Source organism: Lycorma delicatula, chromosome 13 (assembly GCF_047948215.1).
Source record: "Lycorma delicatula isolate Av1 chromosome 13, ASM4794821v1, whole genome shotgun sequence".
NCBI lineage: Eukaryota > Metazoa > Arthropoda > Insecta > Hemiptera > Fulgoridae > Lycorma > Lycorma delicatula.
In genome coordinates this window covers 41,188,148-41,306,536 of record NC_134467.1, presented here as the reverse complement: position 1 = coordinate 41,306,536, position 118,389 = coordinate 41,188,148, and the positions used below count along the sequence as shown (strand labels likewise).

The 118,389-nt window shown below is 32.8% G+C and overlaps 4 protein-coding genes and 1 long non-coding RNA gene across 10 annotated transcripts in view; all 5 read right to left on the bottom strand.

Annotated features, from left to right (window-relative positions):
• Positions 1–4,320: 4,320 nt before the first annotated feature.
• LOC142333653 (uncharacterized) lies at positions 4,321–14,969 on the bottom strand. Its single transcript, XM_075381035.1, has 5 exons — positions 14,811–14,969; positions 14,023–14,098; positions 10,525–10,920; positions 6,211–6,630; positions 4,321–4,556 (listed from the first exon to the last, which is right to left on the bottom strand). Exons 2-5 carry the CDS (start codon positions 14,078–14,080, stop codon positions 4,456–4,458), a joined length of 975 nt encoding a protein of 324 aa, XP_075237150.1. The 5' UTR covers positions 14,081–14,098; positions 14,811–14,969; the 3' UTR covers positions 4,321–4,455.
• Positions 14,970–16,858: 1,889 nt separating this feature from the next.
• Positions 16,859–44,983, bottom strand: LOC142334130 (uncharacterized). Of its 4 annotated transcripts, none has more exons than XM_075381879.1 (5): positions 44,852–44,983; positions 37,311–37,387; positions 35,711–36,100; positions 31,967–32,386; positions 16,859–17,089 (listed from the first exon to the last, which is right to left on the bottom strand). In XM_075381879.1, exons 2-5 carry the CDS (start codon positions 37,366–37,368, stop codon positions 16,986–16,988), a joined length of 972 nt encoding a protein of 323 aa, XP_075237994.1. In that variant the 5' UTR covers positions 37,369–37,387; positions 44,852–44,983; the 3' UTR covers positions 16,859–16,985. The 4 variants fall into 4 exon arrangements, with proteins under 4 accessions (XP_075237994.1, XP_075237992.1, XP_075237993.1 ...); XM_075381877.1 differs by lacking the exons at positions 31,967–32,386; positions 35,711–36,100; positions 37,311–37,387; positions 44,852–44,983 and adding exons at positions 18,540–18,986; positions 22,446–22,835; positions 24,092–24,168; positions 27,678–27,798 and having other exon boundaries at positions 16,861–17,089; XM_075381878.1 differs by lacking the exon at positions 16,859–17,089 and adding an exon at positions 28,741–28,964 and having other exon boundaries at positions 44,852–44,980.
• An 11,110-nt stretch (positions 44,984–56,093) lies between these two features.
• On the bottom strand, positions 56,094–68,588 carry LOC142333590 (uncharacterized). The gene is made up of 5 exons (XM_075380913.1): positions 68,507–68,588; positions 65,269–65,345; positions 62,922–63,317; positions 58,250–58,669; positions 56,094–56,326 (listed from the first exon to the last, which is right to left on the bottom strand). Exons 2-5 carry the CDS (start codon positions 65,324–65,326, stop codon positions 56,226–56,228), a joined length of 975 nt encoding a protein of 324 aa, XP_075237028.1. The 5' UTR covers positions 65,327–65,345; positions 68,507–68,588; the 3' UTR covers positions 56,094–56,225.
• Positions 68,589–81,198: 12,610 nt separating this feature from the next.
• On the bottom strand, positions 81,199–97,909 carry LOC142334131 (uncharacterized). 2 transcript variants are annotated; one of them, XR_012758775.1, is made up of 5 exons: positions 97,781–97,909; positions 93,497–93,625; positions 90,901–91,134; positions 82,659–83,076; positions 81,199–81,424 (listed from the first exon to the last, which is right to left on the bottom strand). It is a non-coding gene; the product is annotated as an uncharacterized LOC142334131 (long non-coding RNA). The 2 variants fall into 2 exon arrangements; XR_012758774.1 differs by having other exon boundaries at positions 82,659–82,871.
• A 12,129-nt stretch (positions 97,910–110,038) lies between these two features.
• Positions 110,039–118,389, bottom strand: part of LOC142333694 (uncharacterized) — a 17,943-nt gene continuing 9,592 nt past the window's right edge. Inside the window, exons 2-5 of one of the 2 annotated variants that reach the window (XM_075381120.1) lie at positions 117,458–117,539; positions 113,956–114,339; positions 111,346–111,771; positions 110,039–110,289 (exon numbers count right to left, since the gene is read on the bottom strand). In XM_075381120.1, coding sequence (XP_075237235.1) covers positions 110,189–110,289; positions 111,346–111,771; positions 113,956–114,339; positions 117,458–117,521 — 975 coding nt within the window. In that variant the 5' untranslated portion in view covers positions 117,522–117,539 and the 3' untranslated portion in view covers positions 110,039–110,188. The remainder of the gene's footprint in view (positions 110,290–111,345; positions 111,772–113,955; positions 114,340–117,457; positions 117,540–118,389) is intronic. The other variant, XM_075381121.1, reaches the window with a different exon arrangement.

Here is a 118,389-nt window from a genome sequence, read left to right as displayed (position 1 = left end):
GGCCGAATTCAGAAAAGAGTGTAGGCTACACTTCAAAACTGGAAGGCGTGATGCCCAGCGGTATCAAGGCGTTTTTGAACTTGGCGGTGGTCTCTTGAAGAAGTTTGTATCTGAGGGTAGGTTGTACGTTGATCTCATGTCCTGTAGGGTTAAGGAGTACGTGGATGTACAAAGGTGCTTCAAGTGGTCACATTTTCATGGTTCATTTTGGTCACGAAGCCAAATTCTGTAAGTATTCGTCAGTCTGTGCGCATTGTGGCGAGGAAGGTCACAAGCCCGACGACTGTCCTAAGAAACACGACGCTCCGTCATGCGTCAACTCTAAACCTTGCGCAGAGAGTGCATGAATTCGGTCAACAATAAGAACTGTGGCTGTTACTTACGTGGGGTAGAATTGTATTTTATATTTCTTGGATAGTTAGTATCCTTCGTTGAAGATTGGTTTGTACGCAGAGTTAGGAAATTTGTTCTTGTGAGTCTCGGGGTTGTTTTCAACTACGCCCATCTCAAGCTGGGTGATCTTTCAGGTCATTTATTGTGTGTTCTGTGAATTGTGATCATCTCCTCTCTGATGCGGAACGCTGTAGGTTTACCTTTACGACATCAAATCGCTTTTTTGGCAACATAAAATTTCGACCTCGAGCTTTTAATGGTAAAACTCTGTTAGCAGAGATTCTACCGCTTCGGACAAGAGTGGATCTGTCCTTATTTTTGCTAGTCTCATTCTGAGAATGAGATGCCGTTCTTACTGATGGTTTGGCTCTGGTAGAGTTTAGATTTCCTTGCGGTTTCTGCCGTTGTTGTTACATGACTAGTCTTCTGCTTCTCTAACCAGTTTCGGCGTTAGTGTATACGTTTTCCTGTTTAGGATCTCGGCTGGCTAGGGCTCCGCCCAGGCAATTAAACTGCCAAGAGATAGGCGTGCTAGACACCGGCCTTGGTTAGATTTTTAGTTTCAATGGAGGTTGTGCGCAGAGAGCTTACTCCCGAGCATGATTTACTAACTTAGCATGGCGATTGGTCGAATTTGAGTGCACACTTATTAAGGGGACAATAAGTTAAATGCTGGTTGCGATCAACCTAGTGTTAATCGGAGCGGTCCTCAAAAGTCGAGCTGTAGTGGGAAACTAGAAATAGTACTCAGCTCCATACGGACCACCCCTGAGGCCCTCTGGGACTTAGTTTATGCTGGCTGCATTCCAATCGCCTAATTAACGATATCTTGTTGCGGTTAGACTGAATTTTGCCGTCTGATATGCAGTCGTTGTATACTTATTGTTTCTATACGTACTGGGTATTAATAGCTTAGGGCTTTAAAGTAGTGATAGACCCGGGGTCATCGATCTTCCGCGGGTAGGCTTCTAGCTTAGTTTTTGAGGGCTACGTGGTAGTATTAGGTGTCTGTTGCTTTCTTCAGAAGGCAAAAAACCTTTACTGGAAATTACTGATGTAGATATACCTCGCGGCATTTGGATGATCGGAGGCATCTCACGAGGCCGGACTGAGCTCTGTGGAATATGATCAGTCTGAGGGCAAGGGTGACCTCCGTTAGCCACAACTGGTGAGATACGTAGGGGGTAGTGTAGAGAATAGACACGCTACAAGACGGTATGTTATCCCCTCAGGGCGCAATCGAGATGTAGAATCGGAAAAAGACACACAGAACTGTGCCAGTGTTGTGAGTTGAACTTTAGTAGAATCAATTTCAAAATTAATAAAAGAGGTGATTCAAGCTAAAGAGGTACATATTTCATACCAGGATTAGGTAACATAAATGTCATCGTTTTCATACGTTATGGATTAGGCTCACTGGCCTGTTCCTGCATCATCGCTTTCTTGGGCATTTTATATCTCTTCTACCCCGCGGTTTAAATCTCCATACTTGAGAAGGAAGTCTACAAAGCGGCATACGAATCAAATGATCACTCCATTATTTATGATATTCCTTATTTATGATATTGCCTTATTCGGTCTACTCGAGTACAATCTTTGACCGATCTCAAAAACGTCATCGCAGGAGCCTGAATACGTGACTCATCCGAACTTAGCAAAATTCACACTTCACTACTTTAGGTAAGAATAGACACGGCCATCGTTTTTTTAGAATCTTAACTGAGTAACCTCTTTGGCCTGTTTCCCGAACATTCTGCGTACTCAACCACAGACTCCCTCAAATCGGCTCACCTTCTTATCGACATCTGTATTTCTGTCGTATAATATATCAAAAACAAGATTATTAAAAACTCGTACTTGTTCCGAGAACTGTCCTTGCAAGATTATCTTCGAGCGTACGGGCCATTTACCTTTAAATGTCATTATTAAGTTGTAGAGCGAGTACGGAAAGTATTAAGAAATCGTGTGGTCCAGATGATGAAATGAACTATAACATATTCTTCTTGAACCGTTAAATTATAATTTGTCACATAAGAAATTTTTTGAATATCGAAAATTAAAGTCACATTCGACTGATGAATAAATTGACACGTTAGTCAAAATTATACAATTGAACATTATCAATAAATACTGTAAGCCACATGAGACTTCATACTACTAAATAAAACTATTCTGCACTAGAATGAAATGTTACATTAAACAAATCATGACCGCTCCAAGTGGGATCCGACTCTAGAACGGTCACATTAGACCAGTAAGTCACCTTAAAATATACATGACCGTATCCGGCGGCATTCTTACTTGAGTGAATGTATGAGCTTGACTCTCATGCCAGTGCTAGTAGACACTAAAGAGCACCATAAGTCGCCTCAACTAGGAACGGAACAGTGATAATCTTACGTAAATGAGACTAATTTACATACCTATTACATAAATGTAATTAAAATTATTTCAATTGTGTTTCTGGCAATATAACGCAAATTCGGATAGTGGTAAAGATATCGACAACTATCGTGCCGGAACTTTTCTTTTTTTTGCTGGTGGTTATTACTTGTGGAATCCACAAATTAGATAGTTTCCGTACCCGAAAAATTGTTATCTTTTCATAACTCGATCTGTTTCCTTGAGTTTCATTTGACCATAAACTCCATAAGCAGTGATTTTGCAACGACTGAGCAATCTCAACCGCATCAGCGATTTGAATTGGAATACCCAGAGAAGGATTGATAATACACTGCACTGCAGACAATGTTAAGACCGAGTGTTTTCTATTCCAGCGTCACTCCCAAGAAGAACTACTCTGTTGCTGAAATAACTTTTGAGTACCTCGGTCTTAATCCGCATGCAACCTGGCCTTTGTAATTGAAAAAAAAGCAGATGGACATCGAAAAATTTAAAAACTCCTGATATATCCAAAAAATACCTTGCACATATAATAGCACCCTCTGTGCCCATGGCTGAACCAAAGCCAATCAGCAAATATAGTCAATATAGTCATCATAGTCAATCAGCAATTTTTTTTTTTTAAAAACGCTCAAACAAACGGAAGTACAGAATCTTATCTAAAACATTAACAACTACTGGCAAGAGGGTCAAAGACATATAAAAACTCAGAACGAGGTTCTTGTCACCAACTTTGAAGAGAATTTTTCGATTAACACCATCCAACAAAAAGTTAAAAAAATAGGCAAAAACCACTTTTGTCAGTATGCGGACACAAACACCCTAACAACCGGACAGAACAAGAATCAATTCCAGGGACAGCAGATATAGATGACCGCTTGACGCACAGCAGCCAATCAGAGACCAGTATTCTGAACAGGTGACCTAAGCCCCGCTTACTCAATCTAATATATAAAATCAGTCGAACCAAAATACTTACCAATACGTTCAGTTTCATCTAGTGTTTCGCTTTCCGTCAACGATAGGCGTCTGTATTTAGATATTATCATTTGCGGGATTCTCATTTCCCACTGCACTGTAAAATCCTTATAGCCCAAATTAATAAGACGACTTTAATTTCACCTCGGTAATCAGCATCGACTGTACGTGTTGAATTCACATCTGTAAAGCTATAGCTTGTCGCCATAACCAATCTAGGTATTATTTGCGCTTTATTTATTTTTTAGGCAGTGATATAGCATTTCGATTATTTTTATTTCATCTTGTTTTAAAATCGTATCGATTGTTGAAATTAAATCTAAACGGACGTTTTAATCGGTCGCAGGTTTAGGAAAATCAACGAAATTATTCAATTTCTTAATTTTAAAAACTTACATTTCTAAATATCTTTATTGAAAAAAAAAAATAAAAGACAAACCCGAAAAACCTTCATTTTTTTAAGAGCGGAAGGAAATGCAAACAAAATAGATTGAAAGCTATTTTATGATAAATCAGGAAAGGTGATAAATACATTAAATTAGAAAATTTCGTTTTATTTTTTTTTTTTAATTTTTATTTATTATCAGTTTCATATTACATATTTAACAAGAAATTCGAATTCCTGATAAAATATTTAATTCGAATTTTTCATGTAATTGTGTTTCCACGTAGAGTTACTTATTAATAAGTAATTTGGTGTATGAGCTCAGTTACCTTAGTTTCAACTTTATTTTCAGCGTTTACCTTTTTCCCTGTAGAAGCTAATAAATTTCTGCATCTCTCTGAAAAGTAAAGAAAAATATTATATATAAGAAAAAAAATTAATAAAATTGCAAGTAAGAATAGATTTCTTTTGTGAAGGCATTTTTTTTCTTATCTTAAGTTAAAAAAATATTATTAAAACTAAAATATTAAATATTTTAGTTATAAGCGTCAAAAAACAAAATCCATCATTTTACGTCATTGTTTTCCTGTTACTGACTAGCAGTTTGATAGAAATGAAAAATTATGTTAGTTTGGCGGAAGTACTAGATAGCGGAATGTTTCGCCAAGATAGGCGTTTCGGCAGCTAGACCCGACTAGTTTAACTATTAGTTTTCAGAATAGAAGTAGATTGTATTAAGAACTGTGTGATAGAGCTGCGGTGTTTCGATGGAGATTGTTTTTGACATGATGGAAATTGTTTTGATGGAGATGGATGTCTAGATCGTTTTTGACAAAGTACGAATGAATTTGGAAATCCGCAGGATAAAACTTACGTGTTTACGAAAAACAATTTTTTAATGGATAAGAGAATAGAATTTGCATTTTTTCAGTAGACTCAATTGAATAAATATTTGATATTGCAGTTTAGTTTAAAATGTTGTTAACGAAAATAACTATTTTCGAGTAATTTGATTTTATAGATAGACACGGGTATCGCGATTCCGCGAAAGGATCAGCGAGTCAGTTGGGAGTGCCACAAATTAAACTAGATGAGCGAAATTGCAAGAAGCCTAAAACAAAGGCGGCAGTAAAGGGGAAAGAACACACTGATGGAAATACCTGTCCAGAAACCTGCATCTTTCGCATCGTGACAGATGCCAGATTGATGACTCTGGTAGCTAATGAGGTTTGGCAGTGGAAAAGTCGATCTTTTATAAAGTCTGTTACAGCTAGTAACTGAGTGGGTAAAGTGAAGACGGGGATTTTCAGAAGGCGGATATGTTCCCTTACGGGGGTCAGGATGACCAATAATTAATCACAGCACTGAAAACGCAGCCGAGGATTCTTTATTATTTAATATTTTATAGTAGCATCCTTCTAGTATATGTTAGAATAATATTCTATGAATATTCTGGGCGGACATTATTAATTGTTCGCTAATGAAACTTATTCAAATCCTGTTTTTCACGACAATTATTCACAGTATTAATTCACCCATCAATGTATCCGATAATGTATTATAGAATTTTAATTTTAATTTTTATTAAATGAATTTAATAATTTGTAATTTTGTACGACACGAATCCGTAACCTTTGATATGATTTTGTTAATTAGTATGGTTTAATTAATCGGAATCATGAAATTTATCACAATTTATCAATTTTAGTAATTTACTGGTGTAACTGGAAAATATTATAAGAAGATTAATTTAGTTTGAGCCTTCTCTAAAGGCTGAGATCAAAAACATCAGATTGAAGTTCATGTAGCTAAATAAACTGTGCGTATCCCTTTGTTGTTACACGGTAAAGTAAAGAATGAGTAAACAGAAATACAAACGCGCTGTATTACTGCCTACAGCGTCTAAAATACAGCGCTTATGGTATAGTTAACGGAAGAATGAACTGGGTAGACAGGACGTTTCAGTCGCCTGTCAAGATCAGTCAACATCTGCGATGTTGACTCTCTATGCTTTGACAAATAATCTTAACATTACGTTTAATTTTACTTACTTTCATTAATATAATGATATATACATTCCTCCATTCTTTCACTTTTTCCGTATGATATTAATGGGTTTATTTTTTGAAATTCAGGTCCTGATTGAAAATTTTTCGTAACATCGTTTGTTGAAGTACTCGAACATGTAGTGATCCATGACTGCACTGCATCAATATACCTGTTATAGTTTATAAATATATCTCTCATGGTGTCCCGGTATTCAGCTGTTATCTTTAGACCGAAATTTAAAGAAGAATATACTGTTGTTTCAATTTCATCCCACCTTTGTAGTTCATAATTTACAAAATCTTTAATACAATTCATACAATTTTTATTCGAAACATTTGCATCAACTTGTTTTTGAAAAATCATGTGACTAAGATAATCATCTTCATAACGTTGTCTTATTTTATTAAATTCCATATATTTGACTGCAAAATAAAAAATATGTATTTATATAAAGTACAATAACATCTAAAATTTTAAACGAGACTTATAATTCTCAGTCATTTCAGAAGTAAATAACTTAGAACAAAGAGACGATAAGGGAAGAACTAAGGAAAATTCCATTTTCGTTTTCAGTATAACCTGAAATAGTTATTATCAATGACTTTTTTAAGAAAAATACGTTTATTTTCATTTAATTTCGTACTGAAAATGTTTTCTAATTAAACGATCAGATTTTCAGACATCTGATCGTTTTTGTAGTCCTTTCGCGAGCCGTATTTTGAATAAATAACAATAAATGAAAAAGTAAACTTTGACGACATGTAGGAGATAGATTCAACGACGCCGCAGCCAACTTAGATATGCCCTGCTAGAGGACAAAAAACCTGTTTCCTAAAAAGGGACGTTTGTGCAGGGACAGTGGGTATATCCTACCGATCGCAGCAAGTAACATATTTGACTTCATTCAGAGGATGATAAATTAGATACTTTTAAAGATTCACGTGTTTAATGAGGCCATTGTAGAAGAACCTAACAAAGAATTCATCGTTCGATACCGGCAGAAAATTTTTTTTCTAGAAAATGCTTTCCATTTTTCATATATAGTCTGCCATTCTCACAGAACATTTTACGTTCTTCGGTATTATTTTCAAAGTATGTCCTGGTTTTATATATACTTTGAAAAAGAGTTTTACCTTCCATGTCTAGTATTCTGCATTACGATCTCTTCTCCTGTAAACCAGTAAATTGCATACAGATTATGTTAACTGAACAGATTTCCTCTTAGACGAGCAGTAAAAAGGAAATCTGATTTTAATTTCAAAGAATTAAAAAAGGCGACGCCTTTATAATACAAAACATCCACTATAAGAAGGAAAAGAATGTGCTCAGTAATTCGCATAATGTAGTCAAATTGAAAACTGAGGTGAAACCCCAAGTTAGCATTAAAGATATGAAATGTTGAAGATTCAAAAATGTGCTAAAGAGAAACAAACAGTAACAGGAAGTTTTTAAAACATTTATCAGAAAGAATATATCTGAGGTGCATTTATGGAATAATTTTGTTGGAAATTCAGTATTTTGTACACGGAAGAAAATATCTTTCCTCGTCTGCACGTTGATTCAGTTTAAATATACGAAATTTTAAGAAGGCATGGTGTTCTTTCGGAGTAATTCCCCTTCAGTTCATCTGCTGGAGTACTTTCGGTACCAGGACCTATGGGCTAGCAGGAGTGCGCCTACCAGAGCTCTAGTTATATAGAGGGAGAAATGCTCCCCGTTCTGCGTAGGGAGTCGCATATGCTGACTCAATGAAATTATGATCTCTTCGTGGGACGGTGTGGGTGCTAATTTCTTTTGAAGCGTGCAGTTCAACAAAGATCACTATGCCGGGTAAGCATATGTTAGAATTGGCAGGACGTATAGCCGAAAAATGAGCAATTTGGTCGCCAGTGGATATGGGCTGGCACTGTTCAGTACTGGGTATAGTGAGGCACTCACGGCCTTTACCCTTAGGGTCATATATTTAACATGTTCTCCTAAGATAAGGTATTCGTCCAGGACTACTCCCAGGTACTTGACTGTTTTCCCAAAGGGGATTTTCTCTCCTGAGATTTTCAGCTGCCTGGCAGGAGCATATGTCTTGTACGTGAACATCACTGCCACCGATTTTTCACTGTTGACCTTGATTCTCCACATATCGAGCCACGGCTCTAATAGATCCAGTTGCCGTTGAAGTCCCTCGATCGCGTAAACTACACTTCCGGATTCATAATAATATGCCGTGTTGTCTGCGTGTAGAGCTGTTTTGACTCCTTCCGACAACGGCATAACGTTGACGTAGGCCGTGTACAAGAACAGCGAAAGCTGCTCCGTGGGGGACTAAAGCGACTACGGGCCTGGTGGAGAAGATTGTTCCCCCCTCGCGTACTACAAATTGTCGGTCTAGTAAATAAGACCGTATCAATCTGACATCTAGAAATACGATTGCAATTACCGCTTTTCTATTTAGGCCTCCGTCAAGAGTCTCGATTATTTTAACCGGTTGGAGGGTCGTCGAGTGGCCGTACTCCTTTTCCCAAATGTCGCCTATGTCTCTCCAGGAAAATACTTTCGAATAGCTTTGACAACACTGGTAATAAGGAAATCGGCCTGCAATTATGGAGAAAGAGCAGACTTTTCCCAGGTTTGGGTACGCATACCACCTTACCAGTTTTCCAGCAATTCGGAAAATATCCAACGGACAAATTTGACGTGAATATTATTCGGGGTAGATGATTGTCCTTTATCCACCGTCATCGTGGCCCTTTTCCGTTTTGCTCGTGCAGCTGCTCCTTATAATAAGGATAGCCCCTGTAATTGGCCGGTTGCGGCCTTTTACAGTTTGCATACGAGGCAAGCTCTTCGCGCGTCTTCAAACACGTCGTCATGTCTTAGTCTCGCCCACATTTCACGCAGAGCTGTGCTCTGCGTCAATAGTTCAACGAGTGGCCGAACTTTTGGCATCTGTGGCATTTCGGGCGGACGCCCGCGAGACACAAATGCGTGAAGTTTGAAGTGATAAATGCCTGTGGTGGCATTGTTCGTTTTAAGGCGACGAGGCACGTGGTGGTCTCCCTTCCGTCCCTCGTCGTCAGGATTTTAACTGAAACTGCCTCGTAACCGAACGAGGTCAGCTCCTCTTTTACCTCTTCCGGGGTGTCTCCATAAGGGATGCCACGGATAACCACTTTGAGCTACCTATCTTTTGGGAGCTGAAAGGAGTGTAAGGCGACTCCCTTAGAATGCAGAAAACTCTGTACTTCTCTGAAGTCGCCTTCGCTGCTTAGCTGAAGCCTTACAGAGAGCCCGGTACTTTTGGCTACTAGGCGCCCTCTTATAATGGCGGAGATTGCTCTCGCCAGCGTTGCCCACTCCTTGCAGCAGTCCAACATGATAAGTGGGATTTTCTCCCGCCTAGTACCGGAGGTTGCGAGGAATTTCCATCGCTAACCTCCATGGTGGCAGCTGTCGTTTCAGAGCTGGCCCTCGTAGTGCTCGGCTCCTCGGAGGGTTGATCACCCGTGGTTACCGACCTACGCTTAAAGATTTTCTTGCTTTCACACCGTTATCTTCTCCTCAATCAGACAACTCCGGGCGGGAGAACGAGAGAGAGAAGGACGGGTTCAAATTAGATAGCTTTCAATTAAGAAGGAATCGTCTGAAGAGTACTGCTAAAATTTAAATTAATATTAAGTTAATTAACTATTTTTGACTTCGATGAAAGATCTGTCGTATAAAATTTAAAATAAAAGTAAAAAGGTTAATCTAGAAGTAAAATTACTTGTAAAAGTTCAATTATATTCACTAATAAAATATTAATTTATAAATCATAAACAAGTATTACAAGTATTAACTTATACATATAAATAAAAGTAGAAAGTTTTTAAACCATGGTTTAAAACTTACGCGGTCGTTGGGAATAGCTTTGTTATGTGGTTGAGGGCGTGGTTAGATGTCCTAAAGGGATGTTGATAAAGTCACATGGTGAAGGACACAGGTGGCGGGAAACGAAGCAGAACACTAACATACTAGCACTATGAACACACGCTAACGCAGTAGCACTATTTAACACAACCTGTAACGTTCACTTCTCAACAGAGTCTTCAGAGTATGTAAAGTGACCGGTATGTTTATTAAATTTTCCAAAATTTGATTATAATTAATCAAATTCATCCGTTTTTACGCATAAACACCAAAGTTAATCAAAACTACCATAATATATATATTAATTAATGGGTTCTGTAGGTAAATTAAGAAGAAAGTTTTGGTCGATAGGATAATAGTAATATAAAAATATGCTTAATAAATAATCCCCGTTATACAAAAAGAATACTTACATTCTGCTCTAGTAAATAAACTCATGCATTCTTCAACATTGAAAGGTTTATTTGGTTGAAGTGATGCTTTGTAATGTGTTGTAGTATAAATCTCATAAAATGTCTTTCTGGTATTAGTCGGCATGCCTTTATCACATAAATTGCGCCAATATTCGAATCTCTCCTTAAATAATTTCATGTCAGGTTTAAATTGGTTAACATATTCTGTCTGATCATTCGATTTTGATAAAACATTAAGTAAATCTAATTTTTTGTTTATTTCAGCATCTATACAAAGGTAACAACTTAACTGTGTATGATATAAATGCGGCCTGTTAAATATGTCAGTTATTTTTTGCTGTTCTTTTAAATAATGATAGTCCCACATTAATTTATCGTTAGCAGATAGGACTTTAGCTGAAAGCAAACAAAATACATCAATAAATTCATTTCGCTCAGTAAAACTATTAGATTCTTCGGTTGTAACTACCATCAACCCGAGTTTGACGAGAAAAATGTGTAACTAACCGTCTAATTACAATTTGGCCCTCTACCGATTATAATTTACGTGGAAAATTAAATGAATCAATACAGTATGTTAGCGTGCAAAAAAGAATCGTGTAAAATATTATTTTATTAAAATAAAAATATGAGATACGGAACATATGATGTTTATGTCCGGATTGACAAATTACAACCGAAATTAAATAAAATCAATGCATCGTAATTAAAACGTAATCATTCAACGTTCCATAGCTTATTATTTCTCACTATTAAATGAGATATCCTAAATGCAAAACCAATGGTTAATTTTAATGTAATGAAGTAATCTAATTACAAGGAAATGAGTTTGAATAAAGAAACAAAAAAAATTAATTTTTTGGGAATAAGAGTTAGGTGAAAATGAGAAAATATATTTTAAAACTAAGAGAAATCAAATTAAGTGAGGAAATCATTTTCCCTTTGATAAAATTCAAAAATATAAAGTCTCTTCCTCAATCTCAGCCAAAACTAAACCCATTATGTATACGATTTATGTATACGGCCGTAATGGCCGTGTACATATATCATAATTCGGTTACTCTGAAAACACAAAGAAAATAAGTAAAAACCATCATAGTTCCTTCCAAATTCTTTTTGCGCGAAAACTGTTTTTTTATTACAAGGAAGTCATGAATAATCAAGGCAGCAGAAATCGAGAATGGATTGGACTAGTTTACTTAATATACAAAGAACAATTTGTAATTATATAGTTGACAAAGTAAAAATATTATTTTTTTTTTTTATTATAAAAGTAAAAATATTCTGGCAGCCTGTTTCCCGTTTTCAAATATCTTTCTGTCTTTTTGACGGCTTGAATGAGGTGATATACACTTTGGACAATATTTACTATACATGTACATAATATTTATATACAATTTGGAAATCACGTAAGCATAATTCATATTTTTAAAAAATATTAAGGCATAGTTTTGTATTATGATGTTTCAAGGCAAAACAGTACGGTTTGATTTTCTTATAAGATTATTACATTAATTTTTTCATCCGAAGAGCATTTACCATCGTATGAAACACCCAGAAATTTCGAAGTACATCGAACAGAAATTCTATCGTTATCATTACCGAAACTTCTACCCGTGAGATCATTATTAGTATGTCTATCTGAAAACCGCAATGCACCGGCTTTATTTATGCCAATGAGGTTCTCTTTCTTAAAATTTTTACTTCTTGAATAGATCTTTAAAATGTCTCAATTTTCATTATTACTTGTTGCAGTAATTCCATTTTCATGTAAAAAGCAACTCAACAAAAACAACCCATTTAAACAAAACTGATGTGCTATATGTAGTGCAATTAATATTGCACTATACAATATATATACTATACTATATATACATATACTATATATATATATATATACTATACTATATATACAATATAGTATTGTAGTGCAATTAATTATAAATATTACCACTATTTTTGCAAAACAATATTTAGATCAAGTATTTTTATAACAATTTTTGAAAGTGTCCATGATCTTCAGCAATGCATGCCTTTGAATATATATGAAGAAGACAGGAAAGTCAACTTTTGAAGCGTACATCTTCCGTTTTCTCGTAATTCTTGATTTATGTTGGCTTTCAGTTCTTTAATTTTGTGTGAATTATGTTTGAATACACAACTATAAGATAATCCCACAAAAAAAATTTGGTTTTCTTTTTGAAAATTTCTCTGAAACGCAACCCAAAATATGAACCCGATTAAAAGAAAAACCATGTGTAATGAGTATTTAATGCAGTTATTTATAAATACTACATCTATTTGTTAAAGACAATATTGAAGTCAAAGGATTTCATAACAAGCGTTGAAATATCCACCATTTTCAGCATTACAAGCTCTTAACATTTTTCATATTTCGTGTAACCGTTCCAAGTGTAACTCTTCTAATTTCTCGGAATTCTTTTGTTATGCTGGATTCAACTCTTCAATGGGGCGTGGATTATGTTTCAATACACAATTGTTTTGATACCCCACAAAAGAAATCTGCAGGAGAAAGATCGGATGACGTAGGTCTCCATATGTAGATATTTCTCTTTCTCAGAACGTCCATCGTTGCTCTTTCCGTCTTCCATGTGACTCCCTCTTGTTCAATCAACAAATTTATCATTTAATTTTAAATTGTTAATAAGTTGGTTAACAATTTTTTCGTAGAGGACTGCTGTAAGAGTATTTTTAAAGAATATGGGCCGATTAATCTTCGCCTGGAAATTGCATATCACTCACCAATTTTCTGTGGTTGTACTGATCGTAAATAGAAGGTGTGAGGATTTATGGATCACCATTAGGCATCGTTCTAACTATTAACTACTCAAATTAAACGAAGTTTCATCTTTTAAAAAAAATGCTCCCGTTAATAAACAGATTAAACAACTGACAGTAGTAGAGACTAACAGTATAATCAACCGGGTGTGATTCATGTGGTACTTGAATTAGGTACGAAGTAAGTTAACTAGTAAGCGTTGCGAAGAATGTAACCTTTTTTTTTGATCCTACATACGTGTATAAATAGTCTTTTCTGTAATAACAGCAATTAAAACAAAATACAGAATTGAATTAGATTTAAAACCACATCATTAATTTGCAGTAACAGAGGACATCAAACCAGAGTTTTTGATGTTGCAAAAACAAATAAAATCAAATGCTCTCATTAAATTCCAGTGCAAAAAATAAATTTGAAAAGTAATTTGAATGAACCTACATTGTTTCAATTAAATAAATAGCTGCATTCTATATATATATATATATATATATAAATATAATATATTATATTATATGGGGTAAAATTAATAATTATTTGCGTCTTTGGGGTTCGCGATCAAAATCGTACTGAGATCGCTCTTCTAGATGTATGATAGCAGGAAAGTAATAATTGTTCCGTTCAGATGATTTTGTGTTACGGGGTTAAACGTTTTCTTTACTACGATTTAAATTTTTGTCATATAAATAAGAAATATTTACCTTCATTATAGTAAACGACAGAAAGCAATAGTATTAACACCAATTTAATGTGAATCATTTTCTCTTCGTTAAAAATCTAAAAAAAAAAAACAGACGTTTTATATATATATTTTTTTAAAATCTTTTAATTAATACAACCATAGCATAAATTAAACTACGATACAGATTTTCGGTGTCTTCGAGAAAAAATAAAGCGATTCTGTTTAAAGTATAAACTGCCGCTAAACAACCGCAAAAACCATTAATCGTAATAAATAATTACAATCAGGATGATATTTTAAGTCCAATAAATAATAAATACTTTGTTAACATAGATATTATTAATTAATTCAATAAAGCAGTCAATTTTAATAGCAGTAAAGGTTAATTTTGTAGACTAGTAACGCTGAAACCTAGTATGATATCGGTTAGGAGTTAATCAGTGAAATAGAAAAATATTCCAAATAGTATGTAAATGGATTTTCTCTTGTAAATATTATCCCTACAATTAGAAATGTAAATTTCTAATTGTAGGGATAATATTTACAAGAGATAACCGTAAAATACTTATATTTCCTAAAGTGTCGGACACCCCAAATTTTTAGATATTAATGAATTAATTTTTGACAAGGATCAACAGTCAGAATTTTTTACAAACTTCAAAAAAAACATTAGATATAGATAAAATGAATTTGAATAATTTGTCACCCGTTAAAAAACAAAATGCTGTTCCTAATCAAAAATATACAGCATTTATAATTGTATTTACTTTTAGTAATAGTATTGTAAAATACTCAATTAAGAAATACCTGTGACTGCAAATCAGAAGCCGCCGAATATTTTATTTGGGGTATTAGGTGTATTGTTCGTTGAAATACATTAATTCTAATAATTGTCTTAATGTAATTTCTGTCCTTTGCACAATTATTGTTCGTTTCTTTGTAGTACACGATCCGTTGTATATACGGTTTCTTGGAAGACATATACAATATTATTTATTATTAATATATAACCATGTATATCTATTTTAGTAAAATTTAGAAGTATAATAAATTAAAAGTTATTTTTTAATAATATTCATTTTTATGAATAGACGTAACTTATAAATATATATTCTATATACAAAAAAATCCTTTCCACCTCGTCACAGGAAGGTGCACAATTAGATATTATAGCAGCCCTGAATACAAAATTCCAACATTCTACTGCTAATTGTTTTTTAATTATACGAGATACACCCAGTCATGCGAGATGCACATCAGTACATACGTTTTGACGTCACAACGAAACTATTCAAAATGGATATAGGGATGGTCAAAACGAATATTTCCGTTGAATTCTGAAAAACTAAATTTAATTGCAATACTTCTTTTACTTTGTATAAAGAAGTAAAATAAGAAGTAACATTTTGCTTTCAAAGAAATACTCAACGTTTTAGGAAATAAAATATCGTTTGATAAAACAAAGGAATAATAAAAAATTTAAGATTAAAATGTTGACGTGTCAGCCATTTTAATTTTTTTACTCTTGTGTATATTCCGCTTAATTGTTTTCTTTAATATACAAACTTTGTATGTATGTATATATATATATATATATATATAATATAAAGTTTATTTATTCGTTTCAATGTACATCAAACATTAAAAAATAATAAGATATAAATTAAATAATAGTAAATCCTGATAACTTAAATATTAAATCATTATGAAATAAAATCATATTTTATTATTGCAATAATATTAATAAATTTTGTATATTAAATATGTTTAATATTAGCAGTAACATAATAAAAATAATAATTACGTGAACTGGAATACACTTCAGTAGTAAGCCGGAGCAGATGCAAATCGTAAATTAATCATTGCAGCACCTCCTTTTATACTGAATTTTGTGAAAATAAAGTCCGTTTCTTACGTAAAAGATATGTACGTATTAATATCCCTATATCCATTTTGAATAGTTTCTGTGTGACGTCAGAACGTATATACTGACGTGTATTTCGCATAATTAAAAGCGTACCTGCATTAAAGAAGATAAAAATAGACGTTTGATGAAAACAACGTATATCGTTTAAATGTCGCTATATTGTGCAATTTAATAAAAAAATATTTTTTTCTTATTATTTACAAAACCCCAAATATTTTTTTTATATTATATTACTCAATTGTGACACACAGAAAAGAAAACTTAGTATTTGTTTTAACAATCACTTTACAGAAAATTTTTAGTTATTTTCCATTTCTAATCCGCATAAACAAACTTGGAACTTGTATTGTTGAATCATCGAAAAATATTTTTTTTCCCTTACATTATCGACAACGTTCATTCTTATGAATGTGAAGCAAATAAAGTCAGGTGAAGTAAAAGTTAGGGTGGCTTCCTTTGACATTATTGGTGAACCGAATTAAGGCTTGTAGTGCTAAATATTAACTGCATTTCGATTTCCGTAGAATTGTGAAATGTAATTATATATTTGAATGAATTCATTCGTCGCTTTTGCCAGTAAACCTGGAACGATGTTTGTTATTCTTACAGAAGGCTAAATTATTATGGTGTGTGAATCTTGTACGATTAACTTACAAACTTTTAAAGTAATAGCGCTTGAAATTAAAAATTATATACATTTTTAAATATTTTCTTCCCGAGTAGATAGCAAAAGCGGTTTAAAAACTCAACACAATATACTTGAAATTTCATGCGCTTAGGTTTTACAATTTTGATTTCTATTTAAATAAATTCTTTTTGAGTATTGCCTTTAACTCTTATTTTTCTTTTTATGAGCAGAAGTAAATGAAAATAAAATAGATTGAAAGCTATATTATTAATAATCAGGAAAGGTGATGAAAACATTAAATTTGACAATTTTTTTTTAAATTTTATTTATTATCAGTTTCAAATTACACATTCAAAAAGAAATTCGGATTCCTAATTAAATATTTAATTCGTATTTCTCACATAAACGAGATTCCACGTAGAGTTACTTATAAATCAGTAGTTAGCTTAATGAGGTCAGTTGGCTTAAATTCAACTTGATCACCAGCCGTTACTGTTTTCCCTCTAGAAGCTAATAAATTACTGTACTTTACTGAAAAGCAAAGAAAAATATAATTTATAAAAAAAATATATAAATACAGTTTAAAGAGACTAATTATGTTAAATAGAAAGATACTAAATTTATTTTCATATTTTAGACGATAGATGATTGTCTGGAGATTATCGATGTTCGATAACACTTGTTCACACCGACATAATGTAATTTGGTTAAATTAACGAAACTGTTTATTAAAGAGAAGTAAAACATTTCAACAATGCGTAAAACAAATTACTATTACACACAAAAAAACCGATAAATTAAAAATAAATAATTTTTAAAACGATAAATTTAAACATTTATCTGGTGTTAAATTGTTACAGGATAACCGATGTTCGATACCTACATCCCCTCTACACCGTCTAGTCAGGGTCAGGATGACCAATAATTAATCACAGCAGTAAAAACGCAACCCAGGATACCCTTTTTATTTAATATTTTACAGTTTACTCTGTAAAGAGTAGCATCTTTCTAGTGTAGGTTAGAATTTCTGTTATATAAATATTCTGGGACGGAATTTATTGATTGATCGCTAATGAAACTTATTAAAATCCTGCTTACGGGTAAAATATTCACAGTACGAATTCACCGTTCAATGTACTTTTTCATAATCAACAAATTTGAAGATAAAAACGATGACGTCACTCTCATACCTAAATTATCCTCCAAGCCTCGAAATCCATCAAAATGTTACTTATCTGTAGTATTAGAATGCCATCGACTTCCAAAATCGGATGGACTTTTACATTATTAATTACTCTTAGCTGAAAATAAATTCTAATATTTTAAGTGATAGTTCAATCAACGAATTTGAAGATCGGGCTTCTTATTTAAATAATTTTAAGACCAGATTTTTTTTTGACGAGATGGCTCTGACAAATTATTTCTTTTTCTGATTAAGCGTCAATAGCTTTGCTGAAGTACTATCCGATAATGTATCATAGAATTTTAATTTTAATATTTGTTAAATGAATTTAATTATTGCTATTTTTGCACGACACGGGTCCGTAACCTTAGATCCGATTTTATTAATAAGTACGGTGTACAAAGTACCGAAATCATGAAAATTATCACTATTTATCAATATTAGATATTTACTGGTGTAACTGGAAAATAATATAAGAAGATAAATTCAGATTGAACCTTATCTAAGGGCTGAGATCCAAAACATTAAACTATAGTTCAGGTAGCTAAGTAAATTATGCGTATCGCTTTGTTGTTACACGGTAAAGCTAAGAATGAATAAACAGAAACACAAATGCGACGTAGTACTTCCTACAGCGTCTAAAGTACGATTGACACCGCTTATGGTTTAGTTAACGGAAAAATGAACTGGGTAGACAGGTCGTTTCAGTCGCCTATCGAGATCAGTCAACATCTGCGGACCAAATGATCTCTCTATTCTTTGACAAATAATCTTAACGTTACGTTTAATTTTACTTACCTTTAGCAATATAATAAGATATACATTCCTCCATCCTTTCACTTTTTCCGTGTGATATTAATGGTTTTTCTTTTTGAAATGAAGGTCCTGACTCAAATTCTTTCGTAACATCGTTTGTTGAATTACTCAAACATGTTGTGATCCATGTCTGCACTTTTTTAGTATACCTTTGATAGTTTGTATATATATCTGTCAATACGGCCCAATACTCTAGTTTTGATGTCAAAAAGTTGTGATTTCCGTTTAATAACGTGTTATATTCAACCTTAGGACGTAGGTGTGGTTCAATTTCTATCCACCTTCCTTTTTCAAAATCTACATAATCTCGAATACAAATCAAACAATTTTTATTCAATTTATCTACTTCAGGTTGAGTTTGTAAAATCATGTAACTAAGATAATCATCTTCATAACGTTGTCTTATTTTTTCAAATTCAGTATATCTGACTGCAAAATAAAAAAATATGTATATATATAAAGCACAAAAACATCAAAAATTTTAAACGAGACAAATAATCCTCAATTATTTCAGTGGGAAGTAACTTAGAATAAAGAGGCGTTCAGGGAAAAACTAAAACTATTTTATTCATCTGTAAATTCTTCTTCTTTATTGACAAAAAAACAGTATTGACGTAACAGGCATTAGGCGTCCCGGTCATCAGTGATGCCGATAAAACTGTAATAAACCTTTTTTTTTACATAAGGGAAAAATTTGAAATTGAATTTTCCATTTCAATATAACCTGAAATAGTTATTATCAATGACTTTTTTTAAGAAAAATACGAGTATTTTCATTTTTTTTGATAGTGAAAATGTTTTCTAAATAAACGATCAGATTTTCAGTCATCTGATCGTTTGAGTAGTCTTTTCGTGAGCTGTATTTTGAATAAATAACAATAAATGAAAAATTAAACTTTGACGGCATCTAGGAGATAGATTCAACGACGCCGCAGCCAACTTAGATATTCCCTGCTAGAGGACAAACAACCTGTTTCCAAAAAAGGGACTATTGTGAACTCGCAATGGTATATCTTACTTATCGCAGCAAGTAACATATTTGACTTCATTCGGAGGATAGTAAATTAGATTCATTTCCGAATTTGTTACTTTAACAGATTTACATGTTTAGAGGCCATTGTAGAAGAACTTAACACAGAATTCATCGTTCGATACCGGCAGAAAATGCTTTCCATTATTCATATATAGATTGCCATTTTCACGGTAAATTAAAGGTTCTTCAGTATTGTTTTAACCATATGTCACGGTGTTATGTATACTCTGGAAAAGAGTGTTACGTTCCATTTCTAGCATTCTGCGCTTCGTCCTCTTCTCCTGTAAACCAGTAAATAGCATAACGATTATGTTAACTGAACAGATTTCCTCTAACTCGAGCATAAAAAAGGAATTCTAATCATTGTTAATTTCGAAGAATTAAAAAAGGCGACGCCATTACAGTACAAAACAGCTACTATAAAAAGGAAAAGAATCTACTCAGTAATTCGCATAATGTCGTCAAATGAAAGCCGAGGTAAAACCCCAAGTAAGCATTAAAGATATGAAATGATGAAGATTCAAAAATATGCTAAAGAGAAACAAACAGTAAACAGGTTGTTTTTAAATAATTTATCAGAAGGAATAAATGTGAGGTGCAATTATGGATTAATTTAATTGGAAATTCAGAATTTTGTACACGGAAGAAAAAATCTTTCTTTGTATAATCGTGGATTCAGTTAAAAGATACGAAATTTTTAGAAGATATGGTCTTATGATGATATAATAGGTGCTGTAAAATTACTTCCTTTTTTCTAGAAGAAGAATTGTTGCAATCTTTTCCTACGGTAAAGAATAAGAAAACCAGTAGTTAGGATTAATAGAAAGCTATTACGTTGTTTTTTTTCTGTTTCAGTAAATTTCTTTATATGTTTAATTTATGTCAACATAAATATATAGTTGCACGAAACTGTAAAACATAAAGTTCGTTATTTATCTCATTAGAACGAGTGATGTAATCGACTCGATATTATCGACTTGAGAATAAACTATTATAAGCGATAATACTCTTTCTCGTGTAAGAAGTACCCATCAGAATATAAAAATGTTGTCGACAATTTTTATTTGTTAGGGTAGAAGTTGTTTCTTTTCAATAAGTAGGATAATGTTTTGAAACGAGACGATTATAAACAATTATTAAAGATTGAACATCGAGGTATTTCCTGCGTTACTCTGAAGATCTGATCGATTTGGGATTTTGGAATCGGAGATCAAGATGTTCCCAAGAAATAGGAAATTTTGAAAAGAATGTCGGTACGCATGGAAATAGATTATAATAGACTTACTTTTATAAACGAACAGCTACCCGGGTGACGTTCATTATCATGTAATCGTGATAATACGACGTTTGCAATTAATATTGTGGGTAGGCAATTATGAAGAAATAGGTTAAAAAAAAAATATTACAGACGTTGTAAGGTGAATATTCCATAAAATATTGAAGATGTTCGAGCTGCGGTTTCAAAAAGTCCACAGAGTTGAATTCGTCATCAGGCGGATCGTCCACTGATCTGGCGAGAGTGCTCACACATGTTCACTAGATTTACATTAGATTTCGCACGAGTAGTGCATCGTCTAGAAACATAAACGCGACGATTACTTGATGCCACTACTGATTCTTTGAATGAACGCCTGAAAAGATTCCATTAACAATATTTGGTTGGGAACGAAAGGGCGAGATTTGCTCGTTTTTCCTGTGGGTAGAATTTGTTCCTTTTAAGTAAGACAAGATTACAAAGAATTATAAAATATTGAATATCTACGTATTTCCTGTGTTACCCAAAAATCTGGTCGCTTAACACTCGTTAACCCCCACGGAAATGTTTTTATGATTATGACGGTAAATCTCATTTCGATATCTGATACAGCCGAATTGTTTTCTGCAACAACTATTTCCATGCTTTTACCGGCGTTGTTTGGATGTGTATATTAGTTCAACCTTCTTTTGTAATATTACTGGTGTAAATATTGCAATTATTCCTTTTTTTTGTGATTCCTAATATAAATATTTGCCTTTTTCCTGACGTTTTAATCATTTGTTTTTAATTTATTTATGTTCTTTATTTATTTTTTTGTTATTTATTTAAAAACAGCCGGTAAATACAAATCAACCCGGTCCCTTTTAGTAAAACGAAATAGAATTTTTAACATATAGAATTTATGATTTTTAGCCGTACGTGAAAATCATCCGTTTAAAACCCCCAACAAAATTTTACGTAATGCATTATTCATGTTTTATTTTTTATATTTTATCCTAAATCTTTCTTTAAATATTAAAATTATACATACATCTGAATGAAATGACTTCACACTTGTACACGTTACGATATATTTAATTAATCCGGTGATTACGCATAATTATCGTTGAATATGATCAATCACCTCCAATTTTTGAGAATAATATATATATATATATATAATTTGCATATTTAACAATAACGAGCCGATATTAACTTTCGTAGGTTCTGTTTGTTTAGATTATGATTATCTAACATAACATAACCCGCCACACTTCGCTCGCTTACTTCAACTAATTAACAGTAATGTTTTGATTATTTAAATATTAAATTCAGTAATTACTATTTATGGTTGTTATTTTAATATGTAAAATATATTGATATGGAGACTATGTAAAAAGACCGGTATGTTTATTAAATTCTCCAAAATTGGATTATGATTAATCAAATTCATCCGTTTTTACGCATAAACACCAAAATTAATCAAAATTACCATAACGTATATATTATTTAACTGGTTCTGTAGGTATATTAAGAAGAAATTTCCTGTCGATAGGATAATAATAATATAATAATATGCTTAATAATAGAAATACAGTTATTGAAAAAGAATACTTACTTATATTACTAGAAAATGTTTTTATGCATGATCTAACATGGAACGTGTAATTTTTTTGAAATGATGCTTTGTAATGTGCTGTAGAATACATTTCAAAAAACGATAGTGTAATATCAGTCGGCATGCCTTTTTCACATGATAATACGAAACCTCCGTAATTATTCTTAAAGTTGTTCATCTCAGTTTTAAATTTTTCAACAAATGGTGATGTTTCATAATACATAATTTTAATTATTTCTAATTGTCTATTTATTTCATTTAGTATACAAAGATAACAGCTTCTCTGTGTATGATATAAATCCTGTGTGTAAATTATGTCAGTAATATATTTTTTTGTTGTTAAATAATATCTCTTCCAATCGTCTTTATCGAGAGAAAATTTGTTATTAGCTGAAAGCAAACAAAATACATCAACAAGTTCATTTCGCTGAAAAAAAAACTAATAGATTCTTCGATTGTAACTACCATCAACTCGAGTTTGCCGAGAAAAATATGTAACTAACTGGCTAATGACGATTTGGTCCTATACAAACTATAACTTAGGTGGATAATTAAATGAAGCAATAGAGTATGTATGCGTACAAAAAAGAGTTGTGTAAAATATTAATCTATCAAAATAAAAATATGAGATACGGAACATATGGTGTCCGGATTGAAAAATTATAACCGAAATTAAATAAAATCAATGCATCCTAATCAAATGTAATCATTCATCGTTCCATAAATATCGGTTAAACTAAACTGTAGGTATTAAAAAAAAAAGAATATTGAAGAAGAAAAACTAAAAAAATTGAGCTTATTATTTCTCACTATTAAATGAAATTTCCGAAATTCAAAACCAATGGTTAATTTTAATGAAATGAAATCATCGAATTACAAGGAAATGAGTTTGAATAAAGAAACGAAAAAAAAACATTTTATAGGGAATTGGAGTAAGGTGAAAATGAGAAAATACATTTTATAACTAAGAGAAATCTTAAGTGAGGAAATCATTTTCCCTAAGATAAAATTCAAAAATTTAAAGTCTCTTCCTCAATAGCAGCCAAACTTAACCCATTATGTATACGAGTATACGATTTATGTATACGGCCTTAATGGTCGTATATAATCGACACGAAAGAAAAAACAATATTAGAATCTGAATTTTGAAGGAAAATGTCTTTCTAATTGGTTGGTAGAATTGGAAATAGCTTTTTTTGTAATAACAGCAATTAAAACCAAATACAGAAATAAATTAAATTTAAAACCAGATCTTCAAATTGCAGTAACAGAGGACATCAAACCACATTTTTTGATGTTGCCAAACAAATACAATCAAATGCTCACATTAAATTTCAAATGGTGCAAAATATAAATTTGAAATGTAATTTCAAGGTAACTTTATTGTTTACAAATAAATAAATAGCTGGGTTCTTGACAACACATTTAAATATATATATATATATATATATATTATATTATATGGGGTAAAATTAATAATTATTTGCTTCTTTGCGGTTTGCGATCAAAATCGATCTGAGTTCGCTCTTCTAGAACTATGATAGAAGGAAATAATAATTGTTCCGTTCCTTTGAAGTTGTGTTACGGGATTAAAGGTTTTCTTTACTACTGTTTAAATTTTTGTAATATAAATTAGAATTATTTACCTTCATTATAGTAAACGACAGAAAGTAATATTATTAACACAAATTTAATGTAAACCATTTTCTCTTCTTTTAAAAATCTAAAAAAAAAGAAAAAAAAGACATATTGTATTTTATTTTTGTATTTATAATCTTTTAATTTATATAACTGTAACATAAATTAAACTAAGATACGTTTGCATATAGATTTACCGTTTCTGCGAAAAAAATAAAGCGGTTCGGTATAAAGTATAAACTGCCGCTAAACAACCGCATAAATCATTAATCGTAATAAATAGTAATAAACAGCATGATATTTTAAGTGGAATTAATAATCAATAATTTGTTAATATAGATATTATTAATTAGATCAATAAAGCAGTTAATTTTAATACAAGGTAGTTTTAAAGAATTCAGTAATAAGTTGTTCATCTACATAAATAAAAATAAAAATATTCGTTTGTTCAATATTTAAATCTCCGAACTTTCTTCACCAACTGTATTGAAATTTTTAAACAACGTTGTATTCGAATACGCGCGTGTTTTTATATGCCTACTATTTGCATACCTAAGTTAATACATCCGAAACAGGTAAACTTATGCTTTTTTGAAAAACACGTAAATGAAAGACGTAAATGCAAAAAAAAGTAAACAGGAAGAAGGGAAAAAGACAAGAAGGAAAAATGGGAAAGAAAAAAAAGGAAAACAAGGAAAACGAAATGGAAAGGATGAAGAGAAAAAGAAAAGCGGAAAGAAAAAGAAAAGCGGAAAGGTGGGAACAGGAAATGTTAAAAAGAAATAATATAAGGAGAAATGGGGTAATTAAATGGGGCAGAAGAGGGAAAACGTGGGAAAGGAATACGGTAAAACTGAAAATTGGGAAATTGAAAAGGGGTAAATGGAAAGTGAAAAGTTAGTTAAATTTTTTGAAGTTCCGTAATGTTCACTCTGTTAATGATTTTTCATTGTTAATATTAGGGTAATTTCTGTCCTTTGTACAATTATTGTTCGTCTCTTTGTAGTACACGACCCGTTGTATGTAAAGTTTATTGGAAGGCATATCCAATGCCTTTCATGGTTTTATTAATATAAAACCATGTACATCTATTTTAGTAAATCTTATAAGTACAATAAATTAAAAGTAGTTTTCCAATAATATTCATTTTTATGAATAGACATAACATATTTATATTTATATATATTTATATATAAATCCTTTCCAACTCATCACGGCATTTATTTTATTATGCTCAAAGGAATTTTCTATCTTTAAATGGTATGTTTCTTTTAACTCTTTTTCAATAATTAGTATTGTTTAGATCAATAATTGTTTATTGTTTTCTCATACTTCTTCGTAATAACCAATAAATAACATTTGTATTCTATACTACATATTTCAAAATAATGTAGTTGTATATTTTTTCAATTGTATAATTAAAATATGTTTTAAATAATTATATTTAGAAAGGCAATATATTAAACATACATTGTACTATTTTCTTTAAATAAATAATAATATTAGATAAACTTATTTATCTATTAAATTATATTTTAAATATTAATTATTATTTTTTTTTATAAACGACGTAGATGAAATCCGGCAGAAAAATATGTTCTTAAGTTTTTACAGTAATTAATTTCTTTATCGATAGATTTCCAACAAATAATATATATATATATTTTTTTTAACGAAAGTACATAAAATTTTATTTCAATAACAGTAGAAGTTTTTTTTCTTTACAAATTAAAATTTACATGATCATCCGTCAGATCTAAGTCTGTCAACAGATATACTAAAGAATTATTATTACATTATTTACTGGTTAATACAATAACCAATTTTTATGTAACGACTAAAGGTATTATTAGTTTTTTTTTCTAATAGTTATAATAGTAGTACAATTATAAAAATTAATTTAACAAAATTAAAATATATATTTAAAAAACTAATGAACAAATTATTTCTTAAATATTTGTTATGTATTAGGTTTAGTAACTAAAACTATATTTAAGAAACAAAACTATACTTAATTACAACAACTAATAACACAATTAATATCTTGTTGCAACAATTACATGCAGAAAATAAATAACTAAGTTTTAACCATTCAACTATACATTTATATTGATTTATAATAATTATTAACATTAAAATAATACCTATAATCATGTTATAATTGTCTGGACTGCCAGTATAAATCCAACATGAATCCTGTTAGTTAGTACCTATTACATTATAGTTAATGCCCACTCAACAAGAAGTTTTATAAATCATTTTTTCATTTTTACATTAATGAATGAATGGTGAATCGGTAAAGAATAAAGTAATGGAGGAACAATGTACTTCATTAATCGTTTACCATTGTATCCACTTTCTACATTTACCCTGTATTCTCTGTTGTAAAAATTTTTTAAATAATTAAGATTTAAATAGACCTCTAGCAGACAGAAACCTTGTAAGATGATTTAAATTGGTGTCATAATTGTTATCAGAATAATAACGAGCAATATCTTTTAGGGCCCTATTTTGTATAAAATTTATTTTATTTATGAGATATTCGGCGGCTGATCTCCATGTTGTCAAGCCGTATCGAATAACAGATTCATACACGGATGAATAAAGTAAGCGTTTACAGTTAATTGGTAATAGGGGTGAGATGTGGTGGAATTTCATAGCAACCACCATTAAATTTCATTAATAACTTCTTAATTTTCCATCTAAAAAAAAAGTTAAAAGAAAAAATAAATGAAGTCGGATTCGAACCGATGTGCCTTCCCTTTGTAAAATCCAAATATTTCATTAATTAAATTTTTTTTGGGTTATAACTCCGGAACCAGATATCGTTGAATAGCATTACTGCAGTTACAAAAATTGTAAAATACATTTTTTTTTTTGGTTTTTCCTTTATTGAACTTTTTTTGTGCAGTCGATAGCAATCAAAAAAAGAACGTGCAGAACTAGATATTACAGCAGCCCTAAATACAAAATTTCAACATTCTACGGCTAATCGTTTTTTAATTATGCGAGATACACCCAGTCATGCGAGATACACGTCTGTACATACGTTCTGACGTCATACCGAAACTATTCAAAATGGATATAGGGATGGTCAAAACGCATATTCCGTTGAATTCTGAAATTGAAATTCATCCGATCACAATAGTTTTTTACTTCGTATAAGGAAATAAAATAAGAAGTATTTGCTTTCAAAGAAATACTTCACATTTTAGGAAATAAAATATCGTTTGATAAAACTAAGGACTAATAAAAAATTTAAGACTAGAATATTGACGTGTCAGCCATTTTAATTTTTTACTCTTCTGTATATTCCGCTTAATTGTTTTTTTAAATATATAAACTTTGTATGTATATATATATATATATATATATATATATATATACACACATATATATATAAAAGTTTATTTATTCTTTTCAATGTACATCAAACATTAAAAAATAATAAGATATAAATTAAATAATCATGTAAACTTAAATATTACATTATAATGAAATAAAAACTTTAATTTATTATTGTAAAAATGTTAATAAATTTAGTAAATTAAATATGTTGAATATTAGCAGTAACATAATAAAAATAATAATTACGTGAACTCCAATCCACTTAAGTAGTAAGCCAGAGCAGATGCAAATCGTAAATTAATCATTGCAGCACCTCCTTTTATACTGATTTTTGTGAAAATAAAGTACGTTTCTTACGTAAAAGATATGTACATATTAAATATCCCTATATCCATTTTGAATAGTTTCTGTGTGACGTCAGAACGTATATACTGACGTGTATTTCGCATAATTAAAAAAGTACTTACTTTACCAGCATTACAGAAGATAAAAATAGACTGTTGATGAAAACAACGTATTTCGTTTTAATGTCGCTATATTGTGCAATTTAAAAAAAAATAGTTTTTCTTATTATTTAAAAAAAACCAAATATTTTATTATACTATATTACTCAATTGTTACATACAGAAAAAACTTAGTATTTGTCTCAACAATCACTTTACGGAAAATTTTCAGTTATTTTCCATTTCTAATCCGCATGGACAAACTTCGAACTTGTATTCTTGAATCATCGAAAAATATTTTTCTTCCCTTACATTATCTACCCCGTTCATTCTTATGAATGTGAAGCAAATAAAGACAGATGAAGTAAAAGTTAGGGTGGCTTCCTTTGACATTATTGGTGAACCGAATTAAGGCTTGTAGTGCTAAATATTAATTGCATTTCGATTGCCGTAGAATTGTGAAACGTAATTATATATTTGAATGAATTCATTCGTCGGTTTTGCTCGTAAATCTGGAACGATGTTTGTTATTCTTACAGAAAGCTATATTATTATGGTGTGTGATTCTTGTACTATTAACTTACAAACTTTTAAAGTAATAGCGCTTGAAATTAAAAATTATATACATTTTTAAATATTTTCTTCCCGAGTAGATAGCAAAAGCGGTTTAAAAACTCAACACAATATACTTGAAATTTCGTGCGCTTAGGGTTTACAATTTTGATTTCTATTTAAATAAATTCTTTTTGAGTATTGCCTTTAACTCTTATTTTTCTTTTTATCAGCAGAAGTAAATGAAAATAAAATAGATTGAAAGCTATATTATTAATAATCAGGAAAGGTGATAAATACATTAAACTAGAAAATTTCTTTTTTACTTTTTATTTATTATCAGTTTCAAATTACACATTCAACAAGAAACTCCAATTCCTAATTAAATATTTAATTCGTATTTTTCATATAATCGAGATTCCACGTAGAGTTACTTATAAATCATTCATTAGCTTAATGAGGTCAGTTGGCTTAAATTCAACTTGATCACCAGCCGTTACTGTTTTCCTTGTAGAAGCTAATAAATTACTGTTCTTTACTGAAAAGCAAAGAAAAATATAATTTATAAAAAAAAAAATAAATACAATTTCAAGAGACTAATTATGTTAAATAGAGAGATACTAATTTTATTTTCTGATATTTTCGACGATAGATCATTGTCTGGAGATTATCGGTGTTCGATAACACTTGTTCACACCGATATAATGTAATTTGGTTAAATTAACGAAACTGTTTTTTATAGAGTAGTTAAACATTTCAACAATGCGTAAAACGAATTACTATTACATAAAAAAAACGAACAGGATATAAATTTAAACATTTATCTGGTGTTAAATTGTTACACGGTAACCGATGATCGATACCTACATCAGCTCTACACCGTCTAGTCAAGGCCCTCCACCACTGCACCACGCTTTGTTCGTTATTCTCATTATTATAAGAATAATATTGCTAAGTAACTATTAAAGCATGAAAGGATCTCTTTCCTGCAACGCTTCTTGAGATAATACACCCCTACTGTAGACGCAGATACAGCTGAAGCGATTCGTTCAGTGTTGAGTGACAATCACTCATTTAAGCAGTTAGAGGATCGAGATAAATTCTTTTTTTAAGCAGAAATTAAATAATAAGGAAAAATATTATAATTTTGTGATGGCAATATTTTTAATATTTGATACTTTATAATATTCTTATCTCTACAATAAAAATAAATAATCAACATGCTTAAATATTGGCTAAATATGCTAAGTTAATATTAATAAAAATAAAATATTAAATATTTTACTTAAGTATTAAAAAACAAAATCAATCGTTTTACATCATTGTTTTCCTGTTACCAAGGTAACAAAGATTTAATGAGTTAAATTTCTTTAATATCGTAAACCCCATTAACAACATCACGATAATTCTAATCGGAATTAATAACCAAACAGATTTAAGGAACAAATCTGCAAAGTTAAATTAAAATCGATCCAGTGGTATTTCTTAATGCACTCAAAGCGTCAAACCGAGTTATTATTTTATTATACTTATACATTTCTAAATCAGTACACGTAAATATATAAAGAGAAAAACTAAAAAAAAAACTCAAACTAAATACAATAAAAAATATAACTAAAGAAAATTCATTACAACCGATCTCGTCTCATCAGAATCGATCATGACATCGATATTAGTAGAGAATGTTAAAAAATTGTTAAATGTACATATATTCCGATAAAAAAAAAAAAAGACGTTGCCGTTTTTAAGGATACACTAAATTATTCAATTATTCTATATAATAATTATAAAACCACTAAATGTTTAGATATTGCTTAAGAGGATGAGATGAATTATTTGTAGCGCGTGCAAAAATGCCGGGCCTGCCGGGATTCGAACCTCGGAGCACCGGATTGAAAGCCTGCGCTACCACTCGCGCCAAAGAAAATCGATATACCTGAACAATATATTCAAGATAGGTAAACGTAATTAAATGGAGTATGTAAAATATGTCATTATAAATTCATTTTATTGATAAAAATGTATTTAAGTTCAATCGTGAAAATAATGGTTTCATGCCGAATAAAATTTGTACACGCAAAATTTTTTATTATTTAAAAATTTAATAATCGCTTAAAAGTTTTTATTACGTATTTGAATGATGAGTTCAGTTACTTTCAATAGATTTAATTACTGATACTAGGAAATCCTACCGTTTTAGTTTGTCTCCAAGTCACTGACAATGAATCGTATTGCTTGGCTATTTGAGGTAAACCGCTTCTATTTGAATAATTTCCAAAAAGGGGAACGCGCTTCCGCGAATGGATCAGCGAGTTAGTTGAGAGAGCCACAAATTAAAGTAGATGTACGAAATTTCAAGAAGCCTAAAACAAGGACGCCAGTAAAGGGGAAAGAACACACTGATGGAAATACCTGTCCAGACATTTGCATCTTTGTCTGGCATCGTGATACATGCCAGACTGATGACTCTGGTAGCTAATCAGATTTGGCAGTCGAAAAGTCGATCTTTCATAAAGTCTATTACAGCTAGTAACTGAGTGGGGAAAGTAAAGACGAGGATTTTCAGAAGGCGGATATGTTCCCTTACGGGGGTCAGGATGACCAATAATTAATCACAGCACTGAAAAAGCAACCCAGGATTCTTTTTTATTTAATATTTTACTAGTAGCATCTTTCTAGTGTAGGTTGGAATTTCTGTTATATAAATATTCTGGAGCGGAATTTATTAATTGATCGCTAATGTACAAACCTAAATTATTCTCCAAGTCTCGAAATCCATCAAAAATGTTATTTATCAGTAGTATTAGAATGCCAACAACTTCCAAAACGGGATGGTCTTTTACATTATTAATTACTCTTTGCTGAAAATAAATTCTAATATTTTACGTGATAGTTCAGTCAACAAATTTGAAGTTCGGTCTTCTTATTTAAATAATTTTAAGAACAGATTTTTTTTGACGAGATGGCTCTGACAAATTATTTGTTTTTCTGATTAAGCGTCAATAGCTTTGCTGAAGTACTATCCGATAATGTATTATAGAATTTTAATTTTAATATTTGTTAAATGAATTTAATAATTTGTATTTTTGCACGACGGGAGTCCGTAACCTTAGATCCGATTTTATTAATATGTACGGTGTACAAAGTACCGAAATCATAAAAATTATCACTATTTATCAATATTAGATACTTACTGGTGTAACTGGAAAATAATATAAGAAGATAAATTCAGATTGAACCTTATCTAAGGGCTGAGGTCCAAAACATTAAACTGAAGTTCAGGTAGCTAAGTAAACTGTGAGTATCGCTTTGTTGTTACACGGTAAAGCTAAGAATGAATAAACTGTAATACAAATGCGATGTAGTACTTCCTACAGCGTCTAAAGTACGATTGACACCGCTTATGGTTTAGTTAACGGAAGAATGAACTGGGTAGACAGGTCGTTTCAGTCGCCTATCGAGATCAGTCAACATCTGCGGACCAAATGATCTCTCTATTCTTTGAAAAATAATCTTAACGTTACGTTTAATTTTACTTACCTTTAGCAATATAATGATGTATACATTCCTCCATTCTTTCACTTTTTCCGTGTGATATTAATGGTTTTTCTTTTTGAATTTCAGGTCCTGATTCAAATTCTTTCGTAACATCGTCTGTTGAATTACTCAAACATATAGTGACCCATTTCTGTACTTTTTTAATATACCTTTTATAATTTATATATATATCTGTCATTACGGGCCAATATTTTCCTTTTGATATCGTGTCAGTCTCAACCTTAGGACGTAGGTGTGGTTCAATTTCTATCCACCTTCCTTTTTCAAAATCTACAAAATCTCGAATACAATTCAAACAATTTTTATTCAATTTATTTACTTCAGGTTGAGTTTGAAAAATCATGTAACTAAGATAATCATCTTCATAACGTTGTCTTATTTTTTCAAATTCCATGTATTTGACTGCAAAATAAAAAATATGTACATATATATATATATAAAACACAATAACATCTAAAATTTTATACGAGACTTATAATCCTCAATAATTTCAGTAGTAAGTAACTTAGAATAAACAGGCGATAAGGGAAAAACTAAAACTATTTTATTCATGTGTAAATTCTTTTTTTTTACAAGAAACATTATTGACATAACAAGGATAATGCGTCCGTTCATCTTTAATGCAGATAAAACTGCAATAAACTTTTTTTTTTACATATGGGAAAAATTAGAAATTCCATTTTCTATTCAAAATAACCTGAAATAGATACTACCAATGACTTTTTTAAGCAAAATACGAGTATTTTCATTTCTTTTGATACTGAAAATGTTTTCTAAATAAACGATCAGATTTTCAGTCATCTGATCGTTTTTGTAGTCTTTTCACGAGCTGTATTTTGAATAAATAAAAATAAATGAAAAAGTACAGTTTGACGGCATGTAGGAGATAGATTAAATGACGACGCAGACACCTTAGATAGGCCCTTCCAGAGGAGAAACAATCTGTTTCCTAAAAAGGGGCGTTTGTGAACTCAAAATTTATCCTACCGATCGCAGCAAGTAACATATATGACTTCAATTCGAAGGATGATAAATTAGATTCATTTCTGAATTTGTTCCTTTTTACAGATTCACATGTTTAAAGAGGCCATTGTAGAGGAACCAAACAAAGAATTCATCGTTCGATACCGGCAGAAAATGCTTTCCATTATTCATATATAGATTGCCATTTTCACGGTAAATTAAAGGTTGTTCAGTATTGTTTTAATCGTATGTCCTGGTGTTATGTATACTCTGGAAAAGAGTTTTACCTTCCATGTCTAGCATTCTGCGCTTCTCCTGTAAACCAGTAAATTGATTATAGATTATCTTAACTCAACAGATTTCCTCTTACTCAAGCCAAAAAAAGGTAATCTAATCATTTATAATTTCGAAGAAATTAAAAAGGCTACGCCTTTAAAATACAAAACATCCACTATAAGAAAACTTAATTCTCATAATGTCGTCAAAGCCGAGCTAAAACTCCAAGTAAGCATTAAAAATATGAAATGATGAAGATTCAAAAATGCAAATTCAGAAGTTTGTAGACGGAAGAAAAAATCTTTCCTCGTATGCTCGTGGATTCATTTCAAATATAGAAATTTTAAGAACACATGGTGTTAAGATGATATTATAGGTGCTGTAAAATTATTTTAAAGATTTCCTTTTTTCTAGAAGAGGAATTGTTGCAATCTTTTCCTACGGTAAAGAATAAGGAAACCATTAGTTAGGATTAATAGAAAGCTATTACGTTGTTTATTCTCTGTTTCAATAAATTTTTTTAATAAGTTTAGATTATATCAATATAAATATATAATTGCAAGAAACTTCATAATATACAGTTCGTTATTACTCTCATTAGAACGGGTGATGTAATCGATTAGTGACTTGAGGTTACAATATTATAAGCGATAATACTCTTTCTCATGTAAGAAGTACGCATCAGCATATTAAAAATTGTCGACAATTTTTATTTGTGTGGGTAGAAGTTGTTTCTTTTCAATAAGTAGGAGAATGTTTTGAAACGACACGATTATAAAGAATTATTAAAGATTGAACATCCAGGTATTTCCTGCGTTACTCTGAAAATCTGATCGCTTTGGAGATATTCCCAAGAAATAGGAAATTTTGAAAAGAATGTCGTTACTCTTGGAAATAGATTATACTAGACTTACTTTTATAAACGAACAGCTACCCGGGTGACGTTCATTATCAAATAATCGTAATAATACGACGTTTGCAATAATATCGTGGGTAGGCAATTATGAAGATATAGGTTAAAAAAAAAATTACAGACGTTGTAAGGTGAATAAGTCCTTCATAAAATATTGAAAATGTTCGAGCTGCGTTTTCAAAAAGTCTACATAATTGAATTCGTCATCAGGCGGAACGTTCACAGATCTGGCGGCAGTGCTCACACATTTTCACTAGATTTACATTACATTTCGCACGAGTAGTTCATCGTCTAGAAACATAAACGCGACGATTACTTGATGCCACTACTGATTCTTTGAATGAACGCCTGAAAAGATTCCATTAACAATATTTGGTTGGGAAACGAAAGGACGAGATTTTCTCATTTTTACTGTGGGTAGAATTTGTTCCTTTTAAGTAAGACAAGATTACAAAGAATTATAAAATATTGAATATCCACGTATTTCCTGTGTTACCCAAAAATCTGGTCGCTTAACACTCGTTAAACCCCACGGAAGTGTTTTTTATGATTATGACGGTAAATCTCATTTCGATATCTGATACAGCCGAATTGTTTTCTGCAACAACTATTTCCATGCTTTTACCGGCGTTGTTTGGATGTGTATATTAGTTCAACCTTCTTTTGTAATATTACTGGTGTAAATATTGCAATTATTCCTTTTTTTTGTGATTCCTAATATAAATATTTGCCTTTTTCCTGACGTTTTAATCATTTGTTTTTAATTTATTTATGTTCTTTATTTATTTTTTTGTTATTTATTTAAAAACAGCCGGTAAATACAAATCAACCCGGTCCCTTTTAGTAAAACGAAATAGAATTTTTAACATATAGAATTTATGATTTTTAGCCGTACGTGAAAATCATCCGTTTAAAACCCCCAACAAAATTTTACGTAATGCATTATTCATGTTTTATTTTTTATATTTTATCCTAAATCTTTCTTTAAATATTAAAATTATACATACATCTGAATGAAATGACTTCACACGTGTACACGTTACGATATATTTAATTAATCCGGTGATTACGCATAATTATCGTTGAATATGATCAATCACCTCCAATTTTTGAGAATAATATATATATATATATATAATTTGCATATTTAACAATAACGAGCCGATATTAACTTTCGTAGGTTCTGTTTGTTTAGATTATGATTATCTAACATAACATAACCCGCCACACTTCGCTCGCTTACTTCAACTAATTAACAGTAATGTTTTGATTATTTAAATATTAAATTCAGTAATTACTATTTATGGTTGTTATTTTAATATGTAAAATATATTGATATGGAGACTATGTAAAAAGACCGGTATGTTTATTAAATTCTCCAAAATTGGATTATGATTAATCAAATTCATCCGTTTTTACGCATAAACACCAAAATTAATCAAAATTACCATAACGTATATATTATTTAACTGGTTCTGTAGGTATATTAAGAAGAAATTTCCTGTCGATAGGATAATAATAATATAATAATATGCTTAATAATAGAAATACAGTTATTGAAAAAGAATACTTACTTTTATTTCTAGAAAATGTTTTTATGCATGAATTAACATAGAACGAGTAATTTTTTTGAAATGATGCATTGTAATGTGCTGTAGAATAAATTTCAAAAAATGATAGTGTAATATCAGTCGGCATGCCTTTTTCACATGATAATACGAAACCTCCGTAATTAATCTTAAGGTTTTCCATCTCACTTTTAAATTTTTCAACAATTCTTGATTTTTCATAATATAAAATTTTAATTAATTCTAATTGTCTATTTATTTCAGTAAGTATACAAAGATAACAGCCTCTCTGTGTATGATATAAATTCTGTGTGTAAATTATGTCTGTAATCTCTTTTTTTTTTGTTAAATAATAGTTCTTCCAATCGTCTTTATCGAGAGAAAATTTTTTATTAGCTGAAAGCAAACAAAATACATCAATAAGTTCATTTCCCTGAGAAAAAACTATTAGATTCTTCGATTGTAACTACTATCGACCCGAGTTTGCCCAGAAAAATATGTAACTAAGGTGGAAAATTAAATGCATCAATAGAGTATGTATGCGTACAAAAAAGAGTTGTGTAAAATATTATTCTATCAAAATAAATATATGAGATACGGAACATATGGTGTCCGGATTGACAAATTATAACCGAAATTAAATAAAATCAATGCATCGTAATCAAAAGTAATCATTCAACGTTCCATAAAAATCGGTTAAACTAAACCGTAGGTATTAAAAAAAAAAGAATACTGAAGAAAATTCAGCTTATTATTTCTTACTATTAAATGAAATTTCCTAAATGCAAAACCAATGGTTAATTTTAATGTAATGAAATCATCGAATTAGAAGGAAATGAGTTTGAATGAATAAACGAAAAAAAAACATTTTATGGGGAATTGGAGTAAGGTGAAAATGAGAAAATATATTTTATAACTAAGAGAAATGAAATTATAATGAAGAAATCATTTTCCCTAAGATAAAATTCAAAAATTTAAAGTCTCTTCCTCAATAGCAGCCAAAACTAAACCCATTATGTATACGAGTATACGATTTATGTACACGGCCGTAATGGCGTATATAATCGACACGACAGAAAAAACAATATTAGAATCTGAATTTTAAAGGAAAATGTCTTTCTAATTGGTGGGTAGAATTGGAAATATTTTTTGTAATAACAGCAATTAAAACCAAATACAGAAATAAATTAAATTTAAAACCAGATCTTCAAATTGCAGTAACAGAGGACATCAAACCACATTTTTTGATGTTGCTAAACAAATGCAATCAAATGCTTACATTAAATTTCAAATGGTGCAAAATATAAATTTGAAATGTAATTTCAATGTTCCTTTATTGTTTTAAATAAATAAATAGCTGGGTTCTTGACAACACATTTAAATATATATATATATATATTTATTTATTTATATTATATTATATGGGGTAAAATTAATATTTATTTGCGTCTTTGGGGTTCGCGATCAAAATCGTTCTGAGATCGCTCTTCTAGAACTATGATAGAAGGAAATAATAATTGTTCCGTTCCTTTGAAGTTGTGTTACGGGATTAAAGGTTTTCTTTACTACTGTTTAAATTTTTATAATATAAATTAGAATTATTTACCTTCATTATAGTAAACGACAGAAAGTAATATTATTAACACCAATTTAAAGTAAACCATTTTCTCTTCGTTTAAAAATCTAAAAAAAAAAACAAAAAAACAGACATTTTGTATTTTATTTTCGTTTTTATAATCTTTTAATTTATATAACTGTAGCATAAATTAAACTACATACGTATGCTCATAGATTTACCGGTTCTTCGAGAAAAAATAAAGCGATTCCGGTTTAAAGTATAAACTGCCGCTAAACAACCGCATAAATCATTAATCGTAATAAATAATTATAAACAGCATGATATTTTAAGTGAAATTAATAATCAATAATTTGTTAATATAGATATTATTAATTAATCAATAAAGCAGTTAATTTTAATACAAGGTAGTTTTAAAGAATTCCGTAATAAGTTGATCATCTACATAAATAAAAATAAAAATATTCGTTTGTTCAATATTTAAATCTCCGAACGTTCTTCACGAACTGTATTGAAATTTTTGAACAACGTTGTATTCGAATACGCGCGTGTTTTTATATGTCTACTATTTGCATACCTAAGTTAATACATCCGAAACAGGTAAACTTATGTTTTTTGCAAAACAGTGCTATCTGTAAGACGTAAATGCAAAAAAAAGTAAACGGGAAGAAGGTAAATTGAGAAGAAGGAAAAATGGGAAAGAAAAAAAAGGGAAAACAAGGAAAACGAAATGGAAAGGAGGAAGAGAAAAAAAAGCGGAAAGGTGGGAACAGGAAATGTTAAAAAGAAATAATATAAGGAGAAATGGGGTAATTAAATGGGACAGAAGAGGGAAAACGTGGGAAAGGAATACGGTAAAACTGAAAATTGGGAAATTGAAAAGGGGTAAATGGAAAGTGAAAAGTTAGTTAAATTTTTTTAAGTTCCGTAATGTTCACTCTGTTAATGATTTTTCATTGTTAATATTAGGGTAATTTCTGTCCTTTGTACAAATATTGTTCGTCTCTTTGTAGTACACAACCCATTGTATGTAAAGTTTATTGGAATGCATATCCAGTAATAATAATTATTAATATAAAACCATGTACATCTATTTTAGTAAATCTTATAAGTATAATAAATTAAAAGTAGTTTTCCAATAATATTCATTTTTATGAATAGACATAACATATTTATATTTATATATATTTATATATAAATCCTTTCCAACTCATCACGGCATTTATTTTATTATGCTCAAAGGAATTTTCTATCTTTAAATGGTATGTTTCTTTTAACTCTTTTTCAATAATTAGTATTGTTTAGATCAATAATTGTTTATTGTTTTCTCATACTTCTTTGTAATCAGCAATAAATAATATTTTTATTCTATACTCCATATTTCAAAAAAATGTAGTTGTATATTTTTTCAAGTGTATAATTAAAATAGGTTTTAAATAATAATATTTAGAAAGGCATTGTATTAAACCTACATTGTACTATTTTGTTTAAATAAATAGTAATATTAGATAAACTTATTTATCTATTAAATTATATTTTAAATATTAATATATATAATTTTTTTTTTTTAAATATTAATTATTATATTTTTTATAAAGGCAGGTTAGCCTCCCCGGTCTCGGATCTTTAATTTTATTTTATTCGCCTGCCTCTAATCCCCCGCCTCGGAGACGGGGTATGGCTACGCCACCTCCCATCCTTTCAGCAGGGAACCGGGTCTCGGTGATTATGCCTTTGCCTCTAATCAGCGGTACCGCCTCCACTAAGCGCCGAGGCACCCGCAGGAGCGGCACCGCCAACCGGGACTCGGTCTTTTATTTGTCCCACACTCCCCAGGAGTTCCCCCCTTCTCAGGAACCCGCACACCACGGCGTACGGGACCTCCACGGTGGGACTGTCCTCCCTACCCTAATTTCACAAACCCCTTCTTCTGTCCTCTTCTTCCTTGGTGCGTAAGATTTCCCCGGCAAACCCACGGAACCAACCCAGTTATCGTCACTATAGACCATCCAGTTTAAGAGGTTTTCAGGTGTAAGTCCGTTGTCCGAAATTTCTCTTCTATTTGGAGCCCATCTTGGGCATACAAACACAGTGTGTTCCGCATCATCAGTCATTCATCAATTATTCGTAACGCCTGATTTGCTTTATCCTCTAGGTTATTAACTTCTCTGTCTTCTACTAGGATAGCAATGTCATCAGCATATCCAACAACAAAAACCCCCTCGGGATAATTCAATCTAAAAATTTTGTCATAAAAAATATTCCACAGTATAGGCCCAAGGACTGATCCTTGTGGAACTCCTCCAAATATCTCAAATGTGGATTTTCCTTCTAACGTTTTAACCTCAATGAATCTATGGTAAAGGTATTGATTAATCTGGTTGACTAGATAATCACTTATATTCATGGCTTGTAATGCTGCGATAATGACTTTCCAAGGAACAGATCCAAAAGCATTTTTTATATCCAGCATTATAATAAGTGGGATTTTCCTAGTTCTCCACGTGCCGTTTCTACTATTTAATGCCCAGGTCTTAACTTTGTCGATCGCGTTTATCGTAGACCGGCCTTTTCTAAAACCATATTGCTCCTCATGTAAACAACCTTTTTCCTCGATTTCTTCTCTGAGTCGGGTTTCTAGTAATCTTTCGACTACCTTACCCATGTTATTTATTAGTGTGATTGGTCTGTATCCTACTTGTTCTTGATTTGGTCCTATTTTAGGAATGAAAACAGTTCTGGCTTCTTTCCAACTATTGGGGAAGTTACGGTTTTGTAAGCCATAACTTGCAACATCCACTAATTCCCAGGGTATGATCCTGGCAAGGTCTTTAATGATGGCGGCAGGTATGCCTTCCGGTCCTGGACTTTTTTTATTTTTTAATTTCATGATGGCTTCCAAAACCTCCTTTTGAGTGAACCTGCCAGCCTGACACTCAATTACCTCTCTATTGAGATCTTCTATTCTGGGAAACAGCAATTTAACTTGTCGTGCCGACATTTCAGCACTCAATGTCGGCACGTATCTTCCCAGGCGTTTGGTCACTATCCTAAATGCCTTTCCCCAGGAATCTACGTTAAGCTCTTCACACAACTCCAGCAATTTCTTTTTTTTTAGCTTGTTTGATAAGGAAGTTGAGTATTTCCCTAGCTTGTCTGTATTGCTCTATCGCAAGACGACCTTCTTCTTCCGTTCTATTTCTAGCGCGTAATCTCTGAGCTGCTCTTTTGTATCGTTGCACGATTCTTCTCTGCTCTTCTATCTCTGCAGACCACCAATAAACCGGGTGATATTTATTGTTACTCGGCGGTATTTTAGCTATCTCCTCTTTAATTATATCCTGGAACGCCTCAGGAGTTATTTGTGGACAATTTTTGATTCTGTTTGCTGCGTTGTTGGTAACGCGGTGAATCTGTTGTTCTGTCATTCTACTGAAGATGTTTAACTGTCTTCTTCCTGGTGTGTACTCTCTAAGGGTGACTAAAATGACCCTATGGTCACTAGCAGTTTCTTCGTTAAGGACCTCAAAGTCGATTGAGTAGGTACGGATCCTACTGTCGATTATAACCAAATCAATTATCGAATTATGTCCTCTTGCGCTATAAGTGGCGGTCCCGTCGTTAACACAATTCGCGCCATTAGCCTCAAGCAGTTCCTCTAGTATTCTTCCTCTAATATTCGTGTAGGCCGCACCAGCTAGCGCTGTCTTACAATTGAAATCGCCTAGGACAAGCGTTCTCTTACAGGAGCGCGTCATGACTTGCTGTAAGTCAAAAAGTCTATTTTTAAAGGCTTCCGTAGTACAATTAGGACTACTGTAAATTCCTATTATTATTATATTGCTTAACTCTACGGCTACCATACCATCACCCCTATGATACAGGTTGTAGTCCACACTGCCAGCAATCCTCCTGATGGCCACATCCCCATTCCTGTCAGTCACCCAATGTCCCCTGGCCGCCAAGTACACATTTGGTTCCGTGGCCACCAAGAAGTCGGCATCGTACCTTGTTGCAATCTCCTCAGACAGATCACAAGACAAGCGACTTCTATTATTATTAATTAGGATCACTCTATTCATGACTTTTATCACAACTCGTACTGCCAGTCCTGTGCAACGTACTATTACATTCCAGGCATCGTGTTGCCTCTTTACAGTCTCTGATTTCATGGCCAGGTTTCCCACAGTTAAAGCATAGGTACGAGCGGTCTGGACCTCGACATTCTCTTCTACTATGCCCGGTACCCCATCAGCGGTAACACCTCTCGATTTCTGTCCGGATGTATGTCCGGCAACACACCCATCCTACTCTTAGCCTTGATGCAATAAGTTTTACTGCATTTTTTTGTGTGGTAACCACCGTGGCGTTCATTGTGTTTCCATACGCTTCCCTGAGGGATGTAATCTGAAAACTTTCCCCCGTACCCAATACCTTTTCTACTGCCTCCTTGACCTCACATTCCTTGGTGTCGCACAGCATATCCTTTACATGAACCACCGTTCTGCGGTCCCCCTTTGTTCTAATATTAACTTGTAGGTCCTCTGCTCTATTTTTTAGTAGGGAGGAAAATTCCCCCGCTTTCTGCGATCCATTTATTCTGACTTCAAGCTGCTGATCTCTACCCTTCTTGATAGACAATATTTCACCAGCTTCCTCCGCCTTGACCTTCTCTTTCATTTTCTTCAGGAGGTCAGCATAAGATTTTCCCGGAGCCTTAACTATCACGGTTTTACTTTCTATAACCGGTGGGGTTCCCCTTCTCGCTGAAGCAGACCTGGACCTCGCTCGTCCGTGATCTCCCAGATTAGGGAGTATCATTCTAGGTAATGTCTTACTTTTCCTCATAAGGTATATAACAATCTTTCTAACCAGAATACCCGACAGGCCAGTGTGCAGGACGAAAACCGCTGACTCAGGCCTTCCCACCACTCTTCGAAGAGCTTTTATGATGTAAGAGGCCATAGCCTTCTCACCCTCGCTGGAGTTGTAAATCACCACATATTTTGTAGCATTAGTAGTAATTTTCTCTTCCTCAAGGATCGTAGATTCTTGTAACACCATTGCTCCCGGTGTAGTCCCAGCATACTGGCTGTTCGGCCTCAGTCCATTCAAGTCTACGAAGATGCAGTTATCATCTCCCGGTTTCAAAGTATTTTCTTGGGTGAGTCGATTCATCACCCAAGTTGACCATCGAATGGGCAGTCTTTCTATTAACTGTTCGTCTGATAAATCAACGTCCAATATATCCGACATCTCATTCCTATGATAGCCCTCAGTTTGTGTACCCTGGGAATTCGTGTCAGGTGCTTCCTCACTTATCCTTTGTAGTTCCTTGTAAATCTCTGTAAGTTCTCTCTCATGGGCCTTTATCGCTGTGGCACTTGCCTTGCCGGTCAAATGTCTTAGTTGCAACAGTGCATTTCCCAATCTATAGGTGACGTCTTTTAGATTAGGAGAGGCCTCCTCTTCTTCGGACGATCCCACTCTTGCTCTCTTGGCATCTCTACCCTCTATTGTCTTCCATTTGGCCTTGTCTTGGCTGAGTGTTGTGGTCTCCATGTCTTTTGTACCCTCAGTAACGCTTTCCCTCCTTCCAGAACTTCCCCGCGAGTGCCCAGCCACTTGGGAGGCTGTATCTTCCACGGGAAGTGAGCTACGTCTCCTCATTGTATGGATTCAGAATCAGGGGACGATTCCGAATCCAACGACACCCGACACGGGCAGGTGCCCCCAAAATAATGTTGTGGGTGGGTCGGGGGGGAAGTAAAATGTGTCTGTCGAATACTGAGGTCCAAAAATTTGGGGGGGTTGGGTCAAAGGGTAGGAAATCTTTAGTTTCGGAAAGAAGTTAAGGAATTTTTCTTCTATTGTATAAACTGTAGGAGATATAGAGGAAAAGGAATTGCCCTTATAAAGTGCTTCCAAACACTTAGAAAAATTCTGACAGTATACTATAAAGTTTGTGAAAATTCTCCAAGTCCTTGTTTACTAGCTTGCCAATGACGTAACGAGCAAGACAAAGCTTGTCGTTCGACTTATAAAATTTTCACTCTATATAAGCTAATATATGTAGACTTAAAACACTAAAAAAACGTATTTAGAATGTTTTTTAACTCACTCTACAAGTACGAATTGACTTGTTATTACTCTTACCAGCAATTCCACTACACTACGGTCCTTCGCTGTTATCCAAAAATTCTACAGCACTGTAAAATCACTTCACTATTCTCAAAACTTTGTTTTTTAAGAAAAAAGTCTAATAACTTAATTAATCCATGACCAAAACTCAAAATATTTCACAAATATGTCCGTTAACCATACCACTAAAGATTCCAATGTCCAAATCCAATAAAATATCCAAAAATACCAGTCAAAAATCATAAAAACGCAGAGCTAAGAACACACGTCTGTACTCAGTGCCGTCCAGAATTCGACTACTGTTAGTTAGTACCTATTACATTATAGTTAATGCCCACTCAACGGAAAGTTTTTTTTAAATCATTTTTTCATTTTTACATTATTGAGGTGATAATGTAAGGGGAAAAAAATATTTTTCGATGATTCAACAATACAAGTTCGAAGTTTGTCTGAAGTTGTCTGAAGTTTTTTTTCTGTATGTAACAATTGAGTAATATAGTGTAATAAAATATTTGGGGTTTTTAAATAATAAGGTGATGTGCCTTCCCTTTGTAAAAACCAAATATTTCATTAATTAAATTTTTTATTGGGTTATAACTCCGGAACCAGATATCGTTGAATAGCATTACTGCAGTTACAAAAATTGTAAAATACATTTTTTTTTTTGGTTTTTCCTTTATTGGACACTTTTTGTGCAGTCGATTGCAATCAAAAAAAGAAGGTGGAGAACTAGATATTACAGCAGCCCTAAATACAAAATTTCAACATTCTACGGCTAATCGTTTTTTAATTATGCGAGATACACCCAGTCATGCGAGATACACGTCTGTACATACGTTCTGACGTCACAAAGAATCAATTAAAAATGGATATAGGGATGGTCAAAACGCATATTCCGTTGAATTCTGAAATTGAAATTCATCCGATCACAATAATTTTTTACTTCGTATAAGGAAATAAAATAAGAAGTATTTTGCTTTCAAAGAAATACTTCACATTTTAGGAAATAAAATATCGTTTGATAAAACTAAGGATTAATAAAAAATTTAAGATTAGAATATTGACGTGTCAGCCATTTTAATTTTTTTACTCTTGTGTATATTCCGCTTAATTGTTTTTTTAAATATATAAACTTTGTATGTATACATATATATATATATATATATATATATATATATATATATATATATATATATATATATATATATAAATATATATATATATATAAAAGTTTATTTATTTATTCGTTTCAATGTACATGAAACATTAAAAAATAATAAGATATAAATTAAATAATAATAAATCATGTTAACTTAAATATTAATTTATTATGAAATAAAAACTTTAATTTATTATTGTAAAAATGTTAATAAATTTTGTAAATTAAATGTGTTGAATATTAGCAGTAACATAATAAAAATAATAATTACGTGGACTGGAATACACTTCAGTAGTAAGCCGGAGCAGATGCAAATCGTAATTTAATCATTGCAGCAGCTCCTTTTATACTGATTTTTGTGAAAATAAAGTACGTTTCTTACGTAAAAGAAATGTACATATTAAATATCCCTATATCCATTTTGAATAGTTTCTGTGTGACGTCAGAACGTATATACTGACGTGTATTTCGCATAATTAAAAAAGTACTTACTTTACCAGCATTACAGAAGATAAAAATAGACTGTTGATGAAAACAACGTATTTCGTTTAAATGTCGCTATATTGTGCAATTTAAAAAAAATAGTTTTTCTTATTATTTAAAAAACCCAAATATTTTATTATACTATATTATTCAATTGTTACATACAGAAAAAAAACTTCTAATCCGCATGGACAAACTTCGAACTTGTATTGTTGAATCATCGAAAAATATTTTTTTCCCTTTACATTATCGACAACGTTCATTCTTATGAATGAGAAGCAAATAAAGTCAGGTGAAGTAAAAGTTAGGGTGGCTTCCTTTGAAATTATTGGTAAACCGAATTAAGGTTTATAATTGTAAATATTAACTGCATTTCGATTGCCTTAGAATGCTGAAATGTAATTATATATTTGAATGAATTCAATCGTCGCTTTTGCTAGTAAACCTGAAACGATGTTTGTTGTTCTTTCAGAAGGCTAAATTATTATAGTGTGTGACTCTTGACGATTAACTTACAAACTGTTAAAGTTATGGCGTTTAAAATTACAAAAATATATACATTTTTAAAATATGTTCTTCCCGAGTAGATAGCAAAAGTGATTTAAAAAACTCAAAAAAATATGCTTGAAATTTGATGCGCTTAGGTTTTACTCTATAGTAAAAGCTCTTTTTGAGTTTTGTCTTTAACTCGAAAAATACCCGATTTACCCGTAAAAACCTCTGCTGGTAGATTTATTTTATTAATTATTATGATATAACTAATATATTATTATATGTAAGATGAAGACGCATCATCTTCATTTTTGTCTACAGAAAGCTTCCCAATATATAGTACAAAGGAATCGATTCAGGATCCATTATACTTACATCTAACCCCGAATAGTGTCATACGTAATTGTTTATTAATTAAAATAATTGAAAAAACTGATCAAGTATAAGGAAAAGTTGTGTAATAGCAACTTACAGGAAAAATATATGAAATGGGCGTAAGTCAAAGAAAAACCTACAGTAAGGACGACAATTTAATCAACAGTTTATTTGTCCAAGAATCGTATTTAGTTCTTCAAAGGATAGGAAGATTTTATAGCAATTCTACACAAATGATATTTCACGAATTTTAATCGAGTCTTCCTCTGAAGCCCTCCAAAATGAGGGAGGAAGATGGATTAAAAAACCAATAAATTTCCTCACTAGAAAGAAAACATACGAAATCTCATTTATCTTCACTTAAGAAACAAATAGTATCCAGTTTTCTACGTAATAATCACAAATAAATAGTATCATCTTGAAGTCGTGGCCGAGTGGTACCTTTATCTTGTGTCGATAAAGATGGAAAGAATATTATATTCGACGGTAATGCTTAGAAATTAGCGATGAAGAAATTGACAACCGTACAGCAAATAAAAATACGAAACTTCTATTTTGAAAATCACCACCCGATAATTGAAAAGAACCATGCATACCATCATCATTTCTGATTACGATAAATTCCTTCGGAAACAGTGATTCATCCATCTGCTGGTAGACCGCGTTAAGCCGGGGCAGATGAAAACATCCTACGGATACAAGAAAGTGTCGAGGAGGCACCGACAACGTCGAATCGAAGACGATCCTATCAAATCGGAGTACCTCGCACGTCATTGCAGCACATTTTGCAAGATTTTCATACCATTTATCAAGATGTTTATACATACCATTTGACCATCACAGTTACTAACACCTGCCGATTATCAACAAAGAATATTCGATACGATTTCAACAATTGTCTGGGGAAGAATAGACACTTATTCACAAGACTATAATATCTGATTATTTCTCGTTACCATCTAAACAGGATTTTCAACAGACACATTTGCAGAATTTAGAGCATCGAAAATCCAAGAACTGTACACCAACGCGAGTTCCATTCTCTAAGTTTTTTCTCCCTGCACCACTCCACTTGATCAACAGTTAAGCATGGCTCAGTGCTAGGCATGTACTAGAAACTCAAACAAGGAACGCCGGTTGGATTTGTTTTTTGACCACTCTAGCGGTTGTACACCATTTCTAGCTTATCTCCCTATTTTTCGGGTCTTATCTATGCCCACTCAAGCGGGGGTACACCATGATTGGCTTTCCCACACCTCGGGTCTTTTCATTAATCATCTAACCAAGTGAGGTAACACCATTGCTGGTTTCCCCCACCAACTCGAATCTTTCATTTCCCAGTAAACCCCAACGTTCAAGTGATCTCGGAAGGACAGGGCATCCGGAGTCAACCCACTTCACCGCTGCCTACCATCGAAGCAAGCTCAGACGAACGGCGAATCCATGAGAGGCTCTCCTCTTGAAGAATTGGAAGAGATTGTGTCCACTCTCCCCTGATTTGACCAGCTCCTGGCTTATTCTTGTCGAGATATCTAGAAGATCAGTGTACTTAAATAAGGCGCAAGCTATCCATCAATTGAATCACAATATTCATGAAGAACTTAACGTACTACAATCAGCGACACCTACGGCTTCTATGTAAATTGCCGTGAAAACAGCTTGTGTTTGAGAGTCTAGGAAAGGATATCAATTAAACGATATGATTTTCCCGATATAATAAATACAAATTTCCCAACATTTTATTAAAAACTATACATAAACAAAATAAAATTCTTCATCTTAAACGCATTAAAGATAAAATTAATTGAATAAAAAAAAAGCTTTTATTTTTTCCTAGCAACAGTTATTACATTGTGGAAAAAATATTATACATGAAATAAGTTACCTAAAATATATTTTTAGGGATGAGGATAATTTATGATAATGGTTAAAGGTAAAGTTATTATTACAAGTTTAAATAAACCAAATAACATTTAAAAAATTAAATAATCAGTTTTCTTTTTTTTTCTGCCCTTCGTCCTTAAAAATCAGTTTCCAAGAAAAGTTAATGGTTTTCTTTATTAACTTTGTTGAACGGAAGACATTGATAAACTCTCCTGAAAAATGTACAATCATGAAAATGTTACCTAATTTTTTTTTCAGGTTGGGTGAATTATGAAGAAATTTTATTGTAATACAAATTAAAAAATCTATGTTAATTTTTCATACCCACCCCCAATCACAATTTTGACTACAAAGTATATTCTTTTGTAAGGGGGGGTACTTACTCTACTACTAATGCTTACGAAGATATTACATAATAGGCTAAAATATATACAAAAATAAAATTATTTGTTTTTCGATTTTTGGAGAAGGGGGAATTAGGGCTAAATTTCTTTAAATGGTTAAATATGGAGCCCAAATCCATGTGCTAAGCTTAATATAAAACGGGGTTATATTGGCAAGATTAAAAGATAAACGATATGAACTATATCCCTTAAAGGAAAAATTATGCTGCTCATTTAAAAATTGGGAATCGGGTGTCTTGCAAATATTTAAATTTTAGGGTCCACCTAGTTCATCTAGAGCATTAATTCTCAAATTTTTTCGCGCACTGCAAATATTGAGAATCAATAATATTTTTGCGCCCCCCATAATGTTTAAACTTACTATCTGTTTAAAAAAATAATTGCAATTTCTTTTTTAAAATTCCTTTTTTCAAAACAAACTACAGTTATTGTTTGTAAAAGTGGCATACGACACTTCCACAAACAATATTTCTGAGTTGAAACTTGCATATTAAATGAGACCAATTAAAATGTATTTAATCATACATAATCACATTTAAACATATTTGGAAGTATTTATTACCACTCTTATATTAACTTGCACTTGGACTCTGTATATGCGATTCATTGTACGGAAACTTTCAGTCTAATTTTGAAGCAGTTCCTCTAATCCATTCGCTCAGAAATTTTTCATACAGGTTTGCTTTTGATAACAACACATGTTACCGACATTTTCAAGTCGCTAAGTTGCGATAATTAGAGAAAACAATGACCCTTAATAAAATGAAAAAATTCGCCCTTTGAATTTGTTTGACCTCGTTTACATGCATATTTTGTTAGTTAAAGAAGTATTAATATTTGTGAAATTGTGGTTTCAATCGATTAATTGGAACGAAAGTATTGTTTCTACAGCCGAAACAAAATTTATAATTTCATATAACCGTTAAATTCAATATTTATGTCTGATGACTTATGATACTTATGAGCTAGTAAAAAATTTCATTATTCCTATTCGATCGTAAGTGAAAAGTGCGCATTTTCCCTGCGTAGATTACAAACTAAGATGAAAATCACCGTGAAATTACAAAAAAAATAATAAAAATCAAACAAATTCAAAAAAGTACAAAAAAAATCATAAAATTAATTTGGCTGCCGACAAAACTTAAATCCATGACGGCAGACAAGGTGAAAAAGAAATTGCCGGCAACCTTTGTTAAATTATGGATGGGGTTTGGAAATCCGGAATTTTATTTCGTGCATTGAGTGCCATTACTGACTGGTTTAGTGTATAATTGCATGACAGATTTTAATGAGTGTGACCACAGACCTAAGATTTGTGCTGCTTGTGATGTTTGAAGTGTATATGATTACACACTGTAATATTTTACGATATATAATTTTTTGTAGCTGCTTATACTTTTGTCTGCGGTTTTGTAAAGTAGAAAGAAGCATGAAAACTTGAAGCATGATCGCTCTAATCTGTGCGCTAGCGCAGCTGTAATGTATAACGTTATGAATACTAAAAAGTTGAAAATATAGTAAATTTGTGAAAAAATATATAACACCATTTTTAAGATAAATGCATTAAAAGGGAAAAATAATTTAAGCACGGTACCTCAGAATGAGTTTGACAACTAGCTTTCATTGTATTATTAAGATTTGTTGTGAGATTTTGATATTTTTGCTAATTTTTTCATATGCGAGATGAATGATCTAAACTGGGGGACAAAGATTATTTGTACGTTGATTCAAGCACGCCAATCTTTGGCCATTTATCAATCATATGGAAGAATTGGAAAACACCAAATCTTTAATTTGAAGCTAGGTAATTAATTTTTACGTTTTAGTGTGTATAATATAAGAGTGGTTCTTAAAGAGTTTGATATTATATATATTTTTTTTTTATTTGATTGACATTAGGTTGTAGGTAAACCTTTCTTTAAAATACGAATTTCTTAATCGCTTGACTCTAGATCAAGCTTGACTCTAGATCAATTCAATTTTCCGAAAATTGAAATTAAAATTAAAATTTTCCATAGCAGTTTACGTATTTGTTTCTAATAATTTTTCAATGTAATCTCTTGATTCTTCGATTTAACTTGCAAATGTGATAATTATGATGTATTCGCTTAATATTATGAAGTAATCTAAAAACAAATTCTGAATGTATAACTTTAAAAACGCCGATGGCAAAATTGATATACTTTCCTGGCATTAGTTATTTATTCTTATATAGTAGAGAAATAAATATACGTGAAAAAGTTACCTAGTGTTACGTTTTTGTGGTGTGGGTAATTAATGATGAAATTTTAATATTACATTAGTTGTGAGGTAATATAAAATTTTTTTATAACAAAAACAGTATTTTTCAATTTTTATCGGCCCCCTCATCCCCTGTATTACCTGGAGATGGCTGCCTGAGTCAACAGACAGCATGGAGAATTGGATTTCTGGACGGCTCAGTGGTTGTAGCGTCATAGGTCATTCGGGGATTACCTCTGTCGGATCGGAAAGGTCCCGCTTAGAGACTGGAACTTATATATTGTAAGAGACAAGCGTGAGACTAGTCAAGCTTCGAACCAGCCCGTGTTTATTCATAAACAAGCCTGAGAGGTCGACTAAGACTAGTAGACAACTCAAGGAGTATTTCCAGGTCGCTCTTCGCAGAGACAGGAAAATCTTCAAGATTAGAAAAATAAAAGATACCAGCAAGGGTCACGTAGTGGTTGCGAATGACAAAGGAGACAGTCCAAGTCATATCGTAGTCTCCTGAGGTAAAGAATCTCGAGGTTAAGTTCGACCCGAAGCGAAAGCGTAGGCTCCGGGTTATTGTCTACGACATTGACAGGCGGCTATTCGATGAGGAGGTTTTGTCTCTCGTGAGGGAGCAGAACACCGAAATGGATGATACCGAATTCGGAAAAGAGTGTATAGGCTACTCTTCAAGAATGGCAGGCGTGATGCCCAGCGGTATCACGGCGTGATTACACGCAGTAATATTTTAAGATATATGAACTTTTTTAGCTGCTTATACTCTGTCTGCGGTATTGGAATGTAGAAAGTAGCATGTAAACTTTGATGATCGCTCTAATCTGTGCGCTAGCGCAGCTGTAATGTATAACCTTATGAATACTAAAATGTAGAAAATATAGTAAATTTGTAAAAAACATTTTAAAACATTCTTAAACTAAACGCATTAAAAGGGAAAAATAATTATAAGCACGGTACTTCAGAATGTGTTTGACAACTAGCTTTGATAGTAATATGTAAGATTTGTTGTAAGATTTTGATATTTTTGCTAATTTTTCATATGCGTGATGAATGATCTAAAGTGGGTGACAAAGATTTGTTCGTTGATATGAGCACGCCAATCTTTGGCCATTTATCAGTCATATGGAAGAATTGGAAAACATCAATCTTTAATTTGAATCTATGAAATTAATTTTTACGTTTTAGTGCGTTTAATAAGAGAGTGATTCTTAACGAGTTTTTTATTACATATATATTTTTTTTATATTGATTGACATTAGGTTGTATGTAAAACTTTCTTTAAAAATCGAATTTCTTTATCGCTTTACTCTGCATCCAATATATTCATAATTCATTTTATATTCATTTTCCTCTTCAAGGATCCTCTTCAAGGCTGGTAGGCCTGATGCCCAGCGGTATAATGGCGGTTTTGAACTTGGCGCTGGTCTCTTTAAGTAGTTTGTGTATGAGAGTAGGCTGTACGTTGATCTTTTGTCTGTAGTGTTAAAGAGTACGTGGATGTACAAAGGTGCTTCAAGTGCTGTCATTTTAGTCGCAAAGCAAAATTCTGTAAGAATGCGTCAGTCTGTGCGCATTGTGGCGAGGAAGGTCACAAGCGCGACGACTGTCCTAAGAAACACGACGCTCCGTCATGCGTCAACTCTAAACCGTTGCGCAGAGAGTGCATGCATTCGGTCAACAATAAGAACTGTGACTGTTACTTACGTGGGGTAGAATTGTATTTTATATTTCTTGGATAGTTAGTATCCTTCGTTGAAGATTGGTGTGTACGCAGAGTTAGGAAATTTGTTCTTGTGAGTCTCGGGGTTGTTTTCAACTACGCCCATCTCAAGCTGCGTGATCTTCCAGGACATTTATTGTGTGTTCTGTGAATTGTGATCCATCTCCTCTCTGATGGGGAACGCTGTAGGTTTACCTTTACGACATCAAATCGCTTCTTTGGCAACATAAAATTTCGACCTCGGGCTTTTAGTGGTAAAACTCTGTTAGCAGCGATTCTACCGCTTCAACAAGAGTGGATCTGTCCTTTTTTTTTTGCTAGTCTCATTCTCAGAATGAGATGCTGTTCTTACTGATGGTGTGGTTCTGGTAGAGTTTAGATTTCCTTGCGGTTTCTGCGGTTGTTGTTACATGACTAGTCTTCTGCTTCTCTAACCAGTGTCGGCGTTAGTGTATACGTTTTCCTGTTTAGGATCTCGGGTAGATAGGGCTCCGCCCAGGCAATTAAACTGGCAAGAGATAGGCGTGCTAGACACCGGCCTTGGTTAGATTTTTAGTTTCAATGGAGTTTGTGCGCGGAGAGCTTACTCCCGAGCATGATTTACTAACTTAGCATGGCGATTGGTCGAAATCGAGTGCACACTTATTAAAGGGATAATAGGTTAAATGCTGGGTGCGATCAACTGAGTGTTGATCGGAGCGGTCCTCAAAAGTCGAGCTGTAGTGGGAAACTAGAAATAGTACTCAGCTCCGGACGGACCAGACCTGAGGTCCCATAATTCCCATAATTAACAATATCTTGTTGCTGTTAGACTGAATTTTGCTGTTTGATATGCTTTCCTGGTATACTTGTTGCTTCTATACGAATTGGGTATTAATAATTTAAGGCTTTAAAGTGGTGGTAGGCGCGGGGTCTTCGATCTTACGCGGGTAGGCTTCTAGCGTTGTTCCTGAGGGCTGCGTTGTAATATTGGGTGTCTGTTGCTTTCTTCAGAAGGCAAAAAAACGTTTACTGGAGCGAAATTATTGATGTAGATATACCTCGGGGCATTTGGATCGGTGTCATCTCACGAGGACGGACTGAGCGCTGTGGAATATGATCAGTTTGTGGGCAAGAAGGTGTCCTCCGTTAGCCACAACTGGTAAGATACGGACGGAGTGGTGTAGCGACTAGACACGCTACGAGGCGGTATCTTATCCCCTCAGGGCGCAATCGAGATGTAAGATCAGAAAGAGGCACACAGAACTGTGCCAGTATTGTGATGACTCCCAATACTGAATACAGAACCATGAAGAAGAGTTGAAAAATATCAGTTTAAATTTTGTAGAATCAAAATGAATATTTCATACCAGAATTTAGTAACATAAATGTCATCGTTTTCATACGTCATGGATTAGGCTCACTGGCCTGTTCCTGCATCATCGCTTTCTTGGGCATTTTATATCTCTTCTACCCCTCGGTTTGTATCTCCATATTTGAGAAGGAAGTCTGCAAAGCGGCATACGAATCAAATGATGACTCCATCATTTATGATATTTCTTATTTATGATGTTGCCGTATTCGGTCTACTCGAGTACATTTTTTGACCGCTCTCAAAAACCTCATCAGGAGCCTGAATACGTGACTCATCCCAACTTAGCAAAATTCACACTTCACTACTTTAGGTAAGAATAGACACGGCTATTGTTTTTTAGAATTTTACCTGAGTATCCTCTTTGGCCTGTTTCCCGAACATTCTGCGTACTGAACCACAGACTCACTCAAATCGGCTCAGTTTCTTATCTACATCTGTATTTCTGTCGTATAATATATCAAAACAAGATTATTAAAAACTCGTACTTGTTCCGAGAACTGTCCTTCCAAGATTATCTTCCAGCGTACGGGCCATTTACCTTTAAATGTCATTATTAAGTTGTAGAGCGAGTACGGAAAGTATTAAGAAATCGTGTGGTCCAGATGATGAAATGAACTATAACATATTCTTCTTGAACCGTTAAATTATAATTTGTCACATAAGAAATTTTTTGAATATCGAAAATTAAAGTCACATTCGACTGATGAATAAATTGACACGTTAGTGAAAATTATACAATTGAACATTATCAATAAATACTGTAAGCCACGTGAGACTTCTGACTACAAAATAAAAATATTCTGCACTAGAATGAAATGTTACATTAAACAAATCATGACCGCTCCAAGTGGGGTCCGACTCTAGAATAGTCACATTAGACCAGTAAGTCACCATAAAATATACATGACCGTATCCGGCGGCATTCTTACTTGAGTGAATGTATGAGCTTGACTCTCATGCCAGTGGTAGTAGACACTAAAGAGCATCATACGTCGCCTCAACTAGGAACGGAACAGTGATAATCTTACGTAAATGAGACTAATTTACATCCTATTACATAAATGTAATTAAAATTATTTCAATTGTGTTTCTGGCAATATAACGCAAATTGGGATAGTGGTAAAGATATCGACAACTATCGTGCCGGAACTTTTCTTTTTTTTGCCGGTGGTTATTACGTGTGGAATCCACAAATTAGATAGTTTCCGTACCCGAAAAATTGTTATCTTTTCATAACTCGATCTGTTTCCTTGAGTTTCATTTGACCATAAAATCCATAATCAGTGATTTTGCAACGACTGAGCAATCTCAACCGCATCAGCGATTTGAATTGGAATACCCAGAGAAGGATTGATAATACACTGCACTACAGACAATGTTAAGACAGAGTGTTTTCTATTCCAGCGTCACTCCCAAGAAGAACTACTCTGTTTCTGAAATAACTTTTGAGTACCTCGATCTTAATCCGCATGCAACCTGGCCTTTGTAATTGAAAAAAAAGCAGATGGACATCGAAAAATTTTAAAACTCCTGATATATCCAAAAAATACATTGCACATATAATAGCACCCTCTGTGCCCATGGCTGAACCGAAGCCATACTGATAGTCAATCAGCAAATTTTTGTTTTTTTTTTGTAAAACGCTCATTCAAACGGAATTACAGAACCTTATCTAAAACATTACCAACTACTGGCAAGAGCGTCACAGGCATATTAAAACTCAGAACGAGGTTCTTGTCACCAACTTTGAAGAGAATTTTTAGATTAACACGTTCCAACAAACAGTTAAAAAATAGGCAAAAACCACTTTTGTCAGTATGCGGACACAAATAACCTAACAACCGGACAGAACAAGAATCAAATCCAGGGACAACAGATTTAGATGACTGCTTGACGCACAGCAGCCAATCAGAGACCAGTATTCTGATCAGGTGACCTAAGCCCCGCGCACTCCCACTACTATATAAAATCAGTCGAACCAAAACCCTTACCATTACGTTCAGTTTTATCTAGTGTTACGCTTTCCGTCAACGATAGGCGTTTGTATTAAGATATTATCATTTGCGGGATTCTTATTCCCCACTGCACTGTAATATCCTTATAGCCCAATTTAATAAGACCGACTTTAATTTCACCTCGGTAATCAGTATCGACTGTACCTGGTGAATTCACATCTGTAAAGCCATAACTTATCGCCATAACCAATCTAGGTATTATTTGCGCTTTATATTTTTTAGGCAGTGATATAGTAGTACCGGTTGCGATTATTTTTGTTTCACCCAGTTTTAAAATCTTATCGATTGTTGAAATTATCTCTAAACCGGCGTTTTGATCGGTCGCATGTTTAGGAAAATCAACGAAATTATTCAATTTCTTAATTTTAAAAACTTACATTTCTAAATATCTATATTGAAAAAAAATAATAAAAGACAAACCCGAAAAACCTTCATTTTTTTAAGAGCAGAAGTAAATGAAAATAAAATAGATTGAAAATAGATTTTAATATTTTATGATAAATCAGGAAAGGTGATAAATACATTAAATTAGAAAATTTCGTTTTATTTTTTTTTACTTTTTATTTATTATCGATTTCATATTACATATTTAACAAGAAATTCGAATTCCTAATAAAATATTTAATTCGAATTTTCCATATAATCGAGTTTCCACGTAGAGTTACTTATTAATAAGTAATTTGGTGTATGAGCTCAGATACCTTAGTTTCAACTTCATCTTCAGCGTTTACCTTTTTCCCTGTAGACGCTAATAAATTTCTGTATCTCTCTGAAATGTAAAGAAAAAATTAGTTATAAAAAAAAACATTAATAAAATTGAAAGACACTAATGATGCTAAATAGAGAGATACTAATTTTATTTTTCATATCTCGACGATAGAAAATTGTCTGGAGATTATCGATGTTCGATAACACTTGTTCACAACAACATAATATAATTTGGTAAAATTAACGTAACTGTTTATTAAAGAGAAGTAAAACATTTAAACAATGCGTAACACGAATTACTAATACATAAAAAAAAACTATAAGTAAGAATACTTTTCTTTTGTGAAGGCATTTTTTTTCTTATCTTTAGTTAAAAAAATATTATTAAAACTAATATATTAAATATTTTACTTATAAGCGTTAAAAAACAAAATCCATCATTTTACGTCATTGTTTTCCTGTTACCGACTAGCAGCTGTTTGATAGAAATGAAAAATTATGTTAGTTTGGCGGAAGTACTAGTTTTAATGACTGTAATGTTTTTAATCTAACCGACTACCCGTTTGGCTAGGGGCCTGGTTGGGCGCTTGTTTCACCAAGATAGGCGTTTCGGCAGCTAGATCCGACTAGTTTAGCTATTATGTTTTCAGAATAGAAGTAGATTGTATTAAGAACTGTGTGATAGAGCTGCGGTGTGTCGATGGAATCTCTAGATTGTTTTTGACAAAGTACGAATCAATTTGGAAATCCGCAGGAGAAAACTTACGTGTTTACGAAAAACACTTTTTTAATGGATGAGAGAATAGTATTTGCATTTTTTCAGTAGACTGAAATAAATAAATATTTGATATTGCAGTTCAGTTTAAAATGTTGTTAAGGAAAATAACTATTTTCAAGTAATTTGATTTTATAGATAGACAAGGGGAACGCGCTTCCACGAAAGGATCAGCGAGTTAGTTGGGAGTGCCACAAATTAAACTAGATGAGCGAAATTGCAAGAAGCCAGAAGTACTGCCGCCTTTTACAAAGGCGGCAGTACTTCTGCCGCCTTTTACAAGGCCGCCTTTCCCCTTTCTGCCGTAAAGGGGAAAGAACACACTGATGGAATTACCTGTCCAGACATTTGCATCTTTGGCATCGTGACAGATGCCAGATTGATGACTCTGGTAGCCAATGATGTTTAGCAGTCGAAAAGTCCATCTTTCATAAAGTCTGTTACAGCTAGTAACTGATTGGGTAAAGTGATGACGGGGATTTTCAGAAGGCGGATATGTTCCGTTACGGTGGTCAGGATGACCAATATTTAATCACAGTACTAAAAACAACCCACGATTCTTTTACAATTAATATTTTACTAGTAGCATCTTTCTAGTAGAGGTTAGAATAATATTTTATGAATATTCTGGGCGGACATTATTAATTGATCGCTCATGAAACTTATTCAAATCCTGTTTTTCACGTCAAATATTCACAGTATTAATTCACCCATCAATGTATCCAATATTGTATTATAGAATTTTAATTATAATTTTTATTAAATGAATTTAATAATTTGTAATTTTGTACGACACGAGTCCGTAACCTTTGATATGATTTTGTTAATTAGTATGGTTTAATTAATCCGAATCATGAAATTTATCACAATTTCTCAATTTTAGATATTTACTGGTGTAACTGGAAAATATTATAAGAATATTAATTCAGTTTGAGCCTTCTCTAAAGGCATGAAACTGAAGTTCATGTAGCTAAATAAACTGTGCGTATCCCTTTGTTGTTACACGGTAAAGTAAAGAAAGAGTAAACAGAAATACGCGCTGTTTTACTGCCTACAGCATCTAAAATACAGCGCTTATGGTATAGTTAACGGAAGAATGAACTGGGTAGACAGGACATTTCAGTCGCCTGTCAATATCAGTCAACATCTGTGATGTTGACTCTCTATGCTTTGACAAATAATCTTAACATTACGTTTAATTTTACTTACTTTCATTAATATAATGATATATACATTCCTCCATTCTTTCACTTTTTCCGTATGATATTAATGGGTTTATTTTTTGAAATTCAGGTCCTGATTGAAAATTTTTCGTAACATCGTATGTTGAAGTACTCGAACATGTAGTGATCCATGACTGCACTGCATCAATATACCTGTTATAGTTTATAAATATATCTCTCATGGTGTCCAGCTGTTCAGCTGTTATCATTTTATCCGAATTTATAGAAGAACGTACTGTTGGTTCAATTTTATTCCACCTTTGTAGTTCATAATTTACAAAATCTTTAATACAATTCATACAATTTTTATTCGAAACATTTGCATTATGTTGATTTTGAAAAATCATGTGACTTAGATAATCATCTTCATAACGTTGTTTTATTTTATCAAAATCCAAAATACCGGCTGGAAAATAAATAAAAAATATATATATGTATAATAACATCTATAATTTTAAAGGAGACTTATAATCCTCAGTCATTTCAGTGGTAAATAACTTAGAACAAAGAGACGATAAGTGAAAAACTAAAACTATTTTATTTATCTGTAATTTCTTCTACTTTTTTGACAAAAAACAGTATTGACGTAATACGCATTAGGCGTCCCGGTCATCAGTGATGCCGATAAAACTGTAATAAACCTTTTTTTTTACATAAGGGAAAAATTTGAAATTGAATTTTCCATTTCAATATAACCTGAAATAGTTATTATCAATGACTTTTTTTAAGAAAAATACGAGTATTTTCATTTCTTTTGATAGTGAAAATGTTTTCTAAATAAACAACCAGATATTCAGTAATCTGATCGTTTTTGTAGTCTTTTCGCGAGCCGTATTTTGAATAAATAACAATAAATGAAAAAGTAAACTTTGACGACATGTAGGAGATAGATTCAACGACGCCGCAGGCAACTTAGATATGCACTGCTAGAGGGCAAACAACTTGTTTCCTAAAAAGGGCCGTTTGTGAACACACAGTGGTACATCCTACCGATCGCAGCAAGTAACATATTTGACTTCATTCGGAGGATGATAAATTAGATTTATTTCTGAATTTCTTACTTTTACAGATTCACGTGTTTAAAGAGGCCATTGTAGAGGAACCTAACAAAGAATTCATCGTTCGATACCGATAGAAAATGTTTTTTCTAGAAAATGCTTTCCATTATTCATATATAGTCTGCCATTTTCACAGCACATTTTAAGTTCTTCGGTATTATTTTCAAAGTATGTCCTGGTTTTATGTATAATTTGGAAAAGAGTTTTACCTTCCATGTCTAGCATTCTGCATTACGTTCTCTTCTGCTGTAAACCAGTAAATTGCATAAAGATTATGTTAACTGAACAGATTTCCGCTAACACGAGCATAAAAAAAGAAATCTGATCGTTTTTAATTTCGAAGAATTAAAAAAGGCGACGCCTTTATAATACAAAACATCCACTATAAGAAGGAAAAGAATGTGCTCAGTAATTCGCATAATGTAGTCAAATTGAAAACTGAGGGGAAACCCCAAGTTAGCATTAAAGATATGAAATGTTGAAGATTCAAAAATGTGCTAAAGAGAAACAAACAGTAAACAGGGAGTTTTTAAATAATTTATCCGAAAGAATATATCTGAGGTGCATTCATGGAATAATTTTGTTGGAAATTCAGTATTTTGTACACGGAAGAAAATATCTTTCCTCGTATGCTCGTTGATTCAGTTTAAATATACGAAATTTTAAGAAGGCATGGTGTTCTTTCGGAGTAATTCCCCTTCAGTTCATCTGCTGGAGTACTTTCGGTACCAGGACCTATGGGCTAGCAGGAGTGCGCCTACCAGAGCTCTAGTTATTTGGAGGGAGAAATGCGCCCCGTTCTGCGTATGGAGTCGCATATGCTGACTAAATGAAATTATGGTCTCTTCGTGGGACGGTGTGGGTGCTAATTTATTTTGAAGCGTGCAGTTCAACAAAGATCACTATGACGGGTAAGCATATGTTAGAATTGGCAGGACGTATAGCCGAAAAATGAGCAATTTGGTTGCCAGTGGATATGGGCTGGCACTGTTCATTACTGGGTATAGTTAGACCCATACGGCCTTTGCCCTTTGGGTCACATATTTAACATGTTCTCTAATGTAAGCCGTTTGTCAAGGACTACTCCCAGGTACTTGACTGTTTTCCCAAAGAGGATTTTCTCTCCTGAGTTTTCCAGCTGCCTGGCTGGAGCACATGTCTTGTACGTGAACATCACTGCCACCGATCTTTCACCGTTGACGTTGATTCTCCACATATCGAGCCACGGCTCTAATAGATCCAGTTGCCGTTGAAGTCCCTCGATCGCGTAAACTACACTTCCGGATTCATAATAATATGCCGTGTTGTATGCGTATAGAGCTGTTTTGACTCCTTCCGACAGCGGCATAACGTTGACGTAGGCCGTGTACAAGAACGGCGAAAGCACTCCTCCTTGGGGGACTACAGCGACTACGTCTCTGGTGGAGAAGAATGTTCCCCCTACACGTACAACAAATTGTCGGTCTAGTAAATAAGACCGTATCAATCTGACATAGCGGCAGGGAATCGTCGTATCTGCGAGTATATATAGCAAGCCGCTATGCCAAACTTTGTCAAGGCTTTAGCCACATCTAGAAATACGGTTGTAGTTACCGCTTTTCTATTTAGGTCTCAGGCAGGAGTGTCGATTATTTTAACCAGTTGGAGGGTCGTCGAGTGGCCCTCCCACAACCCACATTGCTCAGGCCGTACTCCTTTTCCCAAATGTCGCCTATGTCTGTCCAGGAAAATCCTTTCGAATAGCTTTGACAAAACTGGTAATAAGGAAATCGGCTTGCAATTCTGGGGAAAGAGCAGACTTTTCCGAGGCTTGGGTACGCATACCACCTTTCCAGTTTTCCAGCAATTCGGAGTATATCCAACGTACAAAATTGACGTGAATATTATTCGGGGTAGGTGATTGTCCTTTATCCACCGTCATCGTGGCCCAAGGACCTTTTACTTGTTCAGCTGCTCCTTATAATAAGGACAGCCCCTGTAATTGGCCGGGTGCGGCCTTTTACAATTTGCATACGAGGCAAGCTCTATGCGCGGCTTCATGGTTTCGTGGTTTCGAGACCACGGCTTCGTGGTCTCGCCCACATTTCACGCAGAGCTGTGCTCTGCGGCAATAGTTCAACGAGTGGCCGAACTTTTGGCATTTGGGACGGACCCCCGCGAGACACAATTGCGGTCATCTTAATTCTACAATAGAATAAGTTTTTCAAGTGATAAATGCCTCTGGTGGCATCGTTCGATTTAAGGCGACGAGGCACGTGGTGGTCTCCCTTCCGTCCCTCGTCGTCAGCTTTTTAACTAAAACTGCCTCGTAATCGAACGAGGTCAGCTCCTCTTTTACCTTTTCCGGGGTGGCCCCATAAGGGATGCCCCGGATAACCACTTTGAGCTACCTATCTTTTGGGAGCTGAAAGGAGTGAAAGGCGACTCCCTTAGAATGCAGAAAACTCTGTACTTCTCTGAAGTCGCCTTCGCTGCTTAGCTGAAGCCTTTCAGAGAGCCCGGTACGTTTGGCTACTAGGCGCCCTCTTATAATGACGGAGATTGCTCTCGCCGGCGTTGCCCACTACTTGGAGCAGTCCAACATGACAGGTGGGGTTTTCTCCCGCCTAGTACCGGAGGTTGTCCTCTGAAGAATTATCTAAACGGTAGTTACCGGAGGTTAAACAGGAAAAAGAAAGAAAAAATACCGGAGGTTGCGAGGAATTTCCATCGCTAACCTCCATGATGGCAACTGTTGTTTCAGAGCTGCCCCTCGTAGTGTTCGGCTCCTCGGAGGGTTGATCACCCGTGGTTACCGACCTACGCTTAAAAGTGTTCTTGTTTTCACACCGTAATCCTCTCCTCCATCAGAAAACTCCGGGCGGGAGAATGAGAGAGAGAAGGATAAGTTCGGATTAGATAGCTTTCAATTAAGAAAGAATCGTCTGAAGAGTACTGCTAAAATTTAAATTAATATTAATTTAATTAACTATTTTTGACTTCGATGAAAGATCTGTCGTAAAAAATTTAAAATAAAAGTAAAAAGGTTAATCAAGAAGTAAAATTACTTGTAAAAGTTCAATTATATTCACCAATAAAATATTAATTTATAAATAATAAACAAGTATTACAAGTATTAACTTATAGATATAAATAAAAGTTTTTAAACCATGGTTTAAAACTTACGCGGTCGTTGGGAATAGCTTTGTTATGCGGTTGAAGGTCTGGTTAGATGTCCTAACGGGATGTTGACAAGGTCACATCGTGAAGGACATAGGTGGCCGGAAACGAAGCAGAACACCAACACACAAGAACGTTTAACACACACTAACGCAGGAGCACTATTTAACACAACCTATCACGTTCACTTCTCCTCAACAGAGTTTCCAGAGTATGTAAAGTGACCGGTATGTTTATTAAATTCTCCAAAATTTGATTATGATTAATCAAATTCATCCGTTTTTACACATAAACACCAAAATTTATCAAAATTACCGTAACATATATATTACCTAATGGGTTCTGTAGGTAAATTAAGAAGAAAGTTTTGGTCGATAGGATAATAGTAATATAAAAAATATGCTTAATAAATAATTCCCGTTATATGAAACGAATACTTACATTCTGCTCTAGTAAATCTTTGCATGCATACTTCAACATTGAAAGGTGTTTTTTGTTGAATTGTTGCTTTGTAATGTGTAGTAGTATAAATCTCATAAAATGTCTTTCTGGTATTAGTCGGCATGCCTTTATCACATAAATTGTGCCAATATTCGAATCTCTCCTTAAATAATTTCATGTCAGATTTAAATTTGTTAAAATTTTCTATCTGATCATTCGCATTTGATAAAAGTTTAATTGAATCTATTTTTTTATTTATTTCAGCAAGTATACAAAGATAACAGCTTATCTGTGTATGATATAATTGCGGCCTGTTCAATATGTCAGTTATATTTTGTTTTTCTTTTAAATAATATTCCTCCCACTTGGCTTTATCGATAGCAGATTTCTCTGAAGCTGAAAACAAACAAAATACATCAATAAATTCATTTCGCTCAGAAAAAATATTAGATTATTCGGTTGTAACTACCATCAAACCGAGTTTGCCGAGAAAATTAAATGAATCAATAAAGTATGCAAGCGTGCAAAAAAGAATCGTGTAAAATATTATTTTATTAAAATATGAGATACGGAACATTTGATGTCCGAATTGACAAATTATAACCGAAATTAAATAAAATCAATGCATCGTAATCAAAAGTAATCATTCAACGTTCCATAAAAATCGATTAAACTAAACTGTAGATATTAAAAAAAAAGAATACTGAGGAAGAAAAACTAAAAAAATTGAGCTTATTATTCCCCACTATTAAATGAATTATCCTAAATGCAAAACCAATGGTTAATTTTAATGTAATGAAGTAATCTAATTACAAGGAAATGAGTTTGAATAAAGACACAAAAAAAATATATTTTTTGGGAATAAGAGTAAGGTGAAAATGAGAAAATATAATTTATGACGAAGAGTAATCGAATTAAGTGAAGAAATCATTTTCCCTTGTAAGTGTAAACTCTTCTTTTTTTCTTTTTTTCTTGTCTTCATTCATTTGACTGGTTTGATGCAGCTCTCCAAGATTCCCTATCTAGTGCTAGTCGTTTCATTTCAGTATACCCTCTACATCCTACATCCCCAACAATTTGTTTTACATACTCCAAACGTGGCCTGCCTACACAATTTTTCCCTTCTACCTGTCCTTCCAATATTAAAGCGACTATTCCAGGATGCCTTAGTATGTGGCCTATAAGTCTGTCTCTTCTTTTAACTATATTTTTCCAAATGCTTCTTTCTTCGTCTATTTGCCGCAATACCTCTTCATTTGTCACTTTATCCACCCATCTGATTTTTAACATTCTCCTATAGCACCACATTTCAAAAGCTTCTAATCTTTTCTTCTCAGATACTCCGATTGTCCAAGTTTCACTTCCATATAAAGCGACACTCCAAACATACACTTTCAAAATTCTTTTCCTGACATTTAAATTAATTTTAAACTCTTCTAATTTCTCGGAATTCTTTAGTTATGCTGGATTCAGTTCATCAATGGGGCGTGGATTATGTTTCAATACACAAACGATAAGATATCCCACAAAAAAAAAAATCTGCAGGAGAAAGATCGGATGACGTTGCTCTCCATACGTAGATACTTCTCTTTCTCAGAACGTCCATCGTTGCCCTTTCCGTCTTCCATGTGACCCCCTCTTGTTGAATCAACAAATTTATCATTTAATTATAAATTGTTAGTAAGTTGGTTAACAATTTTTTTGGTAGAGGACTGCTGTAAGAGTATTTTTAAAGAATATGGGGCCGATAATTCTTCGGCTGGAAATTGCATATCACTCACCAATTTTCTGTGGGTGTACTGATCGTAAAAAGGTGTGAGGATTTTTGGATCACCATTAGTAATCGTTCCAATTATTAACTACTCAAATTAAACGAAGTTTCATCTACAAAAAAATGCTCCCCTTAATAAACAGATTAAACTGACAGTAGTAGAGACTAACAGTATAATCAACCGGGTGTGATTCATGCGGTACTTGAATTAGGTACGAAGTAAGTTAACTAGTAAGCGTACCGAATTTAATGAGAACATTTGTCTCATTAAATTCCAGTGCAAAAAATAAATTTGAAATGTAATTTGAATGAACCTACATTGTTTCAAATAAATAAATAGCTGGATTATATATATATATATATATATATATATATATATATATATATTTATATTATATTTTATGGGGTAAAATTAATAATTATTTGGGGTACGCGATCAAAATCGTTCTGAGAGCGCTCTTCTAGATCTATGATAGCAGGAAAGTAATAATTGTTCCGTTCAGATTTTGTGTTACGGGGTTCAACGTTTTCTTTACTACTGTTTAAATTTTTGTAATATAAATAAGAAATATTTACCTTCATTATAGTAAACGACAGAAAGCAATAGTATTGACACCAATTTAATGTGAACCATTTTCTCTTCGTTTAAAAATCTAAAAAAAAAAACAGACGTTTTATATATTTTTTTGTTTTATAATCTTTTAATTTATATAACTGTAGCATAAATTAAACTACGATACAGATTTACCGTTACTTCGAGAAAAAATAAAGAGATTCGGTATAAAGTATAAACTGCCGCTAAACAACCGCATAAATTATTAATCGTAATAAATAGTTATAAACAACATGATATTTTAAGTGAAATTAATAATCAATAATCTGTTAATATAGATATTATTAATTAATCAATAAAGCAGTTAATTTTAATAGAAGATAGTTTTAAGTAATTACCTAAATAAATAAATAATGTTCTTTTGTTCAAAAACTTAAATCTCTGAAAGTTCTTCACCAACTGTATTGAAATTTTTAAACAATGTTGTATTTGAATACACGCGTGTTTTTATATGCCTACTATTTATATAGTTAAGCTAATACATCCGAGACAGGTAAACACATGATTAAGAAGGTAAAAAGAGAAGATGGAAAAATGGGAAAACAAGGAAAACGAAATGGAAAGGAGAAAGAGAAAAAAGAAAAGCGGAAAGGGAATGGGAAATGAAAAGGTGGTTAAATTTTGTGAAGTCCGTAATGTTCATTCTGTTAATGTTTTATCAAACATCCAATTGTGTTCATTTATATTTATACACTCAAATCTAGCAATAAATCATCAAATCTAAAAAGGAGTAAAATAATTTTTTTTTTTACTGTATTAGGAAACTTAATAGATTAATCAGTGAAATAATTTGTGTAATAATATTTTAAACTTCGTTTAAGATATTGAGAATTCGATCAAATTTTGTAGATTAGTAACGCTGAAACCTAGTATGATATCGGTTAGAAGTTAATTAGTGAAATAGAAAAATATTCCAAATAGTATGAAAATGGATTTTCACTGGAACAAAAAAAAAATTGGTGATTTTTAGAATTTATTAAAAATAGTTTTAAGATTGTAATTGTTTTTTAAATCGCAAATGTAGAACAAAAAGACTATACTTTTTTATAATTTGTTTTGTGTTCCGGCAAAAAGAAATGCAGAATATATTAATATTATATCAAAATTGAAATACGAACATGTTACGGCAAATATTAGAATTACAAAAGTCAAAAATTATAGGTCTAAGTAGTAAATATATTGATAATAACTTACTAAATTAATATCGCATCAAGAAATAAATTATCAATAATTTATTCAATCTAGTAATACAGATAATAATTGTAATTATGTACTTTTTGAAGTTAATCAAAATTTCATTAAGTGAATACCAATAATGTAATATCTTTTAGCGATTCTGCCGCAAAAGTATTGCGGCATTGCCGTTAAATATTTATCTGCAGAGTATTTGCAAGACCAAATCTACTGAATAATTCGTTTACTGAAGTCGGGATTGGGATAAATTACATTTACTCTTCAAATATTTTTTACCTTCTTCAGCTCTGATATGAAGATTGCACTCACCATTGAAATTAAAAAATATCAAGTTTTCGAAAAAAATTCAAAAATCTATTTTTAATCCTTTTAAATTCGAATTTAAAAAAAAAATTATTTTAACCCTTCGAACTTGGAATTTCAAATAAACTAGAAATTGGGTTTTAGATACTCATAATCAATCATTGTGTTCAAACCCAGCTCATACAAGGATACACACTTACAGTACACAATTTATTAATTGAATTCATTGAAGTTTGTTCTTCAATCGGAAAATTTCCGCTACTAGAAATATATATACTTTTTTCCAAATTTTTTAAGATGAAATATATCTAAAAACCTTCTCAATAATGACAAACAGGGGTAAATATTAGGTTGCTATTGACCATGTAATTTTTTTTTATCGGGAATAAAAAAAAACATCTTTCTCTTAAATAATAGTGTAGATTAATTGTAGGGATAACCGTAAAATCCTAATCTGTCCTAAATTTTCGGGCATCCCAAATTTTTAGATATTAATGAATTCATTTTTGACAAAAATTGTTTATAAACTTAAAAACATTAGATTTAGATAAAATGGATTTGAATAATTTGTCACTGGTTAAAAAACGGTATGCTGTTGCTAATGAAGTATCTATACGGCTTTTAATGTATAATAAATTAAAAGTAGTTTTTTAATATTATTCACTTTTATGAATAGACATAACTTATGCATATATATATATATATATATATATATATATATATATACATATATATATTCCATATATTTTTCTTTGCATAAAAAAATCCTTCCTTTTCATAAAAAAACAGTCAGTCAGTCAGTCAAATTGTTTACAAACTTCAAAAAAAAACATTAGATATAGATAAAATGGATTTGAATAAGTTTTCACCAGTTAAAAAACAAAATGCTGTTGCTAATCAAAAATAAACGGCCTTTATGATTGTATTTACTTTTAGTAATCGTATTGTAAAATACTCAATTAAGAAATACCTGTGACTGCAAATCAGCAGCCGCCGAATATTTTATTTGGGGAATTAGGTGTATTGTTCCTTGAAATACATTAATTCTAATAACTGTCTTAGTGTAATTTTTGTCCTTAGCACAATTATTGTTCGTCACTTTGTAGTACTCGATCCGTTGTATATACGGTTTCTTGGAAGACATACAATATTATTTATTATTAATATATAACCATGTATATCTATTTTAGTAAAATTTAGAAGTATAATAAATTAAAAGTAATTTTTTAATAATATTCATTTTTATGAATAGACATAACTTATAAATATATATTCTATGTCCAAAAAAAAATCCTTTCCAACTCGTCACAGGAAGTGTGACGACTACACATTTTAGGAAATAAAATATCGTTTGATAAAACTAAGGAATAATAAAAAATTTAAGATTAAAATGTTGACGTGTCAGTTATTTTAATTTTTTTACTCTTGTGTATATTCTGCATAATTGCTTTCTTTAATATAGAAACTTTGTATGTATGTATATATATATATATATATATATATATAAAAGTTTATTTATTCGTTTCAATGTACATCAAACATTAAAAAATAATAAGATATAAATTAAATAATAGTAAATCATGTTAACTTAAATATTAAATTATTATTAAATTAAAATTTATTTTATTATTGCAATAATGTTAATAGAATTTGTAAATTAAATATGTTGAATATTAGCAGTAACATAATAAAAATAATAATTACGTGAACTCCAATAGGCTTCACTAGTTAGCCGGAGAAGATGCAAATCGTAAATTAATCATTGCAGCACCTCCTTTTATACTGATTTTTGTGAAAATAAAGTACGTTTCTTACGTAAAAGATATGTACCTATTAAATATCCCTATATCCATTTTGAATAGTTTCTGTGTGACGTCAGAACGTATATACTGACGTGTATTTCGCATAATTAAAAGCGTACCTGCATTAAAGAAGATAAAAATAGACGTTTGATGAAAACAACGTATATCGTTTAAATGTCGCTATATTGTGCAATATTAAAAACAATAATTTTTTCTTATTATTTAAAAAAACCCCAAATATTTTATTATACTATATTACTCAATTGTGACACACAGAAAAGAAAACTTAGTATTTGTTTCAACAATCACTTTACAGAAAATTTTCAGTTATTTTCCATTTCTAATCCGCATGGACAAACTTCGAACTTGTATTGTTGAATCATTAAAAAAAAATGTTTTCTTCCCTTACATTATCTATCCCGTTCAGTCTTATGAATGTGAAGCAAATAAAGACAGATGAAGTAAAAGTTAGGGTGGCTTCCTTTGAAATTATTGGTAGGCCAAATTAAGGCTTGTAGTGCTAAATATTAACTGCATTTCGATTGCTGTAGAATTGTGAAATGTAATTATATATTTGAATGAATTCATTCGTCGCTTTTGCTAGTAAACCTGGAACGATGTTTGTTATTCTTACAGAAGGCTAAATTATTATGGTGTGTGACTCTTGTACGATTAACTTACAAACTTTTAAAGTAATGGCGCTTGAAATTAGAAAATTATATACATTTTTAAATATTTTCTACCCGAGTAGATAGCAAAAGCGGTTTAAAAAATTCAACACAATATACTTGAAATTTCATGCGTTTAGGTTTTACCATTTTGATTTTTATTTAAATAAAAGCTCTTTTTGAGTTTTGTCTTTAACTCATAAATACCCGATTTACCTCTGCCGGTATTTATATTGCAAATATGAAGATATATGTATATAAGGAATATATGATTATATGTAAGATGAAGCCGCATCATCTTCATTTTTGTCTACAGAAAGCTTCCCAATATATAATACTAAGGAATCGTAATATTATTAACACCAATTTAATGTAAACCATTTTCTCTTCGTTTAAAAATCTAAAAAAAAAAACAAAAAAACAGACATTTTGTATTTTATTTTCGTTTTTATAATCTTTTAATGTATATAACTGTAACATAAACTAAACTAAGATACGTATGCTCATTCGTTTCTTCGAGAAAAAATAAAGCGATTCGGTATAAAGTATAAACTGCCGCTAAACAACCGCATAAATTATTAATCGTAATAAATAATTATAAACAGCATGATATTTTAAGTGAAATCAATAATCAATACTTTGTTAATATAGATATTATTAATTAGATCAATAAAGTAGTTAATTTTAATAGAAGATAGTGTTAAATAATTAAGTAATAAGTTGTTCATCTATATAAATAAAAATATAAATATTCCTTTGTTCAAAATTTAAATTCCAAAAACTCTTCACCAACTGTATTGAAATTTTTAAACAAGGTTGTATTCAAATACGCGCGTGTTTTTATATGCCTACTATTTATATACCTAAGCTAATACATCCGAAACAGGTAAACATATGCTTTTTTTTGAAAAACAGTGCTATTTTTAAGACATAAAGGCATAAAAAAAGTAAACGGGAAGAAGGTAAATAGAGAAGAAAAAAAATGGGGGAAAAAAAGGGAAAACAAGGAAAACAAAATGGAAAGGAGGAAGAGAAAAAATAAAAGCGGAAAGGTGAGAAAAGGAAATGGTAAAGAAAAATGGGGGAATGAAAGGGTGAAGAAGAGGGAAAACGTGGGAAAGGAATATGTTAAAAATGATAATTTGGAAATTGAAAAAGGGTAAATGGAATGTGAAAATTTAGTTAAATTTTGTGAAGATCCGTAATGTTCATTCTGTTAATGTTTTATCAAACTTCCGATTGTGTTCATTTATATATATATTTATACACTCAAATCTAGCAATAAATCATCAAACCTAAAAACGAATAAAATAATTTTTTTTTTACTGTATTAGGAAATTTAATAGATTTTATTAATCGGTGAAATAATTTGTGTAATAATATTTTAAACTTCTTTTAGTAGACTAGCAACGCTGAAACCTAGTATTCAATCGGTTAGGAGTAAATGAGTGAAATAGAAAAAGATTCCAAATAATATGTAAATGGATTTTCATTGAAACAAAAAAAAAATTGGTGAAAATTGGTGAATTTTAGAATTTATTAAAAATAGTTTTAAGAATATAATTTATTTTCTTAAATCGCCAAACGTAGAACAAATAGACTATATTTGTATAACTTTTTTCTGTTCCAACAAAAATAGATGCAGAATACATCATAATTATATCAGAATTGAAATACGTACATGTTACAGAAAAAATTAGAAGCAGAAAGGTAAAAAATTATAGGTCTAAGTAGTTAATATATTGATATTACACTAAATTAATATCTAATCCAGTAATAAATTATCAAAAATTTATTAAATCTAGTAATACAGATAAGAATTGTAATTATGTACTTTTAGAAGTTAATTAAAATTTGATTCGGTGGATCCCAGTAATATAATATCTTTTAGCGATTCTACCGCAAAAGGAAAAATAAAAATAGTAAATTAGAAGATAAAAATAGTGAAAACGCTTCAAGGACAATATATTACTATTCTTCATCGCAGCTTCACCCGCGATGTGTTATTTCTTTCGTTTGCCGTAGCGGTCAATATTTTAATTTTATGTTTATTAATCAAGTAACGGTATGTAACTGCAGCCTGTCACACATACAGTAACGGTGGCAACGACTGTGTTGGGACACAGCACTTTCCCACCCCTTAAAAAAAAACCGGAATTTAAAAAACCCAAAATTGGTTTTTAAATATTTATTTGCAGAGTATTTCCAAGACCAAATCTACTTAATATCTCGTTTACTGTAGTCGGGATAGGGAATAGTTAGATTAATTCTCCAAATTTTTTTTACCTTCTTCAGCTCTGATATGAAGATTGCATTCACCATTGAAATTAAAAAATATCAAGTTTTCGAAAAAAATTCAAAAATCTATTTTTAATCCTTTTAAATTCGAATTTAAAAAAAAAATTATTTTAACCCTTCGAACTTGGAATTTCAAATAATCTAGAAATTGAGTTTTAGATACTCATAATCAATGATTGTGTTCAAACCCAGCTCATACAAGGATACACATTTACAGTTCACAATTTATTAATTGAATTCATTGAAGTTTGTTCTTCAATCGGAAAATTCCCACTGCTAAAAAATATATATACTTTTTCCAAATTTTTTAGAGGAAATATATCTAAAAAGCTTCTCAATAATGACAAACAGGGGTAAAAATTAGGTTGCTATTGATCATGTAGTTTTTTTTATCCGGAACAAAAAAATATCTTTCTCTTAAATAATAGTATAGATTAATTCTAGGGATAACCCTAAAATCCTAATATGTCCTAAAGTTTCGGGCATCCCAAATTTTTAGATATTAATGAATTCATTTTTGACAAATCTGAACAGTCAGAATTGTTTATAAACTTCAAAAAAAAGATTAGATTTAGATAAAATGAATTTTAATAATTTGTCACCCTTTAAAAATCAGAATGCTGTTGCTAATCAAATATCTATACGGGTTTTATAATTATAGTTACTTTTACTGATTATTGTTATATATGTATCGTATTGTAAAATACTTAATTGAGAAATACTTGAGACTGCAAATCAGCAGCCGCCGAATGTTTTATTTGGGAATTAGGTGTATTGTTCCTTGAAATACATTAATTCTATTAATTGTCTTAGTGTAATTTCTGACCTTTGCACAATTATTGTACGTCTCTTCGTAGTACACGATCCGTTGTATATAAAGTTTATAAGTTGTATATAAGTTTATATTTAGTAAAATTTATAAGTATAATAAATTAAAAGTAGTTTTCCAATAATATTCATTTTTATGAATAGACATAACATATACATATATATATTCCATATATTTTTTCTTTATATAAAAAAATCCTTCCCAATTCGTCACGGCATTTATTTTATTATGCTGGACTTTTAATATTTTGAAGGAATTTTCTATCTTTAAATGGTATGGTTCTTTTAACTCTTTTTCATTAATTAGTATTGGTTAGATCAATAATTGATTACTGTTTTCTAATAATTCTTCGTAATAACCAATAAATAATATTTTTATTCTATGCTACATATTTCAAAATCATATAGTTGTATATTTTTTCAAGTGCATAATTAAAATACTTTTTAAATAATTATATTGACAAACGCAATGTATTAAACATATCGTGTACTATTTTGTTTAAATACATAAAAATAATAAATAATAACATTAGATAAATTTATTTATCTATTAAATTATTTTTAATATATTAATTTATTATATTTTTATAAACGACGTAGATGAAATCAAGCAGAAAAGTATGTCCCCAATTTTATACAGTAATTAGTTTCTTTATCGTTAGAATTTTAACAAATAATAACTGATGTGGACATTACAAGACATCCTTGTACGTCTGTTAAATTACATATCCATATTTTTTTTTAATTGAAAGTATATAAAATTTTATTTCATTAATAACTTCTTAATTTCCATTTTTTTTTTTTTAAAAAAAAAGGGAATGAAGTCGGATTCGAACCGATGAACCGATTGAAGAACATAAGAAAGAAGCCGTAATAAGAAAGGGAGTCCGACAAGGATGTTCCCTATCTCCGTTACTTTTTAATCTTTACATGGAACTAGCAGTTAATGATGTTAAAGAACGATTTAGATTCGGAGTAACAGTACAAGGTGAAAAGATAAAGATGCTACGATTTGCTGATGATATAGTAATTCTAGCCGAGAGTAAAAAGGATTTAGAAGAAACAATGAACGGCATAGATGAAGTCCTACGCAAGAACTATCTCATGAAAATAAACTAGTACAAAACAAAAGTAATGAAATGTAGTGGAAATAACAAAGATGGACCACTGAATGTGAAAATATGAGGAGAGAAGATTATGGAGGTAGAAGAATTTTGTTATTTGGGAAGTAGAATTACTAAAGATGGACGAAGCAGGAGCGATATAAAATGCCAAATAGCACAAGCGAAACGAGCCTTCAGTAAGAAATAAAATTTGTTTACATCAAAAATTAATTTAAATGTCAGGAAAAGATTTTTGAAAGTATATGTTTGGAGCGTCGCTTTATATGGAAGTGAAACTTGGACGATCGGAGTATCTGAGAAGAAAAGATTAGAAGCTTTTGAAATGCGGTGCTATAGGAGAATGTTAAAAATCAGATGGGTGGATAAAGTGACAAATGAAGAGGTATTGCGGCAAATAGATGAAGAAAGAAGCATTTGGAAAAATGTAGTTAAAATAAGAGACAGACTTATAGGCCACATACTAAGGCATCCTGGAATAGTCGCTTTAATATTGGAAGGACAGGTAGAAGGAAAAAATTGTGTAGGCAGGCCACGTTTGTAATATGTAAAACAAATTGTTAGGGATGTAGGATGTAGAGGGTATACTGAAATGAAACAACTAGCACTAGATAGGGAATCTTGGAGAGCTGCATCAAACCAGTCAAATGAATGAAGACAAAAAAAAAGATATAATAAATACAAATTCCCAACATTTTATTAAAAACTATACATAAACAAAATAAAATTATTCATCTTAAACGCATTAAATTTAAAATTAACGCCATTAATTGCAGTAGCAAAGTGCTTGAAAAGAAAGCTTTTATTCTTTCCTAGCAACGGTTATTACATTGTGGAAAAATAATTATACATGAAATAAGTTACCTAAAATATATTTTTTGGGATGAGGGTAATTTATCATAATGGTTTAAGGTTAAGTTATTATTACAAGTTTAAATAAACCAAATAACAGTTAAAAAATTAAATAATCAGTTTTATTATTTTTTTCCTGCCCTCCGTTCTCAAAAATCAGTTTCAAGAAACGTTAATGGTTTTTCTTTATTAACTTTGTTGAATGGAAGACATTGATAAACTCCTCTGAAAAATTTACAATCAATAAAATGTTACCCAATTTTTTTTTTCAGGATGGGTGAATTATGAAGAAATTTAGTGTAGTATAAATTATAAATTAAAAAATCGATAATGTTAAATTTTCATAACCACCCGCAACACCAATCACGACCACAATGTATTTTCATTTATAATGGTGGAGGGGGGTCACTTAATCTACTACTAATGCTTACGAAGTGACCGCAGTCGAGAAGGTAAAAAACTGGGCATTAAATTGCAGAAGCGGTACATGGCGGACTAGAAAAATCCCCATGATCATAATGCTTGATGTTAGAAACGCATTTGGTACGGTCCCCTGGACAGCCATCATTGAGGCGCTTCAAGCCATGCAAATAAGTAAATACTTAGTAAATCAGATAGATCAATATCTGCAAAATAGGTTCATAGAGGTCAAAACCCTAGAAAGGAAAGCCATATTTCAGGTATTCGGAGGGGTGCCGCAGAGATCTGTCCTTGGCCCAACCTTATGGAATGTTTTCTATGATAAGATCTTCAGGCTGAACTACCCCGAAGGGGTATCGATAGTAGGATACGCGGATGATATCGCAATATTAGTAGAAGACAGAGATATTAATGAACTGGAGAACAAGGCAAACGAAGCGCTTAGAACAATAGATGAATGGATGGAGGATAACAAATTAGAAATAGCTCCTAATAAATCCTGTTGCCTGGTCCTCTCGGGTAGAAGACCATTAAGAAGTGTGAATCTAAATATCAGAGGACAGAGAATTGATGAAGTAAAAGAAACAAAATACTTGGGGGTACTTCTGGACAAAAGTTTAAGGTTCAGCAAGCATATTGATATGATTTGTGGGAGTGTTACTCCTGCTGTAAAGGGATTAAGAGGATTATTTCAAAACCACGGCACACCTAAAATGGTTATTCGAAGATTGATAACCGCGGCTATCACTTCGGCGGTACTGTATGCGGCTCCCATATGGGGGGCGGCAATGAACATACAGCGAAATAAAAAGAAGTTGAGAAGTGTCCATAGACTGGCATTGCTGCGTGTAGCTGCTAGTTACTGTACGGTATCGTATTACGCGCTGTGCGTACTGACCGGGGTCCTACCCATAGACCTTCAGATAAAAGCCAGAACCCTCAGACACAGCGGTATGTCGAAAGAAGAGATGGAAGGGATTGTAGAACAAGAATGGCAAGAAGAGTGGGCAGGGTCCAGAGTGGGAGAATGAACCAGACGCCTAATCCCTAATATTAAAACCTGGAATAACAATAGACTCGGAGATGTCAATTTTTACATGACACAATTACTGACGGGGCACGGCTCTTTCGGTCAGTATCTGTATAGGATCGGGAAGAGAGCCACCCCGCAGTGCATCAATTGTCCAGAGAACGACGATGCCAAACGTACGTTGTTCATATGTCCAAGATGGGCCGTTAACAGAGGTCAAATAGTAATTAATGGTCTTACACCAGAAAATCTCATAAACTGGTTGGGGTACAACAATGAGAACTGGGAATGGTTCCGCAGGTTCGCCGGGGAGGTCCTGCGGGCCAAAGAGGATGAAGACAGAAGAATGGGAGTATAAACAGTAGGGTAGGGCGGACAGTCACTCCATGGAGGGCCTGTACGCCTTGGTGTGCGGGTACCTGAGAAGGGGGTGAACTCCAGGGGAGTTTGAGTTTGGGTTAAAATAAAAGATCAAGTCCCGGTCGGCGGGGTCGTCCCTGCGGGAGCCTAGGCTCTTTGTGGGGTCGGCGCTGTCGATTAGAGGCCAAAGGCGTAAAGACCGAGTCCCGGTTTCCTGCTGAGGCGCTGGGGGACGGCATAGCCGGACCTTGGCTCTAAAGCGGGGGATTAGAGACAGGCAATGTAAAACAAAAGATCCGAGACCGGGGAGGCCAACCTGCCGTGCCGGACGTATAGCCGGCGGGTGGGGGACGCCTCCTTTGAGAGTAAAAGGACACTCTCTCCGATTGAGTATACTTAATTGGATATCCGGTCGGGGAGAGTAGGGAAAAAAAATGCTTACGAAGATATTACAATAATAGGCTAAAAAATATCCAAAAAATAAATTATTTGTTTTTTTTTTATTTTTGAATAAGGAGGAATTTAGGGCCAAATTTTTTAAATTTTTGCTAATTTTTTCATAAACGTGATGAATGATCTAAAGTGGGGGACAAAGATTATTTGTACGTTGATATAAGCACGACACTATTTGGCCATTTATCAATCATATGAATGAATTTGAAAATATCAAATCTTTAATTTGAAGCTATGAAATTAATTTTTACGTTTAAGTTCGTTTAATATAAGAGTGGTTCTTAAAGAGTTTTTTATTATATATATATTTTTTTATATTTGATTGACATTAGGTTGTAGGTAAACCTTTCTTTAAAATAAGAATTTCTTAATCGCTTACTCTAGATCCATTATATTCATAAATCTATCGGAAAATACATAATTTGTGTGTTTATTTGTTTCCATGCCAACATCCATATTAAACTTTTGCATAGCAGTTTACGTATTTGTTTCAAATATTTTTTCTATGTAATCTCTTAATCTTTCGATGTAACTTGCAAATGTAATAATTATGATGTATTCGCTTAATATTATGAAGTAATCTAAAAACAAATTCTGAATGTATAACTTTACAAACGCTGACGGCAAAATTTATATACTTTCCTGCCATTGGTTATTTATTCATATACAGTAGAGAAATAAATATACGTGAAAAAGTTACCTAGTATTACGTTTTTGTTGTGGGTGTAATTAATGATGAAATTTTTTATTACGTTAGTTGTGAGTTAATATAACATTTTTTTATAAAAAAACAAAAAAAACAGTATTTTTCAATTTTTATCGGCTCCCTCACCCCTTGCATTATCTGAAGGTGGCTGCCTGGGCCAATAGACAGCACAGAGAGGTGGATTTCTGTACGGCTCAGTAGTTGTGGGGTCCATGGGTCATTCGGAATTTACCTTTGTCGGATCGGAAAAGGTCCGGACGCCTGCTCCGAGACAGCAGAAGCATTACGCTAATGTTGTGAGAGACAAGCGTGAGACTAGTCAAGCTTCGAACCAGCTTGAGTTTATTTTCGTAAACAAGCCTGAGGGGTCGACTAAGATTAGTAGACAACTCAAGGAGGATTTCCAGGTCGCTCGTAGAGACAGGAAAATCTTCAAGATCAGAACAATTAAAGATACCAGAAAGGGCCTTGTAGTGGTTGCGAATGACAAGGAGACAGTCCAAATCATCTCGGAGTCTCCTGAGGTAAAGAAGCTCGAGGTTAAGGTTGACCCGAAGCGAAACCATCGCCCCGGGTCATTGTCTCCGACAGCTATCTGATGAGGAGGTTCTCTCGTGAGGGAGCAGAACACCGAAATGGATGAGGCCGAATTGAGCGTAGGCTATGCTTCAAGAATGGCAGGCGTGATGCCGTGTGGTTTCACGGCGTTTTTGAGCTTGCCGCTGGTCTCTTTAAGAAGTTTGTTTGAGGGTAGGTTGTACGTCGTTCTCATGTTCTGTAGGGTTGCTTCCTCATCGGACAAGATTGGATTTGTCCTTATTTTTGCTAGTCTCATTCTTGATGAGTTGCCGTACTTACTGATAGTGTGACTCTGGCAGTGTTTAGATTTCCTTGCGGTTTCTGCCGTTGTTGTTACTTGACTAGTCTACTGCTTCTCTAACCTGTGTTGGCGTTTGTGGGTACATTGTCCTGTGTAGGATCTCGTGTGGCTAGGACTCCGCCCAGGCAATTAAAATGGCCAGAGATAGGCGTGCTAGTGAACCCAAACTTCACTACTTTAGGTAAGAATAGACACGGCCATTGTTTGTCGTATCTTAACTGCGTCTCCTCTTTGGCCTGTTTCCCTAACATCCTGCGTACTAAACCACAGACTCACTCAAATCGGCTCACCTTCTTATCGACATCTGTATTTCTGTCGTATATTAGATCAGAAACAAGATTATTAAAAACTCGTACTTGTTCCAAGATCTGGCCTTCCGAGATTATTTTCGAGCGTACGGGCCATTTAACTTTAAAAGTCATTGTTAAGTTGTAGAGCGATTACGGACGGTATTTGAAATCGTGTAGTCGAGATGATGAAATGACCTGAAACATATTCTTCCTGAATCGTTAAATTTTAATTTGTCACAAAGAAATTTTTTGAATATCGAAAATACAAGTCATATTAGACTGATGAATAAATTGACCCGTTAGTCAAAATTATACACTTGAATATTATCAAGAAATGCTATAAAATACATTAGACTTCAGACTTCAAAAAAAAACTATTCTGCACTAAAAGGAAATGTTACATTAAACAAATCATGACCGCTCCAAGTGAAATCCGACTCTAGAATGGTCACATTAGACCAGTAAGTCACCTTAGAATAAATGTACATGACGGCACCCGGCGGCATTCTCTACTTGAATAAATGTATGAGCTTGACTCTTGTGACAGTGCTAGTAGACACCAAAGCCCATCATACGTCGGCTCAACTTGGAACGGAACAGTGATAATTTTACGTAAATGAGAATAATTTACATAAATATTACATAAATGTAATTAAATTTATTTCAATTGTGTTTCTGGCAATATAACGCAAATTGCGGTCAGTGGTAAAGATATCGACAGCTATCGGACAAGAGATAACCTGAACAGCGTCTCGTGAAACAATTCATTAATCACAGATGACGAATGAACAAAAAGAAGACACTGGTTTCATAGAAAAGTATTACTATAATGTTTAAAATTAATACTGTAACCTGAGACGGGATCAACGCTCACCATTATGGCCTCACAAATACCTACATAAATGATTGCATGGTGCTAAAATTCAACCCTCGTACCATAATGGATAACCCCTACACCAAAGAACGCATTAAACGTCTTCTTTGCAATATACCGAAAGTACTACTCGAATCAAAGATTCTCATCAGAATAAAACCCAGATATGTCAGAAAGGACATAGTAATTGAAAGACTTAGTATCGCGCCGGAACTTTTCAATTTTTTGCTGGTGGTTTTTTTAAAAAAAAAAAACGCCATTACGTGTGGACTCCACAAATTAGATATTTTCCGTGTCCGAAAAATTGTTATTTTTTCATAACTCAATCTGTTTCCTAGAGTTTCATTCGACCAGAAAATCCATAAGCAGTGATTTTACAACGACTGAGCAATCTAAACCGCATCAGCGATTTGAATTGGAAAATCCAGAGGAGGTTGATAATATACTGCACTGAAGACAATGTTTACACTGACTGTTTTCTATTCCAGCGTCATTCCCAAGAAGAACAAAGAAACTGTTTCTGAAATAACTTGAGAGTACCTCGATCTTAACCCGCATGCAACCTGGCCTCTGTAATTGAAATAAAGCAGAAGGCCGTCGCAAATATTTTAAAGCCCATGATATATCCAAAAAATACCTTACACAAATTTTCTTGAAGGGACGTTAATCATAACTTTGAAAATAGCACCCACTGTTCCCTTGCTTGAACGAAAGTCATACTGATAGTCTATCAGCAACTTTTTTTTTGTAATTCGCTCATTCAAACGGAAGTACAGAACCTTATCTAAAACATTACCAACTACTGGCAAGAGCGTCACAGGCATATTAAAACTAAGAACGTGGTTCTTGTCACTAACTTCGAAGAGAATTTTTACGTTCCAACAAACAGTTAAAAAATAGGCAAAAACCACTTTTGTCAGTATGCGGACACAAACACCCTAACAACCGGACAGAACAAGAATCAAATCAAGGGACAGCAGTTATAGATGACCGCTTGACGCACAGTAGCCAATCAGAGACCAGCATTCTGACACGTGACCTAAGCCCCGCTCATTCACTCTAATATATAGAAATTCACGCACTATGCAGCCTTTTACAAAAAAAAATTATTTTTCTCTCTTTCCCGAGCACCATTAATGATTCTTTATTGTATAAACATTTGCAAATAAAATATATTAATCGTTTTATATAAATAAACATTATAATTGTTGTTAATGTTAAATAAAATAAAAATCACGGACACCGTCTTGATAATAAATTTATCTGTATATAAGTCACAGACGAGTCGAACCAAAACCCTTACCATTACGTTCAGTTTCATCTAGTGTTTGGCTTTCGGTCCAAGATATGCGTTTGAATTTAGATATTATCATTTGCGCGATTCTCATTCCCCTCTGCACTGTAAAATCCTTACCGCCCAAATTAATAAGGCCGACTTTAATTTCACCTCGGTAATCAGCATCGAATGTATCTGGTGAATTCACAACTGTAAATCCATAGCACATCGCCATACGCAATCTAGGTATTATTTGCGCTTCATATTTTTTAGGCAGTGATATAGTAATGCCGGTTGCGATTATTTTTATTTCACCCGGTTTTAAAATTGTATCGATTTGTGAAATTATCACTAAGAAATTTCTTAATTTTAAAAAACTTCCATTTCTAATTGTCTATATTCAAAAAAATAATTAAAAACAAATCCGAAAAAAGGTTCTTATTTTTTGTTTTAAGAGCAGAAGAAAATGTAAACAAAATAGATTGAAAGCTATATTATGTATAACCAGGAAAGGTGATTAATATATTAAATTAGAATATTTCTTTTTTTTACTTTTTATTTATTATCAGTTTCATATTACAGATTTAACAAGAAATTAGAAATTCCAAATAAAATATTTAATTCGAATTTTTCATATAATCGAGTTTCCACGTAGAGTGACTTATTAATAAGTAATTTGCTGTATGAGTTCAGTTGACTTAGTTTCAACTCCATTATCAGACCTTACTGTTTTCCCTGTAGAACTAATTCATTTGTGTACCTGTCTGAAAAGTAAAGAAAATTATAATTTATAAAAAAATATTAATAAAATTGAAAGACACTAATTATGTTAAATAGAGAGATACTACTTTTTATTTTCATATTTTCCTCGATAGATGATTACCTGGAGATTATCGATGATCGATAACACTTGTTCACACCAACATAATGTAATTTGGTAAAATTAACGTAACTGTTTATTAAAGAGAAGTTAAACATTTCAACAATGCATAAAACGAATTAATATTACATAAAAAAGAACGAACAGGATATAAATTTATACATTTATCTAGGGTTAACGCTGCTTTAACAACGCAGTGGAATGCAATTAAATCCGTCCTTAAATCACAAAATACTAAAAAAAGACAAAACTAGAAAAATTAGACCCGTCATTTAAAAATAAACCTTTAAAAAAACGCCCGATAGAATCATCCAGCAGCAAGGGACTCTGTCCAGGTTCTGCGATCCGTAGGGAGAAATAAACTCCCGCCAACTTTGCATTCCATTCCATTCCATTCTATCTAGGGTTAAATTGTTACGGGATTGCCGGTGTTCGATACCTACATCGGCTACATCAGACCAAAATCAGGGATTTTATAAATTAAATCACACCGTTCACTAAAAAACAATATTAATTTTAAAGAATTAATAAATATAATGATATTCTGGTATTCCGGTCACAGCTCACTCCATTGCCCTTTCTGTCTAGCCAAGGCCCTCCGCCACTGGACTACGCTTTGTTCGTTATTCTCATTATTATAAGAATAATATTGCTAAGTAACTATTAAAGCATCAAAGGATCTCTTTCCTGCAACGTTTTCCTCATTCTGTAGATAATATACTCCTACTGTAGACGCAGCTACAGCTGAAGCTATCTCGGTCAGTGTTGACTGACAATCACTCATTTAAGCAGGTATAGGACCGACATAATGTCTTCTTTTTAAGTAGAAACGTAATAATAAGGAAAAATACTTTTTTTTGACGGCATTTTTTTATTAATATTTGATACTTTATAATATTCTTATCTCTACGATAAAAATAAATAATCAACATGCATAAATATTGGCTAAATATGCTAAGTTAAGTTAATATTAATAAAAATAATATTAAATATTATTTTAAATGAACTGGGTGGACAGGACGTTTCAGTCGTCTGTCGAGATCAGTCAACATCTGCGGACCAAATGAACTCTCTATTCATTGACAAATAATCTTAACATTACGTTTAATTTTACTTACATTAATTAATATAATGACATATATATTCCTTCATTCTTGCTCTTTTCCGTATTATATTACGGATTTTTTGAAATGAAAGTCCTGAGTCAAAAGATGACGTTTCACCGTCTGGTGAAGTTCTGGAAGAACATGTAGTAATCCATGTCCGAACTGCATCAATATACCTCTGATAGTTTATAAATACATCTCCCATTTTGGCCCAATGTTCTCCACCTGTAATCATGTTATCGGGAGTCATAGAAGAACGTATGGTTGGTTCAATTTCATTCCACCTTATTAGTTCACATTGTACAAAATCTTGAATTCAAATTATACATCTTTATTCAAATAATTTACCGGAAGTTGAGTTTGAAAAATCTTGTGACTAAGATAATCATATTCATAACGTTGTTTTATGTTATAAAAATCAATTATCTGACTGCAAAATAAAAATATATATATATATATATATATATATATGTACATAAAAAAGTACAATAATATCTAAAATTTTAAACGAGACATAATCCTCAGTAAATTCAGTGGTAAGTAACTAAGAACAAATAGGCGATAAGGAAAAAATTAATTTTATTTTATTTATCTGTAAATTCTTTTTCTGTTTTGACAGAAAATAGTACTGACATTACGGGGATTATGCTTCCGGTTCATCTTTAATGCGGATAAAACTGCAAAAAATGTTTTTTTTACATAGGAGAAAAATTTTAAATTCCATTTTCGTTTTCAATATAACCTGAAATAGTTATTATCAATGACTTTTTTTAAGCAAAATACGATTATTTTAATTTCTTTTGATTTTTCTAAATATAGGATCAGATTTTCAGTCATCTGTGTTTTCGCGAGCCGTATTTTGAATAAATAACAATAAATGAAAAATTAAACTTTGACGGCATGTAGGAAATAGATTCAACGACGCCGCAGACACCTTAGATAGGCCCTACTAGAAGTGAAAACAATCTGTTTCCTAAAAAGGGCCGTTTGTAAACTCACAATGATATATCCTACCGATCGCAGCAAGTAACATATTTGACTTCATTCGGAGGATGATAAATTAGATTCATTTCGGAATTTGTTCCCTTTACAGATTCACATGTTTAAAGAGGGCATTGTAGAGGAACCTAACAATTCATCGTTACCGGCGGATAATTTTTTTTCTAGAAATTGCTTTCCATTATTCATACATAGTCTGCAATTTTCACAGCACATTTTTACATTCTTCAGTATTGTTTTAACCTTATGTCCTGGTGTTATGTATACTCTGGAATAGTTTTAACTTCCATGCCTAGCATTCTGCGCTTCGTTCTCTTCTCCTGTAAACCAGTAAATTGCATATAGTTTATCTTAACTGAACAATTTCCTCGTCCTCGATTATGATTAATCAAATTGTTTATGAATAAACACCAAAATTAATCAAATTTACCATAATATATATATTAATTGATGGGTTCTGTATGTAAATTAGGAAGAAATTTCGGGTCGATAGGATAATAGTAATATAATAATATTTTTAATAAAAGATATACCGTTGTTACAAAAAGAATACCTACATTTTTCTCTAGTAAACAAACTCATGCATTCTTCAACATTGATCGGGTTATTTCGTTGAAGTGATGCTCTGTAATGTGCTGTGGTATAAACAGTAAAAAATGTCTTTCTGGTATCAGTTGGCATGCCTGTATCACATGAATTTTTCCAATTTCCGAATCTTGCCTTAAATAATTCCATGTCAGATTTAAATTTTGTTAACAGTTTCTATATTATCTTTCGCATTTGATAAAATTTTAGTAAAATCTAATTGTTTATCACTTTCAGCAAGTATACAAATATAACAGCTTATCTTTGTATGACACAAATCCGGTCCGTAAAATATGTCAGTAATATTTTTTTTATTGTTAATGAATAACTCTCCCAATCGTATTTATCGACAGCAAATTAGTCTGTAGCTGAGAGCAAACAAAATACATCAATAAATTCATTTCGCTGAGAAAAAGTATTAGATTCTTCGGTTGTAACTACCATCAAACCGAGTTTGCCGAGAAAAATATGTAACTAACTGGCTAATGACGGTTTGGCCCTCTACAGACTAATATTTAGGTGGAAAATTAAATGCATCAATAGAGTATGTATGCGCGCAAAAAAGAATCGTGTAAAATATTATTCTATCGAAATAAAAATATGAGATACGGAACATATGATGTCCGGATAGACAAATTATAACCGAAATTAAATAAAATCAATGCATCGTAATCATTCAACATTCCATAAAAATCGGTTAAACTAAACCGTAGGTATTAAAAAAAAAAGAATACTGACGAAAAAATAAAAAAATTGAGCTTATTATTTCTCACTATTAAATGAAATTTCTTAAATTCAAAACCAATGGTTAATTTTAATGTAATGAAATCATCGAATTACTAGGAATAGAGTTTGAATAAAGGAACGAAAAAAAACATTTTATGGGAATTAGAGTAATGTGAAAATGTGAAAATATATTTTACAACTAAGAGAAACAAAGTGAGAAAATCATTTTCTGTTACATAAAATTCAAAAATATAAAGTCTCTTCCTCAATCTCAGCCAAAACTAAACCCATTATGTATACGATTTATGTATACGGCCATTACGGCCGTATACATAAATCATAATACGGTTACTCTGAAAACACAAAGAAATAAGTAAAGCCATCATAGATCCTTCAACATTGTTTCAGCGCTAAAAGTGTTTTTTTATTACAAGGAAGTCAGGAATAACCAAGTCCTGCAGAAATTGAGAACGGATTGGATTAGTTTGATTTATATACAAAGAACAATTCGTAATTATATAGTTGACAAAGTAAAAATAATATTTTTATTTTTTTATTATGTAATTAACAGTATTCTGACAGCCTGTTTTCCGTTTTTGAAATATCTTTCTGTTTTTTTGACGGCTTTCATGAGGTGATATACACTTCAGACGGAAATCACATAAGTATAATACATATTTAAAAAAGATATTAAGGCATAGTTTTGTATTATGACGTTTCAAGGCAAAACAGTACGGTTTGATTTTCTTATACGAAGGAAAATTTCTTCATAATTGATGAGTGGAATTGCAAATCGAATATCAAGATTTCGTAAACATAGCGACGAATGTAATCTTACTTTTTGTTCCTACATACTTGTATAAAGTAGCTTTTTTTGTAATAACAGCAATTAAAAACAGAAATAAATTAGATTTAAAACCAGATCTTCAAATTGCAGTAACAGAGGACATCAAACCAGATTTTTTGATGTTGCTAAACAAATACAATCAAATGCTCACATTACTTTTAAAATGGTGCAAAATATAAATTTGAAATGTAATTTCAATGTACCTATATTGTTTCAAATAAATAAGTAGCTGGGTTCTTGACAACACATTTAAATATATATATTTATATTATATTATATGGGGTAAAATTAATCATTATTTGCGTCTTTGGGGTTTGCGATCAAAATCGTTCTGAGTTCGCTCGTCTAGAATTATGTAGAAGAAAATAATAATTGTTCCGTTCCTTAGATTTTGTGTTACAGAATTAAAAGTTTTCTTTCCTACTGTTTAAATTTTTGTAACATAAATTAGAATTATTTACCTTTATTATACTAAGAGAAAATGGTTCATATTAAATTGGTTTTTAACACCAATTTAATGTGAAACATCTTCTCTTCGCTGAAAAATCTAAACAAAAAAAAAATGTTTTATAATTTTTTTGTTTTTATAATCTTTTAATTTATATAACTGTAGCATAAATTAAACTACAATACAGATTTTCTGTTTCTTCGAGAAAAAATAAACGATTCGGTTTAAAGTATAAACTGCCGCTAAACAACCGCATAAACCATTAATCGTAATAATTAATTATAAACAGCATGATATTTTAAGTGAAATTAATAATCAATAATCTGTTAATATAGATATTATTAATTAATTCAATAAAGCAGTTAATTTTAATAGAAGATAGTTTTAAATAATTACATAAATAAAAATATAAATGTTCGTTTGTTCAAAAAACTTAAATCTCCGAACGTTCTTCACCAGTTGGTTTGAAATTTTTAAACAACGTTGTATTCGAATACGCGCGTGTTTTTATATGCCTACTATTTATATACCTAAGCTAATACTTCTTTAAAAAGTAAAATCATGTTTTTTGTGAAAACCCCGGAATTTAAAAAACCCAAAAATGGTTTTTAAATATTTATCTGCAGAGTATTTGCAAGATCAAATCTACGGAATATTTCGTTTACTGTAGTCGTGATTGGGAAAAATTACATTTATTCTTCAAATTTTTTTTTACCTTCTTCAGCTCTGATATGAAGATTGCACTCACCATTGAAATTAAAAAATATCAGGTTTTCGGAAAAAATTAAAAAATCAATTTTTAATCCTTTTAAGTCGGAATTTAAAAAAAATTATTTTAACCCTTGGAATTTGGAATTTCAAGTAATCTAGAAATTGGGTTTTATATACTCATAATCAATCATTCTGTTCAAACCCAGGTCACACAAGAATAGACACTCTCAGTTCACAATTCATTAATTCAATTCATTGAAGTTTCTGCTTCAACCGGCAAATCTCCACTACTAAATATATATATTTTTTTTCCAAATTTTTCAAAATGAAATATATCTAAAATAATTATCAATAATGACAAGAAAAAGGGGTAAAAATTCGGTTGCTATTGACCATGTAATTTTTTTTATCCGGAACAAAAAAAAAACATCTTTCTCTTAAATAATAGTATAGATTAATCAGAATATTAGTAAAATTAATAACCCTAAAATCCTAATGTTCCGGGCATCCCAAATTTTTAGATATTATTGAATTAATATTTGACAAGAGTCAACACTCAGAATTGGTTATAAACTTAAAAAGATTAGTCAGATATTGGATTTGAATAATTTGTTACCCGTTAAAAAACAGAATGCTGTTGCAAATAATATAAAATATTAAATATTTTACTTATAAGCATTAAAAAACAAAATCAATGATTTTACATCATTGTTTTCCTGTTACCAAGGTAACAAAGATTTAAAATGGTCTACACCCTCTAGAGTGGTCAAAAATAAAAATAAGAGATCCAACCGGCGTTCCTTTTTTGAGTTTCTAGGACGTTCCCTGCGCTGAGCCATGCTTAACTGTTGATCAAGTGCAGTGGTGTTGGGAGAAAAAAAGCTAAGAATATGAAACTCGCGTTGGTGTATAGTTCTTGGATTTTCGATGCTCCAAATTCTGCAAATATGTCTGTTGAAAATCCTGTTTAGATGGAAATGAAAAATAATCAAACATTATAGTGTTGTGAATGTCTATTCTTCCCAAGACAATTGTTAAAATCATATCGAATAATGTAATCTTTGTTGATAGTCGGCAAGTGTTAGTGCCTGTACTGGTCAAATGGTATATATAAAAATCTTGATAAATGGTATGAAAATCTTGCAAAATGTGCTGCAATGACGTGCGAGGTAATCCGAGTTGAGAGGATCGTCTTCGAGTCGACGTTGTCGGTGCCTCCTCATACTTTTCTTTCACTCGTACAATGTTTGCATCTGTCCCGGCTGAACGCGGTCTACCAGCAGGTGGAAGATTATCTGCGGAACCGTGCTAACGAAAATGTTTCACATTATAACGAATCGTTGTTTCTGAAGGACGTTTTCGTAATCAGAAATGATGATAGTATGTACGGTTCGTTTCAATTATTGGATGGTGGTTTTTAAAATAGAAGTTTCTTATTTTTGTTTGCTGTACGGTTGTAAATTTCTTCATTGCTAATTACTCTACTAGGGATTAAAATTTCTGAAAAATAAAAACATAAAAGTAAAATTATAAACAAAAAATTATTAGATGTTTAAACTACTTTGAAACTTATGGGTCATTCTGTATAAATTTAACCGTGTGATAAGCATTACTGTAGACTGTAATATTCACCTTAAGTAATAGTGGAAGAGAATTAAATCTGACATGATTCGGAAATTGGAAAAATTCATGTCATAGAGGCAGCCGACTGATACCAGAAAGACATTTTATGAGATTTATACTACAACACATTACAAAGCATCACTTCAACCAAATAAACCTTTCAATGTTGAAGTATGCATGAGTTTATTTAGTAGAGCAGAATGTAAGTATTCTTTTTGTATAACGGGAATTATTTAATAAGCATATTTTTATATTACCATTATCCTATCGACCCGAAATTTCTTCTTAATTTACATACAGAACCCATTAATTAATATATATATTATGGTAAATTTGATTAATTTTGGTGTTTATGCATAAAGAATTTGATTAATCATAATCGAGTACGAGGAAATCTGTTCAGTTAAGATAAACTGTATTCAACTTATTGATTTACAGGAGAAAAGAACGAAGCGCAGAATGCTAGACATGGAAGCTAAAACAATTCCAGAGTATACATAACACCAGGACAAAAGGTTAAAACAATACTGAAGAATGTAAAATGTTCTGTGAAAATGGCAGACTATAGAATAATGGAAAGTATTTTCTAGAAAAAAAATTTTCTGCCGATATCGAACGATGAATTCTTTGTTAGGTTCCTCTACAATGGCCCCTTTAAACATTTGAATCTGTAAAAGTATCAAATTCCGAAATGAATCTAATTTATCTTCCTCCGAATGAAGTGAAATATGTTACTTGCTGCGATCGGTAGGATATACCAATGTGAGTTCACAAACGGCCCTTTTAAGAGCCAAACTGTCATTAGTTAGTTCCACATTTTTCTCGGCAAACTAGGGTTGATGGTAGTTACAATAAAAGAATCTAATAGTTTTTTCTCAGCGAAATGAATTTATTGAATTATTTTGTTTGCTTTCAGCTACAGACAAATTTTCTATCGATAATGACGATTGGGAGAGCTATTATTTAACAAAAAAAAAAATCTTACTGACATAATTTACACACAGGATTTATATCATACACAGATAAGCTGTTATCTTTGTATACTTGCTGAAATAAATAGACAATTAGATTTAATTAAAATTTTATCAAATAATAAAACAGAAATTTTAGACAAATTTAAAACTGACATGGAAAAAAGTATAATTACGGAGGTTTCGTATTATCATGTGAAAAAGACATACCGACTGATACCACAAAAACATTTTTTGATATTTATTCTACAGCACATTACAAAGTATCATTTCAAAAATTCATCTGGTCTCTGTTGATTCATGCATAGAAAAACTTTCTAGATATAAAAGTAAGTATGCTTTTTGTACAACTGTATTTCTATTATTGAGCATAATATTATAATATATTGATATATTAATATAATATATTGTAATTAGTTGTTGTAATTAAGTATATTTTTGTTTCTTGAATATAGTTTTAGTTACTAAATTTAATACATAACAAATATTTAAGAAATAATTTGTTCATTAGTTTTTAAATATATATTTTAATTTTGTTAAATTAGTTTTTATAATTGTACTACTATTATAACTATTAGAAAAAACTAATATTATCTTTAGTTGTTACATAAAATTGGTTATTGCATTAACCAGTAAATAATGTAATAATAATTCTTTAGTATATCTGTCGACAGACTTAGGTCTGACGGATGATCACGTAAGTTTTAAATTGCAAATAAATAAAATATTACTATTATCCTATCGACCAGAATTTCTTCTTAATTTACTTACAGAACCCGTTAATTAATATATATGTTATGGTAATTTTGATTAATTTTGTTGTTTATGCATAAACACGGATGAATTTGATTAATCATAATCCAATTTTGGAGAATTTAATAAACATACCGGTCTTTTTACATAGTGTCCATATTAATATATTTTACATATTAAAATAACAACCATAAATAGTAATTCCTGAATTTTATATTTAAGTAATCAAAACATTACTGTTAATTAGTTGAAGTAAGCGAGCGAAGTGAGACGGGTTATGTTATGTTAGATAATCATAATCTAAACAAAAAGTTGAGTAGAAGGACACTCTCCCCGACTGAATATACTTAAATGGATATCCGGTCGGGGAGAGTAGGGAAACAAAAAAAAAAAAAAAAAGAAAAAATCTAAACAAAAAGAACCTACGAAAGCTAATCTCGGCAAATTAATGTTAAATATACAAATTATATATATATATATATATATATTATTCTCAAAAATTGGTGGTAATTGATCATATTCAACGGTAATTATGCATATACAACGGTTTAATCAAATATATCGTAACGTATGCACGTGTAAAGTCGTTACCTTGAGATGTAGCTTTAGATTATGTATATTTTGAACTACAAAGGTGGAATAAAATTGAATCAACCATACGTTTTTCTATGACCGATTACATGATAACAGGTGGAGAAGATTGGGCCATAATGACAGATATATTTATAAACTATCAAAGGTATATTAATGCAGTTCAGACATGGATCACTACTTGTTCTTCGAGAACTTCACCAGAAGGTGATCCGCCATATTTTAACTCAGGACCTGGAATTCAAAAAACAAAACCATTAATATCATACGGAAAAAGTCAAACAATTGAGAAATGTATACATCATTATATTAAGAAATATAAGTAAAATTAAACGTAACGGTAAGATAATTTGTCAAAGCATAGAGAGTTCATTAGAGTTCATAGAGAGTTCAGCATAGACCTAGAAAAGGCTTTCGATAACGTAGACTGGAATAAAATGTTCAGCATTTTAAAAAAATTAGGGTTCAAATACAGAGATAGAAGAACAATTGCTAACATGTACAGGAACCAAACAGCAACAATAACAATTGAAGAACATAAGAAAGAAGCCCTAATAAGAAAGGGAGTCCGACAAGGATGTTCCCTATCTCCGTTACTTTTTAATCTTTACATGGAACTAGCAGTTAATGATGTTAAAGAACAATTTAGATTCGGAGTAACAGTACAAGGTGAAAAGATAAAGATGCTACGATTTGCTGATGATATAGTAATTCTAGCCTAGAGTAAAAAGGATTTAGAAGAAACAATGAATGGCATAGATGAAGTCCTACGCAAGAACTATCGCATGAAAATAAACAAGAACAAAAGAAAAGTAATGAAATGTAGTAGAAATAACAAAGATGGACCACTGAATGTGAAAATAGGAGGAGAAAAGATTATGGAGGTAGAAGAATTTTGTTATTTGGGAAGTAGAATTACTAAAGATGGACGAAGCAGGAGCGATATAAAATGCCGAATAGCACAAGCTAAACGAGCCTTCAGTAAGAAATATAATTTTTTTACATCAAAAATTAATTTAAATGTCAGGAAAAGATTTTTGAAAGTGTATGTTTGGAGTGTCGGTTTATATGGAAGTGAAACTTGGACGATAGGAGTATCTGAGAAGAAAAGATTAGAAGCTTTTGAAATGCGGTGCTATAGGAGAATGTTAAAAATCAGACGGGTGGATAAAGTGACAAATGTAGAGGTATTGCGGCAAATAGATGAAGAAAGTAGCATTTGGAAAAATATAGTTAAAAGAAGAGACAGACTTATAGGCCACATATTAAGGCATCCTGGAATAGTCGCTTTAATATTGGAAGGACAGGTAGAAGGGAAAAATTGTGTAGGCAGGCCACGTTTGGAGTATGTAAAACAAATTGTTCGGGATGTAGGATGTAGAGGGTATACTGAAATGAAACGACTAGCACTAGATAGGGAATTTTGGAGAGCTGCATCAAACCAGTCAAATGACTGAAGACAAAAAAAAAAGAAAAGAGAGTTCATTGGGCCGTAGATATTGACTGATCTCGACAGGCGACTGAAACGTCCTGTCTACCCAGTTAATTCTTCCGTTAACTAAACCATAAGCGGTGTCGATCGTACTTTAGACGCTGTAGGAAGTACTACATCGCATTTGTATTTCTGTTTATTCATTCTTAGCTTTACCGTGTAACAACAAAGCGATACGCACAATTTACTTAGCTACCTAAACTTCAGTTTAATGTTTTTGATCTCAACCCTTAGATAAGGTTCAATCTGAATTTATATTCTTATAATATTTTCCAGTTACACCAGTAAATATCTCAAATTAATAAATTGTGATTATTTTCATGAATTCGGTCCTTTATTACACCGTACTTATTAATAAAATCGGATCAAAGTTTACGGACTCGTGTCGTACAAAAATACAAATACTTAAATTCATTTAACAAAAATAAAAATAAAAATTCTATATAATACATAATCGGATACATGGAAAGGTGAATTCGTGCTGTGAATATTTGACCCGTAAACAGGATTTTAATAAGTTTCATTTGCGATTAATTAATAATGTCCGCACAGAATATTCATAAAATATTATTCTAACCTATACTTTCTTTCTTTCTTTTTCCTGTTTAGCCTCCGGTAATTACCGTTTAGATAATTCTTCAGAGGATGAATGAGGATGATATGTATGAGTGTAAATGAAGTGTAGTCTTGTACATTCTCAGTTCGACCAATCCTGAGATGTGTGGTTAATTGAAAACCCAACCACCAAAGAACACCGGTATCCACGATCTAGTATTCATGTCCGTGTAAAAATAACTGGCTTTACTAGGACTTGAACGCTGTAACTCTCGACTTTCCAAATTAGTTGATTTGGGAAGACGCGTTCACCACTAGACCAACCCGGTGGGTTACTCTTTGATGAAGACTGGATACGTATTTTGAGCTGGGGGAGCAAAATCCAAATCGTGCGTGGAGGCCCACGCACAATTAGTTGTAAATATTGTATTGTTGTAAATATTATATTAGTTGTAAATATAAAAGTTAATTAATTACTGTAAAAATGCTAATAGCTTTTTAAATTAAGTAGTTCAATATTAGCAACATGATAATAAAAATAATAATTACCTGATCTTCACTTGTGGTAACCCGGAAGAGGATGTAAATTAATAATTGCAGCAGCTGCTTTTATACTGAATATCGTGTAAAAATGTACGTCTATTACGTAAAAGATAGATACACCTGTATTTCCGTTTCCTGCATTAAAAATTGCAAACAAATTTTGATGAAAACAACATATCCCGTTTAAGTGTTTATATATTGTTCAATATTTAAAAAATAGTATTTCTTATTAATTAAAAAAAAAACCAAAATATTTTATTATACTATATTACTCATTTTGTTACACACAGAAAAGAAAACTTAGTATTTGTTTCAACAATCACTTTACGGAAAATTTTAAATTTTTTCTCATTTCTAATCCGCATGGACAAACTTCGAACTTTAAGGGAAGAAAAAATACTTTTTTCTTCCCTTAAATTATGTACCCCACTCATTCATATGAATGTGAAGCAAATAAAGTCACTTGAAGTAAAATTTAGGTTGGCTTCCTTTGAGATTATTGGTGAACCGAATTAAAATTTGTGGTGCTAAATATTAATTGGATTTCGATTGCCTTAGAATTCTGAAATGTAATTATATATTTGAATGAATTCATTCGTCGCTTTTGCTAGTAAACCTGGAACGATATTTGGTTTCTTTCCTTTTTTTCTCTCTACACTCCTCCACTGGAATCAACAGTTAAGCATGACTAAGCGCAGGGGCACGTCCTAGAAACTCAAACAAGGAACGCCGGTTGGATCTCATCTTTTGATTTTTTACTAATGTAGCGGGTGTACAGTTCTGGCTTCTCTCCCTCCGTTTCGGGTCTTTTCTATGCCCACTCTAGCGGGGCTACACCATTACTGACTTCCCCCCACCGATTCGGGTCTTTTCTTTAACCGTTCATTCAAGTGAGGGAACACCATTTCTGGCTTCCCCCAGCAATTCGAATCTTTTATTTCCCAGTAATCCTCAACGTTCACAGCGATCTACCGAGATCTCGGAAGGACAGGGAATCCAGAGTCCCCCCACTTCACCACCGCCGACCATCCTAGCAAGCCCTGATAAATGGCGACTTCATGAGTGGTTCTCCTTCACCCACTGGGCACCACCACCTTGCATTAAAAAATTTCGGAAATAAACCCAGATATTTTCTCGAAACGCCGTCTATCCAACACCATATTGGTAACTATGTTATCAACGGTAAGCGGGCCAACCGATCACTCTACCTCCTGCCTCTCGGCTATCCACCTGCGACACCGAATGACCACATGTTCAGAGGTATCCGCTTCGCCACAATAAGGGCATTCATCATTCTCCGCCCTTTGTCTCCCGCACAAATAAACCCTGAACCCACAATGGCCGGTTCGGCACTGGTATTCCAACGAGTTGCATTCTGCTAAGTACACTCTTTGGTGTGGCGTTATCTTACCAGGGTGATACAGTTACAATTACTGGATAAAGAAATCGGTATATGCTGGAAAATGGTATACGCTCTTTTGTGAAAAATAAACCGTAGATGTGGTTTTAGCAAGATGGAGCTACATGCCTTACTGTTGAAGCCGCAATTCAACTTTTAAGAGAAATTTTTAAGGAACGATAAATTTCGAGGAGTTCTGGAAACGTATGGCCCCACGCTCTCCTGATTTGACTAGCTCCTGACTTATTCTTGTCGAGATATCTAGAAGTAAAGTGTACTTAAATAATTCCAAGATGTCCATCAAATGAACTAAAATATTCATGAAGAAATTAGAATGCTACAATCAGCGACATCTACGGCTGCTATGTAAATTGCCGTAAAAAGAGCTTGTCTGCGAGTCTAGTAAAGGATTTCATTTAATGGATGTGATTTTCCACATGTAATAAAATAAAATTTCTCAACGTTTTATCTAAAACTATACATAAACAAAATAAAATTCTTCATCTTAAACGCATTAAAGATAAAATGAACACAATTAAATGCGGTATCAAAGTGCTTGAAAAGTATTTTTTTTATTCTTTCCTAGGATTGGTTATTACTTTGCGGAAAAATAATTATATATGAAATAAGTTAGATAATTTTATTTTTTTGGGTATTAAGTTAATTTATTACAAAGATATATGGTAAAATTATAATTACAAGTTCAAAAAATCAAAAAAAAATTACAAAAAGTTTAAAAATCGGGTTTATTATTTTTTTTCTGCGTTTGGAAGAAGCGTTTGGAAAAATATAGCTAAAAGAAGAGACAGACTTATAGGCCACATACTAAGGCATCCTGGAATAGTCGCTTTAATATTTGAAGGACAGGTAGAAGGAAAAAATTGTGTAGGCAGGCCACGTTTGGAATATGTAAAACAAATTGTTAGGGATGTAGGATGTAGAGGGTATACTGAAATGAAACGACTAGCACTAGATAAGGAATCTTGGAGAGCTGCATCAAATAAGTCAAATGACTGAAGACAAAAAAAAAAAAAAATACTATATAATTTGTTTTTTTAAAATATTAATTTATTTTATTTTTTACAAAGGCTCAGATGAAATCCGGCAGAAAAATATATCCCCAAGTTTACATATATTCGTTTATTTATCGATAGATTTTCAACGAATAAAATCTGATGTGGATACCACGTAACTTCATTGTACGTCTATTAAATTATGCATACAATTTTTTTTTTTTAAATGAATGTACATGAAATTTCGTTTCATTAATAACTTCGTTTTTATTTATTATTGAATTATTATTCATTGTAAAACCTTTTTATAATCAGAATAACTTTTCAGAATAACTTTTTATAATTTTAATAACTATTAATAAATCAATACATTTAAATTAAAAAAAAAAACGTTTAAAAAAAAGGAGATGAAGTTGGATTCGAACCGATGTGCCTTCCCTTTGTAAAATTCAAATATTTCATTAATTAAAATTTTATTTGGCTTCAACTCTGGAACCAATGAAAATAAGTACCACTTATGACATATCGTTGAAAAGTTCATTACTAAAGTAACGAAAATGTCTAATTATTCTTTTTTTTTTTGTTTTGGCTTTTTTTGGACACTTTTTTTCCAGTTCTTTTGCAATAAAAATGGGAGGTGCACAACTAGATGTTACAACAGCCCTAAATACAAAATTTTAACATTCTACGACTAATCGTTTTTGAATTATGCCAGATACATCCGTACGTACGTACAGACATCACATCGAAACTATTCAAAATGGATATAGGGATGGTCAAAAAGGATATTTCCGTTGAAATATGAAATTAATATAATAAATATTAATTTATTATATTTTTTTATAAACGGCGTAGATCCGGCAGAAAAGTATGTCCCCAAGTTTTTACAGTAATTCGTTTATTATCGATAGATTTTCAACAAATAAAATCTGATCTGGACATTACAAGACATCCTTGTACGTCTGTTAAATTACAAATCCATTTTTTTTTTTAATTAAAATTATATAAAATTTTATTTCATTAATAACTTCTTAATTTCCATTTTGTTTTTTAAAAAAAGGGAATGAAGTCGGATTCGAACCGATGTGCCTTCCCTTTGTAAAATCCAAATATTTCATTAATTAAATTTTTATTTTGTTATACCTCTGCAACCAAATATAGCTGAAAAGCATTACCGCAATTAAAAAAATTCTAAAATCCATTTTTTTTTTTGGACACTTTTTTTCCAGTCGATTGCAATCAAAAAGGAAAGTGCACAACTAGATGTTACAGCAGCCCTAAATACAAAATTTTAACATTCTACGACTAATCGTTTTTGAATTATGCCAGATACATCCGTACATACGTACAGACATCACATCGAAACTATTCAAAATGGATATAATGGATGGTCAAAATGGATATTTCCGTTTAAATATGAAAACCGAAATTTTTCCGAACACAAAACTTCTTTTACTTCGTATAAGAAAGTAAAATAAGAAATCATTTTGCTTTCAAAGAAATACTTCACATTTTATGAAATAAAATATCGTTTGATAAAACTAAGGAATAATAAAAAATTTAAGATTAAAATATTGACGTGTCAACCATTTAAATTTTTTTACTCTTGTGTATATTCCGCTTAATTTTTTTCTTTAATATAGAAACTTTGTATATGTGTGTGTGTGTGTGTTTGTGTGTGTGTGTGCCTTTCATTTCAACGATTCATTAATGTCATCTTAAGATATATAATTTTAACTTTGGAGAAAAAGGAAACATTAAATGATAATAAAAATAAAGCCGAAGAAAACCCTATAAATGAATAAAACATCTTAACTTTTGACTTGTAGAAATTAAATAGTTGAATATTAGCAAGAAAATAATAAAAATAATAATTACGTGATCTCCAATCCGCTTCAATAGTAACCAGGAGCAGGATGCAAATAGTAAATTAATAATTGCAGCACCAGCTTTTATACTGCATGTCGTGTAAAAAAAACTACATCTCTTACGTAAAAGATAAACACATATGTATTTACATTTCCTGCGTGAAAAATTGCTAACAGACTTCTGATGTAAACAACATATACAACAACAACATATTCGTTTAAATTTCTATATATTGTGCAATTTAAAAAAAAAAATAGTTTCTTTGTATCAATTATTTTAAAAATTAAAGAAAATTTTCAGTTTTTTCCCCCATTTCTACTCCATTGAACAAGCTTCGAACTTGTATCGTTGAATCATCGACAAAAAAATAATTTTTCCTTCCCTTAAATTATCTACCCCACTCATTCATATGAATGTGAAGCAAATAAAGTCACTTGAAGTAAAATTTAGGGTGGCCTCCTTTGAGATTATTGGTGAACCGAATTAAAATTTGTGGTGCTAAATATTAATTGGATTTCGATTGCCTTAGAATTCTGAAATGTAATTATATATTTGAATGAATTCATTCTTCGCTTTACCTAGTAAATCTGGAACGATGTTTGTTATTCTTACTATATTATTATTGTGAGTGACTCTTGTACGATTAACTTACAAACTGTTTAAGTTATGGCGCTTAAAATTACAAAAATATATATATTTTTAAATATTTTCTACCAGAGCAGATAGCAAAAGCGGTTTAAAAAACTCAACACATTATACTTGAAATTTGATGCGCTTAGGTTTTACCATTTTGATTTCTATTTAAATAAAAACTCTTTTAGAGTTTTTACTTTAACTCGAAAATACCCGATTTACCTCTGTCGGTAGATTTATTTTACAAATATGAAGATATATGTATATAAGCAATATATGATTATATATAAGACGAAGCCGCAGCGTCCTCATTATTGTCTACAGAAAGCTACCAAATATATCGTACTAAGGAATCGCTTCAGGATCCATTATACTTACATCTAACCCTGAATATTGTCATAGTTAATCTTTTATTAAATAAAATAATTGAATAAACGGATCAAGTATAAGGAAAAGTGGTGTAACAGCAAGTTACAGGAAAAATATATGAAATGAGCGTAAGTCAAAGAAAAACCTATAGTTAGGACGACAATTTAACCAAGAGTTTATTTGTCCAAGAATCGTATTTAGTTCTTCAAACGATAGGAAGATTTTATAGCAATTCTACACAAATGATATTTCACGAATTTTATCGAGTCTTCCTCTGAAGCCCTCCAAAATGAGGGAGGAAGATGGAATAAAGAACCAATAAATTTCCTCACTAGAAACAAAACATAGGATATCTCATTTATCTTAAGAATTTATCGAAATTTCATCATATTACGGCAAAAAGTTCTACACATTATTAACCATTATCATTTCATGATCATTATCACCTTATATATTTAAAAACAAACATCACTTTGAAATATATTGTCACAGAACAGCCAAATGAATGTTCCGCTAAAGGCCCCGGCTACTTCTGTACGAATGTTGATTTCTAGACTAATATTGCTTTGTAAGCATTAGCTGTCACCTTACTAGGTCGTCTACTATGACTAACAGTAAACGGCTCTGTTTAATCAACAACCACTTTTACCTTAGGAAAAACACTTTAAGCATCGATGAAAACCGATTTAACTGTCGTTCTTTCAATGACGATACAGTGTCTCTGTCAAAACAAGCTGAATGTATCGATTGAAGCTCGTCATGTAGCAGCTGCTCATATTCTTCCTTGAATATAAGTTCGATTAAATTTCCCTTCAGTAGAAAAATCAATTCATCATCGGTTATATTTATTTTGCCGCTGGAAGGGCCGGGAGTCCTTAACGTCTTTTTGGTGGTCAAGCTTGTTCAATATCGGTCTGCGATATGAGAAGTAAGAGATATAAGGCATAGTAAGCTGCGATGAAGGTGGTCACGCTGCCGGCGTCGTTCACCGAGCGCGCCGTGCCAGGTTTGCGAAGCTCCCGAAACGGTCTCACTTGCTCGGCACCGGTATTTGTGCTTAGCCCATAACTTCCCCTTTCGGATGATATAATCTAATTTATATTTCCGGCTGGCTTTTTTGCGAACTCAGGCTGACATATTGATTTTTTATTCTTTTTTACACGTTTACTTTAATTTTTTACACATAAATATTGTCCAAGATACACTTATAATTACTTAAATAACACAAACACACGAATCACCGCTCTATTACGTCTAATTCGTGGGCTACACTGAATGGAAATGAGCAAGAGCGCCAGTTTTGGCCGATCTGCTCTGTGTCCCCAACCCGCCAGCCGGCTCACCATTGACGCAAACTCAAAGTCGTATCGGCCAGCTGACCAAGTAAATTATATAAAATGACTAATAGTTAGACAGTTATTAATGCAGGACGATATAGACCTTTTCGTTACGCCACAAATTTCTGTTCTGGTAACCGTATGTTTCGGTGTGATTATCGTCATAATACTCCACACTATGACTTGTGTGATGTCTGCACATTTTTTCATGGGGGGTTTTTTTTTTATTTGTTAAAAAAAAAATATTTCTGGAGTTTAAAATTGAACTAAGATATACTAGAAATTTGACCATTTGTAATGGACATTTCCATTCAATTTGATTACTTGAATTAATTTTGACAATTTACCAGTCACATAAATTAATAATTTTTATTATATTAGTTGAATAAGTAAGACAATATACATTGTGGAATAATTATTATTCAAACCAATAGCTCAAACAAAACTAGATATTTATTCAGTTGTAGTGAACAGTTTTTAATGTATAACTTGCAATTACTGTTGTATCTCTTTTAATAAAAATTTAAAAAATAATAATTATCTAGGAAAGGTTAAAAAAAATATAAAATAAATTAAAAGATGAGAAATATGAATTATATCGCTTGAAGGAAAACGTATGATGATCATTCAAAAATTGGGAATCTGGTATTTTGCAAATATTAAAGTTTTACGCTCCATCTAGTTCATCTACACCATTAATTCTCAAACTTTTCACCCACCGCAAACATTGAAAATTAAACCTTTTCTAGTGCCCCCAAAATTTTCATATTTACCATATGTTAAAAAATTATAATAGCAATTGACTTTTAAGGTTCGCTCTTAAAAACAGCAATTACAGTTATTATTTTTAAATGTGACGTATCCTATTTCTGAGTTGAAAATTACATTTTAAATGACAGCAATTAAAATATATTTAATCATATTTGGAGGTATTTATTATCACTCTTATATTAACTTGCACTTGGTCTATGTACGTAAGAGTCATGGTACGGAAACTTTCAGTCGAATTTTGAAGCACTTCCGCTTATCCATTCGATCTGAAATTTTGCATACATTGTATTTTAACCTTTCCTAGATAATTATTATTTTTACAACTTACAACATACAACTTTTATCTTGATGACATCACATTTTAGCGACATTTTCAAATCGCTAAAATAAGTTAATTATTGAAAACAATTCCCCTTAATAAAATGAAAAAAATTCGCCCTGAACTTACGCGATCTCGTTTACATGCATATTTTTTTAGTGAAAGAATTATCCATATCTTTGATATTGTCGTTTCAATTGATTAAATTGAACGAAAGTATTTTTTCTACGGCTTAGGCAAATTTTCAAATTTCATATAACCGTTACATTCAATATTTATGTCTAATGATTCATGATACTTATGAGGTAGTAAATAAAAGTAATTACTCCTCTTCGATCATAAGTGAGAAGTGCGCATTTTCCCTGCGTAGATTACAAACAGATAAAAATCACCTTGAAATTCCAAAAAAGTACAAAAAACATCATAAAACTAATCTTGATACCGACAAAACATAAACCCGTGAACGCACACAAGGTGAAAGAAAAATTTACCTTTTTACTTTTTACTTTTTGTTAAATTATGGCTGGACCAATTTCATTTGGTGCATTGAGTGACAATACGGACTGGTTCAGAGTATGAGTACATGAGATATTTTAATGTATGAGACCAGAGACCTAAGATTTGTGATGTTTGACGTGTATATGATTACATACACACAATATTGATTACATACAATATTTTAAGATATATGAACTTTTAAATCTTCTTATCTCTACTCGCGTTCCATCGGCTCGCCAGTCTAGCTTTACAGTTTCTACAACTAACAGATTTAGTTTTCTTGAAAAAATTGTAGAAAATTGAGGTTTTCATGCGAAAACATTGAAACCAAAGCCTATTTTTGTGACAGGCGTTAACTCAATAACGGAATTGAAGAATTTTTTAGCAAGCTTATTTTTTACTACTACTACTACTACTACTACTACTGTGATGAAATACACTTTGACGACGATGAGATCGAGCCACACGTTGAAAGTTCTGCCGGTAGACATCCAGACAAATAAATCATCAGGTTGAAAATGCTTGAAAGCAATTTCAATCATTACGCATACCAGCTTAAATATAAGAGGGCATATGGTCATCTGAGGTATGCATCACTCGGAAGACAAAACTGAAATCATTGATGAGTTGACCAAATTAGACCACGAGGTTAGAAATGTGCTAACGTTCTCCTTCGTCAGATGAAAAATCCGCTGCCGATTTATTTCGTGGATTTAGAGCCGAAATCTATAAATAAGGAAATCTTTAACGTGAATTATACAATTGTAACCTATGAGACTCCGTATGTCAAAAAAGAGGTGGTCCAATGCAAACATTGTCAACAATTGGCAAACTAAGAATCAATGTAATCGCCTACACCGTTGTGTGAAGTGTGGTGCAGATCATGCGACTATGAACTATTCTAAGGCACCACAGGTATCTCTTCCTGCGTTAACTGGGAGACCAACATCCGGCGAGTTACAAACGGAGTAAGGTTAATCAAAAATATAAGACTAAGGTCTTTCCATCCTACGCATCCCTGTCTTCTGGAGTTGCAACTACTGGCAATTCTAATGGCAATTATTTTAATACTGCAGTCGTTAACAACAATCCTTGTGATAACTTAATTCATGGGTTGAATATTTGTGGTCCTACCTACGCTGAGAAAGTTACAATACCCTCTGATAGCAATGATAAAGGATATAAGTATGGGCTGAATAATTTCGGTCCTACCTCCGCTGAACGAGTTAAAATGGATGGTTCCTATGATCAGCGAGCTACTGATAACCTTAATTTTTAAGGGCTCATGCATATTGTAAACCATATGTTTCAAACATTTGGACGATTGATGGGGATTATGACGGACAGGATGTTCGGACTATTCCTGAGTCGTCTTGAAATAAAATGAATAACTTTCTCAAACTAGCAATCTGGAATTCTAAGGGGTTGTCTGACAAGAAACTGGATTTGGAAGTGTTTTTAAATATTAGTAAGATTGATATAATGCTTGTGTCTGAAATACGGTTCACTGATAAGACGTTTTGCAAAGTTTCATGGCTATACAATGTATTGCTCCAACCACCCATCAGGGAACGTGCAGGAATACTTCATTATTTGAAGTATGTTTTCTCAGTATGTATTACTTGAACACAAATAGAACTTTTTGCAGCTCACTACCGTGGTTGTCCACGATGGACGATCAGAGTTTTCTGTCTTTTGCGTTTACTGCCCACCACGACATACAATGAAGGCAAATCAGTTTACGGCATTCTTTAGATCTTTGAGTCCATCAGACCCAAAGATCATCTGTGGTGGACATCATCTGTGATGATTCATCTGTGATGGACATTGAAATTCTAATCATTTACAATGGCGTTCGTGACTGACATACACAAAAGGCAGACAACTTTTCCGGTCATGGCTGATAATAATTTGAAGTGTTTGTCATCGGGGCGACCAACCTATTGGCCTACGGATCTAAATAAAATTCCCGATCTCCTGGATGTTTTCGTTTTCAAAGGTATTTCTAGTAACTATTTACATTTTTGAACCACATTTTGACTTGACATCAGATCATACATAGGTTGTACTTAAAATGTCTACTACCGTTACGCTAACCGCTTTTTGCTGAACCAGCTCAAAATATGTATTCGGTTTTATCAGAGAGAAGATAAAAGAAGGCCAGAGATAACAAAACTTATGGCAGAGAACTCGTTACCCTGATGATAAGGAAAGATTTATATTTATGGAAAGCTGCAAAGTTGTTGTAGAGACCCCTGCAGTCCTTTCCGTAACACTGATGGAACGGGTCGAGAAGTTTTCAGGAGAAAGTGGCCTAACTCTTCAACACTTTTCCGACTTATTCCAGCCCAATAATGTCGAGAAAGATCCGAAGAAGATCAAAGAAATCTCCGATAAAATGGGTTTTTTTTCTAAATGTCCTTTCCGATTACGCGCTTTACAGTACACGAGGTCTCTTCAGGCATTACCGATGAAATATATCCAACGAAGGCGCCGGGGTATGATTTGATCACCAGTCGTGTTCTCGAGGTACTACCTCGGCATGCAACACGTTTAGTTACTTTGATTTTCAATGTTATCATCCGAATTGGTCATTTTGCTGGTCCGTGAAAAAATTTCACAGCTAATTTTGATAGCAAAACCGGGTAAAGAACCTACAAGGGTAACATCTTTTACGCCTATCAGCCTGATTCCTGTGCTCTGTAAGATATTTGAAAAGCTCTTTTTAAACGGGCTAAAACAATTCGTGGACGATCACATTCCGGCTCACCAATTTAGGTTTAGGGAGCAACATGCTGCTGTAAAGCAGGCAAACAGGAGGTTTATTAAGGTTATAAACCATCCTCTAGATGAGAAAGAATTACTATTCAGCGGTTTTCCTCGATGTCAGTCAGGCTTTTGACAACCATGTAGGGTTGCTCTATAAATTGAAAAAGGTTTAACGAATGTTTTCTTTGTGATACTAAAATCTTACATAGAGTACACGTGCTTTCATGTTAAACATGGAGATATTTTGACAGATTTGTTGTTATACAATCAGGAGTACATCAACTAAGCGTTCTCGACCCATCTTCTATGTTCAGTTTACGGCTGACTTGACAATTACGGCAGACACCACAGTTGCAACGTATGCTGACGATACTGCAATTCTTGCTGTCCACGAAAATCCGGTTATTGCGTCTCATTTTATTAAATATCATATCACTCTTCTCAAATCGTGGCTTACATGTTGGAAAATATAAATAAACGAAATAAAATCAAACACATCACGTTCACCTTTCGTAGGGAACACCATCCTCCTGTTTCCATCTTCAATGTTCCAATTCCGAGATCTCAAGACTATAAATATTTGGGTTTTCATCTTTACCGATGACTTACTTTGGTGAAACATATCACATCTAAGCGGAAACAGTTGGATCTGAAGTTTAAAACTGGCTGATAGGTCATAGATCTCAGCTTTCAGTAGAAAGTAAATTATTGATATATAAATCCGTTTTGAAGCCTGTTTGGACTTACGGGCTTGAATTGTGGGGTACGCTATCCAATTCCAGTACAGATATACCTGAACGCTACCAAACAAAAAAACGCCAAAAATGTTCAATGTATTCTAGTAAGTAAGTAATAGCCTCCTGTATAAATGATCTTAAGTTGCGAACCAGACGGCAGGAAATCTCTCAACTCAGCCTATGGTATCAAAATCTTTTGGATCAAAACCCGAGTTTTTTGGGGGTTAATTTATTAAATAACTCGATCAGTGATTTTTAATATTGCTGAGGAACAATATTCTTGGTCGTTTCAATTAGGTGACTTTATGGTCTGGCCGTACGGAGAACTCTTCAATTAAGTCAAAAGCAGCTGGGTCTGTGACTACTTAATGTTAATTCAAGTAGATCTTATTTATTTATCGGTCAATTATTTTGCTTTACAGATTGTAAAATTTTGTGTAGTTATAATAAAAAAAAGAAGTTTATTGTAAACATGTATTTGATATTTTTTTTTATAAAACCATAGTGTTTTTTAATTTTTTATTTTTTTCTAGAACTTATTAATATAGTTATGTGCTCAAGTATGGTAGCATATTATTCATAATTTCATAACATCCAAATAGGAATTGAAACCACACTAATTAAAGTAACTGGCTCCTGTAATATTTTTTTTAATATTATTGATTTGGCATTTATAGACCTAGAAAAGGCATTCGATAACGTAGACTGGAATAAAATGTTCAACATTTAAAAAAAATTAGGGTTCAAATACAGAGATAGAAGAACAATCGTTAACATTTACAGGAACTAAACAGCAACAGTTGAAGTTGCTGTACAGGAGTCGATTGGAAGTTTTTGTTGCGGTCGGACGTATTGTTGTGCGCTCTGTCTTATACTGGTTTTTTTCGGATCAACGGTTTTGATATCTGATTTTTGGAATTGGGAATCGACTGTGGAAAATTTTCGGAAGTGTTTTAATATAATTTGGTGATTTTTGGTAGCGGACTGACCTTTTAACTGAATTTTTTTTCTGAGTGGCCTTATTGCTATTGGCAATAAGGTTCATAGTTGACTGGTCGCAGTGGTTTATGTGACTTAGTAGTGGTGTACCATGAGTTGTTTTCAATTCGGGTGTAGCTTATATCTAGTGGATGGCATAGACAATTGTAACTGTCATCGATTGTGGATAACTTTTGATAGTGGAATTAATTTAATTAATTTCAGTTGTTGTTATCTCTTGATAAGATAAACTGCTGTAGCTTAGTTTATCAAGCTATAATTTATATATGTATTTAGTTTTATTTATTTATTCTACTGTTTGTTTAAAGTTTTTTTTGTCCCGTTTGTTTAATCGGCATACAAAGTTCCTTGATCTTCTGAATCCTTCGATCCATACACAAATCCTTCAGTATCTTCTCGAATCGTGACCCCAAGGAACCCCCATAACCCCTCCGCCCCCCTCAAAAATCCGACCTCGGATTTTGTTGAATATATTTTTGGATCCCCCTGACCCCCTCCTCTTCTGACCATCCATCTCAGAAGTGACGTGTGGGTACTCAATTTATGCGGAATTGAATCCTAAACACATTTGAGAAGTCAGAATTAAAAAAATTTTTTAAATAATTTTTTGTGGAGACTTAAGGACGTTTTTTTGTTTTTGCTAGTGCTGAGAGCATGGAAGAACAACAGGGCTTCAGACCGAGAAAGAGCCTGCCTAGGTCGCCTGTTAGAGAGAAAAAGAAGGTTATACCGTTCGAGGAAGAAGGAGGACCCTTTATTGTGATGAAGACCGGGGCAACTAGAGTATTAATTAAGTCGCCTAAGAGAACTGGGTCGTTGGATAAGTTGATGAAGAGGCGTAGGGAGGAGACTGATGATGGAGAGGTAGCATCTGGTGAGGCGTGTTCGTATGAACGTCTGTTAGAAGAGATCGAAGTCCAGATTAAAAAGTTTGCAAAATTAGTGGCTGCGAATGCCAACACGAAATTGGAGATTAAGGAGTGCTCTCTATGGCTTACTGAGCTAATGAAAAGGATAATTGAGTTGAGGAATTCTGGCAACTCGTGTGGAGGTTCTATAAGTTGTGGTGGAGTAGAGGCAGCTACCCAGACTGCGCAGATTGAGAGTAGGAAGCTGCTTCGCCAGGTCGAGGCGGGAGTACTAGAAGAGGAGATACCTGATATAGTGATTAAGAGATGGCCTGCCACGTTTTTTGAGAAGTGCGAGGAGAGAAAAGAATCGGTTTTTGGTGTGTCGAAGGAGGACATTATTGTTGTATTTGATCTTGCCAAAGACTCTAAAACGGAGTATGGGAAGAGGATTTTAGAGCGTACTATCTCGTTGAGAAGACTGCTGAGAAGTGGTAACTTGAAGCGAGGACAAGTAGTGGTGGAAAAGGATCACACGGAGGTGTTACTGGGTGAGCTTGAGGAAGAAAAGTTGGGGACCTGCTATACAACTGTCGTAGATACATCTGTGGGTGAAAGATTGGTGGCTGAAGATCTATATCGGATGATAAAGAAGATCACTGAGCTTCAATTAAATGTTGTTTACGGGGCTGTAAGTAACAGTACTGGTTGGCTTTGTAAAACGATTTTGGAATATGTGGCCAGGAGACGAAATGAGAAGAAGGTGTCTTTTATGGACGAGGATAAGTCACGAGTGATGGTTCTCAAGGGTGAGCAGAAGATCAGAGGTGAGGTTTCTAGTATAATAGTTTTAAAGGAGGAGGGTACCTCTTATTCAGACTTGTTGAAAAAAGTTAAGAAGGAGGTTAGTAAGGAAGAATTGAGTGAAGTGTTGTCAATTAAAAAGGGAGGTGGTGAGGACTTGCATACAAGAGTAAGAGGGCCGGTGGACAAGGTTAACGTGGCGCAACAAGTAGTGAAAGAGAAGTTGGCTGGGGTGAACGTTACGAGAGGAATGAGAGGTAAACGTTACTGAGAGAGATATATTGTCGGCTGTGAGGACCGGAATGGAGAATAAGGACATGGACCTGAAGATTCTGTCACTTAGAATGGCTTACGGTGATACGAGGAATGCAACTGTCGTATTACCGCAGATGGAGGAGGAAAGGCTGGTAGAATTCTGATTGGATGGGTGTTGTGCCGGTTGACAATGAGTGATTATGAGGTGAGATGTTTTCGTTGCCATGAGGGCGGGCATATAGCTGCCAAATGTGTCTGTCCTGATAGGTCAGGGTTACATTTCAATTGTGGGGATGCTGGACATAAGGCCAGGGAGTGTAAGAAGAAGCCTGTGTGTTTGATATGTGGTGAAGTTAGGCACAGAATCGGAGGAGTTGAATGTGCCAAGAAAAATGGTTAGATTACGACAAGTAAACATGAACAAGAGTTTAACCTCTCACGATGGCATAATGGAAATTGTGAGGAGGAGAGGTGTGGATCTAGTGGTTGTGTCGGAGCCTAATATTAGGAAGATGCAGGATGAGAGTTGGCGGCATGATGCTACTTGCAGTACGGCTGTACGTAGTTTCAATAGTAATATTCCAATGGTAAGACATGGTGCTGGTTTGGGGCACGTGTGGCTAGAGACTGCAGACATTCTAGTTTGCAGTGTACATGTGTCCCCAAATGTTGAGCTTGGCGTCTTTGAAGAAACTCTGGACGAATTGAGTAGGTTGAGAAATCCGTGTGTAAGGATGTAGTTATATGTGGTGAATTCAAAGCCAAGAATGTTGCGTGGGGCGGTGGTGTTACAGATAGACGGGGGCTACTTTTAGAAGAGGTGATGGCGGGTTTGAGACTCATTTGTCTCAATGATGGTACGCCCTAACTCAGTTAGGGCGTATCGTAAAGTCTCGACCGAGGCGGCATTGGTGATAGCTGGAATGCCGCCGTGGGATCTTGTAGCGGATGAAATGGTAGAAAGACCAGAAGGGCAACCGAAGAGTCAGGCGAAAGGGAAAATGTTGTAAATAAGTGGCAGCAAAGGTGGTCAAGGAGTCAGGTGGGTAACTGGACAAGGAGGCTAATGCCGTAGACAATGAAAGGCATGGATGAAGTCCTATGCATGAAATAAACAAGACAAAACAAAAGTAATGAAATGTAGTAGAAATAACAAAGATGAACCTCTGAATGTGAAAATAGGAAGAGAAAAGATTATGGAGGTAGAAGAATTTTGTTATTTGGGAAGTAGAATCACTAAAGATGGACGAAGCAGAAGCTATATAAAATGCCGAATAGCACAAGCGAAACGAGCCTTCAGTCAGAAATATAATTTGTTTACATCAAAAATTAATTTAAACGTCAAGAAAAGATTTTTGAAAGTATATGTCTGGAGTGTCGCTTTATATGGAAGTGAAACTTGGACGATCGGAATATCTGAGAAGAAAAGATTATAAGCTTTTGAAATGCGGTGCTATAGGAGAATGTTAAAAATCAGACGGGTGGAAAAGTGACAAATGAAGAGGTGTTGTGGCAAATAGATGAAGAAAGAAGCATTTGGAAAAATATAGTTAAAAGAAGAGACAGACTTATAGGGCACATATTAAAGCATCCTGGAATAGTCGCTTTAATATTGGAAGAACATGTAGAAGGAAACAATTGTGTAAGCAGGCCACGTATGGATTACGTAAAACAAATTGTTAGGGATGTGCGATGTAGGGGGTATAACGAAATGAAACGACTACCACTAGATAGGGAACCTTGCAGAGCTGCATCAAAGCAGTCAAATGACTGAAGACAAAAAAAAACGTAATAAATAAAACTTTATTATTTCTATACGTAAAAAACATTTTCCTATTTTTTGTTTGAATAGAACAAAATGTAATCAAAATAGACTGAACATTTAACTATGAATAATCAGGAAAGGTGACTAATATAATAAAGTTGAATAAATTTTCTTTTTCGTTTTATTTATTTTCACTTTCATATTACATATAAGAAAGTAGAATTCTTAATAAAATATTAAATTTTAATTTTTCATTTATTTGAGTTTCCAGGAAACTCGAATAAATGAAAAATTAATAAGTTTTAGTTACTTATTAAGAAGTAATTAGCTGTATGAGCTCAGTTGGCCTGCTTTCAATTTCATTATCAGACCTTCTTGTTTTCCCTGAAGAAACAAATTTTTTTCCGGTATGGTCTGAAAAGTAAAGAAAAGACATAATTTATTAAAAAAAAATATGTGATTTTGTCAATTAAATAATATCGTCTACTAAACATCAATATTAATTATAGTAAAATTAATAGTGTGCTAATATTCTGATAAATCCGGTCAGAGCTCACTTCCATCGCCCTTTCCGGCTAGTCAAGGTCCTCCCGCCCTGGATCCCACTTTGTTCGTTATCTTCATGATTGTAAGAATAATATCGATAAATAACAATTAAAGCCTGAAAAACTCTCTTTCCTGCAACGTTTTCGTCTTTCTAGACAAAATAATCTCCTACTGTAGACGCAGCTACATCTACAGCGATCTCGGTCATAGTTGAACGATAATCTCCATTTTAGCTGTTAGAGGACTGAGATATCTTTATCTAAATAAACTATTACCTGAAATGAAAAAGGTATAGCGGAAAATCCGATTGGAAATATTTATCTTTTTTTGTCAAAACGCTTTGTTGCATTCTGTATGATCCTACATCAGATTTATTGCACAAGATTTCTTTATAGAAATTTAAATATATTTAAAAAGATTTTCTTACTACATTTAAGTAAATTCAACACTCTTTAACGTCTGAGAGTGAACTCATTATAGTAAACAGCTGACTTGAAATTTTTATGCGCTACTTTTATTAATCGTTAAGCACTTTTTGTGCTCATGAAAAACCAGCCAGGAAAGTTCTAAGTTTATTACAGGAATATATCAACACAGCTGGGTTAAAAATATTTTCTTCGATAACTGTGCGAACCTAGAAAAATACAAATTATTAAAACTGTTATCATTGAAAAAAATCTTTTTCATCGATTTGTTATTACAGGGCTTTAGTAAAGCTAAAATAAATAGACATACAAATCCGATGTAGAACTGCCTACAGCGTCTAAATTATGATTGAAATCGCTTATGGTTTAGTTAACGGAATGATTAAACTGGGAAGAAAGCTCGTTTCAGTCGCCTCTCGAGATCAGTCAACATCTGCGGACCAAATGAACTCTCTATTCTTTGACAAATAATCTTAACGTTACGTTTAATTTTACTTACCTTTATCAACAAAATAACTTATGCACGCCTCCAGTCTTCTACTATTTCCGTTTTCCATATATGGTGCTTGTTTTAGAGTGAACGAAGTAAACGAATCATCTTCAGGAACATTAAATACAGAAGTCAAAGCACATTTAGAGACCCATTTCTGGATTTTATCAATATATCTTTGATAATTTGTAAATATATCTTTAAGTGTTGCGAAATCTTTTAAATCATTTCCTAACATTTTATCATCAGTAAGATGAGTACGTATGTTTCCTTCAATTTCATTCCATCTTTGTACCTCATACGATATAAAATCTTGAATGCATTTCATACATTTTTTATTCGTATTAACAATACCAGGTATTCCTTGATAATTTTCGTGACTATCTATATCATCTTCATAACGTACTTTTATTTTATAAAATTCCTGAATATTGACTGTAAAAAAAAATATATATATATAAGTGCAATAATATCTAGAATTTTAAACAACACTTAAAATCCTCAGTCATTTCACAGGTAAGTAACTTAGTGCAAAGCCCTGAAAAGGGATAAACTAAAACTATTTTATTTATCTGTAAATTCTTCTTTTTTTTGACAAAAAGCAGTATTGACATAATGTCGATTATGTGTACCGTTCATCTTTGATGCCGGTTAAACTGCAATAAACTTTTTTTTTACATAGGAAGAAAATTTGAATTTCCAATTTCATTTTCAATATAACCTGAAATAGATATTATCAATGATTATTTTAAGCAAAATACGAGTATTTCATTTCTTTTGAGAGTAAAAATCAGATTTTAATGTTTGGCGGAGAGAGAAGACGACGATGGGTAACTGATACTGTAACTGTAGTGTCATTAGAACCGGATGCAGCCTATACAGAACGAATCAATTTTATAAAAATACCGTAACTTCGTTCCTATCGATAATATGAACAGGATGTTAATAATTAAGGATGTATTCTGTATAAGCGACATCCGGTATTGATAAACGAAAGTAACTATATTTATAGACACATAGAGGCGCCACAAAGCTGGTGGCATCAATACTACGAGTTGGCTGGGTCGATTGTAGGACCTATATTCGTGTAGAAGGAGAGCTCTGCTACCGTTGTTGGGGCACCGGACATGGTAGCAGAGACTGTAAGGGCCCGGACAGAACCAATCTCTGTTATAACTGCGGTGGCGCTGGACACCGTATCCGGGAATGCAGAGAGGCATCCAAATGTCTTGATTGCCGTAGCCTAAACCACTGCACCGGGGGCACTGAATGCGGAATGAAGCGCGATGCCTAAAGTCTTACTAATCAATAACCATCGAAGCCTCCTATCCCATGACTTGGTGGAGGAGACAGCTAATACTGGAGAGTACAAGTGCGGCTGGGTCTAGATGGGTGCCAGATACCGCTGGGGATGTGGCTATCAAGAAAATTACTGGAAGCTGGGACTATAGCTTATATTTGAGGACTGAAGGAGTCGTTGCGATAGAACTCTGTAACTATATATTGTTTGGGGTCTATATAAGCCCGAATGTGAAGCTCGCGGAGTACGAAGACAGACTACTAGGACTGCAGAGGATGGTCATGAACGCCCCAAAGAGGACAATTGTTGTGGGTGCTTTCAATTGCCGTACCGTAGCGGCTGGGGCTGGTTCCTCGAACAACAGAGGACTAGCGCTAGAAGAACTACTAGGAACTACTGGGCTTGTGTGCATCAATGATGGGTCGCCCACTTTCTACGCTCGCGGGCATTCCTCTATCCTGGATCTGGTATTGATCTCCTCGTTTTTGTAGTCTTTTCGAATACCGTATTTTGAATAATGATAATAAGGCATCTAGGAGATAGATTCAACGACTACCTTAGATAAAGGTCCTGTCAGAGGAGAAACAATCTGTTTCCTATAAAGGGCCTATTGTTAACTCACAATGGTATATCCTATCGTTCGCAGCAAGTAACATATTTGACTTCATTCGGAGGATGGTAAATTAGATTCATTTCCGAATTTGTTACTTTAACAGATTCACATGTTTAAAGAGGCCATTGTAGAGGAACCTAACAAAGAATTCATCGTTCTATACCGGCAGAAAATCTTTTTTTCTAGTAATTGCTTTCTATTATTCATATATAGTCTGCCATTTTCACAGTACATTCTTCATTATTGTTTTAAAAGTATGTCCTGGTGTAATGTATACTCTGGAAAAGAGTTTTACATTCCATGTCTAGCATTCTTCGCTTCGTTCTCTTCTCCTGTAAACCAGTAAATTGATTATAGATTATCTTAACTGAACAGATTTCCTCTTACTCCAGCCTAAAAAGGTGAATCTCATCATCTTTAATTTCGAAGAATTAATAAGGCTACGTCTTTGAACTACAAAGGATGTTTGTCGACAAACAGCGACTTGAGATTACACTATTATAAGCGAAAATACTGTTTCTTATGTAAGGAGTACGCATCAGCAAATTAAAAATTGACGACAATTTTTATTTGTGTGGGTAGAAGTTGTTTCTTTTCAGTAAGTAGGAGGAAGTTCTGAACAAATTCCTGGTCGTTCGGATAATAGATATATTATAATATGATTAAAAAAAAAAGAAATGCCGTTATACAAAAAAAAAATACTTACCATTTTTTCTCACAAATAAATTCATGCATACTTCAACACTGGTCAGGCCATTTGAAAAAAGCTCTGGTGTATAATGTGTTGTAGGATAAGACATATAAAACGTATTTCTGGTGTCAGTCGGCATGTGTGTGTTACATGTTTTTTCCCAACTCTTGTAATTTTCAGCAAATAATTTCGCGTCTGATTTCATTTGATCAACTTTTTCTGTTTCATTAAGCGTATTTGGAAAATTGTTAATTATATACAATTGTTTATTAATTTCAAAAAATATACACTGATAACAGCTGATCTGTGTGTGATATAAACCGTTTTTATTAATTTTTCCCACAATAAATTTTTTATAATCTGTATAAAATTTGTTGTATTCGTCCAGTTTTGTTTCAGCTGAAAGCATACAAAATACATCAATAAATTCATTTCGCTGAAAAAAACTACTAATTATTTGCTTATAATTACCATCAACCAGACTTTATCCATGGTGGCTTTATCCATAATTTTCTATGCGGCCACTGCGTGGATAGATGCTTTTACCAGTAGAAGGACCGTTGATGGTTGTCGTCTATCCAGCGGCAAATTGCCATAAAAATTATTGCGGCATACAGGACTGTTTCCCGTAATGCTGCTGAAGTGGTTTCGATCATCCCTACTGTTCTTATGAGGGCTCAAATGTTGTACAGAGTGTATGACGAAATGCCTAAAGTTGAGGCTAGACAAATCCTTTTGAGATTGGCAGGAAGTCTGGAATGCTTCTCCCACGGGACAATGGAAAAGATGCATTATACATAGCCTTGATCTGTGGGTTCAACGTGGCTTTGGGAAGGTGGAATTCTACTTCTCCCAGCTGCTAACCGGGCATGGGGAGTTTGAGGAGTACCTGTGCCGGTTTGGCAAACGCGCTACCTTTGTTTGTAGATACTGCGAATTCAAGAACACACCATAAACCACTGTTGTCGGTGGAACGGTGTTCGACAGGAGCTGGGTTTGACCTGGCTTACGCCAGAGAGGACTATGTGTTATATGCTTTCCAGTAGGCAGGCCAAGAGAAATGTGGAGAAGCTAGCTTTTAGAATATTGAAGACAAAATTCCGTGACGGTTGGTATGATCGTGTATAACCGTATGAGTGTTTAGTTAGGGAGGACAGCCTCGATCTGGAGAGGACGGTTCGCCGAGGTGGGCCGTTCTTGATGAGGGATCAGGGACCCATTGTGGTAGTATTTTTATAATGACAACTGGAAGCTGGAAAGCCTCTAATAGGATCACTGCTAAAAAACTGCATATCTAATGAGATAGTCTAATAGGTTGCTTATAGTAATGGCTTACTAGTACGAGGGTAACTCAATTATTATTCGCAATGTAGTTATAAATTTTATTGCAATACAAATAGGAAACTTACATGTACATCATTTTTCGACATAGTCCCCTTGCATTTCAACGCACTTGGTCCATCGTTGCACAAGCTTCCTGGTGCCCTCATAAAAGAAGGATTTCGTTTGAACTGCGAGCCAGGAATGCACCGCTTCTTTCACGTACGAGGTAAATCGATGAACCCTTAATGCCTCCTTGAGTGGACCAAACAAGTGGTAGCCAAAAGGGGCAAAATCAGGACTATACGGAGGATGAGGTAGTACTTCGAAGTTAAGTTTCTGGTGCGTTTCAACAGTCTGGACAGCAGTATGAGGACGGACATTGTCGTGCAACAACACAACACATTTCGAAAGCAGTCCTCTACGTTTATTTCGAATTGCAGGCTTCAGTTTGGCAGTAAGCATGTCACTGTAACGCGCACTATTTATTTTCATGCCACTTTCCTCATAATGATCCAGTACTGGTCCTTGTGAGTCACAAAAAACAGTAAGCATCAGTTTTCCTGCGGAGGGTTGGGTGTTGAACTTTTTTTGCAGGGCGAAGTTGGATGTTCCCATTCCATACTCTGCCGTTTACTCTCCGGCTCGTAATGATGGATTCGTGTTTCGTCACCAGTTAAACTTCTGTCTAAGAAGGAACATCCAAATGTTTTTGGCAGATGTCCAAGCGCCGTTTGTTTATGCAACTGTTTGAGTTGTTTTGGGACCAATCTTGCACAAACTTTATGAAACCCAAGTCTGTTGTGGTTGATTTCGTAGACAGAACCTTGGCTAATTTGCAGGCGATGTGCCTTTTCATCAATAGTTACTCGTCTGTCTAAGAAAACCGTGTCACGTGCGCACTCAATGTTTTCCTCATTTGTGGCGGTAAACGGTCGTCCGGCTCCTTCGTCGTGCGTAACACTTGTGCGACCGTTTTTGAATTTTTCAATTCTTGTACAAACATAACAACAATTAAACCTCACATGCGTCATCTACGCAACACGACAGTACTACCAACATAAATAAAATATAACTAAATTGCGGATAATAATTGACTTACCCTCGTATAATATAAAATAAAGATCCGATCTGCCATGCCGGACATACTGCCGGTAGGTGGGAAGGGCTGTTAGAGTAGAAAGGACACCCCTACGCTCTTGTATGATTAATTGTGGGACCAGAATCGGAGAGTAAAAAAAAAGTCTATTTTAGAAGAACAAAGCACCGGCTTTATATGTGCCAATCTGGTTCTCTTTCTGAAAACTTCTCCTTGTTGACTAGATCTAAAAAAAAATATCTTAAATTTTACTATTACTGGTCGTAGTAATTCCATTTCATTTAAACTCATTTAAACAAAACTAATGTGTGATATTTAATGCAATTAGTATTACCACTATTTGTGCAAAATAATATTAAGATCAAATATTTTTAAAACAAATGTTGAAAGCGTTTACCATTTTCAACAATGCAAGCCTTTACCCTGTTTTTCATATTTATTAAAAAGAGAGTAAAGTCAACTTTTGAAGCGAACATCTTCCGATTTCTCGTAATTCTTGAGTTATATTGGCTTTTGTTTCTTCAATGGTGTGTGGATTATGTTCAAATACACCACCTTTTAGTTAAACCAGACAAAACATTTGCAGGAGAAAGGTAGGGTGACCTAGCTGACCGTAAGTCGATATTACTCTTTCTTATAAGATCCATCGTTGCTCTTTCCGTCTTCCATGTAACCCCCCTGTCGTTGAAACAACAAATTTGTCATTTAACTCAAAATTTTTAATTAAGTGGTTAACAATTTTTTGGTAAAGGTCTGAAGGAAGAGTGTTTTCAAAGAACATGGGGCCAATTATTCTTCGCCTGGTAATTGCATATCACTCACCAATTTTATGTGGATGTACTGGTCGTAAACGGATGATGTAAGGATTTTTGGAGTACCATTACCCATCGTTCCAATTATTAACCACTCAAATTAAACCAAGCGTCATCTACAAAAAATATATCATCGAACATTTTAATGCTCCCCTTAACAAACCGATAAAATCACAGACAGTAGTAGAGATTAGCAGCATAATCAACCAGGTGTGATTCATGTGGTACGTGAATTCTGTACGGCGTAAGCTAAGTAGTAATTTAATTATAAATTAAAATTATTTACCTTCAGTAGAGTAAACAAAAGAAAGCAGTATTAACAGAAAGCAGCATAATTTAAAGTGTACCATTTTTCTTCCTTGTAAAATCTATAAATAAAAAAAAAGTTTTATATTTTATTATATTTTTATTTTAATAATTTTTTAATTTATATAACAGTAGCTTAAACTAAACTACGATCCCTGTGTTTAAGGATTTACCGTTTATTTGAGAAGAAATACACCGATTCCGTATAAAGTATAAACTGTCGCTAAACAACTGCGTAAACCGTTAATTTCCATAAATAATTATACACAGGATGATATTTTAAGTCAAATTAATAATCAATACTTTGTTAATATACATATTATTAATTAATTCAATAAAGTATTTTACATAATTGAAAATAGTTTTAAAGAATTAAGTAATAAGTTTTTCATCTACACAAATAAAAATAGAAATGTTCGTTTGTTCGAAAATATAAATCTGCAAATGTTCTTCACCAATTGTACTGAAATTTTTAAACAACATTGCATTTGAATACGCGCGTTTTTTTATACCTACTATTTATAAACCTAAGATGTCACAACTGTGACATGTATAAAAACAGCGCTATCTGTTGGACGTAAAAGCAACACAGCTATACTAAATATTTCACGATTCCATTTCAATGATTCCGATATGTGTGTCCGCTATACACTAAAAAACTACTGGACCGATTCATACTCGGGGTGAAAAAGGGGGAAGGAAAAAAAACGGTTAGGTAAAATGGGAAAAATCGAAAAAGTTAAAAGGAGAGAAGGGGAAAATGGGAAAAATGAAAAAAGAAAAACAAGGAAAAGGAAAACTGGAAAACTAAATGGAAAGGCGAAAGGGAAAAAATAATAAAGGATAGGCGGAAAAGAGGAAGGGATAAAGGGAAAAAAGGGAAGCTTACTTACATTTGTACGTAGAAAATAT

Coding starts and splice junctions, on each gene's coding strand:
- LOC142334130 (XM_075381877.1), bottom strand. CDS start 27,736: ATGATTAATTTACGATTTGCATCTGCTCTGGCTTACTACTTAAGTGGA. Junction 18,987..22,445: donor AACATTTTCTAGTAATATAA/GTAAGTATTCTT, acceptor TTTATTTTGCAG/TCAGATATACTGAATTTGAA. Junction 17,090..18,539: donor ATCTTATTATATTGCTAAAG/GTAAGTAAAATT, acceptor TTTGCTTTTCAG/TAAAGTACAGTAATTTATTA.
- LOC142333590 (XM_075380913.1), bottom strand. CDS start 65,326: ATGGTTCACATTAAATTGGTGTCAATACTATTGCTTTCTGTCGTTTAC. Junction 58,670..62,921: donor AAGATTTACTAGAGCAGAAT/GTAAGTATTCGT, acceptor TTTATTTTCCAG/CCGGTATTTTGGATTTTGAT. Junction 56,327..58,249: donor ATATCATTATATTAATGAAA/GTAAGTAAAATT, acceptor TTTACATTTCAG/AGAGATACAGAAATTTATTA.
- LOC142333653 (XM_075381035.1), bottom strand. CDS start 14,080: ATGATTCACATTAAATTGGTGTTAATACTATTGCTTTCTGTCGTTTAC. Junction 10,921..14,022: donor TGTCGTTTACTATAATGAAG/GTAAATATTTCT, acceptor GTTTGCTTTCAG/CTAAAGTCCTATCTGCTAAC. Junction 4,557..6,210: donor ATATCATTATATTAATGAAA/GTAAGTAAAATT, acceptor TTTACTTTTCAG/AGAGATGCAGAAATTTATTA.